Source organism: Coloeus monedula (assembly GCF_965178545.1).
Source record: "Coloeus monedula genome assembly, chromosome: 1".
Classification (NCBI taxonomy): Eukaryota; Metazoa; Chordata; class Aves; order Passeriformes; family Corvidae; genus Coloeus; species Coloeus monedula.
The window spans coordinates 36,863,677-37,007,855 of NC_138781.1; the positions used below are offsets into that span (position 1 = coordinate 36,863,677).

The window sequence follows — 144,179 nt, forward strand, 5'->3', positions numbered from 1 at the left end:
CTGTGACAGCTTTTATCAACACATTGGAGAATTATATTTTAACTACTACTTTGTTTTCAACACAAGGAGCTGGTTGTTAGGCATCAAATTTGGAAGAGGAAAGAAATAGTTATGCTAATGTAATTCATGGTCAGATGATACAAAGTCAAAAGAAGTTGCAAATCTGAGTGAAGATAGAAAAATTACAATAGGCTACAGAGAGGCTAGAGTCACTGGCAAAAAACAGCATAAAGGGATTCAGTGTGGGGAAAAACAGTAGCTCAGATAGAACAATAGAGGCAAGTGATCCAGAACACTGAAATTCAATGGAAAGCCAAAATATGGAAAGCAATTGCTCTGTAAAAAAGGAAATGTTGTTACTGGGCAGTAATTAGATATGGGTTTGAATTGCAAATAAATCAGCCAAACAAATAAACAAATGAAAAAGGACAAGGGCAAGATCAGGCTATATATGTCAAAGGGCAACATGAGCAGAGACAGTGGTTCTTAAAAAAACTGAGTTGACTCTTCCGTTCTGAGTGTCACACTAGCAAAGTAAAAAAACCTCCAAAAACGTAGCAAGTCATTAACTTCTTTCATTCTTTTGTGAGGAACTTCAGATTTCTTTTCTGTTGTCCTCCAACGCCTCATAATCAATGAGGGACTATTCGCTCTGATTTGAAAAGTGCTCTTTCCTAAATTAAGTCAAATAGAGGCAAATTCATTGGACCGACCCAAGGCCTGGCTGTCCTCATCCTTGTGCAAGAGTTGAGTGTTCTTCCAGGTGTTTCTGTTATTAAACAGCCTCTCTGCTGATATCCCCATATCAAACCATTACTGTGGGGTTTTTTTCTGACTTGAAAAAATACACTACTCTCAAACCAGTCATCTGCATGTTAAGCTGTATTTAGAACAAATCATTTTAAAGCAAAACAACAACACAAAAAACAAAAGAGCCGTGCCGATTTTTTTCTAGATTTTTAACAAAATGTTTGATGTTGTAGAGATTTCCAAACAATTAATGTGAAATTGGGGATTGTTGTTCCCATGATTTATTTACCATCTATAGAGAACTCAGCTGTGGTGCTGCTGCTATTGCTACTTTTCCCTCTGCATTTAGAGTTGAAAACTGATAAGCTCTTTGTTGGGGCACGTTTCCATGAATTAAAGTGTGCTGGAACTGCAAGGTTCAAGCTGCAGCAGTGTGAAACAGTTGTTTGAGCAAACACATGCAGCAGAGGTTGGCTTAGGGGCTTTTTGATATTTTCTCTCCCTAATACATTGTCTAGCCTTGGGAAGGCCTAAAGAGTCATGTTTTTAACTGTGACTTGCTTTTGTGGTGAGGAAGGTGGTGCTGTTCCCACAACAGGAACAGGAAGATCACCTGTATCCAAGGGCTGTTGCTTGTGGCCACTGCTCTCCCTGCCTGCTCAACACTTCCCCACTTGCAGTTAAACAACTCATCCTCAAAGCTTGTTTCCTCTTGTAAGGCTTCATGCTCTGCTCTAGGAAACTGAAGCAGTGAACTTGTGACACACTCCATTTGTGTCTAAAAGGTGCAAAACAAACAAAGCAAGGCAAATAGCCAATTTTATTGGAGCACTATGGGCTTGCTGTCAAAAAAGGTTCTTTTTCACAGAAGAAAAAAATGGCCAGGTTGCAACAGATGCAAGGAATAACTTGCAGGATGCCCTGAATTTCTGTGTAGCTTAATAGAGAGTTGTGCCAGCAACGATGCATTTAAAATGAGCCTTAGTAGTGGGGAATATTTTCATCTCTCAGCTGAATTACTATAATTTTGCTCCAGTACACCCGTGTCGGTGGTGGAGGGAGGGAAGGTGGTTTATATAGGTCCATGGCAGAAGATTGCCAGCTCTTCAGCCTCACCTCCAGCAGATCCTCTTGGGCCACTTCAGGCAGTAAACCTTTGTCCTGGCTTAAGAGACCTCTTTAGTTACTGGTTTCCTTGTAACACAGTTCGTATGGAGCTGCAAATGTTGAGCTGTTTTAATTGGGCTTTCTTTTGGAAAAGGCAAATCTCAGAGGGCAGGGGTAGCCACTGGGGACCAGCTGCTTTGTGCTGCTCCAGCCAGAGTCAAGCCTTCCCTGGCCACGTGCTTGACAAGCACCTAAATTACCAGATTTTTTCTGCCATACGCTTCAGTGGTCCCCCAAGGGGAACCAGTTGATTGGTTGGTTTCTATCTATATAACAGAGGGAAGCGATGCAGAGGTTTGTGGCAGAACTCCGGGAGAAGGAGGATATTTTGTCTGTCTGTGCTTTCCTCAGTTAGAAAACCATTTGAATTTTTTTTCCAACCACTGCTTCTAAGAATCCTATTTCCCTTGTCTCTTGTTTTAATACCGTAGGGCTGCTTTTAATGGTGACAATGTAGCCAGAATTAGATCTAATAACAGTGTTCGTATAGAGACTCCGAGATACAGCATCACATAAATAAACTAGACTGGGTATTCTACAATATTGTAAAAATGAAATAAGGAAGGTGTGACGTTAGGGGGGTGATTTATATGTGGAAAACTAGTGCCAAGAATATTGTTATGGGCCTGGCTCCTAGAGGCAAGATTTGTTAGCAGAAACTGTCTCTAAATATTTATGTTCAGCTAAATAATTGCTAAATAATTCCAGTTCTCAGCTGGAAATTCAGGATCAGGCCTACCTCGAATGGGTGGTTGAGTAGGATGGTATATTGGTGTTTTATACAGCAGTCCTCTTACTCTATGACACTTGTAACTTTCAGGATATAATTAATCTTTTACAAAGTGCTCTTCATGGTCTGTCATTGAAACACTTTTAGATGTATTTCTTTAAAATAAATGAAGCGCTTAAAAGCAATATATTTGGTATTATTTATTTGGGAATTAGTGAAGAATTGCTTGTGCTTTTCTGCTCTGATTGTGTACTCTGCTTTGCATGAACTCTATTTTTGTCAGTTAACAACTTTGTGTGTGAGAGTGAGATTATGCTATTACTGTCATTATTTAGGCTTCCACAGCTTAGGGACAAGATTTTTTTTAATGTTCTTTTTACCATGTTGGCTAATACTTACTGTGCTCAAGATTAATGGTGGGCTCCCTGTAAGGAGTTTTTTATGGAGAGACTCTAGAAGAAATTACCTCTTATGAACATACAGGGAAGAGAGAGCCTCATCACTCAATGCAGCTGGGAGACAGACATCTACAGTACAATATTCTTCTATTTTCCTCATCTCAGAGCAGTGTTATAGTGATGTGGCAAAGGGGACTATTTTGAGTTTATGATCATGAAACAAAGAAACATTTTAAAGGGACCTTGTCAAGATTGGGAATTTTGATATTGGTACAGGCCCTCCAGTGGACTGGCTTTTGGTTACCTCTGTCCTTTCCCCTAGGCCATCCCTTCTTGCCCAGAAGACCCATTTGGTAAATCTGTTGAAGTAACCCAATGTCAGGATTCATAAAAAGCCCTGATCTTGGTGAAAGGAAGAAGAATTGTTTCTGGGCCATTAAAACGGGACTGCCAGGACCTGGGCAGGAGCAGTGGACATTGCAGGCTCCACTAAACTTGTTTTGTGGGGTCTGAGAGCTGGGGAGACCAAATGGGGTGCTCTTGATATCCATGAGTCAATGGTTTATCTTGATATCCATGAGTCAATGCTCTTATCCTCAGAGGTGAAATGGTGTTGATCTCTCTTAGAAATCAGCTGCCAGGAAGTAGATATATTTTTCCAAGTAGTGACTGGGGGATTTGTCCAGACTTTCAAGTGCTTTTTTCTGTAACTCACTGACACCACCAGACTTGGACAAATCTAGCATGGGTTGTCACAGTAGAACCAAAATCTTTCCTTGTCTTCCCATCTCTAAAATCCCTTTTGTAAAGTTCCGGACTGCCAGAAGCACTCCCTCCCCACAGGGAGGGAGAAAGAGTCCTGTGATATGAACAAATGACTGGGAGAAAAATGCACCCTAAAAATGTAAGACTCTTAATCTTCTGGACTCTAAGACATTACTGGATTTATGGAAGATAGATATCTTGTATCACTTACATGTACAAAGCATCACCTATCTTCTGAACCTGATATATTTTGAATATTTATGCAGAAACTGCTCCTTTATGCATTTTGAAATGCTCCTGATCTAGTTTAATCAATTAAAACAACATTAAATGCATTTGAATATCTCAGCTCTTTCTCTTATCAATATAATTCTCAAATGTTTTCTTTTCAGAGCCCAAGGTGATGAAAAATAGATTCATTTACTCTATTACTTCTTATAATTGTGGCTCCAAGAATTTTTTTCCCCTAATTTTGAAGCCACAAGAAGACTTTATGTGGCTCTAAAACTGCTGTTGGTTTTCATACCACAATACTCAAGGGCATATCTCTCCTTCAGGCTGCTATTGTTTGCAATCTGGAGATAAAGGCACACTTGATAAAACTCTTTTAATGATGTTAATATTAATACTTTGGTGGAATACTTTATCCTCTAGTAATAGCTTTAAAGAGTTTGTTGAGATTTTGTCATCTCATACATTTTAATAGAAAATTAGGTTTGTGATTAACAAGAAAAATATATCTACCTGTTACTTTATTTTACTTACAGTGTCATATAACGGCTGCCAGTGGAATAATGTATACCTTGCGCCATATGTAGCTCGGCACTCGTGGTGAATACTTGATGCTTCAGACAGAAGTCAAGGTGTAAACTAGCTACTAGCATTACCATAGGCCACACTGCTCCGTGTCTGTCCCTTGGGAATGCCTGCACGGAGGTAAGGGCAGGTTGTGAAGCACCTTTTTCTGAAGGAAGGAAAGCTCTCTCGTAGGGAACACAGCTGCCCCCATTCTCCCTCCGCAGAGGTCATTTTGTGGTCTGTAAGCCAGCAGCTCTATGTAGGCTCTGGAGCTAAGCCAGGGATTTGTAGTTTGCCCCTCTCTGCTCCTTTGGGAGGTTTTTATGCTTGGGGAAGTAGGAACAGTGGCTTGAGAGCACTTAGTTGCAGGGCTGTGGTGAGGAGGGAAAAGGAGACCCCATCTGTGGAGTGCTTTGTCAGCTGGAAACACTACCAGGAGCTGTGTGTGATTGCAGTTGAAGTTGTGCAGTGCCACCCTTGGAAGAAAACTCAGGTTAGCCCCAGGGTAGGGAGATCTTGCACTGCCTTCATCTCCTGAGGACCTCAGACTGCAGTGCATGGAGCACAGAGTGCTCGTGGATCATTGCAGTGGGATCCTCTCTCATAAAAGCCAGGATGAAGAAACAGTTTGGGGCTGCTCAGTGCTTAGGGACAGGTCCTTACTGCTGCATACTCTTTACTAAGAGCCATGAGGTGCACTTTGCTGGCTCCTTTGGCTCCTATTTCTAACCCACTTTTGCTGTATTTGTCATGCATCTTCTGAGCCTCAGCCAAATGAGCCGTCCTTTGGGCTTTAGGTTCAGGTAGTCACAGACACATTTCACCACGCTGCTGGCTTTAGAGGTAGGAGTACTAATCCCATTAGCTATTGAACCTGCACCCAGTTCTTCAGCAAGTGTACAAGCAGACTAAAGTGAAGGCTTCATTAAAGGCAGCTAAGTCCCTATATGGGAAGTCCTCCTATGGGCTATAGCATTGCTCACTAACAGGGTTCTTCTTAAGAAAGATGGAAGCAGTCCTGCTTAAAGGAAATCTTCTCTGGTCATGTTACCCAGTGCTACTGCTACCTAACAGGGGCAAGGCAGCATTTGCTGAATAGGCCAGATTTACTTGCATGCAAGAGAGTAGGGGATGCATCCCTGGTCCCCTTGGCAGAGGGCAGTGCTGCTCTGCCCAGCATGGGGCTGCAGCAAAGCCATGTGAGAGCGATCACTATCCTTGCACAGGTCAATCACTTCACATGCTATTGCATTCCCAGCTGCATAATTTATTGTGGCTGCCACGTGAGGGATAGTGAAGACAGCCAGAATGAAGTGCTGTGCCAGTAACAGCCTTGGTAAATTAAGTAGTGATGCGCCTGAACAGTAAGATTTTGATATGGATCTGAATTTTGAACAGCTCGAGTTCAAGGGAGCTGGGATCCTGGTTTTGGGCTCTGTCCCATTTAGAATTACAGCAAATGAACCCATCACCATTTTGAACCCAATGTTTCACACTGTGATAGTGGCTGTGGGAACACTTGATCAGCTGCTGTCAGTCAGAGCAATAAATTGGCCAGCTTTGTGTCAGCTGATGAAAATGCTACAGAAAAAAGTGCAGTTTTAAATATCCTTTGGTCTTTTTTTTCTCGGACTAAAAAACAAAAGATATTTGCAATAATATAAATAAGAATGAATTCCCCAGATTCCCTTCCCTTTCAAGCTGGTAAAACAATCATCTTCTCTTCTTGCAATGCTCATCAGAGCTCAATTCTTTGTGTCGCAGCCAAGTATAGCAAAGCCACTGCAAATCAGGGAAAATAAACATTCTCTTCTTGCTTGTAATTTGAGGTTATCTTAACCTGATTTCAGCTGAATGACATTTTGCAGGGCCTCATTACATGGCTCAACTATTTCTTCACCTGAAGGAACTTGCCAGCTCCAGGAAAAACTTCTCAGAAAGGAAGAATTTTTCATCCCTCACATATGGAAGGACTTAATATTGGTACTAGACAGTATGCAGGATTCATGCTTCATAATGAGCTTCCACTGTGAATCAGGATGAGACTTTAAACCTGTTAGGGGTGGTGTAATGTGGTGATGAAAGATAATCTTTCTTGGAATTCCCTAGAAAGACCTAATGACTGTTGGACAAACCAACAGGATTGACTGTGCTAAAAGTTCAGCCAGCTCAGTCTGCACCAGTGTGTGTTTGGGCTGTTTTGAATGTATCTGTTTATCTTCCAGGTACATTGTCCAGTGCATAACTTTAGGGGAACACTTAAGTGGTGTGTTTAGCCAGGGAGTAAAACTTCCGTGCAAAATTCAATGTATGAAGAAGCTGCAGGGAAACTCTGTCAGGGAATGTAGTGTGACAGGAACTCTTCAACTTGCATTAAGAAAATTCAGTGTAGGCCACATGGTAGCCTTCTATTTACTGAGAAGCTGGACTGTTATTTGCACTAAGCTTGACAATCTCAATTAACAATGTCCTTGACCTGTGTTAGAAGTCCTACAGTTATGTATGAGTATTACTAATATAGAGCTAGAAAAAAAAGAGTGATTTATTGCTGAATGCCCAGCATTCATGACAGTAACATTTTCGTTTCTCCTTCTGCTGCCCCAGGACTAATTAACAGTATTTTCTAGACATCTAGGGAAACTATATTCATTTATCGTTTGATCTTGCTATTTTAGATGTAATTGTTATTTCCAGGTCTTTTTCCCTTCTTTTCAATCTTTTTCCTTTCTTTTCAATTTTCTTCCATTATCATTTCTTTTCCAGATAGTTCACATTGCCCAGTGTAACCTTGCTATCAAAGATAATGGACTTTCTGAAAGACTCCTTAAGTCCCTTCTTCTATGAATAATCCTAATTGCCTAAACAGCCCATATGGCTTCAATGAGATTACTTGTTTAACTAATAGTTTCTCTCTCTTGCCTTACTGTCTCTTTCAATCCATCTGGTAATCCAAGGTTATAACTGGTCACAAATACTAGGTTAATTTGCTTTTGCAATTCAAAAAGAAAGAAACAAACATTACATAAATTGTTCTTCTTTGCTTACCTTTTAAGGCTGTCACTCTTTGACTTTAGAAAGTCTAATGAAAATTCTAATTCTAATGAAAAGTGCTAGCAAAATTTTGAAATATTTTCATCTTCTTGGCTCTTCTGACCAGTATCTTTAAACTCCGGTTTTCCTATTACAAATCTACTGGACTTACCTCATGCATATGCATGACAGTAAGTCTGACAGTATCAGGCTACAAATATGATTCAGTAAACATTTATTCTGAGGAGAGCATTTCTGTTTTGACAATACCATCATGTATTGTGGTCCTTCACTGTCCTACAGTGCCTTTTAAGCAGTCCCCTTTTTCCAGTCTCAGGAGAACTTTTAAAGAGTGACGAGGTGATAATCTGTAATAGGATTTCTGCCTACAGAGTATTCACAGGGTTTTGAAGCTAAGAACTTTAACTAAATATATTAAACATTCTTGAACGAAGCATGCCCAAAGAAAGAGTAATCTCAATTCTGATGTACAACAGTAGATCACCAACTTAAAGGCTAACTGATGAGTGCAGATGTTCAGAGATCATGGCTAATTACATCACAAGCTGGCAACCACTGGATTCTAAGTACCATATGTTGTTTCTCAAAAATAAGTGATGCTTCTCCTATCCAAGAGGCTGCCACCACTGTCAAGAAGCTAATAAAAGAGTTTGGGGTCTCAGCAGATCTGCATTGGAGCCAATGATGTAAATTTGAAGATGCCACATCGCAGATACAGCCCAATGTTTGTGTGTCTGAGATCTAGACAGTGCTCCAAGCACAAGTGTGAGAGTTGCTGCCTGTTCCTCTTGAGAACAGTCTTGCTTGCTGGTATTCAATGGGAAATTTGGTGCCTACGGTGATGGTAAATGCTGAAACATTATTACAGGCATTCTGCAAGTACTTTACCAGTCTGCTGTTTGTTCTGTGAATATCAAACCTTGGAAGAGTTTTACCTGTTCCCTTATATACTAATGTTCATATGTAAGTCTTCCTCCTGCAGCAGCACAGAGTGGATCAACTCTGCTGAGCTCTGTACTCTTAGCTGTGCTTGTCTGCAGGCAGGAGGTGTTTCTCAGTGTGGTCTAAAAGAGCTGTACCTGCTCACTGCATGACCATGGCTCATGTGGAAGCTAAGCCCAGCATTCTGTCCTCTCCAGGGGTGGGGTTTCCCCAGGTACAAGGGTGGCTTGTCTCAGCCAAGGATTTAGGTAGGCTGGGCCAGTGGAGACTCTGAGCTGGAGCACTGAGCTGGCAGGACAGTGTAGGTATATCCATGTTCACTGAGTTTCCTTTTCCTTCAGGGAATCTTGCAATGGACTCCTGGAGACCTATGCAAGCAGAGGCTTGTGGGTATTAGCTGTGAAGGAAAGGAAACATTCCGCAGTAGTTTTACATTACATTTTTCAAGTAGCCCAGTTATAATTATCTGTATTCTGAGAAAATATTTGTGCAAGAAAAACTGCACATTTAGTATAAAACAGTGAAAATTTTTACTGTTGGTCGGATGTTCTGCTTATCTCTACTCACGTATTTTCCCTCTTAATCAAAAGCTGATCATAGAAATTTAACACCTAGGAACAGTAGTGAAAAATACATAGGGAAAAAGAAATAGTGAATGCTGACGGCTCTGGAGTTTCAGTTCCTAGACATAAGACCTCATCTTCTGTTTCATTACAGTAAATGGCAACTTGACCAGCAACTTGGGGAATACAACCATTATGAAAGGCAATGTCGAACATCCATTTTTAAAAAGTCCATTCTGTGTAGGTTTTATGATACATTATTTTCTCTGGATTTTAAATGTGTCATCTGTTCTATAAAGGAAACATTTTCTTTGAAATAGATCTACATGGAGAATGAAAAAATGGGTGTTTGGCCAAGACCAGATATGGTCTGACTGATTGTAGAAGTAATTATAATTAAGGTAGGAGAAGCTCTAAAAGGGCAACATAGAAAACTGACATAATAAATACAGTAATAAAACAACATGGAATTTAGTACTTAAAAAGGCAACCCTTTATCTGTTATAACTTAGGACAGTGATTTCTAGCACACAGCACCTCATATAGTGATTGATATCAAAGAAGTCTTCATTTGGAGTGAGAGATGCCTCATCAGGTGTGCTGGAGCACCTGCTACACTTGCACCTTTCTGAAATTGCCTATAACCATGACACTTACTATCCTGCTGTTTACTCACATTTAAGATTAAGAAATTATTCATTGTTTAATACAGCATGTAATGCCTCCCCTAGAAAACACCTCCTCTGTGCAAACATACCATGTATTTATTATGAATGAAACTCATTAATAAGTAGTGCAATCAATATTTGAGCTCTCACAAATATCAAATGCTGGGGTTGCCTTTAGGCTGGTATTCGTCTTAATGTCAGGATTTGGAGAACAGGTTGTACTTCAGCAGAGGTATCAATTTCCATAAGTCAGAATCAGAAGTCATGTCACCTGTTTTGCCATTTATCTACTAAATCATTCATCTGTCTCTTGCACATTGCACACCCACTGCAGTCACTACTTATGGCTGCAATACTTACTCACTTTTGCAGAAGTTTTCCCCACCATGCCAAACAGATGTTTATGCTGGCGTCAGAAGGGTGTTTTTCATCTTAGTCCCCATTCAACCACTTTCTACTCAAATTGGTTACCTCATTCTTAACCAGACTCTCCTCGCCTTCCATACTTTACCACGTGTGAGGCACTTCAGTCTAGTCCAATTCCCAAAACCTTAGAAAAAGTTGAAAATTTTAGTAGAACTGATTGAAATTTTCAGCATAAACCTCTGCATATTCTTCTGTTGTCTGTTTTTCTTTACTTCTCTATTATGAACTCAGTGCATGGGGAGGGGCTTGTACGTCATCAGACCTGATGAAAAGCAGGGCTGTAATGTGAGGTGGGTGAAATGAATATGACTAAATGACTAAATCTGTAGGAACTGAGAAATGATCCCTCTGGCTCAGCTATCTGCAAGGTGTAAGATTTAGCAGAACTAGAGAAAGACTGCCTTTAGACCAGCTGAGGCCTTCTCTGAGTGAGGCTGGAGGTCTCATAGGGAAGCAGCTCTGGGGGTCCTCAGACCGTACCTGGTCTTTGAAGGTCACTGGAGAGATTTTGGTGTGGGACAGATGCCCTGGACTGTAGGAAGAGCAGCTCCTCTGTGGGCAGCTCCTACCTTCCCTGTCCTCTGTCCCTGCCTCACCCCAGCAGAGGCTCATTTCCCTGCTCTGCCACTGCCCCCTGCAAGAGCCCACTCCAATGGAATCACCACAAAGACCTCAAGTGCCCCCTCCAAAGACTTTTGCTGCACTCTTTTTTTCCAGTGTAACCTTTCATGAAGAACTACTTGTCTAAATAAATAAGCTGTACACTTTGCAGAATATTTCCCGAGTATAGGTCTCTTTATTATGGTCAGGACAAAAATAACTAATTCAATGCTAAATTAATTCAGTTGTTCTTCTTGCATTTCTCCTGACAGGCCTTTGGATTTTGAGTGATGTCCTTTTGTGACACTAGAAGATTCCTTTTTGTAATATCTTCCTAAATTTTTTAAGTTCAACTTTCTTTTCTTGAGCATGAAATTACACACAGTCATTCCCTTTTTGTTCTTTACCCTTACATGAATTTTTTTAAAATGCCTATTATACATGTCTTATCTTTGTCTTTTTTCCTGAGAAAAGAAAACTTACTGCACCAAACCTTATTGTATATAAAGCCAGGATGAAGCTGTCCTACTATTTGTTAGGGCTGATCTGTTCAGTATATTTATTTTATTCAGTTTATGAGCCATATAATACCTGACCTATTCAAAGACAGACATCCAGACCTCAGGCTTCATAGCCTCACTACAAGTAAATATATAATACAGTAAAAGCTAAGGATGTAGCAAAATCAAGAGTGCAAGCTGAGTTCATAATGTCCAGCTGAACTCATTGGTTCCATAAAAACAGATATGCCAAACCATCATAGCAATATATGTGCGTGCATTTTAATGCTGTTACATGTATATTTTAAATTGTCATTGTGATACATTCTAAATTGAAACTTTTATTTTTTTATGGGGCTGTTAAGCAGTAAAATACCTGTCTTCCTATAGGAAACATAGGTACAGATTTCCTGGCTTATTTTCTACTATAGATTTAGAAACCTTCCTCCCCTCCATATCTTTCACTTTTTTTTTTTTTTTTCTTTCTTTAGGTGTGTAAGAAGCACATTGGCACAGCAGTCCAATACAGCTAGTGTAAATCAGTGTCACTCCCTCCAAACAAGCAGACCTACACTGATTTACACCAGCTGAGGCACCAGCTGAAGATGGTCGTAAATTTTATGGTGGTTTTTGACTTTGGACTTCCTCCTTTTTCAAGGATATGCGTGATGAGTGCTATTCCTTTTGAGAAGCTGTGTGAGTTTGTGTTATGTGTTGCTCCTAAAGGTGTTTCTAACTGTCCTTGATTGTTCTTCTACTAAGTCAGCAGTTAAGCATAGCTCTGAAGAGACAGTTTTCTTACTCTGAGTCTAGTTTTCTATGCTTCCCTTTTTCTGGCTATTGACATCCTCAATGCATGACATGTTAATCAAATAAATAGTACTTCAAGCAGTACATAGCTGAACTTAATTTTTAAGGAACAATATTCTCCTCTCTTAAGTATCACTGAAAGCTTATACACAGAAAAAAAGAAGAACAGTTATCTGCTGAACTGTATCAGCGTCCTCTGATATAGCCATCTTTAAAGCGCTCCTTTGGGTAATAGTACTAATTAAATCCTGCAATGCTTATTCAGTCCTCTGTCCATAAAAACTCCCACTGATGGGATCTGAGAGTTCTCTGAAAAGCAGGGCTAACTTTATTTACGTGTATAGATATGGATTCAAATGCCTAACATTACACAGTCTGTTGGAAAATGTTGGCCTCCGTGCCCAAGGACTACAGAATAAGAGACTTTAGAGATGGACTGACCATTAAATAGAGTTTTTCTCAGCCTCCCACCAATATAAAGATGCACAGTACGCCTCAGTGTATTTCTTTCTTTCAAGGAAAAAAACAGGAATCATTGAAAAGATTGAAAAGGAAATCAATACACTGGTTGCACTGAGTTTATAGAACATGAGTTCAAGGTAATGCACAGTTACAAGAATGAACTATTTGAAGTATTCATACATACTCATTTGTTACAAAACATTTATAACTGTTCTAGGAAAAAAGCTCTACACAAAGCCATCAATACCAAAGAGTGGTTTGTTGAAAAAATGTTTTGATGAAAAAAACCATATAAAAAATTAACTACAGTGATGCGAACTGGTCCTGTAATTCCTTAAAATTTTATCATGGTTGAGTGGCACATGACACAATGATGACTCTTCCATTAGCTACAATGTGATGTCTAATGTTCTGTCTAGATTTCTGTGATGTAAACAGTAGAGATCTTTTCCTTACTGAGTAGATCTTATTAGGAAGGGTTTTGTGATCTAACTGGATCTTAGCAGGTTTTTGGGGGTCAGTCCTATATTCTGCGTTGCTGTCCACATGCCAAGCCATTGTGAATGTAAACATCTTCAAAATGTCTTTGCAATTACATGTGCTCTTGCCAGAACCAAGCACATCTGTTTTTGAAAATCTAATGGAAAATCAGTGGTACTGTCTCCTAAGACAGATTTTCAAAGCTGCCTGTTTACATTTCGATGATTTGGGTTTCTAACTCCTGAATGTTAAGCATCTAAATCTCTTTGGCTTTGCAAAGCCAAGTGGACTGAAGAGAAATGGGGATGCTGTCTGTATAGCACTTGGAAGAATATCAGGTAGTTTATTTTTGCCTGTTCATCCAGCTGCTCAGCCATTTCCCATCCTAATAAGTCTAAGTAGGCAACCTTCTGTTTCCCTAAGGAGTCTAGATTGCCTGTAGCTATGTGGATTGGTCTCTAATAGACAAAATATCTTATATGCACAGGAGGTCACGCTGGTTCATTGACATTTGCTCGGAAAGGGGAATTTGCCAGCACTGTCCATCTCCTCAGCTGTTTTGCAAACCATTTCTTTCCCTTCTGAGAAGGCTGTGGATCCCGTGTATCAGACCCCCACCACTCACAGTGGTAAATCTCTCCCCTTTGTGGGTGTGTGGACACTGTCCTGCTCTGGGATGCAGGAACTTGGCACCCAGGCATGGGATTGGGGTCATGGAGCTCAGGCATTGCCCTAGAAAGCTGCTTGGCATGCAGCTTGCCGGCTCTGCTTGGCAGCCTGGTGTTTCATGGCTAATCAGCATGTGCTGGAGCACAGGCAGCAGAGTTTAGAGTGGAATTGACCCCCAAATGTCCCTTTTTTGAAAAAAACAAGGGTCAGATTTAAGTAAATCTCACGACTGAGGTAGCTCTCCTTTGTCTTTCTCCTGGCTCCAGGTGGCCCCTAGTACAGCAAAGGCCAGCTGCCCGAAAGGAAGGGCAATATCAGGTGTGGATGCCCATGTCATCCAGCCCTATGGCAATGTCACCCTCCTCTGGGATAGCCAGTGGGCTGGCAAGCCCATGGGATCAACCATGCTCACCCCTTGGCCTGCCACAGCTTCATCTGTGGGGACAGAGGATGATTATCTGATGTCAGCTCTATCAGTTTGACATTAATATTTCCAGTAATTGATGCTTTTAGAAATCAGTCATGAAGTACAATTTTAAACTGATTTTAGCAACCAGAGCACACTGCCTCTAGGAAATGACAGCAAGTTTTTTGACAGCAATATTTAAATGAATAGGAAAGAGAAAGAGACTGTACCTGCTGCTGAGTATTGTGTTTTAAAGAAAATGAGAGGGGTTTTGCATTTTGTCTTTTCTTTTTTTTTTCCCCCCTTAGAGCTAGAAGATCAATTTTTCTGGCTGGACACAACACAGGTGAGAAACTCTCAGGCCTGTAATTCCCTTGAACAGGCAGTGAGCTTGCAAAGCAATTTTGGGTTTCTGTGGATTAGGATAAATAACCTCTCTGAACTACAGTGTTGTTACATACAGACCCAAAGTATATCCTACAGCAATCTCTGCTGTGCTTTGGTCTAGCTTGAACCTGCCAAGGTCTAACTCAATATATGACTTTCTCATCAGCTTAGCAACAAGTAGACATATTTACAAAATTTCCAAACAACTAAAGCACATCTTGCTCTTCCTCACTCCTAAGGCACAAGGAAGCTCAGTGGTGATGTTTTTTCCTGGAAGGGGGTGGTTCAAGGAGATGCTGTTTTAATATGATGTTACGTTCTGCTGAGCACACAGAAGAAGCTGGACCTGTGTGTCTGGAAATGGTGGGAGACCATCCATAGCAAAGCAAGAGGACATGAAAGAATTCCTTTTCCTAGTGAGATTTTGAAGGAATTTTAGGATAACAAAAAGCTGTCTCAGCATTCCTGGGAAGATGCCATGATTGTACGTGGTTGACTAAAGGTCTGCTTGGATCTTGGTGATGGGAGGGTCCCCAGATGCCATATCCTTTACCTGTGCATCTGTCATGACATTGCTTTTGTTCCCTGGCACAAAAATAGATGTGCTATTATTCTCTTTCAGGCTTTTGGAGGATCTCAGTGGTAGAAGTGAGAGGAAGGATGAGTCCCTGTGTTTCAATAGTCTTCAAGGGCTCATGGCCTCCAGAGAGTAAAAAAAAAGGAAACAGAAGAGTTAAAGAAAGTAGAAGATAGGGAACAACAGAGTTGTCCTTTATGAGCAGCTTTTTTCCCAGGATAAGTCTCCGACTGGGGCTGCTGGGGTATGTGGAAATCCTGCTGCCAGACCAGGGTGCTTCATCTGAGCCCTCATCCACTTACCATCATTAAAGAAACCACAATTTTTTAAATGAGACATGACTTTGCCATTACTTTCTGGTTATGTTCCAAATGAGCAATCATATTTCACACAGGTTGCACACTCTTCAGGGAGAGTTTCTGATCTATACTTAGGATACTCTCTATTAATAATGGGGACCTTTGCTGAGGTAGGTGACAGCTCATTAACATTCTTCCCAGGACCTTCTATGTTTAGATGTTATGTTGATAATGCTGTCTTCTGGTACAAGTGCTCAGAAATAAAACTCTAGCATAATCGGCAAATTAGCTGCAGAATAATAAGCTTCATTACAGCTAGCCAGCTACTCCAGCCTTCTGCTTTTATCAATGAATTAAAAGCTCTTCATCTGCAGTTATTACTGTAACATGACACGGCAGCAATGCTGAACACTGAGAAGGCGATTTTGCTGTGATAAGCATGGTCCCCCACAGACTGTGGTTCTGTAGCATGCTTCCCTAGCCATGGGTTTGTTCTCCATAATCAAAGATTTCATTTAGAAATAAGGCTGCATTGCATCCAGCGTGCCTGTAAAGGCAGCTTTTAAAATAGTCCTCCAGTGTAGGACAGCGTCAGGATGTCAGTCTGAGTCTGCAGGCAGACAGGAAATTATCAAGCCTAATTCAGTCGCTGCAATTCTCCATGTATTTTGTGCAGGGAATGATGAGAAAGTGCTCAGGTCCCTGCACAAAGAGTAACCGTAGTAGCTAGTGCTTAGAAAACCCCTAATTTGTCTCTGAACTTCTGGGTTTCCCAGTAGCTCTTTGTGGAGTGTGTGGTCTTCACTGCTGCTGGTATCCTTTTCTGAGGTATTTGTATTTGTTCTAGGTCAGGACTGTAAGTTTCAATCTGTCTCCTTTCTGAGATTTAGAGATTTTCATGTCAAAACTTTCTGTGATATGTTTGCCATGGTGTTTTCTAGAATCATATCTGTCCTTTTTGGGGCTTAAACAAATGTATGATGAAAAACACCTTGGAAGAGTTTTTTTAAAACATAATTTAAAAGCATCTGTCAGCTCAGATTTTGATTAGAAATCCCTTCTGATTTCAGTATGAGCTACCTGGCTTACATCTGCCAGGTACCTAACTACAGCTTTGCTCATTTTGAAAGGAATCTTCTTACTCCTCGGTTTTGCAATAGCCAAAACCTGTCTTTTCCAGGTGGGAAGTTCTTTGAATGGTGGTCACCAGACACAAAGACATGAGAGAGTGCTGGCAGAGTAGAAGTCTTGGTGCTTGATGCCAGGCCTGAGAAACCCTATTTGAAGCAAGAAATCTGCAGAAATTTCTGCTACGTTTCTCCTGCTCGTGCAATGGAAGGAATGATAAGACATTGTGCTGTCTTTTCAGGCTGGAAATTGCTGTGAGACATGGGAAGAGAAGGTAAGCCCAGAAGAAGACAGGAGAGGTGTTATGTAAAGGCTGGACTGCAGTCACCCTATCGCCACTGAAATATTTCCCAGGTGTAAAAAATATAATTGCTAAGCGGTGTAACAGCACATTAAGGAAGTGGGCATGCAACATCTTTTTCTGAGGAGGAATTTCACTTAAAAACCTAATTCTCCCATACTATGTCCAATAAATCTAGTAACAATTTGTTTTGCTAGTCTTTTCCACCTTCCATCTTGAACTCTTCTGAAAGTGTTCCTGCATGGTACGGTAGCTGAGACACTGGAAGCAGCCTGTATTAGTTGAGTACAACTTAATCCTCCCTGCTGGCACAAATGAAGGGTTAACACAAAGGTGTAAATGAATGCAGATTCTCTTCAGGCTGTGTTACAGTTCCAGTTCTAGAAAAGTTATATGTACTCTTACATCGTGAATTTAAAACTGTGAAAAAGCCACCCCTCCAATATCTAGAAAGTCCTTCTTCCTTTTGGGAAGTTTCTAGCCCTTAAGCTTCTTTCTGCAAGGATAATCATATGCATTGAGTACACCCTATGGAGTCAAGAACTTGGAAGATTTTTACAAAGACCCTAAATCTTTTTTAAAATGAAAAACCTGAAATCAATCTCAGCCCGAGTATCAGTGGCTTTTGAATGCTTTAGACATGTCTATACTGTTCACTATCTGGAAAATAATAGCTGCTTTTAAAATTTTTTTTCTGAAAATTATATTTCTGAAAGAAATGCTTTTGCTGAATTTTATTTTATGTGTAAGAAAAGCATCACCTTCCAATGAAAATGTTCAGGTTCTGTGTAATAATGCTCAAAGAAAATAATTTGAGTTTTCATGACTCTTCTTGTGCATGTATTTTGAAATACTAGTACAAAATCAATGCAATTTTAAATTTCTCCCATATTTGCCATGGGAAAGCAGATTTTTCTAATAAAGTAATTATTTTTCCACTGGCTTTACATTTTGGGTTTTTTTCCTAAGAAAACATACGGTGGTTTTGTTGTTATTTGTTCTGTTTTAATCAAATTTAATAATGATTAATACTTGCCATTACTTTTACTGGGTCTTTATTGGCATGTGCCACAGTTAGCATGTGTATTACACATTGGCTCCAAAAATAACCAATCCAATCCAGGTAACATTAGCCTTTGCAGGTGCTGATGGAAGATAGGACAGGAAACGCTTTGCTCCTTGGACAACTCAGCTGCTCATTGCCAAGGAGCTGTTGCAGAGGGGGCCTGGCATTGCCAGGTAGCCAAACTTCTCCTCAGCTGAAGCAGTAATGCTGCAGATATGCCAGCATTTGTGGGCTCCCGGGTTTTTGGTGGCCTTCCTGGTCACTGATACTCATGCTGGTTGAAAGCCAGCTGTTTTCACCTGGGCCAGGGCAATACTTTTCCAAGGGCTGGTCCATCCAAGAGGCAGTTGCTGTATTATGTATTAACTCCTTCAAGGAACTATTATTCAACTCCATAGGAGCTGAGTGCTGGTTTGATTTCTGCTGCATGTTTGTCTCTGTGTAAAGATGAGGCAGGACTATTTCTGCGCCAAGGAGAGGCCCATCATTGCAGGAGACAAGAGAACAAACATTTTCACAGTATAATCAATCTTATAGAGCAGATGGATACAGTAATTAGAGCAAAAACAATTTTGCCAAGAATATTAACATTTCAACAGTTTATCAGAAAGGGGGTGTTGACACCGGTCAATAATTTTCTGATTATTGCAAAACCATCTTAAGTTGTTGACTATTTTGTGCAAAATAGGACAGACTAATTTTGGCCTCCTGACCTTGTTTACAGCAATGGGAGGTAGCATTGCCACCAAAATCTTTTTTAAAACAAACAAACAAATAAACATGTGTTTTTCCATGATTTGAAGGTATGGTAGGCCATAAAGATATATGGAGTTTCCAAAGGCCATATTTATTTATATTTTACACAGTCTCATGATACTTGAGTGCATGTTGCAAAAAATTAAACAACTGTTGTCAACAGTTAGCACAAGTCAAGCCTACCCATTCCTCCCCCTCTTCCCATACGTGGATGAGATAAACATCATGAGTATGGACCCCAAAGAAAGAATAATAATAAAAAAGAACTTGGAAGCATCCAAGTTCATCAAAGTTTAAAACACTCCCTTCACTGGGAAAGAAATAGCTTCAATTTGCTTCTTTTTTTCTGTCTGAGTGTAAAACTGGCAAGTCTGTGTAAGACATGAGAGGAAATACTGAAATAAAATTAGTATAGATGAGGGGTGAGGCATTTTACTGGTAGTGTGTATTTCTGTCATCTGTCTATTATTTCTTTTTTTCCCCTCCTCTTTTTATTGTTTCTTCCATTTTTTCAGTATCAAGGCAATCCTTCCCACTCACATGTTTTGTCCCCTGTGCTGTTCCCACTTGCCTCTGATGCTGTTCTCTTAGGGCACTTTCAGTGGTGGGCCATTAACATGCTGTTACACAGACCCAGCAGACTGGATCATTGCTCTGTGCTGAAGGACCCTCTCATCTGCCTGCTGGAAGGGACACCTCTGTGGGGCCTTGATGTAACAGCTGATTACACAGCTGGATAGAACATTTGAAAAAAGTCAGCACAAATTCTTTGAAACAATTTCCTGACCCTACAGGCAACCATACAACTCGCTTTGAGGTATTGTGAAAGGACTGGGCATGTGGATATGAATTCACTTTGTGTCTTGCTTTCCCTTAATGAATCACATGAACCAGGCTCTGGCAGAACCCAGGAAGGAGAAATCAGCAGAAGGAGGGAATTTCCTTGAAGTCAGGAATGCCCTCCTGCCTACCCTGCCAGACGCCAGAGCTGAAGAAGTGGATAAAAGACCACATGTCCAGGCAGAAAACTGCAGTTATAGCTGCTTGACTCGCATGTGGCACATAACTTCTTACTAGCAGCAGTAACACTTTGCAGCTATAGCTTTATCTCTCTCAACTCTGGCAGTACAGATGGTTTGATACTGATGACCAGTGCTTAACGAAAAACCAAGGAGGTGTGGGGTAATATGGCCTTAAATTAAATATTTTTATCCCCAGTCTCAGTGCTCTGTGAATATAAGGCCAGGAAGAGCTTTCCTGTTGTGTCTTGTGCCTCTCACTCGTTTGCTGGCTGGGTACAAGGTAGAAAGAACTACCCCAGACTAATCTGCATCACAGCCATGCTGGATGGGAGATGACCGTGGCGTTTCACCTCCTTTGTTACAGCAGCAGTGAACTAAACTTTTATACTATGATGTCTAGAAAACAAAGTAGTTTTCCCCTTGCCCTAGCAAAGTAGCCAGAGACCATCAGGAGAGCAGCTCAGCAGCTGCGGTAGAAAAGAGCCAGCTGCTACTCAGAGCTCTTGCAGCTGCTCTGTGTTAGACCCTGTGGGTTAAAAGTCTGGACTTGAAAGTCCTTGTGAGAATAATTGTCCCATCTACTGGCTGGCTGGCAGGGGTTGTGATCAACAGCTGACATATTGATTAAACAGGAGGGACAACGGGTAAGCAGATAGACTTATTTTTCCAAAAATAATAGCAAGCGAAATTGAAGCTAAATCACTGGAAATATGCCCCTTCGAGTGTTTGAAGGCCGGGAGTGTGGATCAAAGATCAAGTAATGGAGGAAGTGGGAGGGGAATAAATGTCCTGAAGGTCCTGAAACAGCCTGAGTTTTGGCCCTCAAAGTTTGTGCAAAGCATCTCCCAAAAGGAGGCAGAAAGGAGGAGGGCGATCTGAAGCCAAGCCCTAGGGCAGATGGTGGCAGATGCTGCACACTGGAGCAGTGCTCCATGGGACATGATGCCAGCCCAAGGGTCTGCCTGCACAGAAATGATACATTGGATTAGGCAATCACCCTGGCTTCAGGAATGAGCTGCATCAAACGTGAATTGCAATCACATTGCTTTGGTCTGTTTTCCCATGGTGCACGTTTTGTCCAACAGAGTTTGCACGCGGTGTCAGGCTCATGGGCTGCGTGGTGCCCTGGGGAGGGACCCTCAGCAGTGACCATCCCATCACCCAGAGTGTGTTCCAGAAAGCCCAGTGAGAACTGGAGGAAACCTGGAATCAAACCAGTACATTCCTGTGGTTCTTGTCCCGGCCATCCTATAGCGCATCCTTAAAAAGCTTGGGAGCGATGTCTTATGAGCTGATGATGTAAATATATACATTTTTCTTTTTTTTTTTTTTTTTTTTAAATCCTCTATGAACCTTTACTTGGGGCTTTTGAAGAAGAGAAAGGAACAGGTCAGCTAAACCTGAATGAAAGTGGGATGTGCACAGGGAAGGCTGAAAGAAAGGTGGTAACAAGTGATAAAAAATGGCCGAGTTTTGTAGGGAAATGGGGTCAAAGGAGCCCTGCTTTACTCTTGCTGCAGTTGGAGCACAGTTGTGAACAGCAACTGTACTGGTACCATGGCAATGACCAAAATGATTTGGGTATGAATTTTTATGCTGGCATGCATAGGAGGGAGCATTTTGTAAATATGAGGTGACCTACTCCTCAATGAAATTATTCAAATCAGTTTTTTTTAGATCTGGTTATGGACAATATGGGGAATAAAGTACACAAACTGCATTTAGCATACCTGACCAAGAAGACAGCAAATTTCAGCCCACTCATATTTGTCACACTTGTGACTATGGAGGACTCAAAGCAACTGGCTGGATGCTGGACACTGTCTATGTGGATGCCATCACTGGGTTGCCAGCTGTCCAGTACAACAGTGGAAAACAGTCCTTGGCCTCTTCAAAAGAAGGTCAGATCAATCCTTTGTTTCCACGATTTCTTTTCACTTTTTAAAAGCCATTTGTTCTTTTTGATATGAGGGGGTGTGTATAGCAGTGACTTCAGCTGTTAGATGGGCAGAAAAATGCTCCCTTTTACTGATTTTTAATCCGGTTAGTTGATAATTTCAAGCATTGCCTCTAGAGGTGTTATGAGAAGATTTGAATTTTCTTTCTGTATTCACCTTCCACGCATCACTTATGGTTGTGCAGGTATTAAAGAAACAAGCTGAGCTACCTTTTTACAAGCCTTTTCTACTTAATCTTTTCTCAGAAACAGCTCTGTTACTGTGTTCATTCTTTCTGCGTTTTCACAGGATATTCAGTATGTGAACCACAAAGTAGTCCTCACTTAGTTTTTCCTTGTGGCCAACTTAGATTTCCTTTAATTTAAACTAGTCTTGTAATTCTCTAGCCATCTCTAGGCATTACTGCCCTCAATAAGATTTTATCTAGACATTTCTTCTCACTCACTTTTCCTCCTTTTTGGTCTCCTTCACTCTCTCAGCTGATATTTAATTCTTATTAGGTTGGGGATATAGCATTTTTCCTACTAAGGCAAGCCAACAACAACACCTCTTACTTATTTCACAGTGTAAGCTGCCATGCTGTTAATGATAAAGAATCACTTTTCCTTCACTTGTGAAAAGACAGCCTAGTTTACCTTGCCCTGCCCTGGTTTGCTCTAAGGTAAGTTGTTTTCTAAATTGCTTTCCCCTGGTGAAAATGTTGACTGCAGATGAAAGGCCATGTTTAGGTTGATGATGGGAGAGTGAAGAAGAGTTAAGCTGTTTTGGGGCGTGCCACATTCAGGGGAACCCCCTGGAGACGGGGTGCATATGTGGGACACATAAGCTGAGGCAGTGCTGCTCGTTATGAGGACAGGATCCTGCTTTAATGTAAATGTGGAAGAGCAATAAGGTTTGTACTGTAAAGAATGTTTATTTTGTAATGCAAATAACAAAACAGAGTGCCCTTTTTTTCCAAATTCTGTTCTGGGAGAAGGTCCTCTGCAAAAATAGTAGGATTATACATGAACTTTTCTGGCCCCAACAATTTCCAATCATTGCAACTGATGTTTTGGGATGACTACAGCAGTATCAAATCTCTCTCTGAAGCCTCTTGGGGCATCTTACTTGCTCCAAAACTTCTGAACTGTGTGTGCTTTACACATCTCTGCACCCACAAAGGTTGTGTTTTTTCTGTTCTCTTGCACTTTGATAAATATCTGAGCTATACAACACATTTGCTTTGGCACATCTGGTCCAAAGAGAAGGAGCACTGCAGGAGACAGCTCCAAAAAGTAGGTTTGAGGTTGCAGACATACTGCTTATCTTTGGATGTGATCCTGGAAGAAAATGAGAGGGTTTACAGCCTAGATACTACTTTAGCACATTGTATGGGTAAGCAAGTAACCTAGAAAGAGAGTCCCAGCTGCATCTGCCATGGTAACACGTCAGCAGCTGACAAAAAGAATCCTGCATATCTTACGCACAGGGACAGTACCAGAGGACAAACTGGTAGGGGACCTCTCCTGCCATGGACAGCTGAGGAGGTTTTTGTGTTAAACTAGATACTGCCTGACAGGGCAAATCCCGCAGCTGGAGACAATTGTGCATTTTCCATGGAGTCTTGGCAGTACTCTGTAGAACTTTGAGTATTGCCGTAGCACGCCTTGCAAAAGGCTCGATCCCCTATGCAAGGGTAGCTATGGTGACCTTTCTGACTCTTTCTTCCTTCTCTGGCACCTTCCTTCTTTCTCCCCTCTGGAATGCACATCCCCTTGCCCCCTCTACTCCATCAGCTCAGAAGAAACCTGTCACCTGGTGGGTTTGCTCCAGTTGTCGCTCTCTTTCCAATGCAAGTGGCTTATTCAAGCAGCTCTGCAGGGCTCACAGCGTGAATGGTTATGACAAAGGGTAGGTGACATCAGACACATACAGTCCCTGCTGCCTTATATTAAACTGTGGCACAAATACCTGAGTGTTGGCATACAACCAGGAGAGGTGACATTTGACCAAGACGACCTGGAGCAGGAAGAGTGCCCGGGTCAGGCCAAAAAGAAACAATACAGCGTGAGATAGTGGGAGGGCTGCCAGCAGTGGAGTGGGTGGGAAGGCTCCCATATGAACCTGAAAGCAAACAAACTCACTGCCAAGTAGCACTACTCCTGCTCCAAGGAGGATCACTTATTGCAGTTTGAATTATTAGCTCATTTGTTGTAGTAAAAGACTGTGTGGATGCAAGGCACTGTGAGGAGACCAACCTAAATTACCTCTGCGTGCAAAAAAAGGCCTGGGAGTATATTTATATCCCTGCTTTGCTATGGGACTGTTATTCAAAGCACAATATAAATCATTATGTAAAAATCAAAATACCTTTGGTCTCTGCAATGTACCTGACTTCAAAGCACAAGTTCAATAAGTTAATCAGAATTGGTAACACTTGATGTTCTAGTAGAGCCCCTATAATATCTAATTTATACTGCTCTTAACGTATGAAGCATTTGCTTTGGCAAATGAACTTAGTAATATTTGGTGCTTTCCCAGCACACAATCAAAGCACTGACTTTGTAAATCATTGCAACAAAATCACTGGTTTGGAGAAACCTTCTCCTTTCTCCATTTGGTGCGCCTTCCCAACGAAAAGAAAAAAGTAAGTGAAATAATTTACTTTTATACATGGACAGTTTTTGCTGGGTCATCTTACTAGTTTAAAGTAGTTATACAAAACACAAATCTAAACCCCTGCATCATAGGGTCTTTATAAGTGACTTGAGGATATGACTTGGGCTTGAGACTCCCCAGGCCACGGACCTCTTGGAATCTGGGGCCTAATTGGGTTTCTTTAGGGCTGGAAAAACAAACACGGGGGACTCTAGCATAGATCTTGTCTCTAGACGTAAATCTTGTCAGTTAAATATAGAATAATGGGAATCATCAGGGAGTAAAAGTACTCCACTTTTTATGGTAAACACCATAAAACATGGTAAATACTTCCGTTTTATAGCAAAAAACTCAGTCCTGTCATCCCCTCCCAGCACTGAGTTACCTCTTTTTTAGGCATTTGGCTTTCTTTGCAGCTTAAATTCTATTTCTAGTAATATTCCTTTCCCATTCTTCCTGAAGTATGTATGAAATACTCATTTCATAGAGAAGTCCTACTCAGTGACTTTTACTAACAACTTCACAACTAATACTGTTTTTATGTCTCAATTTTTGTGCTTCATTGCAGAATTCGAGTCTGATTTCTTAATCTTTGCAGAAGTGGAAAGGTGTGTTTGTTTGTTTGTTTGTTTGTTTGTTTGTTTGTTTTTTGGGTTTTTTTGTATGCTTCCACCAGACGGTGAGAAAAAGGAACTTAAGGAACAGAAAAGGACATAAGGTAATTTTCTAGGTAGTCTGACTGGTCCCTGAGTCAAGGTGGCATATGCTTGTTGTAGCTTAACTCCTCACAGTACAAATCTCTTGCATTCACAGAAAGCTGGAATCCTTAATACCCATATCACCTTTGAAAACACTGCTAAAAATTTAACAGAAACGCTTTTGGTCACTGAGGCCAAGTTAAAAGACTCTACTTGCAGCCCACCCACTGGGACACAAAAAGGCAATGATTCAAACTCCTGTGCAGGTAATGTGTGACTACAGAGGCTGAACTACTTGGAAGATAACCTCAGCTATAGTAGGTAGGAGAAAGAACAACGAAGATAATGGAAAAGAAACAGCTATAATAACCATCTGCAAGCACACATGGCCTCTACTTCAGCACCCATAAAACTTAAAATGAAATTGCTTGCAAAATATCAAATACTACTTTATAAACATTTCTTCTTATGCTTTTGTAGGGTTGCCCTGTTTCTGGTATTCAGAGGGCTGTGTGTATTAGCGTTTAGTGTGGAGAGAGCTATATTCCAGGAAAGTCTTTCCTTCACTTCCCCTTCTGCCTTGGATATGCACACATTGTTAGTTATAGAGTGTACCCAAGAGTGCCAGCTGCATTGTCCTGCCCATCAAATCAGCTTGCATTGCCTGGGCTACGTATCCTGCCCCTCGGCTGCGAACAGGGATCAGTCCTAGCTCTGTCTGCATGGCTGTACAAAGCAACAATGCCATTTGAAATAAGGAAGAAATCCAATGATGATCACAGTGACTTCCCTGGACTAGGCTTAATTTTGCCCTTTTGTGACCAGCATAACTTTGGGCTATCAATAGCTTTCTAGCTATTACAAGTCTCTTAAGCGAGAACATAGTTTTACTGCCTTTTTATTGGAATGCAATGCCAAATTATATATATGTGTCCATCCTAAGGCTTATTTCCCTCCCAGAGTGGTACTAAGGCTTTTTCTTTTAACTGGCCTGGATCCCAAGCCCAAACCATGGTGCAGCCTCAACACAGTCCTGGGAGCAGCCAAGTGGTGCCGCAGCTGAGAGCTGCTCAATGGACCCACAAGGGCGTTGAGACAAAGGACAACCTGCAGCAGTTCTAAATGTGTAGAATGACACCTTGTTGCCTAATATGTGTCTTCCTAATGAACTTAATGGAACTAAACGAAGAAATTTGCTAAGAGCCAATTGTGCCTTTGAAACTCATGTTCAGTTTTGCAAACTCTTGGTCATTTCGGAAGAACCGAGCTGAATCCCCATCCCGAGTCACACAGAGTATGAGCTATTTCTCTCCTAGGAGAACAATAGTGTGTACTCCATAACTTTTAGCTGCTCTTTAGCCTAGACATGAGCCTTGCATAAATTCAGAGGTCACCAACTGTTATGGCTTTATCAAGAACCTTATTAGTGATCATTAAAAATAATCTTGCTTGGAAGGGGACTGCTATGGGCAAAGCCCATCTTTCCTATTTACTTTATGACTATTAATGGTTTTTTTTTAATGTTTATACATTAGTGCAAGGAACAGTGTTAGCATAATTCTAGTGTAAAATAAAACCAGCTGTATCCATTATAAGTGCATTACTGCCAGGAACTGTAAATATGTTTATGCCTGATAGCCTTCTGACTCAATAATATCCTCCTATCTCTGTTGGGCAGGCAAGTTTTTAAACCAAGAAAAGACAGGTTATGATTTTCATAACCAAACTGGGTTTCTTTTTGAAGTATGTTATCTAAATTCAAATTTTAAGCGGGTCATTAAAAAAATCTGCCTGTGATTTTAAAGGAGAACAAAGTGATGGCAAGAAGGTATGGTGTGCACTAAGAACAAGTTATTCCTCCCAGATACACACATACGCAGACAAACCCTGCCATATCATACCATACAAACAATTTTAATTGTGTAGTTACAGTCAATAACCACTCCTAGTCAGAACATTTCTGCATAAAGAAAATTGTGATACACTTATAAAAACAGCCAGCTGTAACAAAATAACTGGTGTTTTCATAGCAATAAACTCATAAAAAAGAAATACACCTTTATACAGAAAATTTATACAGCTGTAGCTTTAAAATTGATTGTAAACCAAAGGAAGACACATTGCAAACATCAATTATTTTCACATTAATTGCATAAGTTTCTAAGGTGATCTATTAGTTTTATTTACCTAAGCTTATTTGCATGATAGTAAAAATTGCATACAACAATAAGAGTGAAGCTTATAGTATGAATTGCTTGGATAACATAGAGCACTTTTTATAGGCAACTGTGTAAAGCACATTTTCTCTATTTAAAACTTTTAAGACACTTTGTTTTACTGCCCATCAAAATACATTTATAAATAGAAAAAAAAAATCAGTATGGTAACAAGAGAAGCAATATTACATTTAACGGAAACTTCCAAAAAAATTAATTACAACATGATGCTGCAGGATCTACAAATAAATAATGAGGACTAAATTGTGTTTCACATTTTCTTTTTCATTTTCTCTAAAACCATGTAACAATGAAAATGGAAAAAAAAATACAGTGATCTTTATTTCCAAAAGAAAACAAATCTGAATTACGGCAGTGCCATATAATACAAGGCATTTGTTGGCATATGTTATCTTTAAACTGCATTCCACAGTCTATAGTTCTTTTGTAACATACAATAGAACAAGAGTAACAAACTCTTTTTATTTTATTTTTTTAAATAAATGTGAGTTTCCAAAGATCAAGTGTGGAGTGCTACAGTAATAATTAAAAAACAAGAACAAAACAGAAACAAAAAAACAGTAAATCACAAAAGTTGTAATGCTTGTCTGAAGGCTCCAGAATCAAAATCACTGGTATCATGCTTATTGGGTACACTCACAGTGTATCCAGTGAACACAAATTAATATCAAACAATCCTCAACGCTTCATCTGTTGCTGCGAAGCAGTTTGTAAAACAGAGTAAAACATCTAGTGCAGTCTGCATTATCCTTTTTTTCAACTTTTGTGCAAGTTTTGGAAGATTCATTGGCCAAACAATGAATAATAAGGGTTTTTGACAGAACGCAAGATGGAATTTTCATTTCATTAGTAAATACCAGCGGCACTGTTGAAAGAAAATAATATTTTAGATCAGTCTTTCAATTCAGCATTAATCTCTGTGTTCCCTTCTACTGATAACTCTTCTTCTAGTTTAACTGAAAAAAGCGTGTTTGCATTTTTGTCTTGGATGCTGTCTTCTAAATCCTTGAGCAGCTCTTCTTCCTTGTATTCCGCAACATCCACCTCCAAACCAGAATTGTCCTTCAGCTTCCCATGGTGCTTGAGATAATATCGCTGGTTCTGAAAGAACTTGATAATGGTGTACTTGGGCAGGTCAAGCTGAGCAGAGAGAGTCTGGATTGCTTCTTCATCTGGATACAGGCCTACATCTTGTATGAAACTCTGTAGGATCCCTAGGGCCTCAACAGAAATCTTTGTTCGCGGTCGGGGTTTCTGACGATTTTCATCCTCAGATTCAGCTGGTGATGCTACTGTCGGTTGCCTTGGGGGTAGTCTGGGACCTGGCTGTTGTTGCTGTTGCTGCTGCTGTTGTTGCTGTTGCTGCTGCTGCTGCTGCAAGACAAAGAACAGCATTTTTTTGTACATGTATTCTTGCTCATATATTGTTACTGAGAAAATCCTGGGGAAGGAGCGGGGGGAAGAAATTGCAGAGCTACAAACAAAGGCTTAGTAAATTTAAAGAACAAAAAGGAAGAAAAAAGAAAGAAAGAACAAAAAGAACACTCTAGGTTTGTCGGACCGAAAGCACCGATGATACAACATTGGTGTGGCTTAGCTGACAAATTTTAATGAACATGCTCCATGAGTCAAGTGCAGACAAGACAAAATGCTAAGTAGGTGACACAGTATAGGATTAACTTGACCAGCTTAGCCAAAACTGTAGCAAGGGCAAAGTGAGAAAAGTGCCAGATGAGGGCAAACGTGCCGGAGCTCTGCCAGCAACGGCAGCTGCTGCCCAAAAACAAGGGCTGCAAATCTCTAGCAATAGCTAGACGAAGGGACTGCGGGGTCGGGGAAGGAGAGCATTTTAGCTCTGTAAGTACAGAAATATCTCACTGCTGATCTGACCTCAGCATGCACTGAGGTCTCGTCAAACTTGCAAACATTACGACAGAATGTGCTGGCTGGAAGCGCCTAACGTGATGCTGTCAAACCCAGCCTCAGCAAGGACAAAGGGATCTAGAGGTAGGAAGTCTGTATTTCCCCTTCTGGCTCTGACCTCTCTTGCTTGTGGTCTCTGAGCAGGCCTGCAATGCCTGTATCCCAACAAATAAACAGCAGACCTATTTACCTGCCTCTGTGTTTGTGCTGGGGATTATTTAGTTAATATTTATAAAGCACTAAGATGCAAAGCTCTAAATAAGTTGCACTATTATTATTAGAAGGGAACATGCTGCATTCCAAAAACTCAGGCAATAAAAATGAGCCAATATGCACATCAGAAGAATAAGATAAAGAAAATCATGATGTAAATAATTAACAAGAGCTTAAAATGAAGTTTTGCAAGCATGGATTCAGAAACATTCTTAAAAGGTGAGGCACTGGGCCCTAGGGACAGAAATGTTTTTCTCATCTACCACCAGAATACAGTACACTATAAGATCATGTTTAAAATCAAAAGTAAATTTATCAGCTACTGTTTGTGTTGACAATTCTTTTGCTGCACAGCACAGGAAGCACTGGTTAGTAAGATATTTTGGATCAGCAAATTTCTTGTCATATGGTACAAACCACCAGTTCTTATTAAAAAACAACCACAGCAAAACAAGCAGTTGCTATCACTGCATTTTATTTCCCCTTGTGAGTCTCCCCTCAACAATTTTTTGTGTTTTGGTAGTGGTTTCCAGGCTTCCAGTTGCAGTTCTTTGAGGCCCTAAGAAGCACAAAATGCTGTACAAATGGTATAAATACCGGAGGGATTATAATTCTGTCCACTTCACAGGGACTCTTGTGGTTGTGGAGACTTCGCATAGATCTCCACAACTGGTTTAGAAGCCACTGCTTTAAGTGATCTTTGTATTCTAAGATCTGACACAAATGCCCTGGAATTAGGGCTCCTTCCTCATCCCTATTCAGGCCCTTTCATGTTTTATGGTCCACTGCTTTAAGTGATCTTCGTATTCTAAGATCTGACATAAATGCCCTGGAATTAGGGCTCCTTCCTCATCCCTATTCAGGTCCTTTCGTGTTTTATGGTCTGTGAGCAGTTCCATTCAAGGCTCCAGTCCTGAAGATATTCAAGACTACTCCCAGCACATTAAATTCTTACAAGACTGAAGGCTTTGTATATACAGTTTGAAAACTTGTATCTGAGCTACACATTTATGCATCTACAACAATTACCATGCAGAACAGTGGAGACAAAACTCAGGCCCAATCTCCCAATCCTTACTCTTACAAGTCCTATTAAGAGATTACAATGCAACTGCTTATGTGAATAATATTTACAAGATCAAACACACAACTTTTATCAACAAGGCAAGAAAATCTAAGTAAGTGGCATAGTGGTTGAATGTTTATACTGTGCATAAGCTTCTCCTTTTATCCCCTTAAGAAGCGATTTTATTAAAAACAATGTACATTTTCAAACAAGTGCTGTTTTATTACTTAATATAGATCTTTCTCTCTCTTTTTGCTAAATCAAACAGCAAGTTTCCAGGCTTTCACAATTATTTTAGTACTTGATATCCTAAGGGATTGTCTTATTCAGTTTGCTTTATCTTTAATATACACTCGTGTTGTTTCTGGCTGCAAGATAACTCTATCCTTCCTAGCTTTGTAAATATTTTTCTGTATAGGTAATACAAGTGGCACAGGGTCTCAGCTGAGGTTGGGAAAGCATGGGGTAATATCTGCCCTTTAAGAAGGAGCAGTCACAAGGCTGACCTCGGGCCTTTTGTGAGAAGCAATTAAAGAGTCCCCAGCTCAGAGAGACAGCAGTTCCCACTGACAACCTGGCCTACACAGCTTAGCATGATAGCCAGCTCGGCTCCTGGCTGGCAGCGCCAGCGCAAAAAGGGTGCGTGCAGCTCCTGGATGAGGCCCTGATGGGGCTGCCCTGAAGCAGAGGGCAGCTGTTTCCAAGCCTCATGATGTGGGTCTTGCATCCCCTCCTCTCTCTCCCTGACATGGTGCCCTTGTGCCGGCTCACCTGCGGAGCAGCACCCAGCCAAGGTCCAGTGGTCAGCAGGCCTGGTAGGAAAGCGCCTCTATGCTCTCCTTTCCCAAGGGTGGTGGGAGAGGGGCTCTGAAGGAAAAACAAACAAATATTGACTCACCCCAGTCTCAACTGGCGTTAAAGTGGGATGAGGAATCCCCTTTCCTTCACTCCTACCCAGGATGAGCCACCACTGCTGATGGTTCTTGCTTAGTTTTCAAACAGCAGCAGAACAAGGTCCTCCTGCTCTGTTGGGAAGACCTTTGCCACCGGTGCCTTTTGGTCCTGGTGCCTGTCCAGCCAGGCACAGCCAGCACGGGGCTCGCCCTGCCCCGCACACAGCTGCCCCTGCACTACCACCACGCACGTCTGCAAACAACCACCGAACCGAAACAAGAACTGTGGGTGGTCGCACGGTCTCCTTTGAACTCCGGTGGTGGACGGCAGCGCACTCTTATCTTGTACCAGGAGACCTGCGTTTAGCTGGACCAGGAGGGAAGAAACACTAATTTCCTTTGCTCAGTTTAAAGCTTTATTTACTTAGCGCTCTGCGGGATTGGCCAAGGTAAACTAACCTGAATCTGTTCTGCTGGCACATGGATAATGTGGGAAGGCCTGTCACCATGGTGATGAACTGCATTGCTTTCTTGTTCATAAATGGCATCGCGTTCAGGCTGAGGAAGACTGAGGAACCTTCGGATCATGGAGAGATTCTCCCAGAGGGTCCTGTTCTCTGGCGAAGGATCTTCTTTCCAACGTAACAGCTCACAGAGCCACCCCTTGAAGATAAAACCAGAAAAACGTTAGTTTTTTCATCACTTTGCAAGGGGCAAAAGGAGGGTGAAATGTGTACTTTAGAGGTGCTGCATTCTCTCATGCTCTCACCTGATCGAAAAGGCTTTCACTGCACAGGCTGGGCTTAAAGCACACACCAACACACTGAGAGGCTGCCCAGCCATTTCACAGACCCTTACCAACCACAGGCATTTTGGAAAGCACCTTCCCCTTCGTCCCACATCACAGTACTGCTGTTTGTTTGCGTGACTGTAGGACTGCCTAATGTAAATCACAGCAGCAGAGGAGCTCCCTAACATCCTTTCAAAAGACAGGAATCCTATGACTAGATGCAGCCAAGCAATAACTTAATTTCTGCTACAAGAAGAGGTTTCCCTGCAGGTGAACTTATTTCAAGTGATACATAACTGTTTACAGGTTGTCCTCATAGATATAGAGAAAAAACAGTCTCTCAGTTTTTACATATTAGGATTATTAGGGATTGGGGGGAAGGAAGATGTGCTCTAGAATCTGACACACCCTTTACACCATTTCCACATCAAGGACAGCAAGGTGCCTAAGAATTTTTGGGATACATAATATGAAGTCGGCTACAGAATCCCCTGCAACTGAAGCAGTTGCTAATTTGCTTCTGAAAGAGACATGAGTTAATCTAGAAAATTTAATGTTTCCTTATGTCTTCTTAAAATTTAATTGAGGATTTTTTTCTTAACTGTGCACTGGTAGTTCTAAAAGAGGAGTGTAAACCCTCTAGCTAGGACAGTGTACATCAGCAGAAATTTTCTGATATATTAAAATTTAGGAAAAAAATATTACATGTATAAAACACGCATATTTCCTTTATTTTAGCTTCAAGGATCTGTTTTCAAAAATAGGTCCATGCAATTTTATTTCTTAATGCTGTAGGAAAGATAATGTGACATTTTATTGAATCAACAAATAATATAAATGTATGGAAGCTTTTAGATCCTTTTTATATGTACCAGTAGTGGATTAATGGTTTATCCAGACTGGTTTACTAACAGATACAATAGACACATAGATAGGATACAGATATGTATTTTCTTGAAGTTACTCATATCTTTAGCTAACAGTTAATAAATGCAGTGTAAAAATATTGCCACAACAGGAAGAGTAAAAGTAAACAAATAATGTTAATGTATTCATATTGTATATGAGAATATTTAGTGAGGTGTGTATAAAAATTTGAAGTATATTTGCTTGGATATAAGTGGAAAACTGAACAAATGACACAGAAGAAAATGCCCCCAAGAAACAATCAAAATGACAACTGTTATAGATATGGTGGTAGCAGAGCTGAAAAAGCAAAAATTTAAATGGGGCCAAAATCTGCCTGGTGCTTGCAAGGTGTGCTAGGGATGGAGCAGAGGGAGGGGAGAGCAGGGACACAGAAGGGCTTCCCTACACCCTAGGGATGGAGCACACCCCATTCCTGGACCATGCACTAAGCAGGATGCTGGGTATTGGCCCAGGGCTTAGCAAGATGACTGGGAAATGTGGCCAAATGCCTTCACATAGAGTACACAACACCCAGCCTGTCCCAGCTGGAATTGTATGGCATGTATTCAAGACAGTGGCAAGGGTCTGTGGAACCTCACTGGAATGTATTAGCAGTGTAATGTGCGAGCCCTCCCTGCCCCTAACAAAAACAACATGTTGCTTGTGGTTCTCTGCTCACCTTGCATCCATGGGGATACTGAGTGCTGGATTATGCTCAACAGCAGTATTTACTGCAGTAAGTTATAAGTGGTGCACTCAGAAAGTAGAGGTAGCTTGTTGGGGATGGAAGAGAGAAGATGATGAAAAGAAACCAATCTAGATCTTTTAAATGAAAAGCAGTTATAAAATTATTAGTTTAAAAAGCCCAAAGCCACAAACCATCCCATGCCAAAGCGTAAAAATTGTTCTTTGGTTGTCTGGAATCTGCACTGCTTCACACTGAAACTGTTGGCCCTCTTTCTAATGGTGGTGAAAAAAAGAGCAGAGCAATCATGACAGTTTGGTGAAAGTAAAAAAAAAAAGACAAAACAACCTGTCCCCCTCAGTGACACCTCTCTAAGGCATACACACAGGCTGGAAAAGAAGTTGCATTTAGAAGCTGCACATATTTTGTCTGCTGACCACATGATTCACAGGGTTTGTTTTTTCTTAAAAAGACAGTATAATTTTAAAAATTATAATTATAAAATGTCTTTATCATTAAAAAATGTCCAATAGAAAATATAATTCCTAGGCAATAACATTTTTTGCTTATTAAACATATTTCACAATGGTTTTTGTTAACTAAGAAATACAGAAAAGACAATAAGGGGAGAAAGTTTCTGTATTTACTGGGTCAGGCCTTATTTTTATTAACTACTGATAGCTAACATTGTATTTCTAATATTTTTCTCTCAATTTTTGCACTGAAATAATACTTCTAATTCCTTATCTAAAATTATTTGATGAATTTTAACCTGAAACATGTCTCTGCTAGCCTTTCAGGGATTTTGAGATAATGAAGACAGATACCTCTGACAGGGTACACAGAAAAGATTGCTATTCTACCAAAATATCTCTATTCAACTTGGAACATTTTTAAAGAAGTAGATACACTCTGATGAAACATTCGGTGGAAAACATGGAAATGACCAACTGAATTCTTTTACAATTACATGGATAGAAACAATTTGTTGGTCTTCATTGTTTATTTCTGAACGTATTTATGAAAGTTGATCTCATCAATGTTCTCAGAAGAGATAGTGGATGAACAGCAAGAGAGGCTGTAGGGGCTTACTTTGACAAGAGAGTAAGAACTTTATACCAATATGCTTTCTTTTGGTTCAAGACAAACAAATAAAAATAGAGGGTTTTAATTCAGCTTCAGGTTCAGAATTCTGTACATGAAATAAAGCTCATTCATAAAAGTCACCTACATGAGCAAATATGAAATGTTTTTATAAAATTTAGGCAAAGTAATCATCCAGACTTTTCTAATGGTTAATTTTAAGTTCTGTAAAATTTATGAGTTTTGTTTCCATTTGATCTAAAAAAGTATGAACTGATGCAGATAATGCAGTTGAATTTACAAGTGAATGTAACAGGGCTGGTTTTTCTCCTTTCAAGCCTTTTTAAGTCTAGAGCAATTTCTGCCTAGTTTCCTTTTTTCCCCCTTGTCTTTATAGTCTTACAGGAAGTGGAAATGACCACAAAATAATAAGGAAATATTTATAAGTCAGATTAGATCACAACTGGTTTATACAGCATATAGAGTACATTGTTAAAAAAAACAGTGTTAAAATAAAGAAGTTGATACATTTATGCAGAAAGGCAAATCCCCCAAAAACTCTTCAATGACATTGGGAACAACCTTGATTTTAAAACAGCGCAAATTTGCCAGGCAACATTACACTGAATATAAAGAGAGTACAAAGCAAAATATAAACATTAGCCACATGTAAATATGTTTGGAGAACTTTCAGGATGTTACTACTTTTCAAACTGACAAAGTTTAATTTGACACCTTCTGTTCTAAAACCTTTGTTTCTATTCAAAATCACGCCTTTAGCTGCTATCAATCACTGTGCTCTCTCTATTACTTAAAATACTGGCATGGGCCCTGGATAAGCTGAAAATGCCATGCAGATGAATTCTGAGATAATATGTTCAAACCTGTTATATACAACACAAATCCTGTAAAGTTATGTATTGTAAACCTACATTTATTGGGAACTAAAAGTCTTAAATCCATCTGCTACAAAGAAAATACTGTTATGCACTTTCAAGTAACCAAGTACCATCTGCAAAGGTCTTGCTACAGTAAGCAAGAAAATGGTGAAAAAAAAAAAAGATGCTAAACCTAAGATATTTAAAATAAATAAGAGTCTTCTGTCTGGTTTTCTGATAGGGATTTAGAAAAGAAACACAAGACATTAGAAGAAAAAAACCTGTGAAAGCCGAACTGCCAAACTATTGCAGGAAAAGCGCAAAGAGGATAACTGCCAAAACTTAGGCTCTGCAATACCCATGAGCATGCTTATTTTAAAGAAAGCATCTATGCATTTTATCTATATATCCAAATGCTATTGTATTCAGTCAGACCCGTGCTGTACTTAAATAAAATCTTCTGCTCTTCACATAGAGTTTCTAATAAAATATTCTTCCATTCTGGTATCTTTCTTATTGAAAGAAAAAAAAAAATCTACACGTAAGGTGTAAATACCTACCCTAATTACATCAAAGAGGATAACATTACAATCATGAAAAATGTTCTCTGGCCAAAGCTTTTCAAATCAGCAACAAACACATTTAGTCTGGGAAGAGAAGGCTACAAGGTGAAGCAATTGAACTCATTTGGTCAATTTGTTACAGTGATAATAATTTGCCAAATTATGAATATTTCTTACAGAATGACAAAGACTTCAGCATTTTTTAGAAAGGCTGTAGCTTAAATCTAAGAAGGGAAAACATTTTAGAGTATCAATGCTAAGACACGATCAGTTTTTCTTTGGTCTGGTGTATTTAAGATTATTTTGTATCATTCTCTGGGGTATATAGTATAATAGAAATACATGGTGTTAGAAGAAATCAATCTAAATAGGGAGGTGTTTGATACAAACATTTTAGCAGAAAGTGTGAATTGCATTTCAGCATCTACTGTGAACAAAGACTAAGTACATAATCCATTAAACAGTACTTCTAACTAAAAAAAAATGAATGTTGTAGACTAAACTAAAGTAGGCATTTTGAATGAGCACATTTTCAGCAACTAACTAGAAAGCTAGCAATTTATCATTCAACAAATAATTTTCTACTTTTAAAAGAATCTGTAAGTGTTACTTATGCTAATGAAGACTGTTTTTAATCTGCCCACAAACATGCTAATAGAGGGCAATTTTTTTTTATTTACAATGCTGAAGGCACTCCAGTTTATAGAACGCAGATATGAAATTACACTTGGTAAAATGGGCTCTTAATTGTCAGAGCAATCCAAATCCTTCACCTTTAACAGGAAAGCTTACAGACAAGACAAAGGAAAAGAGCTCATGGACTAAACTTTAAATATTGACTTTTTCCCCTTCAAAAGCCATCCAACTTGCTTTATAATCTCATTATTGTTCCAAATGGCTGCGCTCATCTTAGATACTTCTATTTCTTTACAAAAGAGATTCCACATATGCAAGGGAAGAAAAAGGGCCGACACAACCGCTACCATATATGCATATAGTATTAGTCTTTAGTATTAAACTTGTAGGCTGCACGTTGCACAGAAAGGTTGCTTTTGGAAAAGTCATAATACTTTGAACGAGATACATAATGGTAGCAAAGGAGTACTGAAAGCATTTTAAATTATTTACTAGGTTAAAAGGGTGAAATGGTACTTTAAATACATCAAATTTCATCATCTGGGCCATTTTTTGGTGGCAAAGTGGTATTGATCTTTCCAAATGCTTAAAATTAACTATTTCCAGAAGGTCATTATTTGATTAAAGGCATTAAAGTTGAGGGCAAGAAATGATGCACTTTGTCTTCTTTCCCATTCAAATAATCGTGTAATTTAATCAGAACTATCCCTTCATGTCCTGTAATAAAAATGTTTGTCTTAAGATATTGTTCTTTACCTAACATATTAACCTTTAAATGTTATGAAGTTCTTAAGAATAATCTCTGCTTAGAGAAGATTCTTCTATAATGCAATGAAAGGATCTCCAGCATTTAAATTGATAAGGCCAAATTTCCCCTACACATTGATTGGAAAATGCATTAAACCCTTCAACTGAGATTTCTCACAGTGTTCAACAGGATCAAAAATTCAGGGAGTTCTGAATCAGTAAACTCATGCATATGGCATTGAGAAGCAAAAATAAGCAAATGTTAGTTCAGCACAAACAAATATGACCAATAAGTAACAATGGACACTGCTTTAATTTCTCTGGGGAATGTTGTTTGTGTTACATTTGAATTACCTGAAAAAATAGAACAGGGAACACCCACTGCAGGGGAAGAACAGAGCATTTAATTCAAAATTCATTTTCATGCTGAGATCACTTAAATCTGACTTCTTTCTGTGTGAAATACCTGTGGGTTTAGAGATGGGAACAAGCCTAGATGACAAGAGCAGTCCTTTTTACCCTTAGATGTTATTCCAGAATTTCCTGCTGCAGGAAAATTTATTCTGACTGCAGGTTTATCTTTCCTAAAATACATAGTGTCCTGGCTAGCCTCTATGCAAAGCTGAATAGACCTAAATGCTTCACAGAAGAACTGAAGTCTATTAAAAGAAAGGCCACTAGGTATTTATATAAAAATTTGGGAAAACTAATAATCTACCAGATTTAGCAATTTTTGATACTGACCAACACATTTGTTAGAGTTCATTTTAGCTTATATTTTCAAGAAATTTTAAGCACTGACTTCCTTCTGTGATGCAAACCTACTTTTGACTAATTTTAAAAACTCCAGTGAATATTCAATACTTTGGGATTTCCCTATTTTTCTTGAACTTAGGAAGAAAAAGCTCCTTTTCAGCTGGTTCCAGAAGATAATTAGAGGTACCAGAATATGAATTCTCTTTTTGATATGTGGCCTAAAGTGATAATATATGTCCCCAGAACAATGGTTGCCTTAGTATTTTATTTACACTAATCAGCCTTAAGTTTCAGGCTTTCCCTTTGAGCATTCTCCTAAATCAGAGAAAGTTTGAAACCTGAATCTGTCCTTTATCTCCAGGTATTCCTGGCTCATCTATTTCACTGGCTTTCATTACTAGAACGTTGAAAAGGGTAGCCAGATGTGGATTTTAAGTAAATCTGTATCTACCATCATCATAGATGAGATTTAGCAAAACAAACTGAAAACCCCGTAACCTAGTAGGGCTTTTCAGAAGAAAAGTAAACTTCACTGGCAGGAAAAACTTCCTTTGAAGAATACTGAGACAAATTATGCCATTTCCTTAACTTTCTTATCCAACCTATTATTCACCTACACCATCTGTTGGGATGGTACCACCTCCTTTTCTCTGTGTGGTGAAAAACAAATTACCAGACAGCTAGCAGTGATACTGAGAGCATTTCACCACAAATTTTTGGTGACATTTTAGGAGGAAAGGATTCCTAATGTGTCTTCATCCCTCTGCCTTTTCCTCTCCCTGGCTGCAGCATTTCAAAGTTAAATACATACTTCTTTTCTTGTATACATCCAAACAAATAAATAGCAAAAGAAAACTTGCTAAAGCAGCCTCTAAAATTCAATGACGAGCATCCAACAAGTACAGAAGCAAAATGACATGGAGAGCTGTTGTCCTGCTCCCACAGTCTTGTCTGTCGTACCAGACCTCTGTCTCTATGCAGAGCCATGGTGGCCAAAAAGTGGCCAAAAGCCAGTGCTTGGAAAAAGATTAGCTGGGTTAAGGTCTGAGGCTGTATCGAAACTCGTCTGTGTGTCCCTTGTGTATGAGCACTGCAGACACCACCAGCTCATGGACAGAAAAAAACCTAACCTGTAACTCTAAACCTGAGTGAAAACATAAGTATTATTACTTTTTAGTTGAGTATGGAGGAAATTCAATAATCTAAATGAAGGGCTTCTCCCAAGCTTGGTTTCTCTGCTCTCAGCTTCCTTCACCTTTTCTTTCCCCTGTTCAAATATATCTTTTTTACAGTATTGCCTTCAATTGCCTGGCAATGATAGGTAGGCACAAACCCTCATCAAAACCACAGTGTATATGCCTTTGAAAATCTTACATAAAATGCAGCTATACTCATAAACAAAAAGAGAAAAAAGTAAAAGATGCAAAAAAAAAAAAAAAAAGTGAAGCTTTACTATGTCTTCCTCTATTCCAGATCCTTCCTCTTTCACACACCTGATTCAATCAGCATTGTAATTGTGAGAGAGCATCTGACAAAAATAGACTTAACAATAATCAAAAGACCTGAAAAAGAAAGAAAAAACACCTGCTAATTATTAAATAAGCCAGTCTTAGTCTGGTACATTACTTTTTATAGTATGGTCGTATAAAATGGGTCAGTGGGTTTCACAGAGGGTGACTGGTAATATATAGCCCTTTATCTTTTATTTAAGCAGAAAGAAGTACTGATTTCACTGCAATATCAATGTGTCCCTTGAAAGTAAATACAACCCTAAATTCAACCACGACCCTTAACAGCCCACATTTATTTATTCTTAAACATGCAATCAATTTTGTACGGCAGCTATATCTGCAGTTTAGTTAGAGAAGAGTCTTTAATAGAAAGAGGCTGGCAATTTTGAAAATCTTTTTTACTACTATCAATTTACAGTGAACAGCAAATGTTTATTATTACATTGCTTACAGAGATTTAACATTAGCTTTGGGGGAAAAGACCTCCAGTAAAAGAGCCATTGGGCCAAAGTGTCACTTTTGTAATTACTTATATGTTTGCCCGTCCTGTTTTATATTTTTAACAAAATATTATAATTTCCCAGATGGAGCAACTTAATTTCATGGCTTCTTGTCACATGTTTTTTTTCTTTCCAGAATTCATTTTGGATCAGGGGAAGATCTACCACACACTGAGGAATCACAGGCTCACAGATATTTGGACTTCATTGTAAATTCAGTTCAGCTGACAAGATATTCGAACAAGTGACATCATTCCGAAACACACACAGCTCAAATCCGTTCTCAGACATCCCTTCAAATTTTCACAGCCTAACTAAAAGCTTTCATATAGATTTGAATTAGACATTTAAATATTCTGAGAAAATGTCTTGTCTCTTGCAGTTAAGCTGGATTCTGTGGCTCTCAGTTTCACAGTGAAGAACATTTAATGCCCTGATAATGCCAAGGGTGAGGGGAGTCTTAAGGAAATTGAAAAGAAACTTTTCTCTGACTTTCCTCCAGATTTTGTTAACCACAGAAACAGTCAGAAAATTAATAACGTTCATTATCTTAAAGCAGTTAAAAAAAAAAAAATCTTTAAAATCCACACCTGTGAGAGTTCGATGCCTCCCAGCAAATGAGAAGGGAGCAGCCAGAAACATGTACTTCACCCATGGAAAAAGAAAGGCAGTGAAATCCTCAGAAAGCTAAAATACCCTTACTTGTAGCACAATTGCTTGCGGCAAAAACTTAAAACAATAGGAAAGCTGGATCAAAAGGAAAGCTGGAGAGATCAGGTTTCTCTCTCCTGGGTGGGAACCAACACAAGAGTGTTTCCAGGTAGTTTGCTGTCAGGAAGAGGTCAAGAACAGCCACAAGGGAAAAGTTCCTAGAGAGATCAGTTCTTAGTGTTTTTCTCACTGGCCAAGAGGAGTGCCAGCCCAGCTGAGTCCCAGCCCCAACTCTATTTCCAGACAGCAGTTTAGGCAGTACCTTCTGCCGTTAAGTCAGGGGCTGCAGGGAGCAGCATGCTTCTTCCTGCCCTGATCCCTCCCATCCTGTTCCTCAGGTCAAAAAGATCAATCCTTTCAGACTCCCTCCTTATAGAAAATAAGAGTAGCAAATGATTTATCAGAGGTGAAGCAAACTGGCTGCCTTAAAGCAAAAAATAAAAAGAAAGTAATTTAAGCCTTTCATGCCTTTTTTTTTTTAATAACTGTTCTTACATAAACAGTGGAAAGTTTGTGTATCAGAAGAGCTTTCTGTTGCATGCTATAGGTACTAGAGATGCTAAGCACCTGGCTCAGCAAAATAACCAGTCACCTGAGTAAACCCACAGACGTTAACTGGTATGTGTGCAAATCTTGCTTAGTTGGGGTCTAAAACTTCAGGGAATTCTGCTAAGGACCACTCAGTCCAAACATCCTTGCTTTACAAAGATCCTGAAAACCATATTTATATGCTTCTCAAATGCCATTCTGAAGTAAGGGAACATGACACTGCACAGGAATAAGAATGAGATGCCCCCCGAATAACAATGTGCTTTCAGATAGAATCTGGCAGATTTGAAATTAGATAAATATTTGCAAATTGGAATTTTTCCCCACTTAGCTAGCTGCATGCCTGCTCTAGCCTATTCAATAGATGCCAACAGTTTAGGGTAATGCATAAACAAAAATCTGAAGTTTGACTTAGAGATTAAATTTGAAGAAAGTAAAGAAATTGATGCAATGAGAAATTATTAGGAACAGCAAAATAAAAAATTATCTGGAACAAAATATCATCTCCTTTCTCACCTTGCACCTAGAAATCCTGCAACATTAATTCAGGTGTTATGTGTTTTAAATTACCTAGTTCAACATTAAGGGAGAAAACACACATCTATTATTTCTTACTCCTGCCTTTGCCGCCCAGCAGCCCTTCACCTGGTTTGTAATTGGTCACTCCTCTAACAAATTGCTTCTCAGACTGTTACTGTATATTTGTGTTTGCACAAGACGCCTTTATTCTTTGCAGTTACATATTTAGCAGCTCTCAGTTTTTCAGCAGGAATTTTACCCTGTCATTTCCTGTTTAGTTACGGGTTGAGCTCGCTTTTGTTTTCTGCGCTGTTTACTTGGTACCCTGCTTCCCCCACAGCCAGGAACCACAGGCTGCTTGCTAACTCCTCAGCCTCCTCTTCGCCTCTGCCACCACAGCTGTGTTTTCATTTATGCTCCTAGTTAACTCTCATACAGCCCACTCAAACTTTTCCCCTTTTCATTAATAGTTAAAACACTGACATACTCAATCTTCAAAAGCTTCCTGAATCAGTGATCTGCTCACAGAAGGCACAAGCAAACTGAGAAATCAAGAGTATGGCTCTTTTCCTAGCTAAATCCATGTCATCACTCAGAGAAAGGACCCACAAAGCCAGTATTGCTGGTGACCAGTCCAGCAAAGGCCAAGGGCATGGAGTGCCCACACTGTGCCCCACACACAAAGGAATATGTGTACAAAATCATGATGTGCATGGGGATGTGCCTGGGGTGGGATTCCAGCAGGCAGGGGACAAGAGTAGGATGGGATAAAGAGGCAGATGGAACAAGAATGGATGGCGAGGGTGTATAAGGCACAAGAAGGGGTGAGAAAAAGTCCAAGGAGAACTAAGAGAAGAGCCATACTGGGAGGAATAAGAGAAGGTGGTGAGAGAAGAACAAAACAGAAGGTGAGGGTATAGAAAGCAGGAAGAAAGATTAAGAAAATCCATCCTGCCAGAAACAGCACCTCTTGTCAGGCAGACAGCAGGTGCTGCCTGGGGAAGAGCTGATTCACACATCTGGAGTGTAGGAACCAGAACACCTCTACCTAAGAAAGAAAACCTAAAAATAAAAGACTCAAAGGAGGTGGGAGAAGGTGCCATACTTTCTTCTTTTGGCAATCCAGTGCTTCCCAACCGCATGATATTTTTCGAATAGCTTTCCAGAGAAATGAGAGCTGTATTTCCAGATCCTTGCAAGAGTCTTGACAGTTCATTTCATCATTACCTCGTCCAACATGAGCCGTTCCTGCCCTCCTCTTCATCTTACTTCAGACTTATTTTTGAGATAGCTGCAGCCACAGCACTTCCAGTGCTTTGGCGGCACCTCCAAAATGAGATTTTCCCTTTATTCGGGGCCTGCACAGGTCCTGGGGGAGTCACTAACGGAGAAGGCACTGCCAAGCAGTGAGGGACACTGATGGCACACCTGCACTGACCTACACAGCTCTGGGGAACTAGTAATGCAGTCAGTAGCTGCTGGCCAACTGGTATGAGCATGGGTCCTTAACCTTGCCTGCAGCAGCCTGGGGGGCCATCTACATAGCCAAATTTTCTGCTGCAAACTTTACCTTCAAGTGGCTTTCAAAACCTGTCCTGTTCACCTTCTGACTGACTTTGAACACTGAGTCTTAGCTCCCTGACTCTTTCACTTTCAGTACTGCCACTGCATCACAAATCACTGCCAACGGATAAAACAACCTCTTACTAAAGCTACTTTTTTTTTAAACCTCCCCTGGAAGCCTTATTACAGAATAGATTTGATGAATTTCTATCCAATGCGCTGCACCACTCCTCCCGCCTGACAGTACCTGGAACAGCTTTTGGAGAATCTGCTCAGTTGCATTCTGCACATTACATTGTTTTCCTTGCTGCAAAAATTGTTTTAGAGTCTTATAATTAAAACTTTCTATTAAAATTGCATTAATTTTTTCTCTGTGTAGGAAAAGTAGCCTACTGTGATCAACTAAAGAGTAGATGGTTTAAAAAAACACCTTACCAAGTACTGAAGGCTGTTTAATTAGGGAAAGCTGAACAATTTACCTGAAAAAATGGATTTATGAAAAAAAAAGCAAAACAATTTAAAGAAATTTTTGGTTTCCTAAAAAGTGGCTTCATAAGAAAATATTTAATTTTTCATAATCTGTTTTCAGAGGAAATATGAGAATATTTTAATAAAAAAACCAATCAATTTTCCATTTGTCAAAATTTCTAAACACTTAGAGGACTCTTTTTTAAAAAGAATCTTTCCCCCAAAGGAAGAGGTACAGGGAAGAGTTAGCAAGGAGACAAAATCCATGGTGAAAAACTTTGGCAGAAAATTTTACTTCTACTAAATTTAGCTAGCAGTGAAGACTACAGTTTTTGGTTAGAAGCTCTTCTTAAAGCAAGGTGTTTGCTGGCATGTTATTTTGATAACAAGCACAGTAGGTTGACTTCTTTAATAAATGGGCACAAACCCCAGAGATTAGAAAGTCTCAGAGTCAGTGACAAACCCCTGTGCGGCATCTGATTTCTTTGCCAAAACAAGAAAGGTTTTTAATAAAGGTCAGGGAGAAATAATCTCCAAAGACAACAGTGTCTCTTTCCCCTGTATGTTTACTCTTTTACACCCCTTTACAGTTAAGGCAGACCTTAACACACACACGCACACACAAAAGGAAACGACAACCAAAGAGGAGGGGAAAAAAAAAAAAAAAAAAGCCTGAAATTTTAGTTACACCACATGTGGTTTTCATTTGTGAAAAATGAACAAGCTGTTTGTGGTTAAACTGTCTAATCTGCTGTTATCAATCTAGCACTGCATTCAAGATTTACAGGATACATCAGCTTCTGTGCCACATTAGCTGTAAAAGGGAGAGGGGGTGGGAGGAAAAAGGAGGAGGAGAGAGTTTATCCTGAGGAATAATATTTCCAATGCAGCCACACTCACACTACATCTGGTTGTGCTGGTAGCGGCAGTTAAATTGAAATATTTCACAGCGTGTGTCAGAAACATGCAGAATGGTAATTATGACAGATCTGATTAAGCCTGAGTGCCACTAGCTCCCTGGCCAGCTCCGGTTGTGCAGGTGTGACCTTGTGCGTGCCTGCGTGTGTAAATAAAATTAATTACAAGCGAGAGGGCGAAGGCTTCAGTGACATCACAAAGCGGAGAAACTCCCAAGGGGGAGACCTAATGGAATATTTTCCCTCAGTCTAATAATACAGTTCATATTGACTTGAGGTAATTAGTGGGATCATTAAAGCAGTTTTCCCGGCGTATTTGGCTGCCTGATCAGATTAGTGAAAATGTTCTTCAGAACAAGCCCTGTGTGGTCTGCCAGAGAAGGAGGAAATAAAAAGCAACAAAGCATATTTTGGAATGATAAGCAGCGCTGGACTTTTTGCACGGCATTTTGCAGGGCCAGTCCCAGGAGCCTGGGTGCCTGACTCTCCTGACCAGTTCAATCTTTCATCCCAGGTGCACATGCTCCTGCTGCACATTACCTGAGACTTTTTAATTTTTGTTCCTCTATACTTCAAAACTATGCCATCCCTACCCCTCAGTGCTTAAAAAAATCAGGTAGAAGACTTGTGGGAGTGCAAGCCCTAGAAGAAACCCATTAAGATAACTGGGGGAAGGAAGAAGAATTAATACATGATCAGCTCCTCCCCACCTCACCCCAAAAGTCTAACAGGAGACTGAAGGACTGGTTTGAGAATCAGTAATGTTTTCATTTCCTAATGAGCTCACCCCACCAGAAGAAGAAGGGGGAAAAAAAGCAAAAAGTTTAACTATGATCTAAAGTCTTCCACAGTAACAGAACACAGAGCCCTAATCAAGAAATGGACCATTTGTTTAAAAACAGTCTATTGAGCATGCTCTACCTTGCAAATGGAATATGCCAAGCTCTGTCACAGATGGCAAGCTTTGACAGTTCCCATCCGTAGCGTCGATACTCGACAGTTCAGCACAAGATCAGTGACATTCTGTCTCATTAGAGCCACGCTAATTATCACAGCTAGTTTCAGGGGAAACCATGTGTTGCAATGGTCAATTTGAAGGAGTCTGTGCATCAACAAACTGGTAATAAGGATCAGACACCTTATTATATGACAGCATGCTGCCTATGATCTGATTTACTGAATCAGAGGTACTGAGGCAACACTGAAGCCTGATGGGTTATGGAATCGCGTGTACACAATGTGTAGCTGAAATATGCTTTAAAAATAAAAGGGAGCTATAAAGAAACAATACAAATAAAAATTTTTAAATGGTAAAGTTATAATGTGGAGTTTTTTCATTTGTCATTAAGACATGCAGATATGTTAGAGATCTTGTCAGCCAGTTTTATCTTTAATCAAATCATATAAGATAAATAATTCAAAATGAAAACTGTAAAATTATGGATTATGCTAAATTATAATTCATTCCATACTCTGATTTTTCAGTTTCAATAACATGTACCAAACATTCCTTATGTTGTGCCGTCTTGCTGCTTTAACATAATTTTATATTTTGTAAAGAGCTCTCTCTTCTTGGCTCTCTTTTTTCATTTGTACATTTAATGACTTAAACTTGTACTTCTCCTAGCTTCTCTCACTCATTTATGCTCTTACCACCAGAGAAAAACATCCAACCAAGACGCCCCCCCTCTGCTGTTTCTGGACACCTGCAGGCCACATCCTGCCAGGCACTCAGTGGTCCCAGCACCTCCCAGGGATGCGCCACAGGCTGTGGCTGCGAGAGCGTTAAGCATTAACTCCCAACCAGCGCAGGGCAGGTGTGCACCGCATCCCTCCAGGGAAGCTCTCCTCAGGGCTCAAATATGCTCAGTTTCCTGAAGCTGCTACCAGTCCTTTAAACGGCAGCATTTGAACAGCTCCTGCTGCCACCCGCCTGGCTGGGAACCTCCAGCCTCAGCCGATTTGACCTCATGTGTAAAGCATGCTCAGGAAGCACACTTTTTCATCAGCGTGTCAAAAAAATCCAACCTCTGCCTTACGTGTTGAAAGGGCTACCTGGCTCCAAGGAGCTGTTTGAAGAGGTCAATATAATCCTCTTACCAGTTAAAAATTTTCCATTCTGTACCTGTTTCTTTGGTTTGAACTATTTCAGGTTTTAATGCCTTTTTCCCCCTCCTCTATGTAGATTTACAAGGGCAATTGCATGCTAATGTGAACTACCTTGAAAATTTTAAGGTGGTTTCTCTTCAGTGCATCTTTATTGATTCATGGAGTTGCTGTCTATTCTTTACTAGCGGGAACCCGAGGCTCACTGACGTCAAGCCACTCCACCGAAGTCATACCAATAATGTGGGATATGGTCTACCATGATCAAGAGATAAGAGAGTCAACTAAACTCAATTTTTCTACCCTCTTTCAGAGAAGTAATATTTTAAAAAAAGCTAAAGAAATTTCCTGAGCTTTTAACCTTTATTTCTGAGAGGAGATGTTGTAAAAGAGACTAGGACATGGGGCAGAGGAAGGACATGGAGCATTCATTTTTTCCCCCCACTAGAAACCTGAAAATCTTTTTCCCTCCGACCTGGGCAAGACAGAACACACTATGACTGTGTAACTCGATATTTTGTGAAAGAAACAAATCAGCTCTATCTGCCAAGTTTCACAGTTTCACTGAATGACATGCTGCTTCATGGGGCAATTCTTGATTGCATGCAAAAGCCCATCTTGCTTTCTCAGTTCACACTCTTCCTCTTCCATCCCTGCTGACACCCGATCCCACCCCGACTCCTGCTGCTCATGGCACCTCTTCAACTGCCAGAGCAATCACCCCGAGGCAATGAGGGGGGGAGGAAGATAACATTAAAAAATAATAAAAAATAGATGCTGTTGTGTGTTTCTGCAGCTAATGTTTTCTAACTACTGTATTTTGCCTTCGCACCAGGGCGAGGCGTTTATTTCCAGGTGGGCCTGTGAAATGGCAGACCTCGGAGTACATTGTGTTTCCACCTCGCGTCTCCCTGTGCAGCATCCTTCCCTGCTCCACAGAGAATCCATTGTACACTGAGGTTCGGGGGGGGGGGGGGGGGGGGGATGGGTGGTGGGGGGGGAAGAAGGTTTTTAAGCCAAGATTTAAACCCAGGAAGTGACTCAGCTGCTCTGAGGGAGACAAAGGCAGGAGAGAACTTGACAGAGAGCAGGGTGATGGTCGAAGGACTGAGTCCCCTCCTGCCCTGCAGGTTTCACCCCTCTGGGCAGCCTGAGGTGCAGTGCCCTGAGGAAACAGCTTTGGAAATAAATTTCAAGATCCCCTCCGAAAGCCACATTGTTACCAGAGGGTTACTCTTGGTGATAAAAAGGTTTCTTTTCCTCCTGCTGGAAAATAGTTGAATAGATTGTTCTATATCTGCGGTAATGGCATGTTACATCTCTGTGCCAGATCCACAATACCGTGCTTGTTCAGTGTGGGAAGCTGTTTAAAAATGACTTTCCTATTAGAGTATATAGCTTAGTCTCTAGATGGAAAAAGCCAGATCAAAGATATAGCATTTATAAAACTGCTGGTTAAAAAGATAAAAGTGAGATAACAGACATCAATTTTTCACTATAAATCTCTGGATTTACTACAACATTAAAATTTCCAGTAAAAGCAGGGTTTTATATACCTGAACTCTAATGGCCTATTCTGAAAATATTTATGTCAGGAAAAGCATGGTATTTGCATGCCAAAAGCATTTTTAGTGCCAATGTTTAGCATTCCTTCCCCATTTAACTCCTTCTCATTTACTCATGAGTGCTAGATGCTCTGCCTAGTGCCTACCCCTTGGATCTCCTCACACAGCCTCCTGGAGGAGTACACTCTGGGTGCGTACAAAGGCAAAAAGTCAAATATTTCTACTTAAATAGCACTATACTTGCCTCATGGCTCAGGATGGAGTCTCTAGCATGGTCTGAAACCCATGATTTTACCTCCACACTTTGTATATGAAGCTACTATTAACCAAAGCAAAAGACAGGGATGGAAGGACAAGAAACTGAGCAACACAATGCAACAGCTCAGAAGTAACAGGTCAGAACTCTACGTCATTAGTTGAGGCTTCTGGAGGTATGCATAGTACTCCATTAGATTTATTTTAAAATTAAAAATCAAAGCATGATTCTGTGAGAACCAAGTGTCTCACCTTCCACATACAGGCATTTTCATTCAGTGAGAAGGAAAGGCATTTGGCACCGATGGGGCCATAAACAGGCATCGGCAGGACTGACGCTGCAGAGAAGTATCAATTTCACCCACTTATTTTACTACAAATAAAACTTCTTTAGGTAAATAATGCAGGCTATTGGCCTTAACTGTAGTGCATGGGACTCTCAGAGGTACGGAGCTTTATATTACTTCCGTTTTTGCGAACTGTAATTTCCTAAATTTAAGAAAGCTTTAGCAATTTAAGGTGATTTTCAGCAAAGTTTTGCTTTCTTCCCTGCTTCATACTAGCACATGCAAGCCACGGCTTTTCAGGATAAGCCATAACATAAATCTAACTTCTCAAAACGCAGCAAACATACAGAAACACTACAAATCTCTACCTGCCTTATCTCTCAGGGCACTTAGATTTGGGGGTTTTGTTTGCTTGTTTGTCTGTTTTTATGGAATAAAATTAGATTTCAGCATCTGTCACCATCAAGAAAAACTCATCCCTGGCTCCCACATGAGAACATTGTAACCACTGCACAGTTACTGAACCATGATACCTTAATGATCACTACACAAATCAACTTTTTTTTTTTTAAATAACGAAATTAAGACTGTGCTTCCATAATTACTTGAATCATACTTTCAGGTTATAAATTTAATAAAAACCCAATATGATGAAATTGTAAAAGTAACGTATGCCACACAATTTTATGTGTGGATTCTTTTAATTTAGGGTTATTATTTACATTACATATAATATATATATCTATTATATATAAATACTATATATATAATATCATTTATTTAGAGTTATATTTAGAGTTATTCAGGTGTACTGATTACATTTTAGCAAAAAATACTGTTGGCATTGTCGTTCTACCATTAAGAACCAGCAACCTGGGAGAAGAGACAAAACACTAGGTAAACCTTTCTGTCTTCCTTTTGTGTGCGTTTCTGCAAAGCCCTCTTTTCAATATAATCTCACAAAAAAACCATGCAGGCCTATTAGACAGAAAACCTACAATAAAACCTCAAGATTTTAAATACTGACATTAGGTGCTTTGCCAATTAAAGTTCTAAAACTCCCCAAAGATATGATGTATTTCAGGAATTTGAATTACAGTATCTTCCTTAGCTCCTCAGTATCATCATATTAACTTCTAAAGTATATATTTTGAATTTAACAGATTTTTAATTTATTCTGTACATAATATATCAATCCTTAAAAACATAGAAACTTAAAAGATGTACAAAATGTATGCATTCCTATATGGGAAAAGAATTCAACATTTGAAGGAATGTCCTAGCTGTGCCCCCAAACCTGTTCAAACCCATGTGCCAGATAGGCCCTTTTCTTTGGAAAAGCCAACAAGCTGCCAGCAAAGTGCACTGTGAAACTACAAGCAGGCAAATCATCCCTCACCTAAGCCAGCACATGATCTCTCTAACAGCCCTGCAACCTCTGCCTGATCCCATGACCTCTGCCACACCAGGCCCCAGCACCCAGCTGCTTTGCTGAGCATCAGGTCCACATGTGGTTGGTCCTCCGCCACTAAGGAGGATTTACAAACAAAACTGTTAATCAACACATTATTTTCTAATATGTTTCCTCCTGACTTTTCACTGTAATTAAGTGATTATCCCAGGATTTCCAGTTGCACTCTTGCCAAAGGCACTAACACAGAGCAAGGGAAGATGCTTGTTTTTTACCTTGGCGCTACCCAAATAGAAGCTCCTGTAGCACATAATTTAATAGCAATTCTGTACAAAGTGCTCTAGTCAGCAGAACATTATCTGCAGTCTCCTGGCTCAGGCAAGCCCAGCCACCTTGCAGATGCTGGCTGCTTAGACAACCAATCTACTGTTGACCCAAATCAGTTTATTAAGAAAAAAAAGAATAAAATGAAAAGGTCTTCCACCAAACAACTACCTTTGTCCCCTCAGAGCTAGTTTAGGTCACATACGGTTTTACACCACAACTCCAGACTGCACTCAGACGTTAATCAAGTTTTTATATCCAAAATAAGATAAAACCAATAATGTTCAATTTTAGTGATTTTAAAAAACAAAACTGTTAATCAACACATCATTGTCCTTCCAATTTTTCACTAAAATCTGGGTTATCTCAGGATTTCCAGTTCTGAATATGGAACCAGTGTCTCCAAATTAAAAAAATACCAGTAATAGATCTCTCAAGAGAGGTTCTCTTAGAGAATATGTTTGAACAAGCCTTTTTTTTTGCACAAAGGAGACTTTTGTGCCCCAAGAAAAGTTTACTTGTACCTCTGAAGAGCTCCAATGCAGAAGCTTTTACAATACATGTACCTCCTTAATGTATGTGGCATTGCTATGTATTTAAAGATTATTAACTGGGTGACTAGTAGTCAGCTAGTTCCAGAAGACCCAACACATCCAGTCTACCTAGGAGGTCACTTCTGCGAAGCAGTTTTCTAGTACAAATGACACTTTATCTAACCACAGACCTGAAAGCTTGCTAGACACATAGGTTAACATTGCATTCCTGAAATTGGGGATAAAAATAACCCCTGGGAGTACAGGTATAATCGTAAGAGTAAAATGGAAACAAACTATGTGTTTAGTGTTGTTTTCTGTACTTGGTAGCAAATTTTGTACAAGAATCTAAATTTTATACCAATGCTCAAAGAAACCTGCACTGCATCCTCTGGAAACTTTTGGGCTTCATTTTGATTACCTGTCCCTTTGCAAGTCAGCACTGGAAGAACTGATTCACCTAGAAATTTTAAGGCTTTGCACTAAAATAAATATACTATCACACAAATCAGATCAGAACATAATTATGTAGGCTGGTAGACTGGCTTCATACCTTAGCTTTGCAGAAGACTGCAGTGGAAAGGGGAAGGTGCAGAAAACGGACAGTTCTTTAACCCCAAGTTGTGACATGTAAATAAAGACATCTGAGGAACACACAGGTTGGAAGCTGCTGTAACATTCTATCATAATTAGAAACATTTCAAGAGCTCTGTAATTTCCAATCAAAATTACAGTAATTTCCGATATACAAGCCATGATTCATGACAGAATTTTTACATTCCATGGGAGATTATAGTGGCCTGATGTATGACACACTGAGTACAGCACTAACATAAACAATTCAGTTTAATGTTTAAACAGCACTTGGTGTTTAGAATCCCACAATAAAAGAAACATATTATTGTTGAAATTATCACTTTGACAGTGATTGAAGGGTAGACAGGCATGTGGCCTATAAAGCTATAATTTTTACAGTCCACAGCTTGAGTTTAATCATTTTGATACAACATTTCCAAAATATCCCTTTAAATGCTCCTTACACCGTATAACTTAAGAGACAACATCTTTTCCATACAATAAAGTGAACTCCAAAATGTGAACAGCACAGAAGTCAAAAGTTAAAGACTTGCTAAAAAGAAAACCAGCACTAAAATGCTGACAGCCCAAGAAACATCGGTCTAACTGAGCTTCATTATCTTTCCTTGGAAGATGCTGAATTTTTATATGAAGCAATTTTAGAAAAGTAAAGGAGTAGTGATTAAGTGGATTTAACATTTAATCTAACGTGAAAATTCAACATTGCAACCATTGGCGCCTTTGCCATTTCTTTCAAGCATTTGTATAACCACAGTTCTAGTATTTCCCATTTTTCTATATGTTTTTCCTTTACTTCTTGAGTACATTCTCACTTAAATCAATGCTTTCACACACTCCACTGATCTTTCTCAGAAGACATGTCACTTATGATAATCACACCCAACAAGTGCCTGCTGATTTCCCTCTTGCCACTAAACTTGACAGAAAATCTTCAGTTGAAGAAAACAGAATAGGAAACCACACAAAAAAGGCTTAAAACTGAATATGCAACATATACGTATGCATGCACGCAGGTAACCAAGCAGACATCGTGTTCCACAAAGAGAGCACGTTTTTTCTCAACTATGACTCGTATAAATGTAATCTTTTGGGGTCTTTTTTTTTGGTTTGATTTGGTTTTTTTTGACAGTGCCATCCACCTCACACACAGTCTCATCAGTGGGTCTGAATAAATATTTTTATGCAAAAAAACCAGCACTCCACTGCTCCTTGTTGCAGCACACGTAATCGCAAAACACCAAAGCCTCGTGATTAATTTGGCAGCAATACCCAGAGTTTGCCCACAGCTTTTGCCACATCCACACCAGCTAAGAACTGATGAACCTGATGCCTTCTCAGCCACGCCAAGACCCATGGGCACACAGGGAAGGTTCTGGCTGGTACAGAAAAGGGAGTGAGTGGTCTCATGAAGCCACTTCTCTACCCTGCCTGGTCCAGGGGAACTAGAGGTTACCTTCAGACTCAGCAAGGAGCTCTGAGTTGTTGTACTGGGCTGATACACTGACCCAGCCACTCATTTTAACTCACATAGAAACTGATCTGGGGGAACAATTGCACAGGACAGGGAGCTCTTTGCACCCTGGGAGTTTTACCTGGCTTTTGGTTGCCGCAACCTTCGCAAACAGTGCTTGGGACACCTTAGCTCTCTTCATTTCCTGCTGAATCTCATCATAAATGGAAGCATTAATGTTCATGGAATTGTTTTCTGGTTTTCCATTCCTCTCTGTAGCAATAGTAGCAGTTTTGACCTAGAAAATATGAAACATTTTTCATTATGAAAAAGTTATTTTCCTCTCTTTCCCTCCCTAAGTAGTTCCCCATTGCATTTTACTCCTTTTATCCAATCTTTCTCTGATATTCTTTCAGCTTTTCAGAGAATTAACATTATACGTTATCTATGGTTCAAGCAACTGGGAAACAGGAAAACTCAGTGCATTGTAACAGGTGAGTGCATCTGAAATACGAGTTACCAATAACAGACCACTGCAAATTTCAATGTCACAAAATAAATTAGGTGGAAACCTGTCAAACAGTCTTGTAGAGACTTATAAATCCTTACATGATTTCTTTGCCCCACACAAATTAAATAAAAATTTTAAGTGCAACATAAAAGAATCTCTAATGAAATAGAAATCTGACCGATATATCTTGATTCATGTCTCATGCCCAGTACACTCAAATGCATGATAATGTTGAAAAGTTGTGGCTTTAGATTGAATTTTTAAAAATTTATCTTATCAGTTTAGTTCTTAAGCAGTTTATAAGAGACAGTTCAGAATAATGCATACTTTAACCACTCCATGAAACCAAGATAGAACTTTCTTAAAGCTACTGATTCTAGTTGTATTTCACTTCCATACATCAAATATTTATTCTTCTTGCAGTCCAGATTAAATAAACACCAAACATGTAAACAAGACAGTACCACCTTTATGCTGCATCTGCAGCATTAAGGAAAACAACAACAAAAAAATACATCAGTAGCGACATGATGTGCAGGAGACTATCCTTTCCTTCATCCTCTGGAAATGATGGAAGTGATGTTTCAACACCAAGCATCATCCCACCAAGGTTAGACTGCAGTTTCTGCAATATCAGTTGAGAGGTACAAAAAATCAGCAGATACTCAGCTTATCCTACAATATTCTCAGTAGTTAAGGATAACGTCTGTCTTTAGCAGTTGCTCTTGCAAGGCTTGCTCAAGATTAGTAGACCTAATGGGCCACTAATCCTAAAGTGGATCAGAGGAAAGGAAAAACTGGATTTCTGCCAAGAACCCACAAGGTGATGAAACAAACAAAATCAAACCTTAAGATTTCAATTCAAACCTACTGATTCATACTGAGGTTATTGAGAGCTGAATTAATTTAGTTATTCAGAAGTTACACATCTAGTTTAAGATAGTCATTCAGCCTAATTCTAAGTCTAATGGACAGAGCTTGGCACTTCCAGAAGGTGATTCAGCCTACCCATAAGTACATGTCTAAACCCACAGTTTCACTATCAGTTTGATCCAGTGCAAGTCAGCATCTTCCTGTGCTCTGAAGTCCCTTGAGGTTCAAAAGGAAATCATGACAATGTGATAATTCATCTTCTTATCTCACTCTCTATGAGCTTTCATATGTCACAGGTCTCACGATACGAGAGCCGAAGGCTTTGGATGAGATATGTACTTAGGCAAATCAGCAGCCCATTTTTTCCTAGAAATGCCATGCTCAATTTGTTTTAGCTATCATCCACAGTGCTTTTAAGATAAAATAATCTAGCCCCGAAACTGGGAGTGCATGCCACTTTTGCTGAGTCTGATTTGTCTATCAGGCTTTTCAGGAACTGTGCTAACACACCCATTAACTACAAGGGGCAAAACTCCAGCGAGAGCAAGGGATCCACAAGCACTTCCCCTTGCCCGCATTCTGGCAGGCATTAGCACTTTCTGGTGTCTGAAAACAAGGGCCCTAAGTAAAAAGGGAAATGAAGAAAAATCCCAGAATGTGGCATACAGTTAATCATGTGGGTTTTTTTCCATCTGAAAACAATTAGTACTTTGCAGCCATGCCCTTTTCTGCAGCGTGACATTTTACCAGTGACATTGCAGCAAAGGATGGCCAAGCCTGTATCAAAGGCTGTTCAGAAATATTTGAGGTGCCTGGCAGCAGGCAATGTGAGGAGCAGCACCACAAAACTCTCTCCTTCTCACTGCAGAGCAGGAAAAGGTATGCCTGCCACTGGGTGTATCAGTACAGGGCTGCAAGAACAGGTGCATCTCCTGAACATCATACAGTGAAATCATTTAAAAATACAAAATCAATTCTATAACCTCCAAATGAGAAGGACTTGCCAGAAGATAACTGACCACTGGTGGGGATGTTAAACATACATAAACTGGAGACAGACTTAACTGCATGCATGTAAAAATCAGCCTAGGCTAAATTAGAGAATGAAAAAGAGATGGCTTTGTCAACATGCCTTCTTGAACCTTGGGTTTAAATTTTGGGAAACAAATTTCAGTCCTTCCCCCCAAGAATAATTTTAACTTGTAACTAATCCTTGAATGACCCAAGGGGAAGATCAGAAGATGAAGGTATTCAGCTAGCATACACAAGTCTTTTGGGAAGGAAACACTTTGCTCTTGTGATCTTGACCAAAATGTGTCTTCTCTGTAAGCACACTGCCTTTCTGATTGCTGCTGAGCTTCAAAAGATAGCTTCACATTATAGCAGTACTTCATAGATCACTTAACTGAGCTGTGAACACCCAGATCATCAAAAACCATCACACACCATGCTGTAGACATAATTTAAACCATACAACCTGGTCCACACTTTTCAATGTCCAATTTAATACAGATATGCATTTAACCCAAGGGAATTAATGAAAATCCTCATTCTGGTTTGCAAATCACATCTATCTTTATACAGGTACAATAAATTCAACAGCATCTAGTAGGTCATCGAAGTTAAAACCAGCAAACAAATTCCTATTGCCTTCTGTTGATTTAATTAGGGAACACTAATTGAATTCAGAAAACACTAATATCTGCATCAAAAAGCAGTATTAGCCCAAAGATCTTCAGGGGAATAAAAGTCTTAAAGTTATAAAATGATGGGTTTGGGGATTACCAAGAGTTGTGGTTTGCAGTCATACCTTCTCCCTCTCCAATTCACTTCACTTCCCAAGTATAAAAATTCTCCTGCCTCTTAATAATTTCTCTTCAAAGATCAGGTGTAGACTCTGGGTGGTCTAGATGGACTATTGGTCTGCTCTGGTCTGATGAATTCCATGCAATAATGCCAATTAACCTCTTGGAGAATATCCATACATAAAACTGTTTCATAATTTACACATAAGCAAGCATCTAGGCTGTTGTGTTGAATTTAGAATTTAGTTCAAGACAGAGGCTGTTTGAAGCTGCGTTGAAAAAACACCCTCCTCCTCAAAAAAACCCAACAGAAAACAAAAAAGCTCTCAACGGTGCAACTTCAGGACTTGGGAGAGGAGGTGGAAAAAGTATTCATTTTGGAGAGAAAAACAAAACAAAACATAATCTCTCATCTCATCCACACTTAAGCACAACCTCCCACCCCACCCACACTTACAGCCACATTTTCTGTTTAGGAAAGAAACCATAGATCAGCTAATTTTTTTTTTTTTTTTTTGACAGTAACCAAATTTTGCAAATACTAACTGAAGAGGGGAGCATTATTTTACAAATGTAACACACAGAATCAGAAATTCATTTGGCCATCTTCCTATCACCAATCAATCTAGTCTTCTAAGAATACTTGAAAAAAAAAATAGTGCATCCATCTCCTCCTGGCCTATCCAGATATATCTTCTCATCAAATAAGATTGATTACAGTAGCAAGAAGTACTGAATTGATTCAATTTTCCTAAAAAAAGGCTAAGTTGTCATAGAAGGAATAACCAGTATGAAGAGGTTTTCACAAACATGGAAGCTCATTCCTTCCCCATCGAAACTGAAACAAAAAAATCTTATATAACACATTCTCATAAGTACTGTTTTAGCTTGGGAACAAAAATCTTCTTTAATCCTGGTTTAGCTTTTAATATTACATTGTACATTAAAATTCATAAAGTAGTTCATTCCAGGCAAAACAAACTACTTTTCAGTTCTGGTCTGCAAATAGCAGAGGAGGTACAATAAATGCTGTTGCTTTCAGAACAGCTTTTATCAGGACAAGGTTTACTACTCCATTATTACAGTGGCGCCTGGAAGTGCAGTTATAGTTAAGTGTCAGGGTTTCCATTAACTCTCCTCCATGGTGTTTTTTTGCGGGGGTGGGAGGAGAGGATTGCATTTATTATTTTGTTCATTTTTACTTTTGTTAAAATGCAACTTGGCACAAAGATTATCAACCTAAATCTCAAATTTTTGCCAGCTTAAAAATAAAAATTTTGCTGGTGGTGATATATATGGCACATGCATGTATTTAAACTCCAGGATTCCACTATAAAGTTTTATGGAAGCTGGTGTTATCTAGAACTCCTTGCAATGGAGATTCACTGGTCCTCAAACACCAACAAAGCAACATCCTCCTAGACACCAGTCTTTCAAGAGTAACATCCTATCTCTGAGACCCAACCTATGATTGCTTTAACATGAAGGAATTTATCTGTAGTCAGAGAGAGACCAGGATTGTATTTATGAGATTAAGGTTTTGGTCGATGAGTACCCAGAACCATGACTCATGCAAGATTTGTGGATACTTCTTGAAACACTGCCTTGTTAAAATAATATTCTGCTCTTGATGTTACACGTACTCTGTTTTTACACAGGATGATGATGGCCCCCAAGGGTTAACACAAATTTTCTTTGGGGAATATGGGTGGCAAGAAAGATTTCTTCCTCGGCTCTGCTGAAATGGAGATTACTTGTCCTGAGAAGGAAGTGTTCATAACTGCAGGGTGGCTAAAAAGCTTTAATCAGAATATTTTGAAAAAGAAAATCTGTAACTTGGCCACCTGTCTCCATTCTCCTCCACAAGTATAAAGGAGAAGGGAGTCATCTTCCCCCCACTTCCCAAACTATCCTAATGAGACATAAAGGCCATCCCTAGCACCTCAGGGTCCTTTAAAGTATCCCCAGATGCCTCATTTCCACATAACTGCAATAGACTCATTCTCTGAACTTGCCCGAGGAATACCCCAAAAGAGCCTCTGTGGGGTGATCTGCAAGACAAAGGTGTTGAAGTGTGGGGGGAAATTAAAAAAAGAAATAGAACATGAAAGGACCTTTTTCCTTCCTTCTAGATTGCAGAGGTTAAATGATGTCTCCATGCAGTACCTACCTGATGGAGATGCTAATACTTATAAACTCCAGTGCCCCAGGAAAGAGCCTGACAGACAGGCTTCTGCCGCAGGGGGGGCAACTCGAGCAATGTCCAAGGGAAAAATCCTTGTGTACGCCGTCTCCTTGTGCTCAGTCCACCAGTGTGGAAGATAGTAGCAGACTTTTACAACTTGACCAGCTTAGAAGGCTATACACACATCCCAAAAGCTCATGCATTAGAGGCTAATGATTTCAATTAAAAAAAAAAAAGTAAGATTTTGCATATTGTTTAAGTCAAAGAGAAAGGGAGAAGTAAGGGGGACAAAGAGCTTCTTAAAGGATTTCAAAAAAGAATTGGAAACAATCCAGATACATAAGCTCAAGTAGCAACTAGTAAGAATGCTGTAAAAATGAGATAAATTCAACACTGTTCCTTCTAACTCAGGCACCAGGGTTTATGCTTGGTGAATTCCTACTATCCAATCAGACCTCCAAGGTCACGCTTTCTGTTTTTCCATACAACAGAATGCAAAATTTACACAGAACAAGCTCAGCTGCTAAATGGTTAAGTCTGCTCTACTGTCTGGCCACCAGTTGGCAACACAAAAATGCAAAATAGATCCTTTTCAGGATGTTTATTTTCACATCCTTCCGAAACTGATAACTTGCAATTGCAAAATAAACCTTCATGTGTGGCATATTAGCTCCCATTTTTCATGGTTTCATAGTTTAATTGTTTCAAATGTTACACTGGTCTAAAGATTTAATATTAAATATGTTGGCTCTTGTGTAAATTCTGTTGTCAGGATAAACGGTCTGTTTTCTCTTTGAATGGTTATCCGAGAAGCTCACAGCCAAGCTGGAAAAATATTATGCTGTATTCCTCCATAGTGAACTTTAAATAATTGCTTATAATAAATTTAGTAGTAAGGATGCTAGTAGTTTTATTTCCTTAGTATCAAATAGTCAATAAACTGCGGACATTTTGGGGGAGGTATCACAGTAGCAGTTTGCATTGATAATTTTGCAGTATCCTGACTATAATTTATTTCTGCTGTGATTTGTAAAGTTATACTTGACAGTGTTACAACTAAGATAATTTCAAGATTATTTCTAGCATCTAGTATTGTAGTTATCTTACCAACACAGATATTTCAATTTTCAAACTTAGGACTCTGAACACTCAGCAGCAGCTGAAAAGTGCTTCAGATGTTTATAGGTGGGTAATTCTGGAAACATGTACGAAGGTCACAGAGAATCGCAACTCAGAGGTTTCTACATTCTCAGTTTATTCACTAGGGAAAGTGTGTGTGTTTTGTTGAATGACATAGAACAGCACAACAACTGGAAAAATAAGTGCTTTGTTCTGTAGACCTCAAGTATTAGTCTATAAGGTTTCCTTGTAAACTTGCTTTCCTTTTGAAAAGGATTAAAACAAAAATGCATGCTGTTTCCACTTTGAACTGTCGCAATTAGGTTAACTATACTCCTGACTCACACTAAAAAGAAAGAAATGTAATTATGAACAAGAGCACAGTAGAGACAGATAGATTTCTCCCCCCTTTCCCACCAAATTTGGACTTACAGTATGTTTTGTCAGTTAAGAAAACCCCTAAGTCTCACTTTCTTTCTGGCTGCAAGGGATTTTTACAGTTTAAAGTGTGAATTAAAACCAGTACAAGGACTACCTCTGACTTGACATCCTTCTGGAAGGTCCTGTAATTAACTCTGTTCTTTAGCTGTGAAATTGCCCAAGACCACTTGAGACAGAGTGAGACATTACCTTGGCAGAAAGAGATAAGTTAAGAAGGAGGGTTAGCCTTGGCTCTGAATTACCTGGGCTGTGGGAGCACGTACAGATATTAAAACAAACTCAAATGTTATTTTAAACACAGTTATCTCTATTTAACTATTTCCCACTAAAGCATTACTGTGTAAATAGATTCTTGTCCTTTATCTTGAAGAATATATATAGTGGATTTTACAGACTAAACTCAATGATAACAAAACTACACCATTAGTTCAGTCTGTTTTTTCTGCTAAAAATTTCTTCTCTTTAAAGTACTGCAGCAAGTCAAGGTGATCTTCTGTCCTCCCTCGTACAATTTTGTTGTTACTTTAGTCTGGTCCTTAGTATCCATTAGCTGAAGGAAAATTAGAAAAATAATCTCAAGAGGAATTTATAGCATTCCGAACGGGTATGGAACATAGTCATAGTCACAAGCCTATGACTGGTTAACAAAAACCTGCTGTTTTTGTCAAAAACTCAGCCATCACAAAATTCCCACAATCCCAAAGCCTTGCTTTGTTTAGCAAAACTGGACTGTGTATGCAGCATGATTCCCACATATCTGCAGATCAGTTTGATTTTTCCTTGCATACATACAACCTTGAGCCACAGCAATGCAGAGTATTTCTGAAAATATACAGGTTTTGGAGAGTTTCACTCACAACCACATTTCTTCTTTGTGGAAATGCTGTGCATTCCTATGGCTCACGTGCATTTCTGATGTACCTTAAAACAAGCATCAGAGTTTCCTTGATCGACACAAGGACTGCACCATTGAACCTCTTGATCCCACTCTATCAAATTTGTAATTTTGGAGAATTAAATCAAATAAATTTTAGAGAAATCAATAGGAATTTCATTAAAAAAAATACTAAATGAAGCTTTAACGAACATATCCAAATCATTCAGAGCAATGGATATAGCAAGCCTGTTATGTTACCCAGCTGTCAGTAGCTCAAGCTGGTGAAAGCATGCCCAGCATTTTAGGATGGGATCTTCTTTGCTCCATCATTCTAGTTTTACCTGTTTGCTTTGTGGAAAAATAATTTTTAAGGCACTACAAGGTACTCACACTTCTGCTTTCATTCCCTCTCAGTTTAGTGGTCCAAATCCTCCAAAATCCCTTTCTGAAGCTGTAACATTAAGAACCTAAGAATTGTAAGAAAAGATGACAGCTAAAAGCCATCATCTTTCCTTGCCCAGTAAAGCTTGTACCTCAATAAAATGAGCAAAAAATTCTGTAGGAACCATAATGGATAGAATTTATGTCAAAATCAGGAAATAGGTAGTAATAAACTGCTACTATCATCTATTATATTTCTTAAAATTAATTTGCGATATGCGCCGCAAGGAATGATTCTACGAGTGTTTCAAAAATGCGACAGCAAAAGGTTTCTTCTTTTTCAGAAAGGTCTCACCCAGCGGGACAGTGAGAGAACACAACGAGCAAATCCCAAAGGCAGAGAGAGCAGTTTACTTGTGGAGGCCGGCTGGGCGGTGTGCTTATGAGCGGCGCCGGGCCCATCGCAGAGGCTGCGTTCAAGCTCCTTTCCCTCTCGTCCTGGTAAATTCGATCTCGTTCTGCTTCTGGCAGCTGCAAGAAGTTCTGCATAGCCCGAAGGTTTACCAGCAAGGACTGCGAGGCAGTCTTGGGATCCTCTTCTTTTCGGAGGATTTCTGAGAGCAAGCCCTGTAGGGAAGGAAGAAAAAAATAGGCTGGAGAGTTAGCCTAGGTGAGTGTCTGTAAAACCGTGCTCTGCGAAGCCACTGCTTATCAGTCCTCATTCTTCTTACCGCTGGGCTGGGAATGAAAACAGCAAATGCACTATTTGCTCCACATAGGATTATATTAATGGCATTTTAGGTAGCAGAGAAGAGAGCCTCAGTTGTACCCTTAATTTTACTAAGCACCTCTTTTAAATACAGCATAAACTGAACCTGACTAATACGTCTTCCTCCTTTTACTGGCTTAACTTGCCATGAAATCTTTCACAGTCCACAGACAATCATGAGATGTTAAGGATAAGTGAGATACACTGGGGGGTTCTCAGGCTTCACAGGCAAAATGCATACGCAACCTTAAAAAAAGGCTTTCCACATTTCTAGCAACTTAAACAGATCTTTGAAAGGAAGTGATATTTCACAACAAATCTGAGACTATAAACTTGCAATGTTCCAAAAATACTGCTTCACTGACTCAGGGCCATATTTTTTATAAGTCAGTATTTCTTTCTAAGAGTTGCATATTGGAGTTTAACGAGTGAGGAAACTTGCTATTGGAGACCCTCATGTTCCTCCTTCTTGCACCTTCCTCTCTCTTCATCAGGACAACCCTAATCCTCAAACAGTCCATCACCTGCGATATTTATATTTAATGTCAACAGGTTCTTGACATCTCCTCCCCCTGCCAGATTCTCCTTTTAAATATGTTGGGCATTCAAAATGCTCTACTGTCTTGGAGTAACAAGATCGTGATAAGAAAGGTAACTTTTGGAAAAGCAGATGTGAACTACTGTTTAGAATAAATGCTGTTGCCATGCTGGGAAAGAGAGAGGATTGGTATGGGAGGCTTTTACTTAATAGGGTAACAAGGGAACACACGTGAATTTAAAGAAATAACACAACCCAATGTTTCTTTTCCTAAAGAACTCTTGTAAGTTATTCAGGATAATGGAGGGTAAATGGAGAGAGAAACAGACAATAAAAAAGCCAAAACTAAGATAGGTAATACTGACTGCATATATTTATTCCTAAGGGGGTACAACAGAATATGGCCAAGATGTCTCTTTTTGGGAAGTCTGATGCTCACAGCACCTGTGGAAGTTGTCACCTCTCTCAAAGGTATTATCCTACCAAGCAAAACTGTTAGGGAGGTGCTGCTGCAAAGTCACTGCTCTCAAGCAGCTGTGCTTAGGCAGGACCAGGGCCCACTCAGTGTGAGCTCTGCACTTCTGTGCTCGGCGATGAGAACAGAGGTGCCAACCACTACACCTCAGCCGGTGTGGTCCTCATGGCCCTGTCTGTGCCTGCACACATAACAGGGAAATGGCATGGAAAAAAACAGTCTTTCCAGCACTAAGCATGAAAAATATTTTGGAGGAGGATTAAAAAAATAATAATCTTGGGGGATACTTTCTTACCACTTTTCTTGATCCCTCCTGTTTTCTGGTATCCAGGTAAAAATTACTCACAAGGTGAGCAAATGAGTTACTGACAAAAGTGGCACTTGGGTGAAGTTTTAAGTTTTTTTCTTAATGGTCAGTCTAATAATAAATTTACTTATTAGCAAAAATGGAAAATAAATTTGTGTCTATCATTTTTTTCCACTTTTAAGTACTCAAACCCACAATAACCAATGTTTGTTAGTGGTAGGCTTACACAATCCACCACAAGAGGAGGTACAAAATGATTTTATTCTACTGGAGACAAGGCAAAGCTGCCTGCAGAGCACAGGATGTAGAGAACAGAATAGAACAATTTAGGTTGGACGGGACCTTTAAGATCATTGTGTCCATCCATTAACCACGCACTGCTAAGCCCACCACTAAAACATGTCCCCAAGTGCCACATTTATGTGTCTTTTAAATACCTCCAGGGATGGTGATTCCACCACTTCCCTGTCTGCCTGTTCCAGTGCTGGACAACATTTTTGGAGAAGAAATTTTTATTAACATCCAATCTAAACATCCCCTGACATAACCTGAGATCATTCTCTCTTGCCCTGTTGCTTGTTACTTGGAAGAAGAGACCAATGCCCACATCGCTACAACCTCCTTCTAGGTAGTTGCAAACATATGCAATTTCTGACTGTTTCTGTGCTGGAGACAACTCTCCATGAAAAAAGGAGCAAGAAAACCTAAACTCAAGTGGACTGATCATTGTCAGGAGAAAAGACTCCTTACAAACAGCCAGCCCACTGTCAGACACAGGAAATGTCCTTAAAAAATACTTTAGCCCATAATAGAAAAGATTTGCTTGTAAAAGCCTTAGCCACATAGTGGGCAGCTAAAAAAGGTAGAAAAGGATGCTTTTCTTGTATAACTTTTCCCTCTTCAGTGAAATAAGTAAATAAAGAAAATGTTGGTGTTTTTTTGGTTGTTCTGTTTTTTTTTTTTAACTTTTGCATGCATTTCCATTGCTGTGGGACACCTCTTGGTGATTAGAAATGCCACTAAGTATTCTTTCTCCTCTCTTCCCCCATCACTGTCATGACTCTTGGCCTGAGCTGGGAGCAGAGCAGAGGAGAGCGATGCAGAGAGAGGAGGGGAGATGACAGAGCAGGGAGAAGGCAAGGAGGAGTTTGCTTCTAGGCTCTAAACCTAAAAGTCAGAATATGTGAGGAAAAACCATGAAAACTAAGATGTAGTACCAGGTGCAGGCAAATTCTTAGAACACAGTTTGCCTGCTTCATATATTACTTCATTGCTACTGCTTCAATTTCTGAGCACAAAACTTCAGCTAAAGTTGTTAGACAAGATGTACAATGGGAAAAATCCTAGAAAGAAAACAGCAGCTCTCACATTCTGCCCTGTGCTGATGTGCACAGATTAGCTGCTCATTTTACCAGGCTTGAACTGGTTTTCCAAGATACTAGTCTTGGTGTGATCTCCTGATATTGTACCTCAATTGCACCTCAGGTTACACAAAAACTAAGCTTGTTTTGCAAAGAGATTAAAAACACTGTTAGGCTCAGAACTCTACTCACTGTCCCTCCCTTGTATTTTTTTTGCACTGGAAATGTATTTTTTTAAAATGTTCCCAGGTTCCATTGGAAAAAAAAAGTTTACATGTCATCACAAGTATAATTCATTACTAATGGCACAAAAAATGTTCAATAAATATTATCAGGGCTTTCAAAAGCTCATTACAAATTCTTTTAAAATGGAGATAAAGTGTCTGCCAATATGAACAAAAACACTGCCTGTCTGGCCCCCAGTTTGTCTCCTCTTTGAACATAATCACGGATTCAAATAGATTTTATCAGTGTGATAGAACTTCAAAGCTCCCAGAAGAAACATGCAATTTGCCCAAACCTTCCCAAAACATGCAGAACATCCCTGAATGATCTCCCTCTTGGTTGCGGGGTGCTCCTATCCCATGTCCAGGTGGAAGATTATTCCCAGGCTCCACCCCCAAGCCTGGATCCCAGCCAAGTAAGTTATAAGCAGACACATTTATCTATGTCGCTTAGTAGCAAGAGGAGAGCTGTCATGATAGTGTAATAGCACCTTTTTACCTTTTATTCAATAGTGATATGGATAGTGTACTTTTTCTTAAATTACACTACGAAGAATTATATGAATACAGTGGCAATTTCTGTTATACTTAAGCAGGCAAATTTCTCTCTACCACATAATTTACAGAACTCAAATTCAATAAAACATTACATGATGGTCCATTACTGTTATCAATTTTGAATAATCCATCTTCATTTTTCATTTTACTGGAAAATAAAGTGTGCCAAAGACAAAGTGGAAGGAAAAAAAAAGTAGTGCCTGAGAAGGTGGTTTGTGTAAACTTAGATTTTGTTTTACAATTACACAGAGCCGTTTACTGCATACAAGCATTCTCCTTCAAAATAGCAGCATAAGCACAGCAGAATTAGCATGAGCACAGTCCTAAATACACAGAAGTTTTCACATATGAGAAAAGGCATTATACATGAATGTAAGGTAGTACGTCCTGCCGGCTAATATTTTAAACAAGCATGGGGCTCAAGTAGAAAGGAGGGAGAGAGAAAAGTGAGAAACACTGAGAAATAATCAAAGACCTTCAGATCAAACATTGTCACTGGTGGGAAAAAGAAGAGTAACAAAAGTCAGACATGGAAAAGCAGCAAAAAGCACTCTTCCTTCTTTCATGAAGACAGAGCCACAAGGTTGCCTCCATACAACAGCACCCAAGTTCCTGCAGCAAACCTTACAGCTGAAAGTGTACACAAACAGAGACAGGCAGCCCCTAGTTCCAGTTCCAACCACAACCATGACTAACACAATTCCCTGCTCTCACACTGCAGACTAGTCACCCAGCCATGCACCAGGCTGAGCTACACCTTCGAGTCAAATGTCAGGCTGGCTGTGGGAACCCCAGCCTTTCACTTCCTGACTCATGCTTACATTTAAAAACACACAACAGAAATGGGAGAGCAGTTTATTTATTTGTTTAGGGCTCCGAGGGCAGTTCAGCCCAAAAAATGTTGCTGCTGCATCCAGCTCTAAGAACAAAACAGAGTAGAGGATGTCCCAGTTTAGCCTAACATTTGAAACAGCAGGCAGAGCCTCTCTGTTGATGGAGGGCTGTGGCACCACACTTTGGGGCCTGCCCCATTGCATCATCACTGTCATCCCATGGCTGCTTGGGGCTACCTAGGGTAGGAAACTGATCAAAAATGCCATTTTCTAGCCTGCAAAGCACAAGAAAATACTGAACTTGCTCTTAAAAGACAGCAGAGGTATCTGCACAGTGCACTGACATCAGCTGGAAAAAAAGTATTATGTTTAATAATTTGATGAACTGGCAACTGAAACATAAGCATCTCAATTTACCAAAATTAACCTGGCAAACAGAGAGACTGGTAGTCACCTTTGGACACCTTGCTTGAGGTGAAACTCAAATCTGCCAGCACAAGTACTAACTCAACAAAGTTTTCTATGGTGCACTGAAAGGAGGTGCTAACAGGATTCAACCTGTTTCTTTGCATCCGTGAGGTGGAATCACAACTGCTGAAGGACAAGCAAAACTTCAGGTCCGACTGCACTCTGACGACTTCCTAGAAGGACCACAGAGAAATTGCTACCACTAAAACTGCTTCTGCTCCCTACAACAGTTGTCTTATTGTGCCTGTAGAGATGTGAATTTTCATTCAAGTTATAGCTATCTGGACTTTGATTAAAGTTTACAAGGCACATTCCTGAGAACTGTTTTCAAATTACCATTTGGAACTTAAGGGTAGGGGGGAAATTATTCAAGAACACATTAAACTCACACCATTTCTTTCTTAAGGATACACTTCTAAGGTGTGGCTCAGGGGTCCTTTTCTTCTTTACAGATAATTAGTAATAGTAAGAAAAGACACTCTAGTTTTAAGAAGTATTTTTACCAAATTCTTTCCTTGGATTGTGGAAAGATAGAAATATTTCTAGTTGACATTTCTGCTGCCAAATTAAAAAATCCTGAAAATCAGGATCAAGTGTTGAACTACCATGCTATGCTGGTAGAAACTTCCCACCCAAAACCACCACCAAATTCTGTATTCATATTGTAGAGCATAAGTCTGAAAAACAAGAGCATCTTCAGCCAATTTCGAAGTCCATTTTATTGCCTCAACATTATGCTAAATCACTCTTAATTTTTAGATCACTTCCTTCCTTACCTTTTACACTAAAAGCAAATCTCTCCCCTCATCTGAGACTGTATCTTGACACCAGGGTTTTCTTGCACAGAACTCCTAACCTATTTCAGGGAGTTCTTATGCCTTTAGAAACTGATGGCATGATATGGTCCCTGGACACAGCTCAAATATACTTATGACAGTTTCAGAACTGTCAGTGGTAAGCCTGAGTTAGCTTTCTATCTCAGAAAATAGTACACAAATTTAAACAAGCATTTGCACTTTCTCTAGCCAAACAACAACAACAAAAAAGACTTAGGATATTAGAAAATCACTATTAGAAAATACCTCCTAAATAGCATCAGTTATTAAAGTACTATACCAATTTTAGCTAAATGTGATGTGTCCTTGAATAAGCTGTGAGGAATTCAGAAGTACAGCAAGCAGAACAAATTTAAAAAGTTTTTCTGTAAGAATTGCTGGTACCTGTGTCTACCTTGGAACATTAGCTCTCACTGTGGGTAAAATTAACAATTTCCAGGTTTGCAAAGGTGAAATGCACCCACAATAAACTTCTCTGTATTTCAGTGGGGCTTTGCTTCATATGAAAAGTATGCTGAGATATTTCTTCGCAAAACTGAGACCAACACTCCCTAGGCTCCTGGTATGTTTCCTTTTTGCTCCCTGTAGTTTGCCAAAAACATAACAAACACTGAAAATCTTACCTAGATAACTGCAAATACTAACTTGATTAGCAAAAACAATTTGTAGGATATAGGAATACTACTCTGTGTTTTTTCAAATAGATTTGGTTGAAAATTGCCGATCTATGTAGATCTATTTTCTATCTCTTTAGGGGAATTGTTTTCAAGGTTCATTTTGGGGTTTCCTCCCAGTTTTGGGTCACTGTGAACATATTTTACCAAGCTGGTTAACCACAAAGTCTGGGGAAGAACTGAACTTTAAACAAATATTTAATAACATTTGTAATAAGAAAATTACATAGCAATACATATTTTAATATATATTTAGTGTAATAATAATACTAATATTGAAGAATCAGTATTTGCACTAGAAATCTGGTTCTACAGTTGCATTCTTCACATCAAAAGAGCATTTTCTCCTACTCTCTCATATAAATTCAATGTCCAGTTAGAACCAATTATCCTTGTACTTCAGGTAACAAATACTTCTCATGGACAAAGGACATGCCAAAAGCTGTACGCAAAACTAGCTGAAAAAACTGATCACTTCAGAGGGGGAAAAGTTAAGATAAAACAGTGGGCTTTTAGGAAAACCTGAGAAAGAATAAATATATAAAATAAGCTTTATTTTCTGAATTACTTGCTTGGCTTTTTGTCCAGGTAAGATGGCAGCTGCAAACCACTGTAACGTGAAGCTCCTGTTATTGCTTTAATACTTTAGAGTATCAATAATTAAACTTTTAAACATTGTATTAAAAAAGACTCATTGTCACTTATTTGTAAATATAACAACTGACACTGCCTGGACCTAAGTTAATGTAAGTAATCCCTGTATGAGTTTATGTAACCCATGAAATTTGGTATGAAAGGCCCAGATCTTGAAAACCTCCTCTTCTGTAAAGAGGAAAGACACACACACTGAGCCCTACAGAGAATTCACACAATGACTCTACTTTCTTTTAGCTAAAGGAGGATGTAAAATATTGTAATGCAATAGTAATTCAGAACAATTACAAATGACATGCTGATTCAAACCTGGTACCAGAGCATTTGAAACAGAATTTTTATTCTCTAAGCTAAGAATTCTCTAAGGGAGAAACAAAAACGTTTCAAGAGAAGATCAAATGATGATCTTTTTTGTTATACTATAATCTACAATGGGCAAATTGTTCCCTAAGTATGTGTTTTCATTTGAAAATGTGGAACCCAAAGCAAATTTACCTATGCCTTTTAAAAATATTTCCCATTTTTAAAAGTCCTATTAAAAATATTTTATTTTCTGTTAAAACATACTTCTAAAATTTTGAGATCTTATTATTTGCATTCGATATACTGACATTTCTTCCATAAATTCTGCTTGATTAAATTCCATGCAACATGGCATTAAGTTAAATTCATAGAGCAGAATAAATTATAACAGGGTTAGCTTCTAAAACAGGTGTAAAAAATAACACATTTTAGTGTTACTTATCAGCTTTGCTAGGGATAGCTTTTTCTGCATTGAAGAGCTGAAGTATATGTTCTGACGTGGACACCAGCAAGCTCAGCAACTACTGTTTTTGCAAAACAGTACAAAAATACATGAAAAGAGTAGATAATCTAGAGATAAAGCTTTTAATTTTTAATCTTTTCAGAAGCCTGAAAAGATGTTATTAAGACTTTCACTAGAAAATAATAAAAATAAATGCAAGTATGGATAAAAGACCATCTCTAGTACACCTGTGAAAGAAGACTGGTTGTTCAGTGTGTGCAGGTGGTCAGTGTGGGTACAACTCTGCAACACAAAAAGCAATCTCTTGGGTGACTTTGTGAATGGTTCTGCATAGAGCTGTTAATTTCTTTTACTGGGAAATTCAGCTATTCATAAACCATCACAACTGGAGAGGAACCACGCTTCCTGTAAGAACAGTGTGAATTTCCACAAACCAATCCCTGAGGATTCCAGTACTATATCAACATGGACAGTGGTCCTGCAGGGATGTGTGGTTCCTTCAGAGGAGCTAAGTGACAAGGTAGAAATGAGAAGACAGAAGATGGCAATTACTAATTAGAGAGAGAAAGAAGGGAATCTTAGACTTTAAGAAAAGAAAAGAAAAAAGATGACTGACCTGAGTTCGGTTAAAAGCCACACGTGCAAATACTGCCTGTGAGATTCCTGCTCGTTTCAATTCATCACGGACCCACTGGTAGATTTCGGAAGACACCTCTGTGTTCGTTGAGACCTGCTGCTCCAACGGCTTGTTCATGGATCTACTGACAGGAGGAGGGTGGTTCAAGTACTGTTGGTTTAAGGACTGCTGGGCTAGAAGTCTGTTCACTGCATACTGCTGGTTCAGCAACTGGGCCATTACCAGCTGCTGATTTACCAGCTGAGGGCTAATGGGAGTAGATACAAGTCCAGGGTGCAGGTTTGGAAGCGGGGTCCGAACTGATGGTTGACTACCATGAGAAAGCTGAACAGGAGATGGAGGCTGTTCGGCTGTGTTCCCTGGGACTGGCTGCTGACCGAAGTTGACATGGTTGGCACCTTGCTGGGATAGTTCAGAAAGGCTATCCATCTCAACTACAGCGGAAAAGAAACATTGAAAAGGCCAACATCAGACTGAAAATCACAAACTTGACTTTCCTCACAAGACATGCTAATAAAAATAAACAAATATAAAAGGGTGCAATGCAACCCAACCATGAGCGGGTTGCTGCATCCCACACTGACAGATGCAGAGGACTTCAGACAAACCAATTAGACCAACTAGAGATGGGGCAAAGACAAGAGACAAAAACCCAGTCTGTGCTGCAGATGAAACAGCAAGTGCATCTGTGTAAAGGGTAAGGAGGGCTGTTGGGGGAAAACATGCCCCAGCCAGAGAGAGGGAAGCCCCCGGTGACTGGTTTTGCTCCTCCTGTGAGGTCCCTGCCATGACATTGGCAGTTCCCAGTCACTGGAAATCTGTAACAAGCAGGGTGAGGTGCAGACCTCCCAATGCTCTGCTAATTTCTAGATGCTGCATCAATTGTATGGGACTGCTAGGAACTAGTATAATTTATGTAAATTACACAGATGGGCTGCTTTATCTTGCAACCATGTATGCATGGTTTTTTTCAGTGACTTGCAACATGGTTGAATTTTTTTCTTATATTAACTCATCTGCCTTTGACACACCCTCCTTTTTAATTAACAGCACAGTTTTTTAAACTACAAGAGTTCTTCCAGTTCCCCTCTTGTGCATGATTAAACAATATAAAATAACTCTAGGTTGATATAAAGGAGCCTCCTTTTTATCAGCATATGTCACTTTTTTTATTCTAGAGCTTTAGCAGATCTGGTCTGGAAATAGCCTTAAGAAAATAAGCTTTATTTAAAAACCAAAAGTCCAGAAGTTCAGTATTTTCAGAAAAATGTTGTAGCGCTTTTTTTTGCTTATACTAGTAAAGCTTTTTTTTTTTTTAAAGGCTGTGTCTGAGTTTTTCACAGTAATTATGATCTTCACTAGCAGTCATCAGTGAAAAGCCACCCTTTCCTCCACAAGGATTGGAGCTGGCTGAAGAAATCGCCACTTGGATTCCCAGCTGCATCCCCGTTTTCCTCCTCTGTCCTATCACAGGCAGAAATTTGATAAATAAAAAACAAGCCAGTTGTCCTGCAGAGAGTTCTGGTGTCCATATCCTGGATCAGTACCCAAGCAGAGGCCCTGCTACTCCCCATGCAGGTGAATTTGGGGGCAACGCTGCCTCTTCTGCCAGCATTAGGTTACACAGGAATACATAAGCACACATCTTCTATTTGCTGTCTTCACTGACCCCAAATGAATGGATGGAGAACGTGTCTTAGCAAGCCATGTAAGTAAAATTTTGCAGGGGTTGCCCCATGCAGGAGCACTGCTGCAAAGGATGTGGGAGAGGCTGTGGTGGAAAGGTCACTCTCCCCTATGGACACTCCACTGCCTCACACATGGACCACCCGAAACCAAGTGAAGTCTTACCACTAAATTTGGTGGTCTCAGAAGAAGGGTTCTGTGTTACACAGAAGGTACAAAGTAGATTAAGGAAAGAAGCTGCCTTTTTTCACTCAGGGAAAGTAGAGATCAACCCAAGTGGGCCATTCACTCGGAACAGTAATTCAAGCAATTATCACAAAAGTGATGCATTGTCTTCATTACAGCCTTAAGCTATAAAAGGCAAGGAACCTGTTTTGGTAGATGAATGATTTTGCTTCAAATACTGAAAGCTAAGTCAAGCTCGAAATTCAATCCAAACTGAGGTGCCATTTCTCCATTCTGTTGAAATTTATGTAGAAATTTTCTGACATTAAGTGTTCAAAATTATGTGAACAGGTTTAAAAAAGATAAAAGGTATCACAGAATTGATAGATTTTTTTCTCCAATAATTTACTTGTGCTTACTATGACAAGCAAACAATTGTCACAACAACTATTTGTTAAAATTAATTGAAATTAGGGTCCCAAGGTTAGATAAAAATATGAATTTACAAAATTAGAGCATTCTTGCTGGAAGGCAGTGATAGCTGTAGAAGCCTGTTTCTTTAAATATACATTAGCCAGAGTGAGAAAAAAAATACATACATTAAAAAATCAGTTCGTCACAGTTCCAGGAACAGGTTTTCTAAACAATTATTCTGGGTGGTAGATCTCTAGATTTACGGAATGACAGCTTTACATCTCTGGCAACCCAAGTCAGCTTGGCTGTTTCAATAGCAAATATTTATTTAAATGAATTCTTTCACTATATATGTACTTTCTACATCTACTCATCAAAAGCATCCTAAACTTATCGTGACGGGAACTGGCTTCTTATATGACTGTGACAGACCTCAATGTGACACATAATGGTATGTAACCACCATCAAGGCAATTTTTTTTTTTGCTTACCCATCATATCTTTTGCCTTCTTGAAATGTTTATACCACCTTCCAAATTCCTGACATTTTGCTGCTGAGACATTTGCATAGTAAGTGCTGTTCACAATGGAAGAAATCATACTCTGTGTGAAAAGGGGAGAAGAAAAAAAATCTGTAATACAGAGTAGTACAAGTCAAAGCACAAATTATTTTATTGTTGAACCATTATATTTTTAAAGTTTGAGAACCATATTGCATTTTAAATCCTATCATCCAAAGGCTTTTAAAAAACTCATTAATTGAGCATGAAAACAAACCAAGGTATATTGTAAATGGAAGCAAAAAATAGCAGATGTACTAAGGGAAGAACAAAGTTATCGACCAAGAAACATCATGCATTGGGATGGGCTCTGGACAGAAGATGCTAATCTTGAAAGTGAATTTTGTTCATCCTATTTCTGCTTTTAAATTTGATTGACCCTTCACATACCCACACAAGTTTACAGGCATGCAATTCCTACACTGCCTTTACAAGTGCACGCAGTGACCCAAGTTACCCGTGTCCAGTTACTCTGTGCCACTTATCACAGAGCAGACTCCAGAAAATCATAGGATAAAACTTTATCTGAATGACCTATTAATAGGATAAAATATGGGGTTTAAATTATAATAAAATATGTATCTAATAACCCAAAATGAACCCAGCCTTGTTTTTCCTAAACAGGGTATTTTAAGCGATTTGCAAAAACAGGCTTATGAAAAACTTATTGTCATGTCTAATTCTGTAACTGAATATTAGCTGTAAAATAGACCAAAGGAAGATCGAGATGATTTTTTTCTCAAAGGTTCTCGAGATATCAGATAGCTACAGTGAGAAATTTACCTTCTGCTCAGTTTTGACCAATTTTAAAATAGTGGAATTTACAATGCATAAAACTTTGAGTTCCAGTACATTCTTTTACAAAATCAATTAAGACTAAGCCTTGCAAAATGAGATAATGCTCCAACTTGAAAATTATACTCAGTATATGATGTATGAACAACAAAATTAGCAAATATAATTTTAACAGACTGAACTTTGCCACACTTTAAATTTCTATGTGGAAAGTAGTTACTTTTGGCTTAACTACAAGAATTGTCCAGTGTATCAAAAAAAGGATGACAGTCAAGAAGACAAAGCCTTGATTATTACATTTCTTCACTATTCAGCATGTAACATTTAGATATATTTGTGCTGTCTTAAAAATCATTTAGAACATCAACCCTTTGTTACACCAACTACAATGGCCACTGGAAGAAAGACTCTGGAGCAAAAATGCAATAAATGTTACTGTAAGTCTTCTTTTAAAAGGCTAGTTCAGTTCCTGACTAAAAGTACCTTCATTATTGATCTTAGTGAAGTTCATTAGAACCATTTTCTAGGGTATTACTCAGTAACAAGCTATTCGTGGAGGCGCAGAACTGCTTGAGTGAGGCAGCATTATTTATGCCAAATGTGGATACCCTCTACTTACCAGGCAGGTATTTTAATGTTTCCCCAAATCATCAAAATTCTTGTCATTTCTTGATACTACTCTGGCATTTCTGAAACTAGCTAGAAGCCTTTTGTCAGTGGTATAAAAGGAGACTGAAATTTTAATAGACTACCAAAAGTCTAGCCTGAATGAACCAGAACCAAGCTCAGCTGAACCCAATTTCAACTTCCAGTATAACAGCAGTATAATTAATGTCTAATATGTACAAAATTATCTTTTTAAGCTCTTTTATAGATTGAACCATCTTAAACAGGGGCACGTGCTACATAAGTTGTGATTTTAAAAGTCCTGTGAATCTGAACTGGTAAATTATATGACTGCACAGACTACATGCAAAAATGGCAGATCTGTGCATGCAAAATGGGGAACTGCACCTGTCAGAGGCCACCATCCCACACCAACTCGTGTATTTTTCGGATGTCATTTAGACTTCAAGGTGGGTTTCACTCATTTTACTTTGCCCCTTTCAGATGTCTTCTCCTGCCCAACTAACTTTAAGTATGAAAACATGTATATTAATTTTAGTAAATTACCTATTATTGAAGATGTTTGTCTAAGATTTCCTAGTGCTCCCTTCCATGTCATTTTACAACAATGATACACAAATGACACGGCAGTTTGCAACATCCCCTGCTTCTTCAGGAATAAATTTAATGCAGTTACTTTACAACCAAATAGGGGACTGGTCTGTTTAAGAAGCACTGCTGGGAATTTTAGCTTCTCTGACACAATGTGAATTTCAAGCTTTGATGGCTAACACTGGGATGTTACTCCTGCTCTTCAAAGTAGATTTAAAAAAAAAAAAAGACAGACATTATAAACACATTTAAAAATGAAAATTATCCTGCATTTTCTTCGAGAACACTTCATGCAAACATTCAAGTGATATTACCTACGCTAAGAATCCTCATCAGGAAGAATCAATGATTTATTTACTAATTCACTGAAGGCAAAATTTTACAAGCCAGATAAAATATTACTACCTTGTTAACTCAGAAAATAACTTGACAACACTGAATTTCATTGTTTCTATGCTTTATTTATTGTCATCAAACATGCAGTCACATCAGTGCACAGAGATGCACTTGGCTACAGAAATTTCCTATTGCTATAGAATTCCTGTACATTTTAATGCCAATCTACATATATAAATGTCTGGTATGCTTATGGCCTAAAACTTAAGATTAACCCCATGAGATAGTGATCTTCAGAGATTCACTATCTAGACTGAAGGCATGTTGATGCTTTTCATATTACCTGGGTCATTACACTTGAGAGTTCCCCATGTCTTGAATTATCAATAATCAAAATCAAAATTATTGTATTTGAAGCACATAGCATCCTGGTACTACTGTACATATCCTCTTTATCAGTGAGGCACAGAGGCAGATGCCTTCCACATACAAGGATGACGATTATAAATATATCATACAAATATTCAAATGTATCACATGCATCACTCATAAACAGATTTTTTTCATATTTGCAAAGAAAATTAAGAGAAAGCAAAAACTGGTCACAGATATGCAGTCTTAACTTATCTCCTAGTAGTTTATCCCTGAAAGTAAGTAGTGAGCCTTCAAGATCTCAAATTTCCCTCTTTCCCCTCTCCCATACCTCCCTCCCCCCAACCACATCACTTGCAGTCGTGTTTGAGAATCAGGAGATCTCATCTGAAATGGTGCCACCTTCACAGAAATCCCACTATTCTGGAATGATACCATCTGCTGCAGCCCAAGTGCTCTTTTTTTAGCCAAATAAGTTAATTATAATTGGGCATCCAACAACTGTGTGAAGGTAGGGGTAGAATTTGCTCTGAAGTTCAGCTGAGGTTCACCCAGCATAGATTAAACCAAATCCCATATTCTCTGGAAGATTAAATACCAGAGATTTGAAAACCAGAAACCATATTTTTCTCAAAGAAGTTGGGGAACTCCCTGGAGAAATATCATAAATCTCAAGCAGGAATCGTTTCATATGCCCATCAAACAAACCCCAATAAAGTGGTAGCATCAGGCACCTTTTGTTTTGTGCCAGAATCTAACGCAAGGTGCATCCTGCAAGACACGGGAGGGACCTGAGCCTTTCATGCTGGCTCGTCACTGCAGCCACTGCTGCAGGTGCTTCAAGGGAGGCATTTCTGAGTCATTGCCTCTAACACTGCTCTTCAACCAGGTGAAGTGTTGCTCGATCATTGCTAAAAGTATACTGTTGTCCTTTTTGCAAAACAACAAAAACAATGTTAATCAGGTTAATTCAATCATCTAAACCAAAACTGTTCATGCTTTTCTGCCAAATCAACCAACCACAGCAAAATCTGTTATCAGTGATTGCTCAGCTTCCAGTCAAAAAAGCTTTTAACCCCCACAGTCCCAAAACTTCCCCTAAATAACCTTAAAATTATTTTTATATGGGCAGAATAAGGCTGTTTTCATGCCTCATGAAGGGATACTTGGGCTGCAGTATTTACACAGAGCAAATACATGCTAACAGACTTAGCAGGGAGTAACAGACACAGCAGCTTCCTAGAACAACTCGACTGAATTAGATATCGGGGATTCCTTTGCAAATTAAACATTTTTCTCAAAAGGAGCACTGTAACCAAAACTTATTTAGGCCTTCCAGGTTGTTTAACTAGGAAAAAAAAAAGCTGAGCTTTTTCGCAACTCATTCATTGGTGTTTAAAGCTTCAAGCCTGCTCAGTGGAAGGGGCAAGGGCTGCAACAACTTATTTACACAACTATCTAAATACGATTAAACAGCTGATGGACAAATATTAAACTGGAAAATGTATAGTCATTTCAGCTTAATGTAATCCCCTTTCTGTAAACACCCAAGATGATTTTTTTTCAACCAGAACAGTCCTGACATCTCATAAGCCTAAGGGTGAATAGCAAGAGATTGTTTTTGATAGTTATAAATATTCAAAAGACATGCAGACCATCTGCTTTCATAATACAGGTAAAGCAAGACTGAAATGGTGACTGCTGTATAAAAATGGTTCTTTTAACAAAGTCTTCCTCTCCTCGAAAACTATAAAGACAGATGTCAAAAACTGTTTACACAGGGTAATCAGGAGCGTGCAAAATGTAATATTCCTTTTACACACAGTGCTTGCTAAAGAGATTTTTTTTTCTTTTTCTTCCCATCTGTGTGTTGCAACACATTTCTACAAGTTAAAAACATTTTTTCAAACAGAGATCTCATGAATACCCAAAAACATGCTATCTGGTTTCTGAATGCTAATTAATTTCAACCAAGGAATCTGATTTTTTTTTTCTGTAGAAAGGAATGCATGCTTTTGAGATGGAGTACTTCAACAATGACAGACACTGAAAACAGAACACCCCACAAGTTTAATTTTGCACTAGTTTGACACTGGCTATTTTCACAACTGTTTTACATTCAAACCCGCATCTGCTAAATCTGGCTATAAGACAGGCAGCAACTATTCTCTCACTTTTCAAATGAGATTTTATTTACGTTTTACTGTTTATCAAGCTTTTCAGTATAAAGCCTTGTAACAACATAATGGTTTTGTGAAGTGATAAGTAGAAGATACCTCATCTTACACGAAGAGTATGAACAGTGCTGCCCATAAACCCTACAGTCAATTTTCAGAGCTGAAACACTAATCTTGACAGTACCCTTTTAATGTATTATATTAATGGTACAGAGGCGTTAAGCACCTTTTTTATAATTCTCAATAAAATGAACATTTACTGAACAATCTGTCAAACCACTGGCTACGTTTTTTAAAGCCAAACTTTTAAGGCTCTATTCTATTTTGTCTTCCATAATTCCTCTGCTTTACATTCCTAGACACCAGCAGGGGAGCATGTTCCAATGCTGCAAACTTAACATGGCTCTTTAAAAAAAGTAAAAGAGAAAAGCTATGAGCCTTTGTCCCTAGACCTAGTTTGAATAGTGATAAAGTTGCAGAACAGAACTTAAAGATTTGGGGGCATATGGAGGGGAGGATCTTTTCATAAAGGACAGAGGAACTTTGTTTCCTCTACTCTAGCCACTATCAGTGGCTTTTGTTTGCATGGAAATAGCAAGCATCAGCTCCAACACAAGCCGAACTCTTATGAGTGTTTATTTCTCAGGAGGCTCCACGTTAACATTTTTCAAACGGGAAGGGAACATTCAAGCCCCAACTGGATAACACAAGACTATCCTCAAATCAAAAGATTTTAGCCTGCCTGAGCCTACACCAACCCACGTACTGCAAAAACCCAACCAGGGCAAAATGCTGTTCCTAGTGTTCTGGCATGGCAGAGAAATATCTGCCATTCTGAATAAAAGCAGGCCAAATATATCCAGCCACTAGCTGGTTTTTGGGCAAGAAATCCTGACACGGACAGTTTAACTGCATATGAAGAATTATGTTAAATTCCTTGGTCCATTAGCTTGAACTATAGCAAATAACGCCACGGAATTTGTTGTCATATGCCCTATAAACATGTAGGATCAGGGAAAAACCCACAGATGGACAGAGAAGAAAAAAACTTTTGTTTGTGCCTTTGGCATTGCATTTGGATGGCTTTCTGACCTCCATACTGTTGCCAGGGTCAGGAAAGTAAGGATCTGCATGGCAAATGCTAGTCATATAAGTTAAAACTGAAGAAAAGGCAGATTTACCATGATGGCACAAGATTTTCTTACAATACATTTAGCATGTCTTTCCTCCTTTCTCCTATCCTTGAAAAACTTAATTTATCTCCTCCTCCTTTTCTGCCTTATGTTGTCTTTAAGCATTATAAATGTATGTATTAATGTAAACATAAAGCTACTTTGATATAATGAGGGAAGATATAAAACTAAACCCAAATTATATATACATATATACGCATATATTTATATATGTATAGAAATATACCCACACATGGGAAGATTTTGAAAATCAGAAATGAGGATTCAGCATCTGAAGGAACTGATCCTTGCACTATTTTTACCATTCTGTAATGTAAATTCCCAGTTGCTGCATGACAGAGCAGCATTCTCCCGATGTTTTCCGAGCATCTCCCACTGATGGATATAAATAAAGCTCAAATAAAAAGCTGCTTCCCAAGATACTACTCTTATATCTACAAAGGTTAAAAGCTTAAAAGAGAGAAAGATAGGTAGGTGGGAAATGTTAATTCAGATTTGAAGAACTTCATAACTGCGTTACAAGCTTCATGGCACAGTGCCTTAGACTAAAAAAAAAAAAAAAAGAAAGAAAGAAAGAAAATGAAGTCACAACCTCAACCTATAAAAGATAAGGAGACATAACGCATTTTTGTCTTCATTGTCAGATGTCCAACACAAATCTTTTTAAGAATTCTGATTTTACTGCACATGATTTGTAAATGGCAGACTGTAGTAAAAGTCCTGGCTAAACCCTTCCTAGAAACAACCTAGATAAAATATACATTGCAAAATAACCAGTATTTAATAAGTTAATTCTTGGTGTACTTCACAGAATGAAAATGAAATTGAGGGGTGAGTTATTACACCCTAAGATTTTGATTATGCGAGTGCCTTTGCCAGCAGAGCTCCGAAATTTGAGAGCTGCATGCGTAAGAAAAGCACTATCCATTTCAGCCAGGAATCCATTTGAAAGGGTTGTTATGAAATGACTAGATTGCTTTAAACTGCTCTTTCAGCTTGAACTAGGAATGCATGTTTCAGGGGCTCTCCCCACTGGTGCCCACCACAACACTATCTTGGGGTGTACAGGCAGAATTTCTGCTGGATGAAGACAAACCCAGAAGTCATGCTCCAGCCTGGGCTGGACTTCAAGTCCACAAGACCTGATTTAGGCCACTCTAGGCTAAGTTCCATCCCTCCTTATCAATTCCATGTGGTGACAACCTCAGTGTCTCCATGAGGCTGCTGTTCCTACATTAGGCAATGTACTACACGAAGCCTGTGCACCTGCAGTTGCATCTTGGGATGCAATGAATGGGACTAGAGGAAACCAGAACCAAGAGGACAATATGAATAACCCCAGATACCAACCAGCATTTCTTGTGTGGGAATAAAGAGGTAGGTGGGGTCTTGGAAATCGCACAGACTGATTTGGTGAAAATCTGAGACAACTTCAGCATTCCTTTCTGGTGGATTGCTTTTCTTTCCAACCACTCTGTTCCAGCCAGGTCAGAGTGCTTATGCCTTGTTTCCTATCTGGAATGTTTGTCCTAATGAATGTGCTTTCAAATAGTAACCTAATGCAAATGCTTTGTGTGATACAAGACATTTTAGACCTATTAATGCATTAAAGTCAGCTTTGTGTACGCTAAAATTTTCTACAAATCTGCAGTATATACATTCTCCTGATAGAGATGTTGATATTGTTCTATCTTCAGCCACGATGTTTGTTTTCACTACAGCTTTTGCTTAATATTGTCCACCATGTTAAGGAAGATTTCCTTGCTGGGAAATAGGACATGATTTTCAGCAAGTCTCTTCTCGGATTCCACTGTTCTGCTAAGCAAAGCATCAGATGTCTGGCATGAAGTTGAGCCCTAAGGCACAATGTCCAGACAAGAAGTCATCAGACGCAGTAGCACTAACAGTTGTCTTGCTGAATTTCTTTTGGTGTTAAGGATAAGCCTTTCCTTTGATCTCTTTTCCATTTTATACATAAGTTTTTGCAGATTTTTAGCGTCAAAAGAGGCCATTTTGAGCATCCATTTTGGAATCCACAGAAAAAGAGAGCCTAGAACTTCATCTAGCAATTCCTGAGTTCAGCCAAGTTACCAGTGGCCGAGCTAGAGAAATCATCTAGTATTTATCTGAAGACTTCCTGGTCTGGATATTTCACTTCATCCATTGTAATCTCTTTCTGTAACTTCTAAATGTACCTTTTATGTACTTTTTTCTTTCTTTTTTTTTTTTTTTAATGTATGACTAGCTTTTAGTTTGAACTTCATTGATTTCTGCTCCTAGTGAGTGCATTTCTCATGCCTCTGATTGCTTGCTTAAATACCCCTCTAGTGCCAAATGTAACACCCCTTATCTATCCTTTGTTTAAATGGTTGAGTCTCAGTTTTACTGTTTCAGGTCATGTGCCTCTTTATGAGCCACATGTATATCTGGTTATTCTTAATCATACAGACCCAAATTCTATGAGGGATATGCTGCTAAAAGCACATGAACAAACTTCTTTCCATACTGAGAAAAACGTAAAGATTTGTCAAGAGATAATTAATTTATAGTATGAAGCAGCTATGTTAGCCAAGATACTAGTTTTGCCTCTGTGTTGCTATCTTTCACTAGCAAGAGTTTGTGAAAAGTATAAATGCTCTGAAGAATTCATAAAAAGATCCAAGATTCAATGAAGGTATCTCAAAAGAGAAATGTTCCAGCTAGTTTTCCATGAGGAATATGTATGTGCACTTTAAGGTTCTATTTACTAAACTTTTCTTAAGTATTAAAATATATAAATTAAAGAAAAAAAAAATAGCTGAATTAGGTTTAGCACACAAAGATCCTCCTTACAAGAAGTGCAGAGTAAGGAACACACCTTTAGGAGCTCGGGGGTGTGCTATCTGGCACATCTTTTTTGGCGGGATTTTATTGTGATATATATACGTAAATATATAAATACACACACTGATGCCATGAAGATTTTTGCCTTTTCTTTTATACCCCTGTTATATCTTTTTACAACTTCTGTATTCCTAGTGCTTTTTCCCTACATTCTTGGACTTGTTTGTCAAACTAAGAGACTAAACATTTTAGAAGCTTCGTAGCTAGGGATCAGTGTGCCCCAGACCCCAAGGTCCTCTCCAGAACACATTCTGTAAACCAAGATAGAACCATCCAGGGGAAGGTTCCTTGGGGAGGGGGGCTCACTTGAGCCTCTCACTGGGGAATCTTTGATAGGTATGCTAATTAGTAACACCTATAATGTTATACCTGATCTTTGGGGACACGCTCAGCAGGGTGCATCTCAATGCATATGACCTGAATGTGTGCACCTAAAGATCCTTAAAATAAATACCAAGGTAAAATCCCTTTTCCCCTTCTAACCGTGTATGACTCTTGATTTTAAGACCAGGAAAAGGCATCAACACAACACTTAAAATTCTAAGAGAGTCCCAATATACTGATTCAAATACAAACAAGTAAACTTACAGAGCTGAAATCTCCTCTCTGGCTATAGAGAGGCCATTGATACCAATGTCTTTTTTATGTGTCTCTGATTTTCATCATCACAAAACCCATCCTTCTCCCTCACAGTTTACTGTAAATTATCAAATCCCTTGGGACAGCTAGGCACACTTTCCCCCCTCTTATGGCACAAGCTTACAGAAGAACTGCAGTTCTGAGTGTAGGAAATCTTAGTACTTAAAAAACAAAATAAAAATAAATGAGATAGGTGTAGATGAGGACGTTTCATGTGTTCCCACCTCTGAGGAACAGAACTTTTCGCTTTTGAGCAGTTTATTCCATGGCTTCGAGTGACGCACGTCTGAGGTTGCTACTGTCCTGAAAAACCTGTCCTCTGATCACTGCTGCAAGGCACCAGCAGAATCTGATACCATTTGTGCTGTTCTTAAGGAAGTGTCCAAGGAAAGAGAGACAAAGCTCACCCTTGCCTTAGGGTTCTCGTACCATGGATCTTGGATATAAAAAGGAAGAACTTAATTGCTAATTAAAAAAGAAAAAAAGTGGCAATGGTGGGGGAGCAAGCTTTGAGAGTTTTGCTCAGACTGAGAAACTCATCTCTTTTCTTCTAAGTTATGATTAGAGTGAAGGCATGCAATGAGTCCTGGCTGACAAGGTGACAGTTGCATGTCTCTGAGTACTGCCTCTCAACAAGTGGGTCCTGTTTGCTTTTGCTCCTGCCAGGTAAAAATTATTACCAACTCAAGTAATTTTCTCCTGGAGCATCCTTATGCCTACACCCCTGCGTCCCCTAACACAGATGTACCTCAGCTTCAAATCTGCTGACAGTGACGCTACAGCACCTACAGAATTTGCTCAGCTTTTGGGTAGGTTTTATAACCACGCTGATCCCTGTGCCTCCCACCACTGCTAGTAATAACTGAACCAGTCAGAGAAGGTCTCTGCAAACCAGTCACAGCAGTGATTAAGATGTAGACATACGTATCTCCTCGCCCTTTAAATAGAAGGCTTAATTGGCGATGTGGATAGCAGCTTTCTAATGGACAGAAATTAAACTCCATTTAATTCCTGAGGAGACACTTCCAATGCACACGGTTTACCACACATTTGGAGTGGGGAGGGAGGGGGGGGAAGGAAGGAGCCGCATGCACAACTCTCTCTACCTCTGACAATCACTGAGGAAAAGCAACATGAGGACCAGAATGGCATAAGTGTGGCAGGTGTGAATTGACCTGCACTGGCAAAGCTGCGAGCTGGGAAACTTGCAAATCACATGATTGTGCAATACTTGGCTCCAGTCAGTGCTATCGTGTTCTTTATTAAAAAAAAAAAAAAAAAAAAAAAAAAAAAAAAAAAAAAAATCTTAAAGACATGTACATCAAGTTAAGGGATTAACTGTCAAGTGACATTACTGAAATAGAGACAATATATTTCTTTATTGTTAATGAAATTCAGTTAAAAGTGAAGGAAGTGATAAAGAATGTACTGTTTTGTAATGTATTTTACATAAGAACGTAATATAGAAAGGGAAGTGCAATTAAATCTTAATGTGGACTTTTTTATTTTTAGTTTATCATCTGGTTTACATTTTGAGCCCCTTTGCAGCAGTAAATTATGCTGGCATTTCTTAGGGAATAACTGCCATGTTAATTTAGTTTAATAAAATAACTGACAGAAAAGGGGGAAAAGAAGCAAGAAAAGACAGTACCCCCCCACACACACTCCTTATCTTTAGCTAAGTATTCAAATGCTTTCTATATGAATTGTCCGTGGTCCAACTCCAGTACCATGTAATAATACAATACATTACAACACAGTACAATACAATCTTGGGTTTCTGTAGCGCCCTTCATGCAAGCATCCCAGGGTGCTTTACAATCATTATGAGTTAAAATTAAAACTGAAGCACATACAATTCCTAATAGAATCATTTTAAAAATGCTAAACAGAACAAATAACTTTTAAGTCTAGATTTAAAAGTCCCAACAGCCAAGCTTTCCTTACTTCAATTGGCAATGAGTTCCAAAGCTAGGGAGCAAAGCGACTAAAGGCTCTCTCATGTTATGTTAAAGGATCTCTCATGTTGTTTATACTTGTGCAGTACTCCACAGCCAAAAATTTGCCAATAAGAGGAAAAAAAAAAGAAGATTTATTCGCAATCTTGCTTTAAAGAACACTGGAGAAGTGCTTTGTTAACTCTCTAATAAAGTTATGAAAAAAATAAATGAATCAGGGTTTGCACTTGGCTGTGACTGTGTTAAGAGGTGTGCAAGAAACGAATGCAATGAACAAATACAAATGAATACAAAATTTTGTAGTAGTGCATTACTTGACTGCCTCTTAACCCACTAAATGTGCCCAGAAGAAAAAAAAAAGCATGGTTATGTGTATACATGTATCTACAAAAAAGAAGAACATCACCAAAAATATTTAGAACGCAAGTTTTTCTATATACCATTTCAGGAACACTGAGTGAAAACAGAAGTCAAGTAGGGCTCAGTTCTACAAAACATACATGGTTTAGAAGGAAAACGTATCCGAAGAAAACGTGCTGTGTTTCTTTTTCATTCTGTAACTTCCCTAAAACTTGAAGTCCATATAATGCAGATAATCATTCACATGACACAGTTCTCAAAACTGCTGAGATACAATCAAAAATGGTTCGTACTCAAAGTGGGACGCACAGTCCCAAAAATGCATTAGTTTTGTACTTTGTTCACAAGAAAGCCTAGTGGAGGACAGGTGCTTATAACTCCTGTCTTTAAGAGAGTAAAAACAACAAAAAAAACCCCCAAACAACATCAACAAGTTCAACACTAGCACCATTCCTCTCCTGGACTCCTCCACTTTTCAGAAGCAGAAACACAAGACCTCATTACAGCACAAATACTAAGGGATATGCTGACACCTTACAGACTCCCCTGAAGTCAGAAACTGCCTTCATTTGAGGAACAAAACATGTTTTTCCCCTCCTCTCACAATAATTGCAGGCCTCATAACTGTTTTTGAAAGTGATTTTACATCCTTGTTATACTTAATTCTAACAAAAAGGCAGAAAAAAAATAGCTATATATTTTGGCCTTTAATAGGGTGCTGCACAGATTAAACAGTTGCAGACAGACTGGCATAGTTTTAACACAGAGTGTTTAGGTGCATCTAAAGAACATAAATCAATGATCAAACAATCAATCAATTGAAAGGTTGAGTACCCGGAGAAGGTCCCCATGCAGCTCTACCAAAACACGTATTACATCTTACTCATCCCATCAGCAATAGGCTCTGCACCGCCCATTTTATCTGGACAACTAAAAATTATAGGCACAAATTTTAATAGTTAATTGCAAATGTTTTAAGAAGCCAGATACCATGTCAGCTTGAAGAGATGTCACAGTGAATGCTCTTGAGCAAGTGGGGGGTGGGTTGAAAAGCCCTGCCTGCCAAAAGCTGAGCCCAGGCCCTCAAGGATTTACTTCCCTGAAATAATTAATGACATCTTTAAAATCTAAAGTACAGTAACTTCTAAAGCAGAAAAAAGAGCTGCATTCCTTACTCAGGTTATTAATTATTGGGGGAGGGGTGGAAGAGAGAAGAGACTTACGAGCCACAAAGAAATCCAAAGACTTGATGTCAGGTCTAGGCAGGTAAAATTAAAAGGGGAGGGGGCAAAAAACACCTTTTGGTTTAGTAAAGCATGAATTGAAAACTGCTCATAAAATGTATGAATTTTGGCAACTCTTAATAGGCTCATTCCTTGATAGCCTAAGTACAGAAATTTTAATTTTAGCAAACGCAACTTTTTTGGTGAGGATTTTGGAAGGGTGAATCAGAAGAGCGGTTTGAGCTGCCTATTCGCCAAGTGCCTTCAGATCAGGTGAACTGAGAAACACTGATGTTCCAAGAAAGCTTTCTTTCTGTTGTCTCTGCCAGATCATATAAAGTCTGCACATAACAGCTTACAAATTCAGGGCAGGATATCTGAACAGAAAGGAAAGTATATGATCTATACCGTGCCCTGTCAGATGCAGAGAATCACTCACTACAGCACGAAAGCTTGTTAAAAATGCAGTCAGGATAGTTATATTTGTCACAAGTGCAAAACTATTCAGACTTGGGTATCGTACCAGCACTTGTTCTGTGTACACGTACATTTTGTGGAATGCAAGCATATATCCTTCGGACTGAAATAACGCTATTCCCTTATCACCAAGAGCAAAATTATGTAAATGACATTATAGGCGGGGGAAGGAGGGGAACACACAAATATCTTCCAAAAATTTTAAAACAGTCTGTAAATTACTATGTCCCCAAGTATCACAGCCTCTGGATATTTTTTTTGAAATATTGCATGTCCCCTACAAAATATTGAACAAAAAGCCATTGAGATTTAAATTCTACTATATATCAGGCCTGGAATTTCTCATCTTGAATGCACTGACTTATGGTTGTCCTAAGAGTCAGACTAGATACAAACAGTCTCAAAGGATAAGCTAAAGGGTGAAAAAAAAAAAAAAAGAAAAAGAAAAACCCCAGACATCTTCACATTTCAGGATACTATGGGGTAAGAAAAAGAATACCTTGCTTCAGAAGTGCTTTTGCAGTGCTTTGATAAAGTGCCCATTTGTGAATACTAACAACAATCATTCAGAAAATCTTTTTGTAGAAAAAAAATCAGGCAAGATAATACCAGTAGAAAAGTCAATGTCATTTGATCACTGCCATATTTCCAAAGCAGTGCCCAGATACTAATTAATCTCTACAATCTCTTCATTTGGTAGGTGACTTGCTATCTTCTTTTAGTGGAAAAGGTTACAGGAACTCAAGATAAGGGGTACATCTAAATGTTCAAAAGCACACAGTGAGTTTGTTCCAGAATTATCAGAAGAATTTCCCATCCTTTTCTCAGATCAATACCCCATGTTGCTCTCCTCTTCCTCATAAAAGTTGATCCAACCATATGTATCTCATATATATATATATATATATATATACACACACACACACATAGAAACAGAGAAAGATGCAGTAATTCAGTAGGGGCAAAAGAGGAAAAAAGACCTTATTAATATCAGAATAAATACAGCCTGTGGTATTTCAGTTATTAACTGTGGAAGTAAGAAGAAACTTCTTCACCAAAAATCAAAACAGAGCAAAACTGTGAAAATGAAGTATGAAAATGCTAAGACTAAGGCAAGACACTAAAGGACTAACATTAAATAAGTAAATGCAACAGAGCTGCCTGCCTGCCTGATCACTTTAGAGCAGCTCCCATAAGACTGAGGTAGAGTAGAGCTTCTGTGCAAGGGTTTGGAAATAAGAATTGATGGTAGAACAATTTCTTTACAACCCTTTGGAGACTGAAGAGCCAAAACAGGAGGGAAATGAGATCTAGGCCACTCGCGAGATAGACCAATTTAATGGAATGCACAAGACGGCCCAAAATTGAGCCCTAGATTAAATTCCAAGTTACCTTCCCCATCAAAAGAGGTTTGGAGAGGAAACAGAAATGAAGCAAGCTGTGCGTATCAAACGCAAAAAGTCTTTCAGTCGGCATCTGCACATGCTGCCAGTCTCTAGCAATAAAATCTGCAAACCCGATGTAAAGCATGAAAATATGCACTTCAGCACATAATTCAGAACAGGCTTGGCTTTTCCATGCAAAGTTTATAGTGTCCTTTCACTTTGTCTCAAATTTTTGGTATCAAGCAGTCTAAATCTCTGGACGGCTGTCTGCAATTCCACAGCAATTCAGAGCCGTGCATTTGCTCCAGTCCATCCTAAGCAATGCAGGTCAGGTTCAAAGGGATTCCCCATGATGTGGGCTCATATACTGAGAATAAACCTCACCTTCAGGCCTTCAGGCCACACAGTCACAGAGTGAGAATTACAGTAGCTTCAGAAAGGACCATGTATTAAACTCTCCTAATGAGAGCAAGAATCACAGTGGTATTTTACCAAGAAAGGCGTGAGTACCTTTACATCCCAAGTTTGTACCTTTACACCCCAAGGTTTTAGTTGGACAAGAAAATAAATGGCTAAAAAATTTTAAAGAAAAAAAAAACCACTCAAGCAAATAATGCCGTTAAGTTTTCAAGACTCTGTAACTGGTTCTCAGTTTTGTTCACATATTTCAAGCTATTAAGTATATCTGCACTATAAAATAATATAAAATGTTTGGGTTTAGTTTTTTTCCGTACATAGAATGCCAGTATTCTGAACAAATATGAGCAATTTTTTAATATACAAAATGCAACATTGCTTCAGAAAATACAGTAAACCCTAAGTGAAAATGGGGCTTCAGAGATGCCATGCATCGAGCACAGCGGCTTAATTACTTTAAAATAAGTCCTTCCATACCTACACAAAACAGAGTATTGCTAATGACAGTGACAGGAAATGATAACTACTCTCGTTTCCACTTTGAGTCATTTTTCTGTGGTTAATAAATTATATCCATAACAGTGTTAATAAGTTACGGTATGGTGTCACTGCATTAGTTTGCATTCGTGATGAAGCACTTCATATGGCATTACCTATACCCATGGAAGAACATAACGGGAGAGACCCCCTCCCTGCTCTCAGAAGAATCTCCTATGCTGGCACTTTGATGGATTCCCTAAGGAAACACCGTCTCCTGACCTCTGCCTTGCTCTTACTTCTCACCTCTGCTGCAGGAGCACACCACGGCAGGTAATTCACAAACTTTAATACCTTTAATAAAACACTGACACTCTTAAATCAGTGCCCGTTCCATAGGAGTGATATACAAGGAGTTAGAGGTAAGACAAACATGGGAAGTGTCAGATCAATTTACTCATGTGAAAAGGACACTGTCAGATCAACACATCTTCCCTCAAGCTCCCAGAGGTTAACAGGAAGACTTAGACTGACTGATGGGCTCTTGTTCAACTGCTCTAACAGCTTGATTTTCCAAAAGTTAAGATTAAATAAATGTATTTTAAGCTTAATATTACTTGGTTTTTGAAGAAAAAAAGAAAAGCAGAAGTTATTTGAATTCTTGCAACCCAATTATGGCAGCGCTGGTAAAGATAGAGATGGCAAAAGTAATAAGCATGCTTTAAAGAACAGTAAGAAACTCACAGCTTTAAGTGTATTCCTTACAAGTAAAGAAATGTAAACCAGTAAGCAAACAGTCCCAAATCAGAGTTCTTCAGTCTGGAGTTTTAGTCATCTCAAGCATTAACTTGAAGAGCTGCTATTAAGCAAGATGGGTTTTTGTCCATTAAAGTTATTACAGAAAAATTTAGTACAGTTCGAAAGAATTTTTTTAGAAGAATGTAACTATTGAATTGTCTCCAGTACCATGATACTGTCTATAGTAAATCATTCCTTTTAAAAGTTTTTTTCTGCTTTATATATACATATATACAGAAACTCCTTCGTGAAACACAATGTCCAAATAGAAATGAGATATTCCATCTCAACAGAAATTATTTGCTTTCCATCAGTATCAAGTAAAAAGTAGCCCTATTAGATTAAAATGGAGAAAAATCCCAAGTTATCTGCAGCCTCCATAAGCCAGTGCAAAAGCTTACATGCTTTTACAGTAGGTACATACAAGATAACTTTGTAGACATATTACTGGAATGGTTTGCAACCAGTGAAGATAATTTTGATTATTTCCACTTCAAAACTTCCTATATTGGAGCCACATCACTGAAAACAATCTAACTGTAGTGAAAAAAAAAGTGATGGGAAACAAGTCTGCTAATCTATCTTCATGAAAAATAGACAGAGGATGAGAGTAGTCTTCTGTAGATTAACTGAAGTCTTTCAGAGACAAAGACTCCAGTATTCTAAGCAAGAGAAATAAAATCCCCATAAAAATACCTTTACTTCCTTAATTTCTCTTTTCCCCTCCCTGCCACAGTTAGTATCATTTATTCGTATACTGAATTTGTCTCGACTGCACCACAATGAAATACATTTTAAAATTTAAAAGGTAAAAAAAAATACCATGTTCCCACCACAGCATCATTGGACACCATACTGCGTAGAAAAATGAGTTGCGCCTTTGCAGTAATTTGACAAGAGAAGAACAAAAAGAATGGCAAAAATAGAACAATACAACTAAGGCTTGAGGAACACATCAGTTCAATATTTAGCAATGCATAAATTGAGGTTTCATTTTTGTTTAGGTATATTTTGATTAGAACTAATAAATGACTGATTTTCCTTTGGTTCTTTGCAACAACAACATATCACCCAAAGAGCTTTATTCTTTATTCTCGTCTCATATAGCATGCCAAAGACTGTCTCAGTTTATGAATTAGCATTTAAAACTACTGTAGGTTATCTAACAAGCATTCAGATTCAATAGTACTTTTGACAGCAATAAGTAAAGAGCCTTTTAACATCTTGAACACATGTGCTTGAAAAAAGTAGTTGCATCAAAGCAGTTCAAAGACTGAAGACAAAAACCAGTTAAAATCCAGTTTACTGTGAGATGATTTCAGTGTGGTGTAAACAACCTTTCACGACATCCCATGGGAAACGTTGTAAGGCTATGTTCAAAATGAATCAGGCATATTTATAAAGATCATGAAGTGGTCAAATGCATTTGCATTTTTGGCAGAACCACTCCACGGGTACTACTTGCTACAGTCTGCAGAAATCTCAAATCTCACATCAGCATTGCCTATAGTGCTTTATTATTTATTACATGTTATGCTAAGTACCTGCGAAAGGGGACATTCCTTGGCCAATGAACTCTGGTTCATATCCTTCAGTAAGTCCTTCAGAGCATTTCTTACTGTTGTGTGAGACCATTGTTCAGGAGGCAAGTCTTCTAGTTTAGGGCAACTATTTGAAACACAGATTAGAAAAGGGATTATTACAAGATTGCATCCTGCTGCAGAACATTCCTTTAAGACAGACAGATTTCATTTTGCGCATCAAGCAGATGCATCTGGAGATTGCTCTCGGTCTCCTGATTGTTCCGATTAGTTAATTACTTTATACAACACATCTGCTGTATTGATGCATGAATTATACATCAGCTGCATGTGGCGACTATTTTTTCATGTTACTTCTACCTTCCTGCTCTGATGCGCTTGGTAAAACAATTTAAGGTGTAATGCTTTCTCACGACTGATCATGAAAAGCATTAATATATTAACCATTTTTTCTTTTTTGTTGCCGTGAAATTTAAGAACCTAGACAGCAACAATAAGTGTGAGCAAGTCATTCTTTTACAAAATGCACACAGATGGTACTGTTCATGATATGCAAAAATATTTTTCTCTTAAGTAAACTTTATGTAAAATGCCTTCTTGTAATGCATCATTTAATTGACTAAAATGCAATATAGTTTTAATGAGATATCCAAAGAAAATCTATGTATCAGAGCTATAAAAGTTTGCTGCAATAGTATACTGTAAGTTAAAGAAGAATTAGAGTAACTAAAAAGGAATTTAGGCAAGCCTTTGTACTTTGAGCACAAAGCACAGTGGGAATGAAATACAAGCAATACTGACAGGTAAGAGCAGACAAGTAACAGTTCACGTCCCAGAACTGGTCTGTGACTTACCTGTGTAACTGGATTTTCAGTGTGACCACATGATACACGTCTTGCAGCATGTCTGCTACTGTAGCATCAGGGGCATCTGTCACATAGGAGAGTGGAACTGGATTCCACTTCCCAACCTGGATAAGCCCTGCAGGATTGTAATTTTTGGAGGGGAGAGGGAGTGGGCAAGAAGGGCAGGAAAAATTGAAAGAAAGTGATTTACCTTATTCCTAAGGGCAAAAGAAATATCTGATTTTAACAAGACGGCCACCTTTGTTTCTAACCTCTTAAATCTGGCAAAAGAAAAGAACATCCCCCCCTCCAAAAACCCCCACCCACACACCACCAAGGATAGGCTTTATCTATATTATGAAATTATACAAATGCTTTACAGTAGAGATTTTTTTAATATGTACAGAAGTATATTTTCCTAAGTTCCCATGAATTCAATAGGACATGATATAATAGTTAACATTCCTCTCAATAAATTAGAAAGGATTTTGCAATGCAGGAACTGAGCACAAAAAAAAATTACTTTGCAGTCTATAAAACCATCAGGAACAAAATAAAAGAAACAGAGCTGGATATTCAGTCATAAATGCAAGTTGACTCTCAACAGTCCATCTGCTCAAATATGCTTTACACTTCCTTGTGGATCCTCAGTGGAGCAGATTATTAAGGTCAATAAGCATACTAATGATTCAGTTGAAGTCTTTTTTCTTCTTTAAAAAAAAAAAGAAAAAAAAAAGGAATTTACCTCCACATTCCCCATGAACAAAATGTGCACTAACTAAATAAAAACACATTAAGAAAAAAAAAAATACAGAGACAGAATCTGCCAGAAGTTTAAGAAGTAAAACCTGCATTGCATTCCTGAAAGAAGTCCTGCCCCTCCCCCAAAACCCCACAAACAAACACAATTCATTGTACAATTTCATAATCTTATTTACCTTTTGCTTGGGCAGCAGAGCTGTGAGAATATCCAAGAGATAGCAATGCCATTTCAATCAGTTGGTTGAAAAGCATATCCTTCCTCACCAACACAAATTCTGCATGCTCCTCCTTAGAATCATACTCAATGGCATTTTCATAATGTTCCACTACACAGAAAACTGGAAGCATACTTCCTATTAAAAAAATTAAATTTAACATATTAAACTTGAGTTATAGTAGAGTAGGTGGGTCTATACAGCGTTATGTAAATAAAACCTGTACGAACAGGCAGAGGAGGCATCAAGAATCATCACAAATATTTGATCAACATATTCCCCGAGTCCTTTCCCCTCACCCTCCTCAAAAAAGAGAAAGTTCTATAAAACATACATCTCCCTGAAAGGCAAAAATGCAAATTTATCTTGCTTGATCAGATACAGATTTAAAGAATTACCTTCTATAGAAATAACAAGGTTGGCTGAAGAGAACTTGATTCTCTCTGTCCTGCCTGATTTGTTGTGAGTAGCAGGCAGCATGAGAACCTAAATACATACTGCAGATGTCTTCACTGTAAGCCATTTTAGTACCAGCCACATAATTTTGTTCGTTAACATTAAAACTTTCTTAGTCCTGCCAAAAATATTTAATTGCTTTCAACATCAACAACAAATCACCTTGTGTGTTATATATTCACTCTGAAAAGAGTACACAAGGAAACAAGGCAAAAGTTAACACTAATTCATGCTTCAGTCACTGAGTGCACTTGAGCACTACTTTCACTCGCATCTTTAAGGAACAAATCATGATTTCAATGCCACTTTAAGAAGTGTACCTGCAGTTCAGGCTTATTTTTGTTGTTCTTGTTGTTGTTATTGTTGTCTCCTGCACTTTACACCCCACAATGTTATTTTGGCTGCCTGAAAGTTAATTACTGATTTCCAGTTTTGTAGCATCATATGGCAAACTCTTCCATACACTGCACAGAATACTAAGCAAATAACCTTTTTTCTTTCCTTTTGCCTTTTTTTTAAAAATTTATTTTATTTTAATTCTTTCCTCCCTTTTGATGACAGAGAGAGATGTAACAAACGACCCAAGCTGCTTTAGGGACAAAGTCTCTCCCAGCAATCAGATTCCTGGACTTTATGAAAATCCCTCCCAGACGGACATGGATGACACAATGACCTGACATTTTAAGCTCCAATCCTGTTCCGCTGTCTCCAGCAGCACAGGTTAGGATCTCTCAATGACAGAAAGCAAAAGGGTTAAAAGGAGATGTACAGAACTGTCTTATGGCAGCCTGCCAGAGGGGTATCATCTTTAGCATAAATGATGACAAGGGTTATTTTAACAGGGCACCCAGGAACTCCAATTAGTCCTACAATGTTAATGCCTCTATAAGCACTGCCCTCTAGACTTACAGAAACCTCCTAACCTGCTAAGGTGCACCAGACATGCTGTAGTCTGAAAGGAAGGTTTACTCTTGACAATAGAGTAAGACCATGTCTGTTGATTTGTGCTCCAACGTATAGTAAGAAATCATGATAGAAAAGATACCTCTTAAGCACGTATATTTAAACTACATCTGTTCACCAGAGAGCCAATCTCTGGCAAACAAACCCCTTCAGGCTTGCAAGAAAAAGCTCACAAACTCACTCCAGTTTGCCCAATAGGCTCAGCATGAAAGACTGAAAGACAAGAGCAAAAGCTTGCCAATATTTATGTAGTGCAGGAAGGAGCTTTTATTTTTTTTTTCTTTTTGGCTTTTTTTTTTTTTTTTTTTTTTTTTGTAATCTGAGTGAGACTGGCCAGGAAGGGAGAGAAGACCAAAGCAAAAGCAGTACATGCAAAGTGGTGTTTACTTCACTGGTTTTAAATAAGCTGTGGACACACACGATTCATCTGCAAAAAGGTGGTGGTTTGTTTTTTGGTTTTTTAATCCCTTTCAGGCTCTCACAATTGATGTTTCACCTATTACCGTCTGACTCAGAGTAAGGGCTCAAAATACTTAAGCAGTTTCACCAGTAATTCCTGAAGATAAAGTGCAAGCAAAGCTTCATTCTAACAAACAGTGCAGATACATCCAAAACCAGCTAAAGCATATTTCTTTTTCCTCTTATCAGTTCTGACAAATTAAGCTATGATCAGACACAGCACACAGGTACTTCGCTGCTTATCAGCACGCTTTTTGCCAGGTACATGGTTTCCTGAGTTGCAGCATTTTGGAAAATGCAGTACTTTAAACAACACAGGAGAGCCTCCTGGCCAAATTTTGAGGCACAGCGTAGATTATCAGAGGTGGATCCTGGTAGTGCGACACAGGTATCATCTGACTACAAATCAAGCCACTAAATCTTTTAGCAAACTGTCACTAGTGTCCTTCTGTTAATGTGAAAAATGTTGTACAGGGGAGCACAATCTCAGCTGGCTGATCACTCCTGCTAGTACTTGGCAAGACCTCCAAGTGCAGCAACTTCATAACCTTCTAGTATTAAAGGGGAGAGCATTGGTCAGTGCTCCCTGCTAAAAATACAGCATGATTTAAACCTGAAGGCAGTGTTAGAGCTTTTGCTGAAGGTTTACGAGTCTGTGTAAACAGCACGTCTGCCATAAGGAGCAGTGAAGTCTGTAGAATCCTTGTCTAAAACTGTCCTGGCATTAAAGTTTGCTGTGCAAATATCACATAATACCAGAGACAGCTGAAATCTCCTATTTAGGAATTTATGGAACTTATATGTTTGCAGGCGTCAGAAAGTCCTTTTTATACAGCCCCACTGCTTCACTGTACAATGTTAATGCACTCTGCTTGAAACGCCGTAATAAATTATATTTTTAATGCTCTTACCCTGGCTTTCTTAAGATGCATACATTCTTGGCAAACAATCAATAAATAGGGTAATCATGAGCAGAGGCCAAAGAATTTGCTGAAGTGCTGTTTTTCCATTTTTAATAGATAAAGATCTAACAATACGGACTGCTGTGTCTGTTCATTTCAGGATCAATATATTCTTTGTTTTCGCCAAACCGAGGAAAAAATAAATGATTGTACGATAAATGTTATGCATCAGACACAACGAAATTCCTCTGCCTTCTAACTTTGTGCGTTTAATAGTCTTGGTTACATTTTGCACTTTGCTTAGCAAATACAAGAAAAATCTGGATTACAAACATAACTGATTATACTAGGAAAAGTAAAGGCTTTTTTAACACATATGCCAAATTACATGCAGCATATTTTGATTTAAATTAGCAAGCCCGCAGGACATGGTCAAAAAGACTTACACATTTTGATAAGTAAAATTTGTATATTATTGTCCATTAAAAGTATTTTCAATGCAAACAAAAGCCATCCATATACAAACATCGATGATTCTAAATGTGCCTTTTCCTTGTGTAAACGTCTAATTACAGCAAACCAGCCACTGAAAAATATGACACCCAAGTTGTTCATTGTTCAATAATGAATTGTACTTAAGAAAATAAACTGCAAAGATTGACATCATAAATGACTTTTCCAATGTGATACCTAAAGATTTACACTCTCTCCTTTAAACCAACTTGCAACTGCTATGGAAACACTGCTGCCCTTCCAATCTTAGGACCATCATCAGGAGGAAAGGTGAGAATTTGTTTTGGGGGGTTCAGTATTTACTGTTACGTATTTTTGCGTTTCTCAGCCCAACACTTACTCGAAGAATTAATGCACCGAATTACTTATATTTCAATGCAAGAATTTGCTTTAATCAGAATAGCTAGCCTTTACCTTAACAAAAATCAGACTCCACCCTGAAAAGCAAGATGCTCCACCCAAGAATGAACCTTACATTTCCCAAATGTGATTTATATCAGAATTGGGAATATATAGTGTTTTAGACTGGAGATTTTAATCCTGAAATATAAATGAAGTAGAGTCTGCAAAAGTATGCTTCCCCCCAAATATTATAAATCATATTTCTCTAATGCAGAATTATCAAAAGTATTACCTTTTCTAATATTAGTTTTCATCAGGTGTCCAGAGTGTTTTAAAGGCACTCCTTGCATTTTAGTTCCTGTACTTCCAAGTCTTCCTCTTCCTAATGGGCTCCCATTCTGTTCCAAGCGCGCAATTTTGGCTGGTGGACCCTTCGGATCGCTTACATTGTTAGACATTTCTGAATGTTCTTTCCCCTGAGTTGCCTCGTTCAAATGATCCATACTCAGTCCCGCCTCTAAAGATCACCTGCCATGATTCAAAAAAAAAAATATATATGTTGTACACGTGTGCGCATATGTATACGTACACAGCCTGCACATGTAGAGAGACAGATATATACGTATCATAAGCTCATAAAGAAGAATAGATAACTATTTTAACTAGAAAGAAATACCTTTTTAAAAAGAAACAAACTTATTCTTCAAAAATTACCTCATACCCCACTTTACAGAGAGATTGTATCATAATCTAGTGGAATTATTTTTTAAAAGCCAACCAGAGTACCTCTTTAAAAAACAAACAAAATCTTTGGAGATATTCTACTAAAACTGAGAGTCTAACACTCATATAAGTGATGATGATTGTCAAGGTGTGTGCTCCAAGACAGCTATTGTTACAAATCTCACAGAAAGGTTTGGCATTAATCACGGATGTTTTTACTGTAGAGAGAGAGAGAGAGAAAGATTCTAATGGAAAATTTCTTGATCTATTTGATTATAAAATGGATGAACAACAACAGAGAGATTGTGAAAACTTTAGTTGAAGGAGCAACAGATTTATCTGAGATGTAGGCTATTGTCCATTTACAATTCCTCTCCCCCTTAAAAACAGAAGTTAGAAAAGAATTTGACATTTAACTTCAGAAAGCAGTGGCGGGAGATGGTTGCTTTTGAGTTTCCTAACCAATACTATACAAAGAGTTTATCAACTTTTGCAAAGTTCAAAATATGCAATTTTTCAGATGTTAAGCTTTAAGTGTTAAACAGAGCAGTTTATTCAATTAAGAAAAATAACTGAATAGTTTCTCACCAAATATAAAGCTGGGGAAAAATTCTCCACAATTTCTACAGTACTTTTGAAGCCCTTAGATATAAAAAACCCCTAAAACCTGGGTGATGCTGACACAACTATTTGAAACCAAAAAAAGAGAATTTCAATAGCAAATTAAGAAAAGGTATATGCTAGCATGATTGTACTTCCCTTTCTATAAACTTTTGAAACCTCTGTCCATGAATAACAATTACAGCTAAATCACTAAAAATCTCCCAAGCCTACAACGTAACAGAGTAAGTTTTAAGGATTTTTGCCACTCATCAGAATCTGTGTTGCCAGCTATATTAAAAGACCTTGCTGAGAGCAAAGGAATCTTTCTGGTTATGATTTCATTAATTAATACTGTTCTGATTGTTAGGTATTTTACCCACCTTTCCCTGACACGGAAAGGTATAACTACACAGACAATTATATATATATATATATATATATATAATATAATCACTAAGGACAGGTCAACAGACATTAATCTATGAATTTACATTAGCAAGTGCAAATACTAATACTGGGGAAGTCATATTTAGAAAGACTGGTGTGAATCGGATAATTGCTACTTTCTTTCAGTTGCCTAGTAATTCAATACATTTTCTGTACATTTCAAAGCGAAGTTACTAGAGCCTAAATATCTTGGAATCTTTATATATATACTTCTATGTCACCAATATACATGCCAATGACAATTTTGTAAACTGTTTTTTTCTTGTTTGAACATCATGCTGTTTTTCCTGATACAGTGAAGAGAGATGCAATGTATTAATTCGAACATTTACAAAGCAACCTCAAGAATGCAACCAAAATAGATGAAGTTCAGACAATCGTTATTTTTCCTTATGCTGTTAGGTGACAGGCTAAGGTTCACCATTCATCTTTATCCCATCTGTTTTAGGTCATGCGTCTCATTAACAGTAAACATGCCTATTTTAGCCACTTCTCAAAAAGAATTTTTTAAACTGTGTAAAGTGTAACCTAAGCAAAGAATTACAGACTCGTACTGTTAACATCTTCCGATGTTTCTGACGATGCTAACATACCATAGGGCTGCTTTTCTGAGACTGGTCTATCTCAAGAAAAAGAGGATTAACAAAAAAAAAAGGAAAAAAAAGGGGGGCTTGGGGGGGGTGGGGGGGGGGAGAGTAAAAGAAAACACATACACAAAAAAAAGCCCCGAACAAGAAATTCCTCATCACTTTTGGCAACTTCAGAAGTACTCTAAGGCACGGAGGTTCTTCGCTACAAAAAGTATCTAGTCATCATGAGTCAGAATCGCACTACATCATGTACAGTGAATAAAAGTGATAGATCGCCACTTAGTTAATACACTGACTGCAACCAAAACATCAAATGGGTCATTTTCGCTTGGCCTGAGAACACCCACCCATCGGCATCCTTTCACCGCTTAGTCATCTTGTAAAAAGCTTTATGTTACAAAGCAAAATTACATGCACATAAAACACCTAATTTACTCATTTAAACTCCATGCCCAAGGCTAAAGTTCACTGAAACCTCAGTTTGGAATAGTGATGAGCAACAACCAGCATGGCCTGCCCAGGGAGAGGGTGGAAGGAAAGACCTATCATCTCCGCCGATTCCAGGCCAGGAGTTTCCCCGGGTTTCACATATAGGCATCTTTCACAACTACAAGTTTTCATCACAGATCAGTGAGAGAAGAGCACAATTTCAAGGCACAGTTTCCTGGAGCCAGCGTAACGCACAGGCACACCGCGCAATTTCTGAATGAGAGTCGGTGCGGTATCTCCTTTTGTCGCGATGTAACGCTGCCGGTATTATATTATTTCTTTCTCTCCTCCTGAATCAGCCCCCTCCCCATGCCTTTCCCCTCCTCTTCCCTCCCTCCCCCATAAAAACCCATAATCACATTTGAGAGAGGCTCCGCACTTATCCGTTCCATATGGCTCTCACAATCCAGGCCAAGCTTTCCCTGTGACCTTTTAAAGAGACAAAGAAGCAAAGTACTTATCTAGAAACAGAAACACTGCAGTTTTCTGAGTGAAATTAGCAAAACCGACCCGAAACTCACCACTTCAAAACTTGACAGCATATAAATAACAAAAACAAAGGAGGTTTCCTTTGCAGCCCGAGCTCTTGAAGAGGAAGAAGTTCAAGACTGATGTTTTTTAGGTCCCCCCCTTTCTGAAGGGGGGCGGGGGGGGCAGCAGACCTGAGGACTACTTCCCCTAATATTCTCTTATTTTCTTTTTTTTTCTTGTTGCTATTTTCCTCTAGGCGGGGAGGGGCAAAAACAGATAGCGAGAAACAGAGTAGCCATGAGCAAAAATGGCAATGGACAAAAAAATAGAGATTAAATATCTTTTGAGAGAGCCAGTTTTCGAGGTTTAGCAACGGAAGACAGAGCTGCAGATCAAAATGATCAGACAAGTGTAACGCTCAAAATGAGGAATTAATAATAATAACAATAAAAAAAATAAGTAGCAGGTTTAAATTAAGGTGGAGGGTGACTTAAGTCTAGCTATCCTTTCAAAAGCAAAACCAATGCGTAAAGGATCAAGTGAGAAAGGGGGTTATTAAAAAAAAAAAAGGCAAAGAAAAAAAAAAAGGCAGCTTTTCTATCCAGTGTGAAGAGCAGAAAGTCTACTTCTAGGTTGTCACTTACACTATTATTCTCCAATAGGCACCCAGAGGAGCAGCACACACAGAAGGAGCCCGCTCCCCTCCCCCTCCGCAAAAATACACACCGTAACAGCCCCCAAACTTTCTGCGGAAACCTCAGCCCCAGAGATCGCTACTGGAGATAAAAAGAAAAAAAAAAAAAGTGGAGAGAAAATTGCAGGAAAAGGCACTAAAATGCCACTTTTAATCTCGCCTTTGCGGTCCGGGAGGGGAAAAAAAAAAAAAGAAAAAAAAAGGCAGAGAGGACCTGTCTCCTCTCATTTACCGGGGGCTGTTGTGCGAGTGGAGGGGGGGGGGGGGGAGAGAGGGAGCGAGAGAGGAGGGGAGAGAGAAAAAGAACAGAGGGGAGGAAGGAAATACACAACAAGGCACACCACCACCACTACAAAAAAGTGAAGAGGTTTCACTCCCTCCGAGTCCAAAATCGGGAGAAATTATAATTTAAAAAACCCCCAATCCTACCAGGAAAAAAAAAAAAGAAAAAAAGAAAAAAGAAAAAAAGAAAACCAACGACAAAAAACTGGTTCTGCTTCTGCAAAGAAAAAAAAAGAAAATCTGGGAACTCCGAAAAGAGTTACTCGCAAGAAGGGGTAAAAAATATTAAATAGAAAGGTTGCAAAAAGCCAACAACAACAAAAACCAAGCCAGCAAAAAAACCCCAGTAACAATTGAAAAAGAATAATAATGGTAGGCTTTGTATTTTGTCTTTGTTTTTTTTTGTTTTTTTTTTTTTTTTTAATTCTCGTTTCCCCTGGCTGGCTGGGTATGGTTGTTATTTAGGCCGGTTTGGTGGTTGTTGCTGGATGTTACATGGATATGTGTGTGTGTGTGTGTGTGTGTGTGTGTGTGTATGTATGTGTGTGTGTGTGTCCCCGGACGGAGCTGCCTCGCTCTGCTCTGCTCCCCCCCCTCCTCTCTCTCTCCCTCTCTGTTTCTGTCCCCATTAAATTATTAGTTGACTCATCACTACTCCTCCTCCTCCTGCTGCTGCCGCCGCCGTCCCCTGCTCACAGCCTCCTCTCCTCCTCTCCGCTACCGCTCGCTGCCGCTGCTGCCGCTGCTTCTTCTTCCTCCTCCTCATTTTAATACAAAATAACACCGAGGCCACCGGCTTTTTTTTTTTTTTTTTTTTTTTTTTTTTTTTTTTTTTTTTTCACAGCCAGAGACGGGAGGAGGACGCAGCCTCCCTGCTGCTGCCCGGAGCCCTTCCCCGGCGGCCCCGGATCATCCGACGCGTCCTGGGAGAGAGAGAGAAAGTGGCAGAGGAGGAGGAGGATGAGGAGGAGGTGGTGGTGGTAGTGGTGAAGGAGAGGCGTGGGGGAGGGGAGGCCGGGAAGGGGGAGGGGGGTCGGTAGAAGTGCGGTGGCAGAGAGGGACCGCAGCGAGGAGCGGGGAGGGGGCGCCGGGCCGGGCCGGGCCGGGCCGGGCCGGGGGGGGGCGGCCGCCGGCGGCGGTAGGTGAGCGGGGGGGGCGGGGGAAGAGGGCGTGCGGCTTCCGGGCGCGCACGAATTTGCAGCGAGCTGGGTGCGGGTGAGGCGGCCCTGCCTGCGCCGCGCACAATGCCCGCTCCGCGCCGCCCCGCGCCACAGCGCGCCCCCCGCGCGCGCACCCGGCAGATGGGGCCTGCGGCGGAGGGGGCGAGCCGGGGGGACGGGCACGGGGGCACAGCAACAGCACCAGCAGGAGGAGGAGGAGGAAGAAGAGGGGCGGGGGTGAAGGCTGAACAATATCCTGCCGGCGCTGCCGGGTGCGCCGCGCTAGCGCAGCCCCCGCCCCTCCGCGCGGAGCCTGCGCGGGCCGCGCTGGGCAGGTGCACGGCGGCGGCCTCGCTGGTGGGGGCACGCCGCGGGGGCCACCCCGGGGAGCCAGCGGCCCACGTGGGGGAAAAGAAGTTTCTTTTCCCCTCCCCTTGCTGTCGATACCGACAGGGGTGAAAGAAAAGCACCAGCCACGGTTCTGAAAGGCGGCAGAGGCTGGGTGAAACCGGCTCCGTTCCGCGGACGGCATCATCCACCGCGGCTCTGGTGAGCGCCGCGGCCAACCAGAGCAAGCTGCAACACACCATGGGTGAGAGCGATACATCGCTCCGGGCTCGGGACGGCGAGATGCCACATCCCCTCGCCACAAAACTGTCCCTGTGTCGAGTCCGCAGCGCGGGACCGAAAGCCATCCCTGAAAGATGAAAGCTAAAAGGTGGTAAAGTATTGACAAAATAAGTAACTGCGAGACAGACATGGCTTTTTCCCATCATGCACTTGGAAAAAAAGTAACCCAACTAGCCAAACTTGAAAGCAACAAGTTTGTACAAGCTGCGAGATAAGAGAAAAATTAAACTTCTTTATTGATAAAATGCACAGTGTTTGAATAGACTGTGTCTGAAGGGAAAGTTGCATCATCGACCAAAGAAAACATGAATTGCTGCATAGACAGGTATAACCAAAATGTTTAGGGCAGTAACTTTAAAACAACTGACAACAAAACAAAAACAATACAAACACGAGGCAGCAGCAAAAGTAAGTCAGTGAGAAGGCTAATACCACTTCTGTAATACACAAAATAGCATGGCCTCTGAACACAAAAGGGGCAAATCTTTAAATCTGTAAAGAGAAAATTTTTGCACTGCACATACTATTAAAGAAGAGGAATACATCAAGACTAGGTAAGGAATCACATTGATGTTTACTAAAATAAGCACAAACAGCATATAGGGCATGCAGGAAAAAGAAAATGGTAATAGGGTGAAATGCATGAAATATTTATCATATTCTGCAGTGCATAAAATAGATTATAATCTCAGAAGCAAAGAAATGCAAGGCTGGAAAATGAATACAGTGTTACATAATACTATTATTCAAAGCAGAGCAAGTGGAGGTGGCATATGTATGAAACATGAAAATTTGTACCTATGTTGTGTGTCTTGAAAAGGGTTACTAAGATCATTACCGAGACAGCTGAAAAGGAAAAATAAAAACCAAAACCCAAAACCAAAGAAACATGTTTCACAAAGAAAAACAAGAGAAGATGTAGATGACATCTTCCATAACATATGATCAAGGGGTAATTGCCTAGCAGGTTGTTTGTTTAGAAACAATTCTTTTTTCAACAAGATAGAGTATCAATCAGTCCCTCTTAAATATATATATATGTATTTCCCAATGCATTTGAATACTTGGAGAAAAACTGTGTTAACTAGTTGAATTCAAACTTTCTGGGCAAAATGGAAAATATCAATGTATTATTGTTCCAACCTTTTCAGAAAAGCCTGATAAAGTAAACTTAAACTTCAGCAGTAAGCAAGACTGACCACTAAAGAAGAAAATCATGAAGGATGTAAGAGTTTCAGCTGGCAGTATGCTGCCTGCAGCATGATGGAGGAAAAGGACATTGAAGATAATTTAAGAGATGCAGAGCTGATTAGAATAGAGCAAATATGATCTGGAACAAGATGTGGGACTAAAATACCACCTTATAAAAATGATTACCAGATATGACAATAACAAAACCAAAAAACAATAACAAAAGATTAAAATCTTCTAAAATAACTTTTGCTTTGGTGTTCACAAATCATTCTGTTCATGGTAAAAAAAAAAACAAACAAAAACGTTTGGATTAAAACAAAGTGATTAATCTAAAAAGCAGAGATGGTGAATTAAAGAAGCAGGGAGATAACAATCTGATAATACAGGAGCACAGAAGGCCTAATAATGATATTATTACGCACACTAACCAAACACTGACAAACAAATATTCTGTTAATTATATAATCATGCATATGCTTCCTATGCTTGAGATAAATGATTATGGAAAAGAACTCTTCTTGAAATTGCATATATGCACTAAACCTTATAAACTCCCTACCACATGGATTAATCTAACTCCCATACACCACTTATGCCTGGTAAAGTATTTACTACAGACTTGGAAAGCTGAGTGTGGAACCCTTGCTTTGACTAGAAAGCACGAATTACTGAAGGCTGCTATGTCTTGACAGATAGACAACAATCAGATATCTCTTATCAATACCGAACTACTTGGAAATAATTCAAGATACAGATATCTGATTTTCATTTGACCTATTCCAATTTGCACTCAACTTTGATATTAAAATGTTCAGCTAGAATAAAGATATTTATAATAAAAACATATATAAAGAACAGAAGATGAATAGATATTGTCATGGATACATATGCAGGCAATCATTTAAACATGCGGCAATAGTAACATCACATTTTTCATAGCTTCTAGTCAACATACAGCAGGCAAATATATGCTTAATAAAGGTTATTAATCCTTAATAAAGTTGTTGCACTGTTTTTATGATATATAAATGCATTTTGCACTAGCTTATGTTGAAATAAGACAAATATTTTAAAAAGTTGGGCTGCATATTTTCAACCCCATGGTGAATTAACTCTCAAGCAGCAGTCTCAGTAGCTGCAAAGCAAAACAAATTCTCCAGTGTGGCATGCTGCCTCAGTGCCTCCTAAGGTCTCTATTCCAATATTTTCTTGTTCAAAATAAATTAGGAAATATGGGCCCAAATCTTGAGGCTTGGCTCTTGTGCAGTGCAAACAGAAATGACCTGGCAGCAGAGCAAAACCAGCATGGCTGTGTATTCTCTTTTATCAGATTTCTTTGGGGAGATCAGACTGATTGGCTTTTATTCATATGTACTTCTGACAATGCTGCAGCCCTTTGGGTAACCTGTAAGCACCAGCCCGTGCTGGAGGTGATGCAGAGCTGTGCAGCAGCAGAGGGACTGCTGGGAAACTCCCTTCGGTGGGGATTTGAATGCATTTCCCCCACTGCAAGGTGCAATGGGTGCACATCTATGGGTAATGGTAACTGCTGGACAGCAAGGCAATGACAGTACCATTCTGTGGCTTTCTGAAGGTAAACATCTGTGGCCGGAAGGTGGATGACTCCCCGGAGGTTTTGTGCCTACTTGCCACGTGGGTTAGACAGAAGTGTGGGTGAAGGGGAAGGATGCACCCTACAGTCTTTTCTCACCTGTGCAAACCTCAGCACAGTCACTGCTGTTGTGCCAATGCAGTCCTGCAGCTCTACACATTTTGTACCTCTGACTGAAGTTGTTTTTCAGTCTCCTCAGACTAACTTTCCCTTCGCTTTGCCCTGAACAACAATAGTTGCCTGACACCGCTCAAATGCTTCAACCAACCTGACTGCGGCAATCTCAGTTTACATATGACCCAAGAATCCAGTGCACACCAATGTGAATCACAGCATTCTGTGACATCCCCCACGCTGAACTCAAAAGTTACATACCAACCTAGATTTTTTTGACTGCAACCTGCCCCAGCCTGGATAGGATGCCTGTCAAAAAGCAAAAGTGCTATGAAATGAAATTCATAGCAGTGAAAGGCATCGCACACAAGCTGTCGTCCCCTCTCACATTTTGCATGAGCAATTTCTGCTCGTTTGTGTTCTCTCACACACCATGTCCTGAAACAGTTACGTAAAATGAATATTTAACTTACGATAGTCAGCTGTATTGAACTGCACTTAATTGGTTATTAAGTGAAGTAAATTATCCTTACCATATTCGTCAGAGGTGAAAAACCTACATATATGCCTACATGTAGTGCATTCATTAGTTTATAGACCCCAAGCCCCCTGGGAAGTATCAGATATCTACACAGTGTCCCATGGTGCAGCATTTTGTAGTTGGATGTCTCAGCTAGCTTGCAGATATGTAAAATCATATACAAACAGACATCTCCCTATTGATTGCCTCTGTGACGAGGCTCGTTTACTCCTGCAAACATTATCTGCAATGTACTTCAATCACAGAATCTTTTTTTAAAATAGAGTTGAATAAGAATATGCAAAATATGATTTTGGATAAAACACGTTACTTTTAGTCGAACTACTGCACCATTTTGTGCAAGTCATTTCATAGCTGTATGTCTATTTTGACTAAGATGCTTGTGCAACTGAAGTAAATACATACTTTGCAGATGTGGCCCCAACAGTTATTTCAGTTCACCCCTTAGTGAGTCATGGAGAGGCAAAATTCTGGAAGAAAATTATGGAGTAAAATCCAACAAATCTGTTTGGCGTGATGTACTGAAGGGTGAACAAGAGCACTAATGAGAATAGCGAGTCTTTCACCCCCAGTTGCCACAAGAAATCTTAGCTTCTTAAAGTTGTAATAGAGAGGTGCCCACTTTCCCATAAAAGATCACAGCAATCAATAATAATGGTTAATCCCATAAATCTTACTCTGTAGTTGCACAGTCTCTTGCCTGCTATGTGGACAGAGTTCACTTTTTGCTATCTATAGTAGGACATCAACTCCCACAAACACTATATATATGTTATTTAATACAAGCCAGTATGTTTTATGACTGTGGATTTCAGAACCACTTCAAATAAAAAGCTTTGGCTTTAAAAAAAGCATTTTGAAGATCATATTCTCTTCCATCCTTAACACTAGACCAGGACCTTGATGAGTCATGCTCGTAATTTCCATGTGGCAACTACTTCTACAAAAAAGAACAAATAAAAAAAATGCAATAGAGCTTTACATAATAATATTTAATGCAATTAGGCAGCTGGAAGAAAGGAGGAAAGTTGGCATCCTAGGATCAGCCAAGTTTCCCATGTCATAAATGTATGTTCAGCAGGTCACTAATTTCACAGCTTTCTCCCCAGACATATAATTTTTAGGTCTTTCATGTGAAGATATTTAATGTGGGACACTGAGAGATGAAAAAAGAGTGGTTCCTGTTAAAGCCCTCGTCATCACAGCACTAGATAACTCCTAGGCATGAGATGGGCATATAATTCTTACCTAAAAGAGTCAGTTGATAAGTGGTTATTTTGGGGATGTGTCTGAATAGAAGCTCTATTAATTTAACAGTATGTAAATCATGATCCCTAGACATATAAAGCCATAGTTCCTGTTATTTTTACTTGTTAAAAGGAAAGTTACACCAAGTTATCTCCAAAGTGTTCTGCAATGTTGTTTGCAATTTTTTGACTGGTTCTGCTTTTTTCCATTTTGTGACTCATTTTCCCTCACTTCCAGCCATTGTGCTTCTTTCCCAGTTAGTATGCTTTTAGGAATACAGAAATTTGATCTAATGATTCAGGTAAGGATGGATTTCACACAGCCCAAGCAAAGCTGTGCATTATGGTAGAAAGCATCTGAACCATTGCACTTGGCCCTGCAGAGGGTTATTCAAGTATTATTATCTGGAGCTAAGATGTTCCTGCTGTTGAGCTCAAACCACAGTGAGTTCTTGCATAGGAATTCTTCATCAACAGGAGAATCATCTCTGTCATTGACCTGATAGTACAAATAAAAATCTACTGACACAAACTGAAAACATGGAAGAGTTTTAAGTCGAAGGAAATGGTTAGAACTGATTGATGAATTGAACTATGTCAAACTTTCATTATGAAACACAAAACCACATGAAATGTCCTGTTTCCAGTTTCATTATTAACTCAGAACTCTGCCCAGGTTCTGCTACACTTTTTCTAAGGTTCAAAACCTTTTAAGTAAAACTGTGCATCTAATTACAGCCAAACTTGACAGGAGTCAATATTCATTGTACATAAAATACATGCAAAATGTGTGGTTTTGGTGTAAAACATTGAAAGCTGGTGGTTTTGGCCAAATTAGCATTTTCTTCTAAGGCTCCTTCCAATCTCAAACTCAGATGATTCCACAGTTACAAAGACAAAATGAATGAGATTTTCACAGTTCTTTTCAGGAGCAATTAGCTGTTAATATTCACAGCTCTTTTAAGGAACAAGATACCTGTTAATATTTCCAGGTGCTTAGTAAAAAAGATTTAGCGTATGCAGTGCCACTAAGATAAAGGTCATTTATATATGTGTCAGAGTATGCTTAGTTTAATGCAAACAACACAAAGCAAATAACTTCAAAATGTTACTCCGCACCCCAAAAATGTTAAAAATACTTGTTCTGATTTAGGAAAAAAAAAAAAAAAAAAAAGATAAAGTAACAAAAATGTATTAAAATATTTGAGGTATTTATTTGCTTAAAGCAACTATGTTTCTAGATTTCCTGCTAAGTGGCTGCAATGGAAACAAACTGAGACGGAGAGCAGCAGTTGGAAACTCACTAGAATATAGTATTTTTAGGGCAAAATTAGGTTAATATTTATGATAGTAATTTATACTCATGAAAGCACTTGAGGAAAATGCTTTAACAGGTGTGTAAAAGTTAGTTCCTGTGTTAAATACAAAAATTTGTGGGGAAAGGTCTCTCTCTTCTCTGTAATTTGCTTCTGGCAGATTATACTAAAAACTCCTTCCTGTATTAGATTTTTTCCTTCACAAATGTTGGTAAGATGCTCATGAGAAGTTTTGGAATATTATGCTCATGAAAGATGAAGTGAATTCTGTCAACTCATTTTTCCTTTATAGGTATACAGATGGAAAATCTCTCTGCGCCGCATCTGCAAATGTGCCACTTCCAAAGTGGGTGGGGCCAGGTGAAGAAATGCTCCAAATTATTGCACTCATAGAAAAATAATGTCCAAGTCAACTTACCCCCATGTTTTTCAAACACGGGACACCTTCAAATACAAGAATCGTTCAATATGCTGCCATGAATGAACTATGCATAAACTCATCTCACATCTAAGCCCATGCTTAAAACTCTAATTTTAGATATTTTTGTGTAAAAAGAAAAAGAAAACATATTCAGCTCTTCATTTACTTAATACCAAGTGGTCATTGCTGTGGGAATATCACAAAGTGTTACTGTCTTTTTTGCTTGATTTGGTTCCGTAAAAATCTTTCCATGACCAAAAGAAGTATTGCACTCAGTCCATATTGAACTTTTTAACAAAAAGCAATAAAGCAATCTATTTCACTGTCAAATGATTGAAAGAAATTTAATTAATGCCTTTGGAGGGAACACCTATATAAGTATCACAATCACAAGAATGTGCGTATATGCATATATGAATACATATGCCCAGCTGTAGTCTACCCTGTTGCTTTAATGTCATAACACTATAGTCCATGAGCAGCTGAAGGCAAAAATGAACTCCTATAATTTAAAATATCATGCTGACACAATTTTAAGGTCAAATTACATTGTGTAGTTTATTAGAAGACTAAATGCTGGCTTCATCACAGGACACTCCAGCCCTAGAAAAGGCAGGCAGTATAGAAATGCTCATAGACAAACAAATTAAAAATAGTAAGTTATAAACAGGGGAAAATAAGTTTATGCCACACCAACAAAACCAAAAAAAACCAAAAAACCCCAAGCCCAAAAAACAGAAAACACAAAGACGAATGAAAAGCAGTATGCTATGTTAGATGTTTATCTATACATAAGAGACAGGTGTCACAAAAACAAAACAAAAAAATCACGAAGCTAAAGAGAAACTTTAACTCACCAGTTTCCATCTGTTATATCTGAATTCATGCATAATTGATTATCCATGACTGGTAAGTTCTTTTTTTTCACTAGCCTAACACAGTTTTCTAAACATTATGTGTTAAATCACCACCAAAGTAAAGGGTGTTTGAGAAACCGTAAGGGCAGAATAAAAATTTTTTAATGAAAAATAACATGTCAGTTAATAATAGAGCTGACCTATGTTTAAGAGAGAAATTTTAATCATGTGCATATTAAATATTAATAACCTATTCTGTTATTGTTATAATAAGGTTAAGTAAGCTTCTCCATGCTTAAGGAAAGAGAAAAAGTAGGAATATATAACAGTGAAAAAAAGTGCTGAGAAGCAGAGACATAAGGAAAATGTGTCAACAATAAACAAGAGGAAATGAGAAAGAAGGAAAAGATGAAGGTGGAAACTAATCTCTATGTGTCATTATGACTGCCAGAGTACTGGCAAAGCAGCAGCATCCTTTTATTTCAATTTTAATCATTTCTGAATTTTAATACCCTGCTCCTTTTGTAATTCTCCTGGCATTCCCTATATGCATCCATCCCAGCCAAAACACCAGTGTAAATTAAATGGCATGCAACCACACCACTGATGTAGTTCTCCCAGTAGAACCAATTGAGTGACCAAAAAGCAGAGAAGGTATGACTACTTTGCGCCCCCATAGACCACTGGCCAATTAAGTGACTTAATGTTCTTTAATTCCTTTAATTTTGAAAAGAAGGGCAGTGGTTAGGTAACCCAGCATTATAGAGCCATTAAAAAAAAATAAAGCAAGCCAGTAGTAATACAATAATCAGTGACCATCAGGGCCTGGAAAAATGAGTTTGCTCTCACTGGCACTAAGGAGCATCACATGATTATTTAATTACAGCTCTAATTTTTGTCTCGTGGATGGCAACATATCAACAATTAATAGGGCAAATAGAGGAGACTGCATTTTTAAAGAGACAGAACCTATATGAAATAGTGCTTGGTAATGCAATTTATCAGACAGTATAATGCTTCTTACGGCATATCTGTCATCCTGCCAAACATATAAAGAAATTCAACTGGTTCAATTCTCTTGCATGGTATCTATAAAATTCTTCTGGAATGCTTAGAAAACAATAACTACACCTATGAGTATCCTAATTGTCATTTTAAGCGGCAATGCAGAAGTCGGTTCCTTGTAGGGCTTGCAGCCCAAATAAAGTAGTGGAATCACAAGTTTCAAATACAAACATGCTACAAAATTGCCTTAAGAAGATTATAATGAAATTCATCAGGAATGGTGAAAATGATTATGGTATTCAGTGAGTCAGGTGAAGAAAAAAAGAAAAAGAAAGTCAATAAAATACAGTCAATGGGATAGAGATTGATTTTGTCTGATTGACTTTACTGTGAGATTTTCTTACAAAGCACACTGAAACTAGGGGCTCAAAACCTATATCGTACAGTTCCTGCACAGAACTCCTAGATAAGAAATGAAAAGCAAGACCCAAAAGAAGATGTATGATACATATTATCGATTGAAAAGCTCTGCTTTAAAACTGTTGGATGCGGTTTCCCTTGTGCCTCATCCTGCAAAGACGGCAGTGCGGAACCTAGGAACTGTGGGAAGTTCAGTATGTCGAGAAGCACTTTTCACAATAGGGGAATCTGGAAGTGTATCAAGAGAAAAACTAATTTTATGCAGCTTTTTGCAAATGTACTCACTTTTCCACAGTGATGGGTGGACCAAGCTATGAACCCCATGAATTTATATTATCCAGTGTAAATTTCAGACAATAGTCAATATCTGACATAGCAAAAGCAAGCTCCAAATTTCCTCTCAGCAATAAGCTGTACCTGTAAAAAACCTACCAAACTACTCTTAGAAGCTTTTTAAAATCTTACTTCTCCATATAAAAATTAAACCTGCTTTTTCATTTGATATTCTAAAATCTACCCTTTGAACAAGCAAAGAAACGCTGAGTTTGCGCTTTTGCACAGAAAAAAAACCCTACTGCTAAACAGCAGGTCAAATATTATTGCAAAAAGTGTGACTAGAGAAGCAGTACTATTACAATAAATGCTCCATTCCTCCCCAGAATTGTGTCAAATTAAGTTGTTTTCATTGAAGTCATGAACATTCTGGATTGGAGATCTTAATCTATAATCTTAAAAAGAAAGCTGGCAAGCAAGAGCTTGTATGTAAAAGTAAATATCATTCTTTTTATGCACTGGTTACTATACAGATAACATGTCTCACAAAGACTGTAATTAAATGTCTAGTGCAGAAGTAACACCAAAAAGCATACAGTATTATTACATTACAATGAATCCTTAGAAGCTAAAACTGTCATTTTTAAGTTTTAAGATGCCTTTAATTATTCTTGAGACTCCTTACATTTATCAAGGAAGCCCACCTATGATGAAAAGCGCTAATGATTTAAAATCTTTCTAATACTGATTTCCACAAAATTATTAATTTAATCTTTGATTATAAACATTTTAAAACTCAGTCTGCAATTTCTCTCCATTTTTTGCGTTTGGTCTTTCTGAGAGCTTGCGTGCATGCATGCTCTCTCCCACTCTCTTTCCCTCCTCTCTTTTCTGTCTTTTATTTAATGTAATAGAAGTAGGAACATGGGGTGTGTATGAAATTTAGAACTTTCTTCCTTTTCATTGAAAATGTTTTTAATTACCTGGCTATTATGACCAGACACACATTCTAAGTGCAGTTACTGAAAAGGAAATACCTTTCTCATACCTTTGCATGTGGGTTTGAGTTCAGAGCAGCAATTCTTGGCACTTGTGCTTAAAATGTTTTCCACTCTAGGACTGATTTACAAATATAAAGAATTACTTAATCCTTCAGTGTTCTATGAAACACGTATATTACTAATTTTGTAGCTGGGTAAATAAACCAGGAGCATATTAAGGCCACATTTATAAAAGGATAGTGTGCTGCAGCTTCCTTTTCTTTCATATGAAGTTGTGTGCTGAGCATTTTCAAAATCAGGGTTACAGCATTAAGGATGGCAAACATGGCATGAACAGTTATTAACCCAAAATCACACATTTTTTTCAGGGCTGAAACCAGAACCAGGAGTCCAGACACCAGAAAAGAGTACGAGACAGTCCCCCAAGTATATGTGATCTGAGTGCATCACCACTTTGTCTAGTGAACAGCAAGTGTAATGACCCACAAATGATTGCTGCTGGCCAAATAAATCCTGTCAGAGCAGGATCCTGGGAAGATGAGATGCACTTGAGGTTTAAAGCACCTCCCTCATCTCCTCAGGTCATATCATGTCATAATGTGCCACGGGAAAGAGATAGAGCAGATAGTGGCTGGAAGTTATGTAAGGCCAACACAGCTGACAGACGTGGCCCATCCTGATGTTCTGCACCCAGGTGCAGCTGGGGTGACTGAGGCCCATCTGCAGGCCAGCAGACTCTTCTGCCTCTCTTCTAACCCGCAGTTCACAACAGCGAAGCACAAGGTGGCGAGAGCTAACTCTTGTGAACCTACAGCTGTGCAGAGGTGTCACCAGCCATGCTTTACAACAGCTCAGAGACAGCAGCTAGCCTACACTCTGCTGAAAGCAGGTCCTACAGTCCCAATCCCAGCATACACAAATGCACAGGGTCTCACAGGGAAATCAATCTCCAAAGTGACTGCTGTGTGTTGGTATTCTAAATAAATAGCTACAAGGTGGACCTTGGCACAAATACGAAGTGTTAGTTTGCCCCTCAGCCTGTCTGAACACCTAATGTTGATCCTCTACAAGAAGAGTGAAAACTAAGCTCTGCAGTGACACAGCAGTGTGCATGGGAGCAAAGTCAGGCTCAGCAAGTTTAAAAGGAAATATTTAGAATTCAGACAGTGCCCGAGGTATGTTACTACACTCTACTACTGTACTCTACTATTACTATGCCAGTCCTAGTACACTGCACCAGATAAAACAGATTAAGAGTAGATTACAACTGGTACAGGGCACAAGGACCAGATCAGAACATATCTACAAGATCAGTGCTGGCAAGTCTCCTTAAAATTAATCTCTATCAAGACTTACACCTACTGAGAGCAATGCCGTGCGGAAACCATTAGAAAGTTGACATTTGCAAAGCTATAGAATGGATACCCATTAAGAAATGAAGCGTAGGTGATAACTGTGGTAAGCTCAGATGCCACAGGATGGCAAATATTCGAAAACACCAGCATTTTTGAAGAGAACATCAGACTATATCCTGTTGGAAGTAACAGTTACAAGTTGTGGTCTGGGCTGTTGAGAGTTCATGATACCACAGCCAAGGGAACTGACCAACAAGCCAACTTAGTGTTAAGTATAATACTTTCAGAAGCTGAGGAAGAAATGAACCTCTCAGGTAAAGGTTATTAATGGAAGCCTACAACAGAGAATTTAGAGAAGCTTTTTGCGAACTGTGGGTTATTCTGACTGCTGTTACCTTCAGTTCAAACACCGGCTACTTGGACTCATTAGTCCAAGATTGAAAGTACCATCAACAGGGCTTTCTGACATGGACTTTATAAAGTTGCAAAATTTCCGTATAACAGGCAGTAAGAACTGTAAGTTACTCTTTAACCGTCAAACTGTTTTACTTCTTGCTTTTTTTCTTTTTTTTTTTTTTTTTAGAATCAGTAGCAACTTTGTGACAACTAAAGTTTAAAAAATGCACTTGATTGCATAGTGACAGATTTGCAGAACATTTTTCATCACACACACATATGTGCTTTCAGTTATTAATAAAATGCTTCTGCCCTTAATCTGCCATTGCCTGAATATACAATTTCAGTGTCTTGGATAGACAAATACTGTTAAGGAATTCTGTTTTCCCTGTTTGAGATGCAATTCAATTACACCAAGTTAAACTGAATACTATGTCTTTAAAACTGGCTTCGGCATGCCACAGAAAGGAATACCGAATCACTTTTCTATTAAGTTTCACTTAGAGTGGAATGATAAAAAAACTTTCTTCTCTTCCTCACCTCCCCTTCCTTTTTCCCTTGTTTTAAACAAGGAAGAGCCAGCTGCCCTGGGTAACACCACAGGTAGATATTAAAATGGAGACAGCCATTATTTAGTGGCGACAGGAATATAAATACAGGCACTAACCTATAAACTAGTGTTTACTTCAGGAAAGTAAGCCATATTTTTTCCTCTGATTGCCATGCTGTCAGTTTAATGCAGCGTAAATAAACAGTAGGTGCATGATAGCTTTAAGTAGAAAGTGTTCATTCCACAAGAGGAGCAGATTACTGAAGCCTGATGCCTATAACGGCAAAAACAGAACTTCCATTTTACCTGGCTAAGAGACTTGTGGCTTTTCTATCAAATTAATTTGTCAGAATTCTGTGAAAAATATTATGTACTCAAAGAACTTTACCAAAAACATTCATTTTTGCAGCCCTCAACTCGAGCCATTTGAAAAAACAAAAGCCAATCACTCCTCTGTAATTTCATCATCCCATCGCTCTAAATGAAAGCTTTATATAATCAACCTAATATAACAGAAAATAAAATGATATATAGAATTGCCTATACTTTGAGTTATTTTGTTCTTATAAATATATTCCCTGACTGAAAGTAAAAAAATTCCCCTTTGGAAAAAGCAATGATGTCTGAGAAGATTGTATATACACTCTACATCTATTAACATAAATTATAAGAAAGTAAAATGTTCCAGATGTGTTTAAACTGTTGTAGAAGGAAAGTTTGTGGCTTCACTGGATATATATTAAATATATCTAGAGAGAGCAATGGCAGTTATATACAAGAAGGCAATAAAATGCTTCACTAGAGTCTATGTTAAAATACCATAGTTCCTAGAAATATGACTAAAACATTTCAGAAGTCATATTTCCTCCAGTTTTAATTCAGAAATCTACTTTAATGTATTTTCCTATATATTACAAAGTATTTTATTAATAAAGTAATCTCCTTATTTTTTTTTTCAAATACAGCTGGATACCTAAGGAATTACTACAAATTCCTCTGACAATATTTAGATTTAAAAAAATAGATGAAATTAAAAAGGTGACAATACTTTGAAAAATCAAGTAGTTGATACATTTAAAAGATTTGATGGGGTTTTTTTTTGTTTGGTTTTTTGGTTTTTTTTAAGAAGAACACCAGACTTCAATGATTATCTTCTAAAAGGCAGTTGCATACATGTAAACCCTTCTCTATCCCAAACCTGTAACATGGGAGAAACCTCTCTAAAGAGGTTTTAGTGCTGCAGGGGTGGATGTGCCCATGTCCCCAGCAGAGCTGAACGTGGTGCTTGGTGCCTGTGGGATGCTGGCAGGGGTTCAGGCAGGGCTGGCGCTGCCTGCCCTGCCTTGGGAAGCACAGCCACAGAGGGCAGGTGCTCATCCGCTGACCTGCTGGGCCTACGCTGCAAAGCAGAGAGGTGCCCTGCTCGCGTACAAGCTGGGGCTGGCGTGGCAGCCTCTCTCAGCTTCTGATACTGCCAAAGCACCGTGTCCCATCAGTGAGTTACAGATTGACTCTGCTTCACACTGCTTTCTCGGGAGCACAACAGCAGGTTAGGATTCATGAGTTGCTAAAATAGCAAGAGAAGGGAAACTGCGAGAGTTACTTTGCTATTTAAAGTATCAAGAACAAAGAGTATAAAAAGGAAATGGCCAGTTTTTCAAAATTCATGCACAAAAAGCATTTCATTTAAATATTTTTTGTTCCAGTAAACTATTTTGCATACAAAGGACTTATTTATTACATATTTGAACTTGTGGGAAAAAGGGAAGGAATGCACTGATTCCTGAAATAACTCTACAGCCTTTTAGGAGGCTTCGCTCTTCTGTGCTCTTGTTGTACTCTGAACAGTTTTATTACAGGGACAGAGGAATTCCTTGGAGTCAGTTGTTTCTTTTCCACTAGCTGTACTGAAGAGTGGGCACACATAGCATACTAGCCAAGGATTTTAATTTCTCTTCTATTGCCTTATTATGTGTGTGCCCTATCTGTTCTGATGCATGCTTATATGTGAACACGTTGCATTTTCTGTCTGCTCATTTTTTTACCTACTCTATGTTATTTCACATTTCCTTGCAAAACCATTGCTTTGATTTGAAAAGCAAGGTAATACCAATAACAATCTCAAATAGAAAGTGAATTAGAAAATGAGTGTATGTATAAACATATTAAAGAGCATATAGGAGTACGGGACTGGAAAGAACACTCTCAAATTCTACAAATAGCGCTGAAGAGTAATTAGAAGATAGAAATTGCAAAGAACATCCTATATTCATGTCTATACACTCTACGCTTACAGTTTCAAGTTGTTTTTGAATAGTGCGCCTGATTTGACACATTTCTATCTGGTGATTGTGTTAAATGCTTGAAGAGATAGTGAAATATCCAAGCATTCCTTGTGCTAACTACAGCTGAAATTTTACACTTATTGTAACCTTTTCTAACAATGTGAGAAAAACAGAGTAAATATATTAAATTTGTTTCACAACAGATGCTTAGGTTGTTAATATTTAAGATGCCTATTCATGCTATTCCTGTCTGCACATTTGTCAAAAATGTAAGCTTGAATGCTAATGTTTGCCAGCAGACTACAGCAGACAAATATATGAATGCACTGTACCAAAATAATACAAAGTAGAAATAAGGGGCCGCTGCTAACTCCCACCCAAGCAGCACGGACCAGAATGAAAGGGCACCTCCAGATCACACTCCCTGGAGTCTCTGCATCTGAATTTGTGAATTATTTTTGCAGAAGCGCTGCGCTCATTTGTACGGACTAAAACCAGCGGAGAGCTTTCCTCAGTTTAAACTCATTCCAGCTCAGGAGCTGGTGCAAAGTGTTTCAGAAAACTTAGATTTTAGTGAAGTTTCTCCCGCAGTCAGAGAAAGCTGGAGACTGGCAGAGGAAAACTCTGGGTCGGGCAGGTGCCTGTCAGGAGCGCTCCCCCCGGCAGCCGGCGGAGACGGCGACAAAGGGGCGAGGGTTTAGCAAAACCTAGGGTGGCGGGTTCGGAGACGGAGCGGAAAAATCAAAAAATAAAATCCTGGAGCACAGAGACGAGTTCCTGGCACTACTCCCTGTGACAGCGGCAGCGCCGGGTCGTGCCGCGGGCGGGCGGGGGGGACGTGCCACCCACCGCCACGGGCGCGCCCCCGGCTGGGCCAGCCGCCGCCGCTCGGCCGCCCGCGCAACCCCCGCGCCCCGCGGAAGCGCCACCCCGAGACCCCCCCTCCCTGCCCGCGACCCCCCGGGCCCGCCGCCTCGCCCCGCGCCGTCGGGGGCGCCGCCGCCCCGCGCCCGCCGCTGCCGGGAGGCGCGCGGGGCTGGGTAAGAACTTTGCCAAACTTCTGGGTTTTTTCCCTCTGCCCCCACCCCCACCTCCCCCCACTACCCCCGTGCCGGTGGCGGGTGAGGCGGCAGCGGGCAGGGGAGCGGACCGGAGCGGGGCCGGCGACCGGCAGCGGCGCGGCGGCAGGTGTGAGCCCGTGCCGGCCGGGAGGCTCCGGCAGCGGCAGCGCCAAGCGCGGCCACCCGCCCTGCGCCTCCCTCCCGCCCGCCCTCCCGGGCCGGCACAGCCGGCCTTGGTAAATCGCCGCGGCGGGTGCCCCCGGCACGGCCCCGTCCCCCCCCGTCCCCCACGTCCCCGAGGAGCGACGCCGAAGGAGCGGGACCGACTCACTCATGGGAGCGCGGCGGGCGAGGCCGGCGACACCTCCGGCTTCCGAGGCGCCGGCGAAGTTAATTGCACTGAAGTTCAAGTTGTCTTTTCACCCATCAGGAGTGGGCGTTTAAAGGAAGGAGAGCGAGGAGGAGGAGGGGGAGGGGGGAGAGTCTCTCTCGCTCGCTCGCTCTCGCACACACACACAGGCACACGCATGCACGCACGCACATACACACACACACACACGCACACGCACCCGCCCGCTCGACTCCGCTCCCGAGCTGCCTCAGCAAGGAGGAGCCCGGACGGAAAACACCAGGGCAGCAAGGTACCGGCGTGGGGCAGCCCTGCCTCTGCCTGCGTGTGTCTGTGCGGGTGTGCCTGCGTGTGTGTGTGTGTATATGTGTGTGAGTGTGTGTGTGTGCCCGCGCTCCCCCGCCCGCTGCCTCGCACGGCTCCTCCGGGCGGGGAGGTGCGCGCTGCCCCCGGGGAGGGGGCGGCGGTGCCGTCGGGGCAGCGCGGCCGCTGGAGGCCGGTCCGACTGGAGCCGGGGGACTCCGAGCCCTGCGCCGCCCGCTCGGCTCCGCGCCCGCTGCCTCCTGCCTGCACGGCGGCGGTGGGAGGGGGGGAGAACCGAGCGGCGGCTGGAGCGCAGCGGTGGCGTGTGTCTGTGTGTGTGTGCGCGGCGGCTCCTTCCCTCCAGCGGCTCCCGGCCACGCGGGGCGGTGGGGCTGACTTGGTGGAAGTGCCGGGGGATGGTGGTGTGCGTGTGTCCATCCCTGCCGCGACCCCCTACCCCCCGCAACTCGGGTCGAAACCCTCCACTGTCCCCGCATTGCCTTCCCCCGGCACCGCGCCCCCACCCCCCCTCTCCCCCCTTCTCTCCCCTTCTCTCCATGCTTCCCCCGCTCCTTTATTTCCACAGCTGCCCCCGCGCCCTCTGGCCACCCCTCGCCGCTACTCCCAGAGCACCGGCAGCAGCCTCTTTCGGGCAGGCAGCCGCCCCACGGCCACTCGCGATTTGAAGTGGCTGAGGGAGAGAAGCTCCGCTACCGCGCTGGCGGCCTCCGCGGGTTGGGGATTCCCGGGTGCGGACAGGCATCCCCCAGAGGCCTCGGCCCGCCGGCAGCTCTGCTGCCCCGTCGGGCCGGGAGCGGGGCCGAGCCCCGCCGCGCATCACTCTGGGGCTCCTGCCCGGTGTTTCACCTGGCGCCACGTGCTCCTCCGTAACGCTGTTTGAGAATCGCCTTTATTCGTGAAACTTCTCCTAGGGGAAGTACTTTTCTCTCCTTTTTTTTGTTTTTAAGACCTTTTTTCCCCTCTTCACTGATGCAGGATTTGGAAGTGGACTTCCTGGAGAATGACCCTGGCAATGAGTGCAGGTTTCCCTGAAAGCTGAGGCTGTTTCTTATTCCCTAGGAAACTGATGGGAGAGGGGACCTCGGATGTCGGCCCAATCTCCGTCTTTTATTTGTCTCGACTTTGAGGCAGATTTTCTCTTTCAGCTCTGGGAACTGACAGGTACAATTCCCATAGGCACCTTTGCATGAAACAAGACCAAGGCCAAGAAGTTGATACGTCATTGCTTTTGCTAGTTAGCCAGCAGTATGTCCTTCTATTAATTGCTATTAAAAGGTTAACCTTGTAGCTCAGTTATTGAATAATCATTAATCCATGGAGGATACACAAGCCCAAAGGTTAATAATAGGAATAGCAATTAATAATATTGACCTTGCCAGTGGGGAGAGTATTTTTGTCACAGTTATTAAAAGGCACTACTATTTATACTAGGTACAGTGGTGCAAATTTGGACTCAATATGTTGAGTACTAATTTACTGCAACAACACTAGAAATTAAGCCACCCCTTTATCTCCATGTTATCAGTCTGCTGACTTTTTCTCTGTTTAAAATGTATCATCCCCTACTCTCTCATTTTAAATAGAAATGCTAGGTCTTTAATCAATTCTGACATTTCCACTAGAAAATAACATTGAGCTCACTTACACAGATAAAAATTTATTTGCCTGCAGCTGATTTGTTGTAGTGCTTTGGACCTATTCATTTCCCAGAGAGGACTTAGCTTTTTATGGTATTTTGATACCATGGGAATAAATAGGAAAATAAATAGAAAATCAGTACGGAGGGGACATTCTCACTTTTATAGGTCCAACTCTCCACTCCCTGGAGTCGCCTCCTTGCAGGGCTGCTCTAACTGACTGACTGACTAACCTACATCCTTCTATTGTCAAAGACCCATCTCCTTTATCTGTATCACATTTTTGACTGGCTGGTCAGTAAGCCCTAATAATAATCATGTTTCATGTCTCAGAAATCTAATAATCAAGTTACTCATTGCTACAAATTGCAGCTAAACTATTTGGGTTAGTCATGTTATCCCCACTTTAAAGGCAGGGAAACTGAAAAGGGAAAATTAACACATTTGCCTGAGGCTACACATGGATTTAAGACCAGATCCAGAACTGGAACTGAGTTTAGACCAAGCTCCCTCTTAAAGATCCTCAAATGCACTATGGAAAATCCTTCCTTAAAATAGAAATGTATCATAAACCTTATTTTTCATCAACTTTGTGTATTAGTCAAAATATACACGCTTTTTTTTAAGGTCACATTTTGTTTTTAAAAGATAAGATTTATCCAGCTTAAAAAAAACCTGTGGTAATACTTTTCAACTACATTGGGCAGTTTACTTTGGAAACAAATATTTAATATCAGACTGTGAGCAGTAATGGGAATAGAATTGCTTGATATTAGGCTACTGTAAACAATATTAGCTGAATGTTATGGTATAGTTACAGACTAACAAAATATGATGGGAAGTCCAGCATTAGTATAGAAAAGGTGCTCTTGCTTACCTAGTGTGAATTGGTTTTCACAATAATGCTCCTTCAGTGCTTTTAGTGCCAAAATCCCTAATATGGGTCTCTACACTGAAAAACATATGGAGCAACCATATACTGTGTTTGAGAGTTATGATTTATATCATTAAGCAGTGAGTTTTACCAAGTTGTGTCATTCATGTCACTGAAGCAAGACATATATTGCCTGTCCTTTAGCTGTGGCATGTCATCAAAGCTATATGGTATGACTGAGCACAGATGGCATGCCTAAAAAGCAGGTGTACAATATAACTTTCCTATTACTGACACGTAGATATTTCCTCTTCCTCAGTGTCCACCCCCAGATGTTTGCTTGCCCAACCTTCTACAGGAACTATTGAAAGTCCTGTTCATCCTGCTCATCCCTGATGCCTGGAACTGTGCAGTTGAAACTCTATACAGAATAAGTGTTCGCATTCTTTTTAATTTTTTTTTTTTATTATTTATGCTGACAGCTCCATTCTGTGCATTTTTAGAGTCCTGATTTGAGGGAAGTGGGTGCAGATCTCATTCAAATAGTCATTCTCCAATACCATTAGCATTACCTGCCAAAAATGAAAGTGGCATATGAATCACAATAAGCCACTCATGAATTTGTGGATTTAGAACCTGCCAAGGAACAACAGATACACACGCGATTTCAAAGACCCGTCAGTTTTAGGGACTTCCAACAATGCATGAAAGTACATTTATCCAAAGATCATGTTATTGATGGCACATTCTATAAGGCCTACAGACATAACTGATTCCAGGGTAGGATGATACTAACTGAAAATATTTCTGTTCCAGTCTTTCTTTTACAAGTGAGGTAGTGAAAATGATGAATCTGCTAATCATAACTATGTCAGAGGCCCTTCCTGAGGTGCCTCTTATTGAAGTGCTACTGTGACATAATGATGCGTTGCTTTTGTATGAGAAGAGCTTTAAAATCCTCTGGGAATTATCACAGTTGCTTTCCAGTTCCTTTCAGACATGTAAATACCTTTATGTTTAGACATGAGTACAGAGGGGTGGAAAGTGAAGTTCAGTGAGGAGTAGAGTAGGGTTAAAAGCATCCACATAGACCCAGGAACCAAATACATACATATGTGGGGTTTTTTTCTGTATCTGATATTACCTGGGGCTTGAAGTGAAATGTTCATTATCAAGAAGCAACGCTGCGAAACCTGTGCCTACTTGAGAGTTTTGTTGACCCATGGTTGACAGAGAAGGCCATCTTCTGCGTGAAATTACAGATGAGCAACAGAACTCTCAGTAGCACTCAGATACTTATGTTCTTCTCAAGTAATATGTACATTATCAAGTATGGCTTATCACCAGCTTTTAGTGTATGGATAATGCTATATCAGTGAAAACCACTACATGCCACGTAACATTCCTTATAATTGCTTGCTTTCTTCATGGTTTGCTTAAGCTGAGCATGTCAGAAACTGAAAATAACATTTGGGTCTTTTTTCCTTCTTAATGTACAAAAACTCCAGCCCACGTTTTGAAAACTATTTATATGTTATTGCTTGTGGAACATAGCAAAGACACCTGCATACTGGCGTGGTCTATACATGGATGTCTCAGCAGCTTGATGAAATGTTAAGACTTGGTTTGAGTAACTGTGTTTTTCCAATCAGTTACAAATGTTATCTGTTGTAGATGAAAATGGTAGTCAACAGATACAACCAAGCTGAAGTAGCCTTCTGTGTATTTTGAATGTGAGTACCCCAGCCTTTTCTGATGTTTCATCTTGCTAGTGGCTCAGTGGAAGATAGATGACTTTTTCTGAATGTATCTTCAGTGCCTTTCTGCACTTTTTGGTTATTCTACTGCTTGTTGGTTAGGCACCAATCTCTCGAGCTCAGGCCTATATCACCTTGCTACTTGAATGTCTCTTCTGAAAATTTATTTACTGAATTGGGCATCATGTCAATAATAACATATTCATCTGTCTGTCTCCAGACTGGCTTAAGTTCTCTCCAATCATTCCGTGAAGGCCCATGTTTCCAGGCCCTGACGCTACACCATACCTCAGTCCATTTGGCTGCTCTCCAAGATGGTAACTGTTTTCTGCTCTGCATCTCTGTTACAGGAGATCTTTGGATGACCTGAAAAAGTAAGGTGCATCCTGTAGATTTCCTTGTAAAACTTTGCTTTTTGGAAAGGAAGATCAACTTTTTGCAGGTGCATCAGTGATGTCAGACTCACTTCTGTTTTGCCTGACTGCCGTCTGCATCTTCCATCAGTCTAAAAGTATAATTTTTTAAAGGATTGAAGGAGTTATATTAATATTTGTGTGAACCACTTTTCCTGCACATTGTCTGTTCTTTTCTCTTTCCACTTGGTGTCTGGTTTGTCTTGGCTGCTTTTAAAAATTCTGTTGCCTGTAGTGAGTGACTGCCAGATTAAACCACTGAAGAGAAACCAGGTGACTGTCTACTTTTATGAATATAGGTTGTGTATAATAAATTCCGGTTTTACATCTATGCAAATTAAATCATCATATGATTCTGACTACATGCATTTTTTATCAAATATGGCATATATTTCACAAATTATATTTAACTTGTAGTCATGCTACAATTTTGAATACCTAACTAGGAGTTACAAGGTGTGCCACTAGATCTTAGTAAACAGGTCTACAAACCCAGAAGAAATAGGAGAAATTCAGCTTTTTTCTTGTATTCTTGGTAAGTCCAGTGAAAAAGCTTTTCCTGCTATGGGTGATAATATAAACTCCTCACCACTGTGCTGTTTAGAGACAAAAATACACTTGGTTTCTAGAAATGTAGAGATTTTGTAAGGGCCTAAACAGAACGTGCCCAGAATAAAGAGGTTTCAGAGAAACATGTCTTTGGTCTGGAGTTTACAGCATCTAGTTAGTGAGGCCTTTTATTAATATTTCTGTCACAGAGTAGAAGACATCAGTCACAATGTCAGAATAAACATTTTACTTCTGCAGAATTATATTTTCACCTCGGGAATATTGTGAAGCGAAACCAGAATTTAGCATAATTCTTCCTGTGGACAGACAGGGCAGTTTTAGTGTCAAGCCCTAAGCCTTGCAATGTGATTCCCAACCATAGGTGCACCAGACTTTGAATAATCAGTCTGTCAGATGAGCTATGACAGGCATTATGCTGCGAAGGTAACCACTCAATGCTTTCAATGTTAATTGTCTTCAGTAACTGCTGCTGGTTTTTTCCTAAATAAAAAGATATTTTGGTGAGCACAAAGATGTCTCTTTCAATGCTTGTGTTTCGGTCACTAAGAGGATCTGGATGGTGTGAAATGTGGGAATCGGGTGGAATTTAAACGTGAACAAACAGCTGTGATTCAGAAAACCTCTGCTAAGAAGTTGCCTAAACCTCAAAGCACTAGGTTTGCCTTAGAGTTAGTTCCTTTTCTACCTGGGACTCCTAAGTGGCCATTCAGGACTGTTCATGCCCACACAAGTCCTCTCAACCCGCAATATTCTTCTGCTCGAGTGTCTTGGTCAGCTTGGCCTCCTGGTTACTCCAGGAGTGTGCCCAGACTCCCTGACATGACTGCATTCTTGACAAAATGCAGCAGGGTCAGTGTGGTAATAGTGGGACTTATTCCCAGGACTATTTTTATTTTTACTCTTATTTTTTGTTTTTGTTTTTAATTTTTTTTTAGGGGGATGTTGTATGTATTCCAGAACAATTTAACATAGTGAAGACAAAAATAATCCCAAGAAAACTCAGTGTGTGCCCCAGCCCTGGGAATAACCTAAACATAAGATTATGATCTAAGGAATCTTGAATTCTTTTGTGCTCAAGGGCACTGTTTCAGCAGAAGGGTCGAGACTGCTTCTTCTAAAATAACCATCAGCCTGGTGGTCAGGGTCCTCCCCGGGGTGAGAGGAGTTGTAAATTGGGGCCTTTCAGGGCAGCAGAGATGAATCCCATGATTGCATTAGTGCTCTAATCACAGAGTTGTTATATAGAGGGAGATGGGAAGCCAGCTTCTCCTCCAGCTGTCTTTTAATAAAACATAAGTTTTGAAGGAAAGATCACAGGAACCTATTTTCATAAAAAGAATGAGGGTGTAGATATTGAGTGGATGGAGGCATCTCTCAGACAGCCCTGGGTAGAGCCCTGACTTTAGAGGTAACTCTCAGGTAGAGCCTTGGCTTTAGAAGGAGGCAGGATTGTAGATTTGGGACAAGCCTCATTTTTCCCCTTTTTAACTCCAGTTGTCTTATGTTGAGGTCAAGACATGCTGTGCTGGCTGTTTTCCAGGCCACCCAGGTGTCTCTCCTTGTACTCCAGAGGAAAGTTGTGCTTTCAAAACATGATTCTGGATACCTGGTCGGGAGCCATGGGACAAAAAAATCAGGGTTGGAACAGTGGAATCCTTTATAGGATTAGGCCCTAAACCATATAAATCAGTATCTAATTATTCCTAACAGGTGATTTCATATTAAGAGCAATATTTGGTGTCTGTTGGGAACTGTTCTCTCAGGACAGTTTCTGGTCTATTTTTATTTTGCATCACAAAGGACAGCACAGGAAACTGTTGGATTGCATATTATTTATAATGAAAATTCCCACTGTAAGTGGTTGCCATTAGAAGCTCTAATGGCTAACATGGCTAGACACTCATATTGGTTTTGAGTCCTGTGGGACACAAGGTTAGAATTATATTTTTATGGAATTTATCTAAATTAAAATTGAAATAAACACTAAAATGTTGGCCTTTTCTAGGAAAAGTGTAATGATATTTAAAGATGCTTATTTCTTCTTTAAAAATAATTTCATTTTGTCTACTTGAAAACTTCTGAAATCAGGGGATGATATATCCCTCCAAAAAAGGTAATGACAGCAGTTGCTTTTCTCTGCCATGGCATCACTGACTGCTTTTGCCATGTATAGGATGTATGGGCACAGTTCAGGCAGTCTGCTCCATGTGTGTTTTCTTCCCCAAACCTGCTTGATACAGCTGAAGAGTAGGTTACAAAGCTGCCCTGGAACCCTTCCACTTGTGATCTACATCCTACAAGATGGAATATTCTAAATATCTTGGGCTTTCCCTAGCTAACAAGCTGGTTATTCTGGCTATGCATGAAGATACAGATTTGGGTCTTAATTAACATCTGCAGTTTAATCAAACCATTTATGATCCTGAGAAATCTGAACTGTAGACTTTCTGGTTTTTCTGATGAGAGACAAATACCGTGAACTAAAATAATGGTTTAGTATATAAAGCCTTTACACCAGCTCTGTGGCTGTGGTAACTTTTGTGGAAGCGTGAGAAGTCTGAAGATCTTATTTTTCAATGTCTGATGAAGAATTTAAAGATAATAGATATGAGAATAAATACACTAGGGACTTGACAAAAGATTTTTTGGTGCTTAAGTTTAAACAGCATTCTATGTCATTTTACAGGGGCTAGCTCTCTTGTGGTGACAGTCCTGTAAATCTCCAGCTAGGCCCAGTTTTATTATAAAAGAAGTTGGCCCAAAAGAGAAAATATGGAATAAATTGCTGTGAAAGTGGATTGGCCTGTTTAGTCTGGTGACCTAGTGAAACAGTGGAGGACTTTATAATCTTCAGTGCAGACAGGTCTTCATTGCTGAAGGAAGCAGGAAGTGCTAAGAGGGCTGTAATTGCATATTCTTTAGTATGAAATATAATTGTTGCTTTCGCCAAACAGATCTCAGACAGATTTTAATAGTGTGCACACATTGAGAAGCCTCTAGAACACACCTTTTTACCCTAATTTCATCATATATATTGATATATTCTAATGTATTTACACCCTCTAAAAATGTAGTCCATGTAGAGCATTTCTGAATTGCAGGGCTCCTTACTCTTTTTTTTTTTTCTTTTTAGATTGACTATGATGATTCAGTAAGACAAAAGAAGACCCAGGAGATGTGTTTCTTTTGATACCTTGAAGTTTCTGTCCTAGAAAAAAGGCTTATGTTTGCCATGATTATAGTGGCCAGTCTTTACTGCACTGTCAGGGCCTTCCCATCTTCCAGTGTGCAGCATGTTTAAAAAAAACCCACAAAACCCTCAGTATTGTATTTTTTTTTTTTTTCCCAAAAACTTCAAATTCGGAAACTACATTCGTGATGTAGGATAATTTTCTTTGTTGAATCTGAAGGGATAAAATTTTGTGTTACACCAGTATCAATTTAAGTCTTGGTCAATACGAGGGAAAGCAATGTTGTGCAAAGCCGATTATAAGTACTGAATGAGAAATCAGCAAAAGCAGACATGAGCTTCTAACACTGCTTCAGGTGGCTGAAATTCAGTTTTTCTCATTTCATGTTCTATAATCTTGTTCTAGTCATTGCTAAACAAATAGTTTTCTTAACTGGCATTAGGTGTATGGCTTCCTGTGAACCATGGTAACTGAGGCTTGAGATTTATGAACGATTGTTTAGTTTTCATCAAACTCCCTCAATCTGTAGATCTAAGCAAAATCACACCATATGTTGAAAATTAGTTCAGTAGTGACTGTCTTTCAGCAGCTGTGCTAAATTTGTATTGTTCTCCAGTGCTATGGACAGCTTTTTTCAAAACAATTGAGATCACAGATATGTATTAAATTATTTTTATTACTGTTGAGTATCACATTTTAAAAGCCTTAAAATCTTCTTTCTGTGAAAGGTGAAGCTAGGAAAACATTTGCTTTTTTTTCCCAGGATGCTCATGCTTTCAGTTTATTTGTAGAAAAGGTAAACCATGGATACATGGATGCTCCATGATGACCAAATTCTAAAATAATCAGCTAAAACTGTAAAAGGTTTCAAGTTCTGCACCATAAAAAAAAAGTGTAGCATTCTCTTGTAAATTGGACATTGGCTTTAGAATATAAATACTTAACTGATAGTAACTCATGTGAGTTCATCAATTCCTTTTATATCATCTGCTAATCAGTCACTCCCTGTTAAAGGCTTCCATTGCTCAGGTGGCCTATGTGTGAAGTATCCCACTTTAGTCCCAGACAAGTATTCAGTATAATTTATCAGATCAAGGAAAGAGTAGGACAGTCTGCAATATCTGCTAATGATAGTAAAACAACTGAGGTTAAGGAAGAGATTTTACTAAAAAGAACATCTACAAAAAGAAGAAAAGGACCACTATGGTTTGTCATAGTTCATATGATTTGTCTCTTTTAAAACCACATGTCAAGGTAAGTTGTATCTGTGCAAGCAGGAAAATGAAATCGTGGTTTGCTACTGCTTGGCAATATTCAGGCAGTGAGTCAAGTCAACAATACTGAGGTTGAGCAGAACACAAACCAAGGAGGCTGCCCATGCAAATGATACATCCTGGTTGCTTCCTCATGAACTCTTCCATGAAATCTTGCTGCACCCATCTTGATTGCATATGCTAATCCTGGCTTCTTAATTGACTCATAACAGATTTATCTGGATTTCCAACTTCCTCTTCTCTTTAGAATGTTAATTAAAAGTAAAAAGATTACATTTAAGATATTCATGACAGTAGCAGAGTTTTCTGCTAGAGGTGTTCAGAGCCAAATTTTGCTTTTATTTAGATGGAACTATTTAAAATCAATGAGCTTAAGTCTGTTTTGCACTTGGGACCTTTTGATACCCACATACTAAAAAATGGCCATGGCAGCAATGGAAGACTTGATAAAGTTAATAGAGTACATTTTCTAAATTTTACCTCATACAGTATTGAGAAAAAGCCCCCAGCTTTTAGTATAAAATATATGTAACAGTCAAAAGCCAGTTTGTTTGGATGAAAATGAGCTCAGAAGTGCTCATGTAGACTTCTATATTCTCCCTATCTTCCCCTAAATCATTCACTGTCACTATTAGACCTGCAGAAGTAGGAAAAAGAGGGCTTTGATATCCTCTGTATGGAATATGGAGATTTTGAGTCATGTCCCTAGCCTAAACAGATAATTGTCCTTCGGTATTTTCTAACCCAGAAGCAGAGCTTGTTTATTTTTAGTCAATATTTAGGAACACTTTAAACAGTAGTTATGTTTTTTGTCATACGGGCAAAATAAAACTTAGTTAAAGTAGAATGAAAATTCTCTTTCTCCTTTTTAAAAAAAAAAAACCAACTTCATTCCTACTGTGGAATTGTACAGGGCTTTTTTCCTCATTTTTGTTGTTGTTGTTGTTGTTTTTGTTTCTCCTTAAGGTATTTTGTAGTCATACTCTTGATTGGTAACCCACCATATTGTTGTTGGTAATTTGGGGTTTTTATGTTCAGTAGATTAAATCGTACTATCCTATTTGGGATCTTCCCACCATTACAGCTTTTGCCACCCATAACCTTACTTTATGATCAAAGGGGAAATAAAGGGAAAGCAGTAATGTTAATAGGCTTTCCCATGCAGTCTCTCAGGGAATGGTCTTTTTATAAGTGTCTTGAACTTGACCTCTTCAGAAGGCCCAAAGGTCCAACACACATTTTTAAAGTTGCATTTAAATTTTAATATTTTTATTCTGTGAAGCCATTTAAAACCTGGCCCTCAAAACACAAAGCATAAATCTTTCAGGACAGTCATACAGTAAAATTGATGTGTGCGGAAGAGAAATTCCGGAAAACCCCTACGGCTCTGTTGCTTTGCTTTTCATGTTATTTTATAGATACGTTCCCTACAACACCACCAAATAATCAAACAAAATCCAATGAATAATACTGTGATTTCATCACTCTGGCATTTGAACTTGCAAATACAATTTAGCAATGAATTAGGAGAGGAAAAGTTTTGCATTGCCCCACCCTCATTATAAAAATGTTCTTCTGAGCCAAGCATTTGAGGCATTAGAAAGATTTACAGTAATAATATAAGTAGCAATAATGAACTTGGGAACAAGGGAGTCTTGTAAGAGATTCTCAGAATGAGAGAGAGGTTTTGTAAGCAATTCTATCAACACTAAATAAATATTTAGGAAGATTGTCTTCTCTTAGTGAGTCTGTATAATAATTGTAGTGCTAATAGGAAGTATATGATTTGGATATGAGAAGATATGTATCTCTGAGTCCATTCAACTTGTTTGTGTGGGTGAATCTAGTTCTCATTAAAGGTACTGGTTTGACTGTCCTGGTTGCTACAGTCTTCTTTCCATGAAAATGTCAGCTTTGTCCCCTGCTGTGCAAGGTTTCCAGCCATCCCAGTTCATCTGAGGGCAATCTCTTCTGTCTGCGGTCTCTTTTATTTTGGGATGGTCAACAAGGCAGCCAGGTGTGACAGGGCAATTTGATAATGTAGTTGGAAAGGAAAAAAGCATATGTTAAATGATTGAACTTAACCTGTAGGTGGGGGTCACACCATTGCCCATCACTGCAATGTCTGTGTGCACATCCCACAAAATTAATGTTTAATTTTTCTTCTGCTTGTGAAAATTTCCTACCCTCCATTCCTAAATTCAAGTCTCTGATCATACCAATAAACAGAAGAAACTGGGGAACAGGGGAAGACAAGGCATGAGAGAGGCAGGCAAGTGTGGCTGCCTTACCTCCCTGCTCAGTGTCCTGCTAAGAAAGGAGCAGCCAGGATGGAGTGTGACCTCTTGTTCCCAGCACTCACCCTGGCTTCCTGAGAGCTGAGGATGTGGGCACACAAACAGGGAATCCCGTTGGAATTGCTGGAAAAAACTCTCATTAACTTAATGAGATTTGGAACATTACAAGGGAACTCCAGCTGGAACCAGATCTGAACCTGAGTGCGAAACATTCCTGAATACACTACCACAAACTTGTTTCAAGGAGAATATGTGCTCAGACATACAAATGGCTAGATTCTGATCTCGGTAATGCCAGCATGAATTTCTTGACTCATACAAACTGCACTCAGAGGACTAGCCCTGAAGACTATAAAATGAAGATGCACACATGCCACAGGAGACTGCAAAAGGAGGGTGGAGCTACGAGGATTCAGCCACACACCTTGCTGGAACACCTTAAGACAGGTAGACCTGGCAGCAGCTGGCTGAGACGAGACTTTCATCCTGCATAATCACTACTTTCCATAATTTAATGCAGAGTCTGACTGGGTTCACACTTCGTTGTGCTGCAGTCTAGCTACGCTCAGATCCTCACTACCAGACTTCTTGCCCACTAACACTCTCCGCTTTCATTTCTTTAAGATCAGTAGCTGAACTGCCATGACTGTTGGGCTTCTGGGGGAAAGAGAACTGCCTTGTGACTATCAGAAAGATAGATGGAGGAGAGAAGAAACAGATTCTTCCTTCAGCCTAGTGTGATACGGCAGCAGGCTGGGCTCAAAATAGACAGAGGAAGTGCTGAATGACCCAAGTGATGACAGGCTTGGTGGCGTTCTCCTGCATGTACAGAAGACACTTGTTTTGTCCATATGTCTCCATACTGTAGCTGGGAAACTACTGTAGTGTTCTCCTGGAGTGATATTCAGACCGCAAGTTTAGTCTGAAGGAGAAAGCCAGTGTGTTTCCATCTAGTTTATAAACTGTTGAAAAATGTCAGTAGAATAGAGATCTTTACATTAACTGTGTTTTTTTCCGTCTGTAGAAGTACCAAAAGCTCTTGCTTTGATCAAAGTTAATGTGAGATTGAATTGGCTCTTTAGACAGAGCTTTGACTTGTCACCTATTTAAGAGTGTTTTCATTATTTTCTGATTAGTTACACAGCAATGCCAAATTTTACTTTTCTTTTATTAAGTAATTTAATACTCAGAGCTCACAGAAAACTTAACATGTCATCCATCTCTTTCAGTTTAAGTGATTAAAAGCAAACTCCATTTCTTAAAGTAGATCCTTTTTTTTTCACACATTGCACATCCAAACTTGCAGTGAGACTAATACCAAACAAATATTATTTTTTGAAACTTTTGAACAAGTTAAAACACATCCAAAACTCCATTCGCAGTAATTGATACTAATTAAAATGCTGAAGCTGCATTAACAAGAAATGAAAAGGAGTATTTTGGGTCTTATCTTTTGCAACCTGAATGTTTTTCATGCTCAGCTTTTCATAAATGTGGAAATATCATACCTTGTATTATTTCCATGGAAAATGCTATTGCTGTTTGGTATTTTATGGGGTGTGGTTTATAATTTTATTAACACCATCTGTTGTTTAAAAGATAATAGAGAATGTTTAAAAATTACCAAAAATGCTGGTGTACACAGAATCAGGAACAACATTTGCAGTTTGCTCTTTGCCTGGCAATTCATCTGCACATAAAGCTGATTCATATTGAAGACAGTTGAATTTAACTCCTTATGGTTCATGGGATGCTTTAAATATCTCCATTGGCCTGTGTATTAAAACACTATTAGTATCGTGAACACATTTGGTATCTGAAACAGCCCTTGCTGCCAGATCTTAAAAATGCTAAAGGGTAAGTAGGGAAATGAAAGGCCATATTATGAAAGAGCTAAGAACCCTGAAGATCACCTTCAACCAAAATTACAGAATTACATGGTTTTAAAAGGGAAAGGCGAGCCAGCAAGATGGATGAGGAATGGATTTGTTTGCATGTCTTATGCTTCTGGTAGAAGTGCTCAGGCACATCTAAAGGCAAAAAAGAGTTTTTAATTACTGAATAAACCTTTTTTCCTGAAGCTGAATGGAAACACATCATCACGGGCAGGTGGTTTTACACATTTCTCTCCACCCACAGCCTGAGAGCAGAGCCAGTTAAAATACAAAGGCAGGAGAGGTCATAAATACAGGAGGTAGGAAATGCCTGAGTGAACTTGGAGACAAATCAGTGCTACCAGACCAGGAGAGATGTCTGTGGTTGGCCGGTGTCTTGGCCAGGTGGAGAGCTATTTCAGCTTTGCTTAAAAGACAAACCATCGAGGCCTTCTCAAATCTTTGTCTATTACCTAACTGCCTAGAATAAATAGCCAGTTGCATTTAGGGAGAAAGGAGAGACAAAACACTATTAGATAAGGGTTTGCCAGTCACAATATGATTCTTCTAGATTTGTGGGCCAGAGACAATTGTTCTTTTTGCTAGAGATATACAAAAAAGAAGATAATTTCCAGCATGATCCCACAAAATAAAATTTTAACACTTTGGCTTCCCGCTACAGATTTCCTATCTAAAGAATATGCTGGGGAGGACAAGTCCTCCTGTTACCAAGGAATGGAAAATCCTTGTCAAGGAAAGGCGCATCAGCCTGTTACTGGCTGCCAACACAAATATTTTGGACTGAGAAAAACTACATTTCAAACTAACAAGAATCCAGGTGACAGATGTTTTATTTAAATCAATATCATAACCTTACCTATAAGGAAAAATGGACTAATATAGCTATTCTAGGGGAAAAAAGAAAGCATTCTAGGTACTCTTGTACTGAATTCATATTCTGGGAAAAAAAACCTCAATCCCCAAACAAGCAGACAAAACCTCCTGCATGGGTGTATATACTTTATACTGGAATTAGGCTGGTTTTTATTTTAGAATAATTATTCCACTACTCACAATGCATGGTAATTATTCCCAAATAAAGTCTTTTTTTTTATTGCAATGAAGCGTCCACAGGGAGCTATCACAGAGTAGTTATCCTGGAGTTGCTCTGCTGCTTAACTTTCCCTGAGTAGACAAGCCTTAAGAAATATCCAAAAGAAGATCGAGGAGGAAAAAAAAATGTGTCTCTGCATGTGTTACAGCATCGAGTGAGTGCTAAAAGTTATACATTGTGATGTAGATGCTGTAAACCACACATTTATCCCAGGAAGGTACACCGTAATAGCAGCAGAAAAGGATTTTGTGGAAACGTGTAATAAGAATTTATGCCTGTTCTTTTTTCTTTAAAAATTACTTTCAAATATTTCAAATTGGGCTTTCATCTTCATTCAAAGCAGTTGCACTGTTTACTAAACAATTTTATGGTATTCCCTCTCTGGATCTGCTGGGAAGCTGTGATTAACAGTGATGTTCAGTCTTTTGGAATACAGTAGCCACGGTATGGTGTTGGGTCATAACTCCTTAAATGAGCTGAAGTGCTCAACCTGTGGCATGTGCCTCAACAACAAATTAAACTCGAGGATGAGAATGATGAATGGTTTACAAGTAAGCTGGTGCACCTCCTATTATATTAATACTTTACTGAGGTGCACAATACAGTCCAGCACAGTACTCTTGCTTCATCTGGAGTGATGTATAGTTGTAACTGTATTCATTATATTTAGGTCATATTTTCATGCTCTTTGAACTTGTAAAAAAAAGTCCATAAAAGCTATGTATAAGGCACAAGACTCCTGGAGTTTGTAGTTCCGGGCAGAAGTTTGACTATCCTGTCACTTTATGTCAATCTCAAGGTATCTTTAACTACTGATGACCCAGGGAGGATCATCATCTCCTCTGACTCCTGTCACTTCCTCATGAGAGAGGTACCCTTGCAGTATCCTGGATTGTATCAATCTCATCCCTGAGAGATTGATGTCCATGGTTTGACATGCCATTGGACTTATCCCCACCCCAATAGTCACTGTGGTATCCCTGGTAATGCCATCCTAACACTTGATCCCATGTGAAGGTCCCACCAGTATGAACACGTGCTGCAGTATGTGGCCACTCATTGAGTTGGAGAAGGCAGTGAGGAAGAACACAATGTTTAAGCCTAGAACAGAAAGTGCTAGTTCTTTTGGGAGCATCAAAACCAGTTGATCAGGCACCATATCTACTGTCCAAGGCCCCTTGACAAGCACTGGTGTTAACTCCATTCTTGGTGCACAGCACCTGGCTGGTGAGAGCTGCTACCTCTGAGCCCAGATCCAATATTCTCAGATGCTCTGGGTAATTATCACAAGCCAAATAATGCTGCAGCGGTCTCCTAGGTAAGGAACAACTGACTCCCCACCTGTAATTTTGAGATAGGTGGAGGAGCACCACTGTGGTTTGCTTTGCTTTTTCTTTATTTTTCTTGGAGCTGGCAGTTCACTCATGCCAGGGCAAAGGCTGGTAGGCACTGTCTTCTGGAAGGTCACCAGGTAGCTCTCCCCAGCTCGGGGGAGAGCAGCTTGTTGTTTGCAAACCCACTGGCCTTCCAAATCCAGGCAACTGTGGGGGGAGAGGGAGCTCTGCAAGGTCTCTGCCAAGCCTTGCCATGACCTTAGGTGCTGCCTCAGTAGACACAGCTCCGGAAAGAGGAGAGCCATGTGCAATGCCATCTGGACCCATGCTGGCGAGGTGACCCTCCCTCCGGCACTCTGGTTGCGGACACCTGTGCCTGAGTCTGCCTCCAGAGCACCAATCCCTGCTCCTCTCGAATCCCACCCCGGGAACTGCTCAGGCATCTCCCTCTGTCCCTCCTGTCTGCAGATAATGGTGACAAGCTGCTGTCTGTCCACCCCAGCTAGTCCAGGGCTCAGCAACACACACATTCGGGGTGTGGATCTCTGTGGTTCCTGTACGAGGATGGTGGAGATGTTTCTGCAACCTCCTGGGACCCTTGCCTGCCTCTGCAGCCACCCAATGGATGTAGGCACCACCAGGGACTGGCTTGTCTTCTGCCACCACAGGCTCTCACAGCTCTCTACAGCTGTCTCCGAAAATGGGGCAAAGCAGGGGAATTTGTCTGAATGTCCCTTTGATTTCAGTCAGTTTGGGTGACACCCTTGGCAAGTATTAACAAAAAATATTCTAATAAATAATCAGTATTGAGAAGAATACTTCAAATAATTTAGGGATATTATCCTCAACATAAAAACACTTCTCCTAATTTCCTGTTTGGAGAAATGTGGAAAAAAAAAGACCCACCAAAAAAAACTGTTGGGAGGGGTTGTTTGTTTTTGTGAGTGTTCTACTCTTCTTGTGTTTTCATCTTGCTCAGCAGGACTGCCAGACCTTTCCCTTCACGTTCTGATACTTCTTCTTTGTGATCTGGATGAAAACGGCAATTGCAGAAACATTTGAATTTTTTAAAAACATGCTACTGAACTTTTTTTAAAGAATTGTCAGTAATGTTTGGACTCAAATTTGAGAGCTGGCTCTTGAATCCTATGCTGGAGTGATAATATTTGTATTTTTTTTGGCACCATATACTTGTTCCTATTTCTTTCAACTATTTTCAGGCAGGAAAATAAAATATTTGTGCTGTTTCTGATAATCAGCCTGTTCCTGCACACTTTCTTAACTGGAATATTGCTGAGGATAGTATTGTTACCCTTTCAAACACCATGAGAAATGTCTCAGTTAATGCCTTTGTAATAAATGGGGCAGTCTGTCCACAAACATGGAGATATTCCCATATTGGCTTGCACTTAGTTTATGGTCTTCACAGTTTTTCTTCCTGCAATCCTGACCATTAGCGCTAGAAAAATGAGCTCTGCTACAATTCAGGCTAATTACTGTGTTTTAACACATTTTAAGTAAGAGTAGTGCTATTTAAAACCATGCCAGCAGGTCACACACTGCTGAAAATATAAATCTCTCTTTTACTTTGTAGCACTTATATTACTGTCCACTCAAACCCTTCTCCACCGTGTCCTCTATACTTCACCTTTTTATGAGCAGCCTGCCCTCAGTCCATCAGCCATTGTGACTGTAATAGTAAAAGTGTAAATTATTTAGCCATTAATTCTCTTGTCTTGTTTCCCCTCAGCTTTAGGGTTTCTCTGTCACATCTTTCCAAATCTAAAGCATCAGGAAGAAAAATTTAAGAAATGCTTTTCTTTGTTTTAAAACTTGTTTTGTTTTGCTCTGCTATAGGTCAGGAAGTATATCATTCCAACACCTGAAAGGTCCAGGTAGTACAGAGACATGCAAGAGAATACCTGCTGTGGTTTTACTTTGCATGCCTGAAAGAAAGGTCTTTTCCTTCCAGCACATTCCCTGCATTTCTGTAGGAGGCTCATTTTCCCACTGCAACTTCTGTTGGAATTCATGTCCCCGACATTCTTTTACAGAGACATGCAAAGTGATCAGCCTGACATCTCTGGGTCTCCAGTTGCACCAGGGGAGTTGTGGTTAGTGTAGATGGAATGATCTTGGCCCCATGAAGATCAATATGAGGATTGCAACTGAGACCATATTACTTTTTTTTTTTCCTTTAATTTCAGAGAACCTCATCGGTCTGAATTCTGTTTTGATCCTGAGATGAAACTGGCTAAGAAAACTCACCCTGAAAGAATGACTGGACGGAAATGCTGGCCAGGAATCCCTTGGTGATGGACCTCACACGGTTCATATAATTCTTAAGTTCTCCTTGGCATTTAATTAAAAAAAAGAAAAAAACAACCAACCAAAACAAACAAACAACTTTAATTTAACTCTGATATTTTTCCAAAACAGTGTGTTGCCATGTGAATCTACTGGCCCAATGAGAGTCACATAGACTGCTTATGTAGCATAGCTGTGTGGAGACACCACAGTCCCTGTGGACTGTCAGCCACAGAGCTAAAAATGGGATTAACCCTGACATGGCATCTCATGTACAAAAAAGTATATTTGTTTTGGTGAAATGTCTGTGACCCCCTTTATGCCTTATTACTCCTGATGTTTCACCTCCTGATACCAAGGCATATCAGAGTATAAGTTTCTTTTGTGCACTGGATATAAACAAGATCAATTTAAATGTGGTGTTTCACTCTCACAGACACAACAAAATGTCCCTTATGGTTTAGCTTTGTCAGGTGTGTTAACTTTACCAAGACCCATGGTGCTGACAACTGTATGGTTCATAAAGAAACATACCATAATGAACCTCATGGAGTAGAATTTAGATGTGGCCTGAAATATAAGACAGAAATTGAATGTAATAATGTAAAGCATTTGATTTTCCCATGAAAGTGGCAGATACAAGGTCAGCAAGTGAAATATGAATATGGGCGCTAATATCAGTGCTTAAGTCAGGCTTCCAATCCAAAGTTTTTGTTCAGATGCTTGTGACTCATTTATAAATATTTACCAAGGTGGCAAAACTGGCACTGGGGAGCTCGGGAAGTTTCTCTAAACAAACATTTTATCAGAAGAATAGGTGTTCCCATCTTGAAGCTTTGTGAATTGATGTAGGAAATTTCTACTCTGAGTTGGAGTATCCTAATGCAGAACGTTTGTAGGGCTGCAAAACAACAAATGCAGAAATTGACAGTTTTGCTTTCAATTTACTTCGGTTTTTCTTTAAGCCAAGCTTGGATCAAAACAGATTTCAAAGAAGAAAATAACCAGTTTTCAAATACTTAAGAATAATTTAAGCACAGTTCTACTTAAAGCCGTCTATCTTGAAAATGGTCCAGTCCACAGCTAACAAGGAGATGTCTGTACACTCCGCTCTCGGCTTTCCAACTAGTTGAGCCCAGAATTTTCAGGAAAAAATATATGTGTTATAATAAATCTCAGAAGCATTACTTCACTTGGAAACACATTTGAAAGAACTGCATGTCTTCAGAAGTGTAGTCACATTAGTAGTAGTTCATTAAATGGTTCTAACTTTTTGAAGCGTGTTAAGTCTGCAGTATCTATTCATGTGAGGTAAAATTGCAGACTGAAAAACTTGTAGATGTCTGATAGTACAGAAGTTACTGTTGTTATAAATCAGTCTTTTCTGTGGTTAAATGGTAGGGTGGAGAAGGGTGAGGGTGAAGCAAGTAACTATCTCTCCTCTCCATCTAATTTGAAGGAACATTAAAAGATGAATGAGAAAAGGGTTTTCTTAATTTTAATTTTACAGCAGCTCCACAGCTCTCTGAGTTTAGCTTTTTTTTTTTTTTTTTTTTTAATTTTCTGGTAAAATGGGCCTCCACTGAAAGAATGCTGCGTGTGTAAGATACTGCCTTTCCAGAGGCAGCATATTCCTAGACTGAAGAAGCAGGATTTCCAAGCAGCGTCAGATGCTGTTTGGGAGCAGAATCCTGGCTCTCTCTGCTCTACCTCCCATATGTTGGCTGTTCATGTTGTAGGACACTAATGAACTGTAATAGACCTTAATGATAAGGAAGTTCTGCTGAAACCAAAGGTATACACTGGGCAGCACCACTTCTCTCCACAGCAGGACAACAATCAGAAGTGATGTGCAAATGGCCACTGGCAGATGCTTGTTAGAGATTGATAACTTGTCCTTTTTTTCCCCCTTTTCTTGTATTTTTTATTCCTTTTTTTTTTTTTTTTTTTAACCAGCAGTCCTTGGTGGCTTACTGATTTAGATGACAAAATGTACATAGAATATGAATCCTTTAATTGTTGGGCTGCACCTCCACGATCCTCACTTTTAAAGAACAGCACATGGCCAGTGTCTCAGAATATTAAAAAGATGTTATTTATGTGTCTCTTTTTGGGAAGCTGTAAGAGTGTTATCTGATTTACCATGATAAGTGAAATTGCACCCAGGAATTGCCTAAACTTTTTTTCCCCCCTCCCTTCACAACTGTATATTTTTTATTTAACTGCTGTGGATCATTTGGTGAAGTAGTAAGGTCATACTTACATTGCAGCACTGATATGTGGCCTCAGTCAGGGATCAGGACTAGATTACGGGGTATTTTTAGAAGTTGTTTTTGATTTGTTAAATTAATAGGAAAAGAGACTATTCTGACCCAGCAAGTTTACAAAGTCTACATCAGGATACAACAAGGTGCTGAGACAGATGAATAAGCAGTAAATGTGTCAAGAGGAAAAGGAGGCGGAGGAGAAAAGCACATTTTTTCCATAAGAAATAGTAATTTCCATTCTTTACCTGTTTGTTCACTGTTTCTTCTGGGATATAGATTCCAGGAAAGATTATTTGCAAGTGAATGAGTCCTCCATCCTGCAAGGACCTGTACAGGTGACTAAATCCATACATTTGCTTTAGAGGATTGAGGCTTCAGGGTTTTACACTTTTGTAACTTCAGCCTCATGTTTGATTCTGTCTTTTGATTACCTTCTTGTCTAATGTCATAATGACAAAATGGCAATCAGGCACTTCTGCTTTTATATTTACAGTAACTTTGAGTGATCATATGGGGACTCACACAGGAAAGCATAACTTACTTTGAACCTCCTACCCTTTCCTCATGCATGGCTTAAAATAAGTAGGCACAGTTATCAGACTCTTGTCAGGACTTGTAACTTGTCTGCAATAACAAGGTTAACCAGCAATAGCTGTCTGTGCTCTGTGGTTGCATGCCAGTAAAACACTGACAAATTGAAAACTGTAATGAGAATAAACACATTATGAATACACCGGGCACATTGACACTTTTACATTAGAAACTGTGGTCATGGTAACTTGCCTTGTCCTAACCAACCCCTGCTGTTTGAAATAGGGCCCCATTTTAAACTTATCATGTGCTCTAAAACAGTTGTAATAAACGTGCCCCGTGTGCCATAACCCTAGGTTTTCAAGACATGGTTTAAAATGATTTGCCTGCTTGGTGTATTCCTACTTCCCTCAGTAAACAAGATTGAAAGTTAATAACAAGAATGGTTTCATAAATGAAAACATAAATTGTCACAGAGCTGAATAGACTTATAATTTATAGGCAATCAGAATTTTCCAGCAATAATTGTTCTATTATTTTTGTTTAGGCTTCTTTTTAGGCACGTGTAGATTAATAAAAGATTCACTGAAAATCATTTTTCAGCACTGAATTCTCTTAAAATGTGCTCAGTGGTGTTCCGTAAATCACACAGAAGATTCTACGGACAGAAAAGTGCGACTTCCTGGTTTGGTGTATGGCACATATACAGGTGGTAAGGATGCAAAGGATGTGTTACTTCACCAGGACTGAGAGCTGTAGGCCTGAATTTGGCTCTTTGCATTTAAAAGTGGCGTGAGCGGGGTGGTCTGGCTCCCCTGGGCCGTGAGCGCTGCTCGGGAGCGGTGGGCAGCCCTGGCACGGGAAGCGCAGCTCTCAGCAAGCAGGTGTGTCGCAGTCAGGAGCGAGCTGCCTTGGCAGTGCTGCGCGGGGAAGTTTGTGCCGTGACTGCCAGCGCTGGCTGGAGCAGTCATTATCTTTCCGCTTTATGTGAGCCTTCGCAATGACTGGTTAATTTCCCTCAGCTTCCTGCCCCTCTAACAGGTGAGGTTTGGCCAGTAGGGGATACGTGATGCAGGAGCGGAATGGCAGGATAGGAAGGAAACTTTGGACCCCTGCAGTAATTCAGGTAACCCAGGGTGATGCTGCCAGTGGCTGGAAAAGGAAGGAAATGCTTTTGAGTCTCCAAAACTGACTGTGTTGTGGAGGATCTGCTCCCAGCTGAGCCTTGGCATCCATGCAGGACCTGACAGGCTGCCTTGTGGGTGTCTTAGGCAGCCCAAGAACTACAGTAGCCTTTGTTGTCACTCAGATTTGGGGAGCAGGATGTCAAAAAGGCAAAGGAAGGAGGTGGGGCTTCAGACCTATTATCCCTCTTTATCAGCCTGTGGAGCTGGGCCAGTACCTGAGGGAACAGCGTGGCATGTGATTGCTCACCTCCCATGAAGAGAGGGTGCATGCCTCGAGACTGTAGCTGGGTGGTTTTACTATCCTGCCAAAAATTCAGAAATTTCCCTCTTTGTATCAGGATGAAACAAGTGTTCTAAGGCAACTCAAGCCAGTAACGTAAAGGATATTAGGACACTCACATGTAAGATAAAGACCCATGCTTCAAGCCCTGATTTTGCTTCATTCTAACATTTGAACCTGCCAGAGGCCATGTACAAAACATGCCCCCTTTTCACCATCTTAGCATTTTTTCAAGGGTGGGATTTTCCCCACCTCTCTGCACAAATATCACCTCCACCCTGTGCGAATTGCTCTGGCAGTCAGACAGAGGCCAAACAGAAGAGGTAAGATATAGCAGCCTGGATTAAGACAGCCTGAAGCTGCAGGCTTCAGCATCATGCCAGTTTTGCCATTGCCTCACTTCAACAAAGTTCCCTCCTGGAGAAGGATGGGAGTCAGCAGAGGGAACTCCACAACAGGAGCATTCCACAACAGTAGACTCAATGCCATCTTAGTCTTGGTGGCAGGAGTGAAAGGTCACTAGCACTGAAGAGAGTGTGTGTGTTTGCAAGGGTGAATGGGCAAGGCCACCTGTCTGTAAATACTTTCTGAGGGCTGTAATCATGTTCTCTAACTTCAGCACCTTGAATTAACTGATGCAGGTGCCTACATCTTCCTAGGGGTTACACAGAGAAATTAGGCTCTCAGATCAGTTTCCTGAAGGCAGGAGATATCCTCCTGTCACCTGCCTGGCCTGCAGCTGCTGCAGAAGAAGGGCACAGCTCTCCTGTACTGCCTGTGTCACACCTGTCAACCTTGGGCTGATATCTTGGCTACTTTAACTTATTCCAAGAACTTGATGCTTAATTTGGAAGAAAGCAATTGTATCCTGGGCTCCTACTTTTAATTACCTTGAATTGCAACTGGTCTGGGTGTCTGAAGTAAAGCATGTCTTTATATAACAATCTCCTCCGTTATTGGGGTCTGTGCAGATCAGCTGGAAGCCCTAATCTTGCAGTTCTGGTACCCTTGATAAGAGCATAAACTTAATTTGGAAAACTCACACAGGCGCTCTCATCAACATTGGGCTCTGCTGGCAGAGGTCAGATGGCAGGACTTTAACCATGTTTCCATTCAATCTCTTCTTACTCTCCTGTTTATTTTCTCATCTCTCCCTGGTGACTGATGACTAGACTCACCTGTGATTCTAGGTAAAAGCTTACATTAATGCAATTTCTCAGATCACCTTCATATTTGGCTTCTTCAATAGAAGTCTTCTATTTGCTTTTATCCCCAATCAACAGACTTAAATACTTTTCATTTCTGTAATTTACAGATTCAGATGGTATTGAACTGGCTCTTGGAAAATACTAAATGAAGTAGATAAAAGTGTTGAAGTAA

At 39.6% G+C, this 144,179-nt stretch overlaps 1 protein-coding gene across 3 annotated transcripts; it reads right to left on the reverse strand.

Annotated features, from left to right (window-relative positions):
- Positions 1-27,084: 27,084 nt before the first annotated feature.
- SATB1 (SATB homeobox 1) lies at positions 27,085-102,466 on the reverse strand. Of its 3 annotated transcripts, none has more exons than XM_082293860.1 (12): positions 100,856-102,466; positions 97,775-98,010; positions 93,809-93,985; positions 92,880-93,006; positions 92,029-92,152; positions 73,708-73,819; positions 70,931-71,385; positions 62,266-62,478; positions 53,802-53,957; positions 31,806-32,009; positions 31,225-31,320; positions 27,085-28,622 (listed from the first exon to the last, which is right to left on the reverse strand). In XM_082293860.1, the coding sequence occupies exons 2-12, from the start codon at positions 97,983-97,985 to the stop codon at positions 28,143-28,145; spliced, it is 2,355 nt and encodes a 784-aa protein (XP_082149986.1). In that variant the 5' UTR covers positions 97,986-98,010; positions 100,856-102,466; the 3' UTR covers positions 27,085-28,142. The 3 variants fall into 3 exon arrangements, with proteins under 3 accessions (XP_082149986.1, XP_082149985.1, XP_082149987.1); XM_082293859.1 differs by having other exon boundaries at positions 27,085-28,625; XM_082293861.1 differs by lacking the exon at positions 31,225-31,320 and having other exon boundaries at positions 27,085-28,625.
- Positions 102,467-144,179: the final 41,713 nt, after the last annotated feature.

Coding starts and splice junctions, on each gene's coding strand:
- SATB1 (XM_082293859.1), bottom strand. CDS start 97,985: ATGGATCATTTGAACGAGGCAACTCAGGGGAAAGAACATTCAGAAATG. Junction 93,986..97,774: donor GAAAACTAATATTAGAAAAG/GTAATACTTTTG, acceptor TTTTTTTAATAG/GAAGTATGCTTCCAGTTTTC. Junction 32,010..53,801: donor TTGCGGCAACCAAAAGCCAG/GTAAAACTCCCA, acceptor TTTATCTTCAAG/GGGTGGCTCTGTGAGCTGTT.